The following is a 118,200-nucleotide window of genomic DNA, read 5'->3' as shown; positions in this document are numbered from 1 at the left end:
ATATGTAAATGTATATAAGTCAAAATGGAAAGATCAACAAAATACACCAGAACATGATACAAAAATTGAACTTCACTGTCAATTCACAACTTCCACATATGTTACTGTTCCATGAAACATCCCTGTCTGGATCCTAGTTCCTAGATTAGATTTACTTATTTTAATTTGATACAGTTTTATCAAGTTCCAAGGACGTATGAGCTGGATTATGAGATGACATCACCATTTTCTATGCTCACCAAATAATGAAGCTAATCCAGGGCTGTCCCTCTTTAGATACGGATCCATATATATCAAAGGAGACCAATATTGTGCCTAGATTTGTGAGTCTTACAGCAAGGTTTGGCCATCACACTCACCCTATGTTGAGGCATCAAAACAAAATCAGACAATACTATGAAATACAACATTTTATAATTGGAGACTAATACTCCATAATTCTACAATTTGTCCAAAGTAAAATGTAGTAGGATACTAGAATGTATAACAACCTTTAGTCACCAATTTAGTTAGACTACTTGACAAAAACTTTAGGAACTGTCCTGTTCAAGCATGATCAACTTCGTGGGATCTGGAGTTCCTCCAAATTCATCAGCATCAAGGAGAATCTTATTGGAAAAAGATGTTTCCAGGCACCTTCAACCAGTTTGGGCACATTGAATATCTATAAAATTTCATTTGAAGAATGAATTTTGAATTTTTTACAACAACAAAACATTTAAAAATCACTTTTAAGAGACAAAAAAAAAAAAAAACTGACCACAAATGTCAGAAACGTTTAATTATAGATCCAAGACACCACCTACATACAGTCTCCTGTAACTTGACTTCAGCTTTGCGTCCTTTGTTAGCTTTTCCTAAGGTTTTTCTGTCTTTAGTGGGTATTTCCTACCCTGCTGAAAAGTTAACTGCAGTGTATCACAGGGATCATCGTGAAAGCACACTTGCAAATACACACTTGCTAGTATGTTTTTGAAGGTCTCTATCTTGGTGTTTTAACTAGTTGACCAGGCCCAATCACAGTTAACTAAAGAAGGACATTTGTTCAACCATGTTCATAGCAGCTTTGTTCATAGTAGCAAGAATCTGGAAACAACTCGGATGTCCCTCATCTGAGTAATGGATACAGAAATTGTGGTACATTTATGCAATGGAATACTGCTCCACAATTAAAAACAAAGAACTCATGAAACTTGCAGGCAAATGGATGGAACTAAAAAAGATCATCCTGAGTGAGGTAACCCAGAAGCAGAAAGACACATATGGTATATACTCACTTATAAGAGGATATTAGCCATGTAATATAGGATAAGCATACTAAAATCTATAGCCCTAAAGAAGCTAAACAACAAGAAGGACCCTAGGTAATATGTTCAACCCTCATTCAGAAGGACAAACAGTATAGACATAGGAAGCTGGAGAAGACAGGGAACAGGACAGGAGCCTACCACAGAGGGCCTCCGAAAGGCTCTACCTAGCAGGGTATCGAGGCAGATGCTGAGACTCATAGCCAAACTGCGGGCAGAGTGCAGGGAATCTTATGGAAGAAGGAGGAGATAGAAAGAAAGTCATTAGTGATTTCTCCCCTAACATGATGCCTTGGTATGTTGGTAGATGAAGATGAGGGGAACACCACCATCTACTGGTCAGTTGTGGGCATTTCAAGGCTGTCCTGAGATAATTTTCCAACTTTTTTAAAATTTTTTATATTAACTACAGTTTATTCACTTTATATCCCAGCTGTAGCCCCATTCTTTCTTCATCTCCTCCCTTGCCCCTGTCCAAGTCCACTGATAGGGAATGTCCTCCTCCCCTTCCTTCTGACCCTAGCCTGTCATGTCTTTTCAGGATTGGCTGCATTGTCTTTCTCTGCGACCTGGTAAGGCTACTCTCCCCCTTGGGGGGTGGTGATCAAAGAGCTAGACACTGTGTTCATTTCAGAGACAGTCCCTGTTCCCATTACTAGGGAACCCACTTGGATGCTGAGCTACCAGGGGCTATAGCTAAAAAAATCACCTACAAAGCAGACACCCACCAGAGTTACATTTAAAGAAGCCAATAGTCCTTAGGGTCAGTGCAAGGACCCCAAAGTTTAAAGACAGGTGTTTGAAGACAGGTGAGAACTGCAAGCCTGTACCCTACTGAGAGAACCTGAATAAACCCAGACCTAATGAAGAACCAGGGGAAAAAGTGAACCTCATGGCCTTCTCCCCCCATACTCACCTTGTCTGTGAACTCTTTCTGCATAAGAAGTTACTGTCCAATCTGAACTAAAATCTCTGGTACAGTGTGTGCATGCCCGAACTCTCACGAAGTTACATAATAACATTTTAATCTCTTCCATTCCACTAAGTGGAATATGAAACCAAGACCATTTCTTGCTTCTTCATCCTCACTCCGGTATCTTTAGGGGATGGGCTTCAAACAAAACACCAGAGTGTGACATGTAGAGTGGGGTACGCCTGTAGTCCTAGTGCCTACAAGCAAATGCGGAAGATGACGAGCTCTAGGCTAGTCTAGGCTGCTTAAGCACTGACTTATAAAAGAACTAAAAAGAAGAAAGAAAAGAAAGACCTCTGTGAGTCATTAAAGGAAAAAAGACAAGAACAAATAAATGACACTCTGTGCACTTTTCACTGGCCTCGACACACAATAGCTTAGCTGCTGACAGTGTACTACTAATGAAGAGATGGGCAACTCATTGGAAGCCCAGGTGTAGTGGTTGGTTATGAGCTGAAGGATGTTCACAAACATTTGCCTGTTTGGACTCACCCACCCGTGGGAACTTTATTTAAACACAGGATGTGGGCTTAGAGCTTCTTCCCGTCTATTTCTTGAGGTGGAAGATTGGCACAAAATGTGTCTTTGATCTGCTCCTGAAGCTTGATCAGGGAGGGGCTGAGAGATCTTCAAAGTTGAGAGTTGAAGGAGAAAGTGAGAGAGGAAGATAGAAGCACCAGCCAGTCATGAGACAAGACCTTTCATGGGGATTAATGGTATGACAGAATGGACACTGAGAGGATCCGAGATGATTATTCTTCATTCACTGTGGAGCTGTTTAAACTTTTTAGTGAGACAGAGTCTATCAAGGTCTAGATGAACTGAGTGTAACAAGTGTACCTCCATATTGATTTCAGAGTGGCTGTACACTCCCGAGAGTAGTGGAGGAGTATTCCCCTTGTTCCACATCCTCATCAACATGAGCTGTAACTTGTGGTTTTGCTCTTAGCCATTCTGACAAGCATAAGATGGAATCTCAGAGTCGTTTTAATCTACATTTTCCTGGATGTTGACTATTTCTTTAAGTAATTCTCAGCCATCTGAGATTCCTCTACTGATAATTCTTTTTATCTCTTACCCAATTTTTAATTGGATTATTTAGTGTTTTGATGTCTTTTCTTGAGTTCTTGATAATTTTGGTAATGGGCCCTCTGTCAGATGTGGCGTTGGTGAAGATATTTTTCTGTTCTGTAGGTTGCCATTTTGTCCTATTGACAGTATTCCTTGCCTTACAGAAGCTTTTCAGTTTCATGAGGTCTCCTTTATGAATTAACAATTGTCAGTCTTAGTTTCTGTGCTATCTGTGTTCTGTTTGGGAAGTTGTCTTCTGTGCCAATGCATGCAAGGCTAGTCCCAAATTCCTCAACCAGGTTCAATGTATTTGGTTTTATGCTGAGGTCTTTGATCCACTTGGACTTGAGTTTTACGTGGGCTGAGAGATATGGATATATTTCCATTCTTCTACATGTCAACATCCAGTTAGACCATCACCGTTTGTTAAAGATTGTTTCTTTTTTCAATTGTATAATTTTGGATTATTTGTCCAAAATCAGGTGTCCACAAGTTTGTGGATTTATATCTAGCTATTAGATTTGATTCCATTGATCCACCTGTGTGTTTATCCCAATACCACATGTTTTTCATTACTATAGATCTGTAGTAGAGCTTGTTCACAGTAGTTTTATTTGTAATAGCTAGAAACTGTAAACAACTTTGATGTCTCTCAACCAAAAAAAAAAAAAAAAGATGGACAAAGAAAATGTGGCACACTTATATAATGGAGTAATACTCAACAGTTAAAAAAAAAACGATGACATGATGAAATTTTCAGGCAGACAAATGGAATTAGAAAAAAATCACCCTGACCCAAAAAGGAGAAACATGGGATCTACTCACTTACAAATAGGTATTAGCTGGAAAGAATACTCATGCTACTCTACAGACCCAGAGAAGCTAAATAACAAGGAGGGCCCAAGGACTGATACACAAATCTTCCCTGGGAAGGAGAAATACAATAGGTATTGCAGGAGTGGGAGAGTAGGAGCTGGAGGGATCAAGTGGGGGGGGGGAGATGGAAGAAGAGAGTGCCTGGAGAGACAACTGAAATTGGGAGCATTTCCGGGACAAGCTAGAACCCTGGTGCAATGGGAACACCCAGGAATCTGAGTATGACGCTAGCTAAGACTTCTAGCAGTGGGGGATACAGAGCCTGAACGGATCATCTCCTGTAACCAAACAAGACTTCCAATGGAGAGAATGGGACACCAGCCCAGCCCAACCAGAAGACTTTTGTCCTGCCTGCAAAATCTGCTGGAGTAAAGGTGACACCGAAACTGAGGGAGTGGCCAAACAATGGCTGGTCCAGCTTGAGAGCTTGAGACCCATGCCACTAGAGGGAGCCCACTGCAGACACTGCATGGAGAGCCAGGACCCAGACACCTAGGATAGAACCGAACAGGACTGGTAGGAAAAAAAGAAGAGAGAGGGGGTGGGGGGAGAAAGGAAAGAGAAAAGAAGCCAGTGAAATTATACTGCCATTCTCATAGATTGTTGCCTAGTCCACTTGACATCAGAGAGGATTCATTCGGCATCTGATAGAAACAGAAAAAAAGACCCATAGCCAAACATTTTACAGAGCTCCAGTAATCCTGCAGAAGATAGGGTTAAAGACACCACAAGAAAACTTACAGAATCAACTCACCTGGGTTCACAGGGACTCACAGAGTCTGAACCAACAACCATGGACCCTTCATGGGACTGACCTAGGCCCTCTGCATATATATTGGTCTTCTTTTTTGTTTGTTTGTTTTTTGTTTTTTTTATTTTTTATTTTTTTTTTATCAGTTACATTTTATTAACTCTGTATCCCAGCTGTGTCCCGATCCCTCATTCCCTCCCAGTCCCTCCCTCCCTCCCTCATCTCCACCGTGCCTCTTTCCAAGTCCACTGATAGGGGGGACCTCCTCCCCATTCATCTGATCCTGTTTTATCAGGTATCTTCAGGACTGGCTGCAAAGCCCTCCTCTGTGGCCTAACAGTACTGCTCCTCCCTTCGGGGGTGGGGAGACCAAAGAGCCAGTCATTGAGTTCCTGTTAGAAATAGTCCTTGTTCCCCTCACTTTGGGAAACCAATTGGTTACTGAGCTACCACAGGCTACATCTGAGTGGAGGTTCAAAGCAAAGACTCATGACCTAACCTTTGGCAGAGTTTAGGGAATCATAAGAAAGAAGGGGAGTTAGTCTGATGGGGAAAGGATAGGAACTCCACAAGGATCAAATATATCTGGGCACAGGGTCTTTTCTGAGACTGACATTCAACCAAGGACTCTTCTTATGGGACTCTTAACAGTAGGAGCCAGAGCTGTCTCCAACTTTTTTTGTTGTCTTTTGGGACCCTTTTCCTCATACTGGGTTGTCTCATCCATCCAGCCTTAATAGAAGGGGGAGTGCCTCGTCGTACTGAAACTTGATATGCCATGTTTGGTTGATATGCATGGGAGGCCAGCCCTTTTCTAAAGAGAAATGGAGGAAAAATAGATGGAGTGGGAGAGTCGGGAGGGGAGTCTGGAAAAGAGGAATGGAAGGAGGGAAACTCCAGTCAGGGTGTAAAATAATGATAATAATAATAAAGACTACCTCCCCCATAGAACTACTTGGAAGGATGAAGTGTAACAATGCATAAAAAGTACCTAGCATATTACTTAGTTCAAACCAAGCACTGAATAAGTATATATTATTATTATATAATATATAATATATATATTATTAATATATATATATATATTATTATATTATTATTCTTGGCAAGGAATAGAAGGAAAACAACTCACAACTCAACCTCACTGCTTTTTGTGTTATGAGAGGTTATCAGATGAAATAAATGAGGGGGGGGGAAGATATGTTAATAAAGAAAAGTAGTATTCTTTTTGGTGGGGGAAGGTGGTAGACTTGGATAGGACCTCAGGGCAGGCTTAAACTGCTGTATAGCTGAGATTAACCATGACCTCTTCATCCCCTGTCCCAACTTCCACAGTGCCAGGATTATGTGCATGACCTCCTGCCTGGCTCTTTTCCTGTCTTTTCTAGGAATGGGTGGATATTTTCTAGGAACTAGAACACATTCTTCTTTCATTTTTTATGGTTCTTTCCAGACATTGTTATGTAGTGTCTATTGCCATGACAGTGGGGGATAGATGGCATTTAGCAGACATGTGGTATGATAATGAAATTACAAGTAGCCACTCTGGAAGCCTATTAGGCTCCGTAGTTTAAGCCAGCCAAGCTGAAGAGGGATTTTTGGTCAACATGTATAGCCAAACATGGTAGCTCACACCTCAGAACCTAAGAGATAGAAACAAGAGAATCAAAAGTTCAAAATAAACCTCTGCCAGATAACTAGTTTGGGGCCCCTCTAAGCTACATAAGAAGACCTTTTCTCAAAAACAAACAAACAAACAAACCAAATATAGGCATCATGTCCCAAAGACAAATAAGATCATGGCACAAGATACATGTGCAAATAGGTTACCTGGGTAATAAAAGACTTGTGCAGGGCAACAGAACAACTGATAGCCATTGGAGTCATCTTACCACAGAGTAAATGCTGAGACCTTTATAGCTCCCACCTTATTCAGTCATTAGAAATGGGCTGCCATGGTGAAGATATGACTTTGGGCAAAGCTATCTTCTGCTCCTGTGGCAGCTCTCAAAACTCTAGCAACAGAAGATGATGCTGACTCCAACCTTCTCCACAGCAAGTCCCTAGAAGATGTTACTAAAAAGAGATACCTACACTGGTGAACTTCAGCCTCTTTTCAGGGCCAGACATGCAGAGGCATCAACCATATCCTTAAGTGATGCTGACCACAATATGTGTTCATAGCATGCTTTTATAGACCAGGTTCACTCATTGACTGCTGGTGAAGATATTTGAGGCAATCAGAAGCAGATATCTAAGAGAATCAGAAAGCTTACAAAACAATGCAACAAATGGGTTTCAGCTCTTCTGAGCGGTCTAAAAACTTGGTTGTAAAAAACTCTTCTCAGTTAACATGAGTGGGGTCTGGGGATATGCTAGAGGGAGCTTTGCTGTGTCAGAACACCAATCATGCTAGAGAGCAGAGACTGAAGAGAAGGTAACTGAGGGGATAGGTGCTCACAGCAGCAAAGCTGGGGAAGGATTCAGCTGGTGTGCATTGAGTAGAAAGAACAGCCTTCAGTGTAAAACACCTTCAGTCTACTCCTTGCTTTGAAAACAGCCTTTGGTTCCCTGCCTGAGTTCCACTCCCTCTACTGCAAGAACTGAAGTTCCTCTCTTTACCTATGTTGAAGAATCTAGACACTGCTTAATTGATTAGATTTTATTGTGGAGAACTGAAATGATGCAAAGCCAAACTTATCTTGAGCTATCTTCAGTCCTTTTAATAGCCTTTTATCACCCACCTCTATATCTTACCTAAAAACTTCTGTGACCATCAAGAAAAACCTTTGAAATAATCTCTCAATAGGCACTAGTATCCACCAACCCAAAAGCTAAGAATGGCATCAGACAGGATCTAAAGCAAGGCATAGATTTCCCCCATCTTGCTGTAACACACTTACCAAAGGTCTCTGCCACTATATTTGGTAAGTGCATTGGTTTCTGATGTCTGACTTTTATTTGTTCTGTGACTAACAAAAAGTTCAGGTAACCAACAACTGACAAATTTCTGAAAAAAAAAACAAAACAAACAAACAAACAAAAAAACTTGAGTCCATGTGTCTGGCCCATGGTTGCTTCACTCATATTTGCTCAAAGTAAACACTTTTATTCCCTTTGAAGCCAGTGTACTCTGACCCAGGTAACTAGCATAGAGGCTGAATGCCACACATATCTGATAAGAGTTTGTGGTTGCCTACAGTGTGATTAAAGAACCTTTATACTATAAACCTAGGGAAATAGATAGACACACATCACCATTATTTTCTAGCATTGGGTCCCATGTAATAAAGAACCGTGGCCCCTGATGAGAGGATAATGAATGAGACAAGTCCTACTGCTACCCCAGCTCACTCTTAAGGTCAGTGTTCACAGTGCAAAAAAAGTTGGGGCATCTGTGTAGAGCATAGACATCCCAGTGAACAAAAGAGACAAGAATTCAACTTTGAAAAGGCTGAATTCAAGTTTGAAGAGGCTGGGAGGAAGAAACAACACCAAAAGAGAAATTCAGAGGTCGGTCTTTATAGGAGCTGCCTTGGATATGCTTTTTCTTTGAGACCTTTATTGAAACAGGGTGTCATGTAGCCCAGGCTATCCTGTAACTCAATCAGTAGAGTTATGCTATCTCTTCATCCCAAGTGCTGTAATTACAAGTATAAGACACCACAAAATAAATCAAAAGGAGAATACTGCATGATTATAAGATGTGTAATAGTGCATAGTAGTAGTGAGGCAGTGAATGGTGAATAAACTCTGAGATGTTAAAATGAACAGAATTTGTTTATATCTTAGATTTAAAACTAAGATCACTGCCTACGTACGTACACATACCTTTCATCCACTTCTTGAGGCCAAAACCTAGATGTTAGCTAGCACAGAGTTTTTTATACAGCATAAAATCTAACTGCAATACTATAAACAAACACGGTTTATCTGTCTCACATATCCAGTTAGACCAAGGCTGGTCAAGGTTACCATTAGTCTACTAGGTTCTTGATTTCTTTCTTCTAAACTGGACTGTTAACTCACTTTTCTCATCACTCCAAACAAATACCTCATAAAAAGCAACTCAGGGATGAAGGGTTTACTTTTGCTCATGTTTCATAGTGATGAATGGTCTCTGGGGTGCCATTAGTAGTGGCAGGAGTTTGTAGATTGACATGTACATTATCAACAGATCAGGAAACAGAGATGCAGAGAGGAACAAGATGTGGCCTATAACTCTCTAAACCCTGTCCCTGTGGCCCTATATCAGATAGGCCTCATGTCCCAAAAGTTTCACAATGTCTTAGAACAGAATCATTATTGGGGACCAAGTAAGCTCCTGAGACTCAAAACCATCTTATGAACTACCCCATGCTATTTCTTGCCCCTTTTTCTTGTGCCTCCTTGTCTCAAGCTTGATGCTGTACTTCCAGATGCAATTTTAGTTCCCAAGACAACAGAAATAGCAGAGGAACAAAGGGAGGTGAGCCAGTGAAATGTCTTCCTTTTTATCTAGAACACAAAATGGTCGCTGGAAGCTACAACCAGGAAAGTCCCCATTATATCACACTGAAAAACTTAGACAGATGTTAATATGTTTGTTTAAAATTACAGCATTCTAGAGCAGTGGAGTGGCACACACGATTACTCCTAGCACTTAGCAGGCAGAGGCAGGTGGAGCTCTGTGAGTTCAGGGCCAGGCTGTTCTACATAGTGAGTTCTAAAGCAGCAAGAACTATGTAATGAGATCCTGTCTCAAAAGAAATAAGCAAGCAAGACAACCAACAAGTAAATAAATAAACAAGTTGAACATCCCTGCAAAGAAATGCTTGCGCCATTCCCTTTGTCTATCACACTATTGAAACAATGGACCCTAAGGAACCGGAATTGGTCCACCGATTTTTGTTTGTTTCAAGAAGGGAAAAACTAAAGCCCTGGTGCCAGCCAAAAAAGGAATTTTTGTTCCAGGAAAATATTTAACATGGTTTTGCAATCTGCGAATTTTGGAGCTGAGAAACAATAAGGGTTTAATAATAGGTGAGACCAAACTTGCACCAGGTTTGCTTAGCTATGCTTTGGGCCTTTTATTTAAACCTCAGCTTCACTTCAGTACCCTGAAGATGGACTCAGAAGGAAGGAGATAGTTCCCAGACTTCTTTGTTCCTTCTCCAATGTGTACACATTGAATGAATCTCTTTTTCTTTCACTATTACTTACTGTTCTCATTAATTGGCTCGCTTAGGACAGACGGCTGAACCTAAGTTGCGAGGGCTGCCAGGAAATAGGATCAGACCCTAAAATCTCCATAACAATGTAGGTCTGAAAGACTTCATAAAAAAAGCTGATGGAAAGACATTGGGAGGGGGAGGGGGAGGTGCACCATTTCCAGTTACACAACCATAGTCTATGAAAAGAGCAGTCCTGAAGGGAAGTTTCTGGCTTTTGTTTTTTTTTAAGACTCAGTTGAGTCAGGTGATGTGTTTTAGGAAGCTGCCTTGTGAAAGGGCATGTGATGTTTTGTTGGAGGCTGGCTTGTGAGAGGGCACGTGATGTTTTGCTGTGAGCTGTCTTGTGCGAGTGGCTTGACTTTGACCAGCTGAGAACATCCATGGGTGAACTCTGAGGAAAGGAGATATATAGAAGCCCACAGACAGTGAGACATTGCTTTCTTGGATCAACATTGCTGTGCTGATATTTGTGCTTCAACACTTGACTTCGCAGAGAGAAATGTTCCAGAAAATTTCTTGGGACAATCCAGCTGAGTCTTGTGGCTTTCACTGATTTGTCCCAATCTTCTGAATCGTGCTGCTTTGTGTTGCTGTTTGGTGTTGGACTTTGGACTGGACTGCTGGTATCTGGACAACGAAGAGTGGACTTATCCCAAGGAACTACTTCTAAAAAGGTCTACAATCCCCTTTACCTAATAAGCTTCTTTCTCTCCTACCTCTGGTCACTGAGTAGAAGGGAGATATAAATGTTTAAGAACCCTAAATAAAGTAGGTTAGGTGAAAAATTAAGCCTACACAGTCTGCTGCCCCTACTGCTCACTGACCCGTGTAGAAGATGGTTTGTTTGGATATTCAGAGAAATAAGTAAATTACAAAGTAAGTAATGCATATAACCAGGGAGAAAAATGGTATGTATTTCAAAGCTGAAAGCAAAAACCTTCCTCTCTCTCTCTGTGTGTGTGTGTGTGTGTGTGTGTGTGTGTGTGTCTGTCTGTCTGTCTGTCTGTCTGTTTGGAAAAACATTTGAATGGCCACTTAAATCTGAAAATATTAGGTATCAGGATATGATCTTGAGAAGAGAAAAAAAGAAAACAAACAGTCAGAATTTTAAGTTTTACTTGGAAACAGTGATTCAGGAGGAAAGATAAAGGGATTCTGGGAACTGAGAAAATGACAGAAATTAAAATAAGAGTGTTATGACACCCTCACAGTCAATGGGGCATTACATTCTTCCTATTTCATGGGGAAGGAGTTTCCTGAAAATCTTTCAAATGGCAGAGCAGGACTTAGCATCATGAATTCTTTTTTAAAATTTATTTATTTTTTTATTAATTACACTTTATTCACTTTGTATCCCAGCTGTAATCCCCTCCCTCATTCCCTCCAATCCCATCCTCCCTCCCTCATCTCCTCCCATTCCCCTCCCCAAATCCACTGGTAGGGGAGGTCCTCCTCCCCTTCCCTCTGACCCTAGCCATATCAAGTCTCATTAAGAGTGGCTGCACTGTCTTCCTCTGTGGACTGGTCAGGCTGTCCTGCCCCCCTTAGGGGGAGGTGATAAGAGAGCCAGCCACTGAGTTCATGTCAGAGACAGTCTCTGCTCCCTTTACGAGGAAACTCATCTGGAGACTGAGCTATCACAGGCGACATCTGTGCAGGGGTTCTAGGTTATCTCCATACATGGTCCTTGCTTGGAGTATAAGTCTCAGAAAAGACCCCTGGGCCCAGATTTTTGGTTCTGTTGGTCTCCTGTGGAGCTCCTGTCTCCTCCAGGTCATGCTATCTCCCCCTTTTTTCATAAGATTGTCTGCACTCTGCCCAAATTTTGACAATGATTCTAAGCATTTGATACCTTGCTGGGTACAGTCTTTCAGAGGCCCTCTAAATGTAATGCTTGGTGTTCTTTCGTCTTTCTGCCACAGCTTGTCCTCTCCTCCACCCTAGTCAGCTTGCAGCTTGAAGACAACATGAAAGGCAGTTGATCATTCACACTTCCTCCCACCTCCCCATCTCTGTCTTCAGAAAGGCTCAAGTGAGGACTCACCTCTGTTACAAAGTGTTCCATCCGATGCAGTGATGCAGTGACAGGAAGTCTCACAGAGACCCTGGGGAGCAGGCAGCAGCCTCTGGTTTAGTGCTGTGGTAAGCATTCCGTCTCCTTCTCTAAATCAACCTGCTAAACAGCTTTGGCTCCGGTTGGTGCTCAGCCTCTTGTAACAGGTCTCTAGGTTCTTGACAAAAGGAGACTGGTAACTAGCTCCTATACAGAACATTACAATTTGTATTTGGCCTCCTCTGAGCACAAACCAACACCACACACCCACTCCTTTTGCCTTTTTGTGCAGGTTCACATACACCCTGGGAACTTGGTGTTCATATTTTCTCACATTGCTGCAGCTTGATTGCTCTTCAGACCTCATATTCCTCATGTGGTCTGTCAGCCGCTGACTGCTACTAGATACTGCTTCCGTTCACGTGCAAGGACACTTGTGGGCTCTATTGTGCAAACTAATATTTGTATTCTGCATATTTGGCAGTAATATCAGCTGCATTTCTCTCATTTAAACCATGCTCTTATCGAAATTTTTTCACGGTCATTGCAATATCTGGGGGATGCCTGCTGAATATGAAAACTCCTTGGACGCCTGAGTTCGGGTTCATGGGGTTCAGTCCCCATCTCCCAACAGCATGACACTCAGAAAATACAAACTGTGGCATTAAGATGTCTCAGGGGGAGGTATAAAGAAGAACAGAGAAGGTGGGGAAGGCTGACTCTTAGCAAAGTCTGGGGCTAAGGAGATGGCTCAGTAGGAGCAGGTAAAGGTACTTGTCATTAAACCTAACAATCTGAGTTCAAAACCCAAGACCCAGTTGGTGAGAGGAAACAAACAACTCCTGCAAATCGTCCTCTGACCTCCACCTACACACCTGGGGTTCACGTACCCATTCCACCCATAAATAATAATAGCAATTTAAAAATGGTTAAAATTGGTCAGGGAGGCTACAAGAGGAGATGAGGGGTAGCAAAGGATGGAGGAGATGAAGTGGGTAGAGAGTCTACTAAAACACACTTTGAGAATACTAAAGTCACATCAAATAATTTGTATGTTAATTTAAAATATAAAATTAAATTATTTATAAAATTAAAACTTAAAAGAACAGTTCTCTTGTGCTCTCTTTCTCTCTCTTGCTCTCTTGTACTCTCTCTGCCTCACTGAGGGTCTCTCTCTCTCTCTTTCTCCACCTCCAGCCAATAGAAACTTTCATATAAAACAATTTTAAAGGCTAAGATAAGTTCATTTTTTTAAGTCTGATAAGAACAATCCTTAAGGCTGAAGCTGTTTGTCCTCTATATATACCTTATCAGTATATGTAATTTCAAGAATGAAGAATACTTAGTTCAGTGGCCGTATTCACCAGAGTTCTTTTTTGTGTATGTTGTATATGTATTGTGTGTGTGTATGGTGTGTGCGTGTGTGTGTGTGTGTGTGTGTGTGTGTGCCTGTGTGTTTGTGCATGTAGGTCAGAGGGCATCTTTTATTAGGACTTGGTACTTACATAGATCATGTTGAGGGACTTTGAGTACTCTGTATTGTAGACTACCTGGCCCTTGTTTCTGTCTTCTCATCTAGTGCTTCACCTAACATTTTTTGTTTACATGGACTCCAAGTATGGATCAGATTGTCATGTTTGTGTGGCTAGCATTTTTAACCTCCTGGGCCATGTTTCTGGCCCCAGAGTTGAATATGGGGACAGATATTGGTAGCGCTGCCAGTGAACAAAACAACTCCATATCACTAGCTGTGTATCCTGAGGAGAGCACAGGCTGATCTCAAATTCACTAGGTGGAGGAAAGTGGCATCTGAACTTCTGACTCTCTGCTCTCTACTTTCTACTCTCTCTTCTCCCAAGTGTTTGGATTACAGGCATGTGCTACTATACCCAGTTATTTCTTGTTTGTTTTTAATGATATGCATTTAGGTGTATCTGTGTGCCAGTATGTACACATGAATGCAAGTGCCGATGGAGGCCAGAAGAGGTTATCAGATCCTCTGAAGCTGGAGTGATAAGCGGTTGAAAGGCACCCAGTGCAGATGCTTGGAATTAACTCTCGGGTAATCTTCAAGAGCAACAAATATTTTTAACCACTGAGCAATATCTCCGCCTCCTGTTTCTTGTTTTTCACAATTAGGTCTCACTTTATAGCCCACACTATACTGAAACTCACTATCCAGCCCAGACTAACTTTAAACTTTTTATTCTCTTGTCTCATCCTCCAAAATACTGGGATTATAAGTGTGAGCCACAACACTCATCATAGCCAGCTGGCTTGACTTATGCTGTAGAGATAAAAATCCTTCAGGACAAGTTGGTATGAAGCAAACTTGCAGTTTATTATACAAAGGGAAGTATACACTCAGAGAAATAGACTTGAGTGCAGCTGCTAAGAGGGACACAGGCTGTTAGGATTTGGATGGTTTGTTGTATGAACAAAGTTTAACAGATTATTTATGAGTTTGGAAAGGGCAAAGTGTGAAACTCCAGACATGGCTTGAGATTTTCCCAGAACAGGGTTTATTCCCCTTTCTGTCTTTACATAGTGTTTTCTGGACATGCCATAGTGTCAGATACATGATGATAGTGGGTAATGATATGGAGATACCATCATAATTAACCAGGAGCTAACTAATAATCCTCTTGGTTAGACATATTGGTCCAGGATAAGTTTACTGTTGTAGTGGTTACATTGGGGCCTTTTGAAACATAGCTCGGCCCTTACACCAGACTCAAGTCAACATGCAGTTTGCCTCTTGTTTTTCTCATGCTTATTCAACCACCTTATTTACTTAGGGCATGCAGTTAATAGACATAGGTGCATGAGTGCACACATGTGCACACACACACACACACACACACAATGCATGCTTATGTCCATCTTCTTAAATTAAATAACTTAAATTTAAAATCTCAAATTGAAATGAAATAATCCTCTAAGTAGCCACCAAAAGGGAAAGAAGAGAACAGTTTCTGAGGCACGAATAGATGGAACAGGTGCAAACCAGTCCCGCCCTAGGCCTTCACCCCAATCACCTGCCCCTAGTGACCTTCCCTTCTTCTTCCTGTGGTTACATTTCAGGGTCTTGCATCATTTCCTTGGCTTCCTCTACACACTGCTCACTTAGCAACAGCTGTTTTATATGATGCAGTTGTACTTTCAAATACTTCTAGGGCTTGACAGGGGCAAGAAGGTGAAAGAAAGAAAATCACAGGGACATAGGCTTAATCCTTTCTTGAGTTTTGCCATAAAAATCAACCCAGAGATGTTGGAGTCAGGTTTGAATCAAGTAACATACGCAGACTAATTTCTGTGTGCTAGGACTGCATTGAAGATTCACGATTTAATGATGTCTAATTTTCAACATGAAAAAGGGGGAGAAAAAAGATAGTTATCAATCAGTGCCATTTCTTGCATTCAAGACAGGGTAGTATAAAGAGAGATCTACTTGATTTGGGTCCTGGTAGCTTCTAACTGGATGTCTATAGAGGAGATTTCAGCACAGCAAGGAAGCCAGAATTTACAAAATTCTACAGAGATTTTCCACTCTTAAAACTATCTATCTGACTTCCTTAGGTAGTGACAGCATCAGCCTGGGACATAGTTTGACTTTGATATTGTCCCTTCTAATTAGAACATCTACAATTTCAGATTCTTCCTATCAACAAAGGGCAAGAGAATGTAAATTAACAAGAAACATAAGGTACAGAGGAACAAACAGGATGTGGAAACCAAGTATGCAATGAACAGTTTTCATTGCAGTTCTCATCAACATAAAATAGTTTTAATTTATATTTGTCAATAAAAATGCACGTGTAAGAGGCTAAAGAGATAAGCAAGTAGTTAACAGTACGTGATACTCTTGCATATGACCTAAGTCCAGTTCCAGTACCTATGTCAGATGACTCACAACCATCTGGAATTACAGCTATGCAGTGATGCATTTTTATGAAAATATCACTTACATTCAAAAAGTCAAAACTCTTGTGAGGCTCACAACAAAAGTTAATAATATACCTTGAGGTGACTTAAGACTTAAGATGGATATCCTACTGTGTATTCAGCCTATTTGTTGAAGTCATTAAAGTTTCATCTCTTGTAAAACTCTGTTAAAGATTTCTGAGTGTTACTATTTTTGTGGGTTCTATTGTTGTGACAAATTAACATGACTAAAGCAACATGGAGAATAAAACGTTTATTTGGCTTATACTTTGATAATGTTATTAATCATCAAAGGAAGTCAGTATAGGATTCAAACAGGGCAGGAACCTGGGGGCAGGAGCTGATGCAGAGATCATGGAAAGGTGCTTCTTGCTGTCTTGCTCCACATGGCTTGCTCACCTGCTTTCTTACAGAAGCCAGGACCACCAGCGCAGGTATGCCACCATCCACAATAGGCTAGGCCTTCCCCCATCACTTATTTGCTCAACCATGTTTGTAGCAGCTTTATTTGTAATAGCCAGAAGCTGGAAACAGCCCAGATGCCCCTGAAGAATGGATGCAGAAACTGTGGCACACCTATACAATGGAGTATTACTCAGCAATGAAAAATAAGGAAATCATGAAATTTGCAGGTAAATGGTGGGACCTGGAAAGGATCATCCTGAGTGAGTTGTCCCAGAAGCAAAAAGACACACATGGTATATACTCACTCATATAAACATACAACATAGAATAAACCCACTAAAATCTGTACATCTAAATAAACTAAGCAAAAGAGAGGACCCTAACTAAAATGTTCAGTCCCCATCCTGAAAGGCAAAGAGGATGGACATCAGAAGAAAAAGAAAACAGGAAACAACCTAGGAACCTGCTACAGAGGGCCTCTGAAAGCCAGAAGAAGAAAACAGGAAACAATCTCGGAACCTGCCACAGAGGGCCTCTAAAAGCCTCTGCCGTGCAGACTGTCAAAGCAGATGCTGAGCCTGATGTCCAACTGTCGGGCAGAGTGAATGGAATTTTATGTAAGAAGTGGGAAATAGTAAGAGCTGGAGAGGACAGGAACTCCACAAGGAGAGCAACAGAACAAGAAAATTTGAACACAGGGAACTTCCCAGAGATTCATACTCCAACCAAGGACTATTCATGGAGATAACCTAGAACCCTGACAATGCAGCCACTTCTGATGAGAACTGATAGACTAAGATCAGAAAGAAAGAGAGGAGGACCTCCCCTATCAGTGGACTTGGGAAGGGGCATGCATGCAGAAAGGGGGGGAGGGTGGGACTAGGAGGGGAGGAGGGAGGGGCTTATGGGGGGATACAAAATGATTAAAGTGTAATTAATAAAAGTTAAATAAAAAATTAAAAAGAAAAGAAAATTCTCCTGCTGGATTTTACTAAAATGTTTTCTTAATTGAAGTTTCCTCCTTTCAGATGATTCTAGCTTTTATCAGTTAACATAAAACTGGCTAAGACAGTATCCTTTATTTCTTCCCCAGTGTGATACATTCTGTACTCTTTAATAAATTTAGACCAATAGCTTTTTTGTTAGGGACAGATACTCCGGGGCAAACACACAGATACAAACACAGACACAGGCAAAACAGTATTCAGGCAGCCCAGATTCATAAACATCCACCAGATAAATTACAGATGATAGACACAAAAGGATAGAGAAGTAGAGAATTCAAATCTGAACTCGCTTGGTAAAATTACTCTAAGAGAAAGTTCTTTTAATTGTTTTTCCTTAATACATTTTTTAATATATTCCTTGATACACTTTGGGTACTCTAAAGTTATTGCTAATATATTTAAACTTAAAGACTACTGGGACCTGATGAAATCTTTTTACCTCTATAGACACTTGCACTAATGGACACACAACAACACACAATTAAAAATGAAATAAATCATCTTTATACTAACATGTTGCTATATGCTTATACTTCAGCACATGGAGCCTTAGGTATGAGGATTCTGAGTTTCAAGACAGCCTAGGTTTTACAATAGAGTGCTATCAAGGAGGAGGAAGAAGAAAATGAGGAGAATGAAGAGAAAAAACTCTCTAAGAGTGTTATGAAATATTATTGTCTTAAATATTTAAAAGATTATTAACCTTAAAAAAACCTAAAAAGTGTACTACATTGTTAAGAAAGGTTTAGAGGTAACAAGTCTTATTACTATATAAGAATTCATTTAACTAGTTTATATTAGCTTACTGAAAGTTTGGGTATAGCTCAGTTGGTAGAAAGCACACCTCCCATGCACAACGTCCTGGCTTTGTTCCTCAGTTCCAAATAAACTAAATATGATGCTGCACATCTATAATCCGAGAACTTAGAGGTTGGAGGAAGGAAGGCAGAAGGTCAGGCTGCCCTTGGCTACATAGCAAGGTTGAGGGCAGCCTGAACTATGAAAATCCTGTCTCAAAAAAATAGTTTATTTGTTGACATGAATTATTTTAGAATTCTCAATCCTCATTTTTGGATTGCATTTCTGACAAAATCATGACTCTTGGCATTTCAGTTCCTGTAATCATGAGCCTAAAGTTTCTCTTTTTCAAACTGAGAGAAATTTGTAGCTCTGAAAAATTGAACAACTTAAGAAGATAATAGGAAGTGAATGGTTGTGTGTGTGTGTGTGTGTGTGTGTGTGTGTGCTGGGTATAGTAGTCTGGACTGGCATCTGTAGTCTCTTAAAGGCTGCAGCACATAGGCGCAGGTCATTCTGGCTTTTAGGATCTCCATTGATAAATTAGGTGAAAAATTCAAATAGGTATGTCTTTATATATTATGTGGTCTTTTTCTTTGGCTAATTTTAATAATCTTTCTTGGTTCTGTATGTTTAGTGTTTTTATTATTATGTGTTGAGGAGACTTTTTCTGGTCCAATCTGTTTGCTGTGATGTAAGCTTCTTAAGCACTTATAGGCCTCTCCTTTAGGTTAGATAATTTTTCTTCTATGGTTTGGTTGAAAATATTTTCTGCACCTTTGAATTGGGTTTCTTCTCCTTCCTCTATACCTATTATTACTAAGGTTGTTCTTTTCATAGCATCCCAGATTTTATGGATGTGTTGTTTCAGGAACTTTTTAGATTTAACATTTTCGTTGACACATAAACACATTTCTTCTATCACATCTTCAAGCCTCAGAATCTCCCTTCCATCTCTTGAATACAGCTAGTGAAGCTTGCCTCTGTAGTTCCTTTTCCTTTACCTGGATTTTTCATTTCCAGAATTCCCTCAGTTTGGTTTTATTTCCAGTTTCAGGTAGCAAACAGTTTTATTTATTTCCTTACACTTTTTGGTTGCATTTCTCTGGATTTCTTTAATGGGTTTATTCATGTCCTCTTTAAGGATCTCTATCATATTCATAAAGGCTGTGTTAAGGTCTTTTTTTCTCGTCCTTTAGCTACATTGGAAAATTCAGGGACTGCTGTGATAGGATAGCTGGGCTCTAGTGGAGACATACTACCTTGGCTATTATTGATTGTGTTTTTATGGTGACATCTTGGCATCTGGCTTTGAGATGATTAAAGGTCTAGGAGCTGGGTTCTGGATTTGTCTTTGTTGGGTAAGTATTTTGTTCCTTGAATTTTGTTTCCTTTCTGGATTTTTTTGAGAGGATAATGGTGGTATGTTGCCTGTTTTCCTGACCTTCTTAGCTGGTGTGTTCATAGGGAATGCCTGCTGCTGTTGGAGGTTGGAACACTTGGACTAGTTGTGGGAAGGAAGGTTGGAAGAGAAGGTCTTTGTGATCCTGTTGGGATCAAATCAATGAAGAAAGGGAAGCCACAGCAAGTTTCCAGCTACACTGAAGAGATGAGGATGACACTGAAGATTGGATCTCAGGAACAGTAGGTAGAGTATGGGTCTGTCTTCAGCTTATTTGTTCCCTGGGTAGGGTAGCCCTTGGGATAGCAAACGTTGCCGGCTGGAGTTGGTTTCTGAGATACAGCAATAACAGGGATGGGGGAGGTTAGAAGGGGATAGTCTGTGTGATCCACAGAAGATGTGGGCAGGAATGAGGGAAGGCTACAATTTGTATTCTGTTGCAGCAGTGTGGATGAGAATGTGGACTGGGTCTGGGTGACAGATAAATGGGAAGCTTTTGTATAGCCTACCTGCTTTTCTGCCAGGCATGGAAGCATGTTTTTAATAACAACACTCAGAAGGCTGAGGCAGAGAACTGCTGTGATTTCCAGGACAACTTGTTCTATATGGCAAGACTCTGTCTAAAAGAAAGAAAGAAAAAAAAAAGAAGAAAAAGAAAGAAAGGGAGGAAGAGAGAGAGAGAGAGAGAAATGACCAAGACAGTGAGACTTGCCTGTTTCCACAAAGGATATCAGTATGAGGATAACATGACAGTGTGGAAGACTGTTCCATTCATCAACCCCATGTGAACCCATCAGAGTGCTCCAAGAGACTGGAGATAAGACTTCTATCTGATAACTATTTTGTCTTTCTTTTCAAAGAAGGCCTTACTATGAAGCCCAAAACTAGCCTTGAATTCAACAATTTTCTTCCCTAAATCTCCTGAGTGCTAGGATTACAGATGTGAGCTATGATGGCCAGACTAGTTGTAACTTTAAAGTTCACCTTAAATGCTACAAAAATGTTGGCAAGTTTTTCAGCTGAGCCTGTTTCTTTCTCTGCATTAGGGCAATAACTTGTGAAGTTGGTTTCAGCTTTTCACTGTCATAGTGTAAAGGGTTGTCTTTGTCTCCAGTGTTGAGGCAGATATGTGGAGTATTGTTCCAATTATTTGTCCTGGATCAGAAGCCAAGAACTCTGCTGGCTTGAAGAGTATTCAGCTTGAACTTCTGTTTATCTCATGATGAAGGGAATATCACAAGCCTACTTGATGGTATTACTGACCTCACAGGTCCATTATTGGGGGGAAGGCACATTACTTTTATGATTCTGGTTGCTTCTTTCCCACAGGACCAGAGGAGATCCCGTGTAGAGAGTAGGAGTAGGATTCTACCTTCAACTGAAGAAATACTGCTGTGACTCATTCTGGAATACGTGATACTAATACAGATTGGACTCAAGGGCATTTCCACTGGAGTAGGTCAGCTGTTCCATGTGCAACTAGGTCAAGAGATAAGCAGAGAAGCCTCCAGGAGGGGGATATCCAGGCACCTCCAACAGCTGCAATACTTCCTCTTTATGGCCAACTTTCTGCCAGCTTCTCTCTGGCACACACACACACACAAGACTTAAGACCTCAGCAAATTCTGCATAAAACTAATTGCTATTCTCAACTGCCATGGTGTAGAATTGAAGGCAAGATCAATGATCAAGTTAAGCAAAGTGGCACAGAGGAGACAAGAAACAGTTTGTATCACGAAAAATGTGCTTAATGGCATAAAAAAAATAGTTTGGGTCCCTATTGACTCTAATGACAACTGCCAGGACCAGAGCTTGGTGCTTCTTGGACTTTCTGAGAGACACCCAGAGACAGGAGTCTATCATACCTTCTGTATTTAAAATCACTGAGACTACAATGAGTTGAGGGTTAAAAGACAAATAAAGAGAAGGACGCAGATTGCAGATAAATGTGTTCTTTCTAATCTTCTCAAAGGCACTGAAAGGTGGTTTTATTATCTCAGGAGAATGAAGCTTTGGGGGCATGCCTAATCCAAGAATGAAGGAATGGGGGTGAAGGTGATGTTTTGTGAATTTCAGATGTCTAAGTTCATTCTGTCATGTTCCACTGCATCCTTTAGTAATGTGTGTGTGTGCGTGTGTGTGTGTGTGTGTGTGTGTGTGTGTGTGTGTTTGCTTGAAAGACCTTCCCACCCACCCCCCAGAAAAGAAAGGCTTTTCTTCCACTTAACAGCCAGGCCTAAAGTGAGTGGGTAAAGAATGGAGTGAGAACTACAGAGGGAGGAGGAAACCTTTGTTGTGAGAAATTACGATCTCTCATGCTTTCACTTCCTTATCTATGAACTTATCACATCTGTACTCATTTTTTTTAATATCTCTTCAGTTACAGTTCCTTTAAACTAAGGCAAAACTCTAGACTTTGGGGATAAGATGACCGTTTAGAAGTTTCCCCTATGTGATGAGTCAAGATAACAAAGCATAGACCATATCATGAAGAAAGAGAGGAGCATAGGAATCATGGCAGAGATGGCAGAGCCTCTGCAACACATGGAGAAGCAGAAAGCCAACACAGAGAAAGTACAAAACACCCTTGCCTACAGCCCTGGCTTCTTGGGAACAGGAAGTAAGAACTGAGTAACTTTTGCATTATGAGATTGTCATTAGCCTCTCAAAAGCAGAAACAAATGCCATGGTTTGTGACTGGGTTTTTATCACAGGTGCATGTATTTGAACAGCTGGTACCCAACTTTTATGGGATGAGCCTGGTTAATAGAAGTTGGTCTTTCATATGATTCCCTGCACTCTGCCGAAGGTTTGGGTATGAGTCTTAATATCTGCTTTGATACACTGCTAGGTAGAGTCTTTCAGAGGCCCTCTGTGGTAGGCTCCTGTCCTGTTACTTGTTTTCTCCTACCTCCAATGTCCATCCCATTTGTCTTTCTAAGTGAGGATTGATCATCTTACCTTGGGTCCTCTTTCTTGTTTGTCTTCTTTAGGCATATAGATTTCAGTATATTTATCCTATCTTATAGGTCTATATAAGTGAGTATATACCATGTGTGTCTTTCTGCTTTTGGGATACCTCACTCTGGATGATCCTTTCTAGGTCCCACCTAGAAATTTGCCTGCAAATTTCATGATTTCCTCGTTTTTAATTGCTGAGTAGTATTCCATTGTGTAAAAGTACCACAATTTCTGCATCCATTCCTCAACTCAGGGACATATGGGTTATTTCCAGCTTCTGGCTATTACAAATAAAGCTGCTACAAACATGGTTGAGCAAATATCCTTGTTGTGTACTCGAGCATCTTTTGGATATATGCCTTGGAGTGGTATGGCTGGATCTTGAGGAATCACTATTCCTAATTGTCTGAGAAAGCGCCAGATTGATTTCCAAAGTGGTTGTACAAGTTTGAATTCCCACCAGCAATGGAGGAGGGTTCCCCTTTCTCCACAACCTCTCCAGCATGTCTTTTCCCTTGAGTTTTTGATCTCAGCTACTTTGATGGGTGTAAGGTGAAATCTCAGAGAGTTAGTAAGACCTGGAGAGGAGAGGAGCTCCACAAGGACCAAATATATCAGGGCACAGGGGTCTTTCATGAGACTGTTTCTCCAACCAAGCACCATGTACAGATATAACCTAGAACCCCTGCCCAGATATAACCCATGGTAGCTCAGTAGCACAGTGGGTTCTCTATTAAGGAGAACAGGAACTATTTCTGACATGAACTCAATGGCGAGCTCTTCGACACCCCCCCCCTCCCGAGGGAGGAGCAGCCTTGCTAGGCTACAGAAGAGGACATTGCAGCCAGTCCTGAAGAGACCTGATAAGCTAGGGTCAAATGGAAGGGGAGGAGGTCCTCCCCTATCAGTGGACTTGGAAAGGGGCAGGGAGGAGATGAGAGAGGGAGGGTGTGATTGGGAAGGAATGAGGGAGGGGGCTACAGCTGGGATACAAAGTAAATAACCTGTGATTAATAAAAAAAATAAAATAAAATAAAAAATGCATATGAAAGACATTAAAAAAATAGAAGTTGGTCACCGAGGGTGGGCTTTTAAAGATGTGTAGCTCAGATATGGTGATGGTTTAGCTTCTGTTGGTGCCCCTTTATTTTGTTTTGAGACAGCATCTCTTTTAACTCAGGGTGGCTTTGTATAACTCCCTGTGTAGCTATGACTTTGAAATTCTGATTCTCCTCCCTCTGCCTCACAAGTGTTGAGATTATTACCATTGTTGATCACCACACCTATCTCAGATAGTTCTCACATGCAGAAATATAAATGGTCAAAAAATATATGTTTTAATGCTCAAACATTGTTAGTCATAAAGGAAATTATAATCAAAACTATACTGAGATCATGCCTCAACTTCAGTCAGAGATGCATCATCAAGGAGCCAACAGTGAAAATTTTTTGAAAAATGTAAGATAAAAGTAACTTTATGAACTAAAGAAGTTAAAAAACAACAAATCAAGTAATCCAAATTAAAAATGGGGTATGGAGCTAAACAGAGAATTCTCTGTAGAGGAATATAGAATGGCAGAGAAACACTTAAATGCTCAGTGTCCTTAGCCATCATGGAGATGCAAACCAAAACAATCCTGAGATTTCACCTTACACCTATCAGAATAGCTAAGATCAAAACCTCAAGTGACAACACATACTGGAGAGGTTGTGGAGAAAAGGGAACTCTCCTCCATTGCTGATGGGAATGTAAACTTGTATAACCATTTGGAAATCAGTTTGGTGCTTTCTGAGACAATTAGGAATAGTGTTACCTCAATATTCAGCTATACCACTCCTAGGCATATATCCAAAATATGCTCAAGTATACAACAAGAACATTTGCTCATCCATGTTCATAGCAGCTCTATTCGTAATAGCCAGAAACTAGAAACAACCCAGATGTCCCTGAGTTGAGGAATGGATACAAAAATTGTGGTACTTTTACACAATGGTATACTACTCAGCAATTAAAAACAAGAAAATCATGAATTTTGTAGGCAAATGGTGGGAACTAGAAAAGATCATCCTGAGTGAGGTATCCCAGAAGCAGAAAAACACACATAGTATATACTCACTTATAAGTGGATACTAGACCTATAAGATAGTATAAACGTACTAAAATCCTTACACCTAAAGAAGCTAAACAAGAAGGAGGACCTGGGGTAAGATGATCAATCCTCACTTAGAAAGACAAAGGGGATGGACATTGGAAGAAGGAAAAAACAAGAAACAGGACAGGAGCCTACCACAGAGGGCCTCTGAAAGACTCTACCTAGCAGTGTATCAAAGCATTTATTAAGACTCATAACCACTCTGTGGTAGGTTCCTAGGTTGTTTCCTGTTTTCTTCTTCTTCTGATGTCCATCCTCTTTGCCTTTCCGGATGGGGATTGGAAATTTTAGTTAGGGTCCTCTCTCTTGCTTAGTTTCTTTAGATGCACAGGTTTTAGTGGGTTTGTCCTATGTTGTATGTCTATATGAGTGAGTATATACTATGTGTGTCTTTTTGCTTCTGGGACAACTCACTCAGGATGATCCTTTCCAGATCCCACCATTTACCTGCAAATTTCATGATTTCCTTATTTTTCATTGCTGAGTAATATTCCATTGTGTAGATGTACCACAATTTCTGCATCCATTCTTCAGTTGAGGGGCATCTGGATTACAGGAAACAACCTAGGAACCTATCACAGAGTGCCTCTGAAAGCCTCTGTCCTTCAGACTATCAAAGCAGATGCTGAGCCTGATGGGCAACTGTTGGGCAGGTGACGGAATTTTAGGTAAGAACTGGGAAATAGGAAGAGCCGGAGAGGACAGGGTCTCCACAAGGAGAGCAACAGAACAAGAAAATTTGAACACAGGGAACTTCCCAGAGACTCATACTCCAACCAAGGACTATTCATGGAGATAACCCAGAACCCCTGCACAGATGTAGCCCAGGGCAGTTCAGAGTCCAATTGGGTTACATAGTAATGTGAAGAGGGACTGCCTCTGACATAATCTGATTGACCTGCTCTTTGATCACCGCCCTCTGGTGGGGAGCAGCCTTACCAGGCCATAGTAGAGGACAATGCAGCCACTTTTGATGTGAACTGACAGACTAAGATCAGAAAGGAGAGGAGAACCTCCCCTATTAGTGGACTTGGGGAGTGGCATGCAAGCAGAGGGGGGGACGGAGGGTGGGACTGGGAGGGGAGGAGGGAGGGGCTTATGGGGGATGCAGAATTAATAAAGTGTAATTGATGAAAAAAATAAATAAATAAAATTTCAAAAAAAAAAAAGAAATGGGAAAAAAAAAGAAAAAAAAAAGACTCATAACCAAACCTTCGGCAGAGTGCAGGGAAACATATGAAGATAGAGGTAGTTAGTAAGACCTGGAGAGGACAGGAGCTCCACAAGGAGAGCAACAGAACCAAAATATGTGTAATTAATGTAAAAAATAAAATTAATTAAAATATCATCCTTTTTTAAAAAGTTAGTTTATAGCCTTCTGATAGAAATGTAAACTAGTACAGCCACTATGGAAATCACCATGGAGGGTCCTCAGAAAACTAAACTAGAATTACCATATAATCTTCTTAAACCTCTCTGGACTATATACCTAAAGGACCACAAGCCAGCATATAAAAGGGATGTCAACCGTGACAGCTTCACAAAGCCACCTTTGCCAGCTTCAGGTGTTCTCTCAGACTTTTATGAACCTCAACTCAGGCAAAAGTGGGATTCATTGCCTTGACACTGAAAAGAATTTTTAGACTGGTCAGTATAGTGAAGCAGAGTAAGAAATTCAATCAATGATAGCTTTAATATAGGCTTAAGCATTAGGTTTATGAGAACATAAAGTGCTCAGAAGAAATGATGCATGCCCAGGTTGGGGTATGTGCTTCCCAAGACAATAGGCAAAATAAAATGCACCTGAGTGTATGAGCTCCTCAAGGGAGAATGAGCAATTGTCACACGTGCGTGCATACGGGCGCGCGTGCACACACACACGCACACACAACTTTGGTGACTCACAGAAGGGTACTGAGAAGACCCTGTCTGCCTTTCTTTCCTGGAAAATCTGCAGGGTTATGGCTGGAAGGAAGATGGTCTTGGCACTTGATAATTGTGCTGGAATTCTTGCTTCACTACTGGCAAAAGCTTCCACCAAGTTCCCAGTTGACAGGTTTCTTCTTTCCCACTTTTCATGTGAAGCCTTGGGGATATCTATACACCTATGCCCATTGCATTGCTTCACTATATAAAATACCCAGGTTATGGAATCAGCCTAAGTACCCACTCATAGTACACACACACACACACACACACACACAAGCATGGGTTCTTGTTCAAAGAACCCACCATGTTAAAAACAAATATCCCTTCAATTCCAGAACACCAATCTTTTTTCTGCTGTTAGTCATACTTCTCAGAAATGTAGGTTTTACTTTCTCACATTCCCATAATTTTTCATTCTATTCTTGTCCAGTTTCGACATCCGTTTCACTACTGTCGTTAACAGCCCTGACATTACTCTAAGCAAAAGTCTCCTACACCTATGAAATGTTCTCAAGTCTTCGGTGCAAAAACTAACCACCCAAGCAGAAAGACACACACGGTACATACTCACTCATATAGACATATAATATAGGATAAACCAACTAAAATCCGTACATCTAAAAAAAAAATCAAGAGGGAGGACCCTGACTAAAATGCTCAATCCTCATCCCGAAAGGCAAAGAAGATGGACATCAGAAAAAGAAGAAAGCAGGAAACAACCTAGGAAACTGCCACAGAGGGTCTCTGAAAGGCTCTGCCCTGCAGACTATCAAGGCAGATGCTGAGACTTATGGTCAACTGTTGGGCAGAGTGCAGAGAATCTTATGAAAGAAGTGGGAAATATTAAGATCTGGAGAGGACAGGAACTCCACAAGGAGAGCAACAGAACCAGAAAATTTGAACACAGGGGTCTTTCCTGAGACTCATAGTCCAACCAAGTACCATACATGGAGATAACCTAGAACCCCTGCACAGATATAGCCCATGGCAGTTCAGTGTCCAGGTGGGTTACATAGTAATGGGAAGAGGGACTGCCTCTGACATAATCTGATTGGCTTGCTCTTTGATCACCTCCCCCTGAGTGGGGAGCAGCATTACCAGGCCACAGAAGATGACAATGCAGCCACTCCTGATGTGATCTGATAGACTAAGATCAGAAGGAAGGAGAGGAGGACCTCCCCTATGGACTTGGGAGGGGCATTTGTGAAGAAGGGGGAGGGAAGGTAGGGATTAGGAGGGGAGGAGAGAGGGGTTTATGGGGGGATACAAAGTGAATAAAGTGTAATTAATAAAAGTTTAAAAAAAGAAAAAAACCTAACCACCCAGTGAATTCCTTTTTGATCAGGTCAGACATAGACATGACCAACTTCCACACCCCACCAGAGGTCCCATGGTATTCTCCACCCATTATTTCCTCATTCCTCCCTAAAAGATGTACCTTTCATGACAGTCCACACTACAGTTTCGTTTTGTCTATTTCAAGGTTTGTGTAAATTGACGAATATCTCTTTTGTGTCTGGTATCTGTTACTCTCACACTGGATGGGTATGAAATTGCATGCAAAGGGGGCTTCTTTATGTTTATTGTTGTATAAATACACAATTTATATATACATCCCAATTCACCTATTTTTCTGTTAATGAACACGTGAGGTTGTTTCCACATTAGGGCTGCTTCAAATACAGTTTCCATTAATCTTCTTGTCCTTGTCTTCTTGGTACAGATATACTCTTAATAATCTGTTTTTTAAAAAAGAAAGCACTGTTTGGGAACACTGTAAAATAGTTTGGGGCAATTAAGACACAGTAGCATCAACAAGTTTGGACAAGGTTTTCGTGAGCAGCTCCTCTTATGAGAGATGTATAAGCTGAAGGTCTCATAAGAGAGGGCACCTGGGGTCAGCCATATCCTTAACATGTTACTTCATGCAAGAATCCAGAGAATGGCAAACAAAAACAAACTATATCCTTAAAATGCACCCAGAGTAAAGGCAACCCATAGAACCTCTGTTCAGAGTAGTCAGCTTAATGCATGGGCTGGCTGTCCAGTCCCTTCTGAACTTCAGAGTTGAGGACTGTGGAGTCACCTGGGGACGAGGCATGAAGAGACCGAAGAGGAGGATGGATCACAGACGTATTTTTGTGGGGTTTTTCTTCCTTTTCCCCTTTATTCCTGAAGCTGAGGTGAACATAGAAAGTTCTGCCCAGCCCTTTCCTGCAGATACCTGTCATGCCCTGGAAGGAAGAGGATGCACCACAGAAGCCCCAGAAGTCGCTTATCGCAGTGTCACGGTTAATAACAGCAATTTAAAATCTGGGCATATTTAGAAGTCTCTGGAGGTGAGGAGAGAAGAAAGGGTGGATAGCTGCATTAGTCTTGGGCTAGAAGAGGACCATAGGAGTCCTTCACATTTAAATCGCATTGCAGTTTACAGGAAGTTTGTTAATCCTTCTCTCTGACACTCACAGATAATTACAGGTAGCCGGGCAGGTATTATCTTCATTTTCTTAATCTGTGAACCAACAAAGTCAAATGAAAGGCAGGTTCAGTACCTTAGTCCACCTCCCCAGAGCCTTTTCAGGAGTTCCTAGGAGGAGAAGACAAAAGAAAGAGACCTGGAAGCAGCCAGTGCTCCTGAATAGTCGCAAAGACAGACGTGGAGGAGTTAGTTGGGAAGGTGTGAGGTCTGAAAATTCTATGCCTTATCTGGATAGTTTGAAAACACCAGGGAGGTGCATCTCCCAGTCCTTGTCCTGGAGGTTGTGGTCTCTTTAGGCACCTACCAGTGTACTTCCAAAAGTGAAGTTTCACAGAGAGTGGCAGTGAGATGGTACCGCCCCTCCCGGATGGACTTGCAGTTGAGCGCCCTCTGTCACCTCAAGCCTCAAGGCACACGGGGTAGGGTGGGGAGCCTGGAAGAGTGGCCAGCCCAGGTGCGCCAGGGGTTCGGCAGGCTCCCGGAAGGTGTGCTGTCCTGCCCAACCCCCGCCCCCGCGCCGCCCGCGTGAAAGTGAAAGTTCCAGGGCCCCAAGAAGGTCAAGGATTGGGGGGGCGGGGCCGGCGCGGACGTGGGAGCCGGCGCCGGGCACTGGAGGGGCCATGGATGGGCTCGGCCGCCGCCTCCGAGCCAGCCTGAGACTGAAGCGCGGCCACGGGGGTTAGTGCGGGCCACAGCGCGCGGGGGTCTGGGTGCGGAGTGGAGGGTTCGGGGACCTGGGACTGTAGTAGGCTCAGTGGGACACTGGAGTCAGGAATGAGGAGCAGTTTGAGCGGGATCTGAGAGGGCTGGACAGGACGCAGGTGAGCTCAAGAGAACAGGTAGAGGTCAGCTAGTAGGTAGACCTGCTTGGTCGAGGGGGACCCTGGTGGCCAGAAACCTACAATGGTTGTGGGGCCCCAGGGCCACGTGTCCTTCTATCCAGGAAGCTTATGGTATAGTCATTTAATGGCTAAAGAGCGTGGGTTGTCAAGCACTCCGGGAGGCACTTCCCTTCCTTTCTTAGCTACCTAGCACTGGACTGGCATTTGTTCAGTTCCTGCGAGCCAGCTTGTCCCTGCCTTGCAGATTACCGCGCCACAAAACCTAGCCAGGGCAGGGCGGCCAGGTAGACCAGTTCAGCTGTTTCCTTAAACCTGACCTTGAGTTCTGACCTGTGAGATAGGAATCTTTTTGCTGTCAGGGTGGATGGTAGCAGTTAGAAGTCTCATCAGTTTCCTTTCTTCATATCTGGAGCACTGGGATTTGGAAGGGCAATTAGGAGTCATCAATGTGTCCATTCATTCAACAAACATTTGTTGCTGTTTATGGCTGGCCTGGCCATATGGGGGCTGAGCTGCCACCTCCGAGTTTGCTCAGATAGAGCTTGTGCTTCTGAAAAGAAGAGGACTGGAAGGAAGGTTTGTAAGGGTCTTTCCCAGAGAGCCCAGCCCTTCCAGCATTTGCAAGTGAAGACATCAGTGGCCCCCTCTCCTAAGAGGCCCCACAGTTGGAAAGGTCAGTACTTCCGCCTTGTGGTAAAGGAACAGGAAGGCAGGCAGTCTGTATGTGCCTGCTCACATGCTTAGCACCTGTCAGGTCTATGGGTGTAACTTTTTCTTCTTTCTTGCTATCCTCCTGTTTCCTGGGGGATTTCCCCTTCAGACAGTTGTGTGCGTGTGTGTATGTGTGTGTGTGTGTGTGTGTGTGTGTGTGTGTAAAACACAGGTAGAGAAGACTGTTACGATGGTTCTGGCCGATAGCAGTTCAGCAAAGAACAAACAACAGCTTTTCAGATCAAGGCTTCCCAAAGTCCCTTCTCTTTCCTTTAGGTGGTTGTGGAAGAGGCTTCCTTGTGGAGGAACAAGTGTTACCAGACTCCTCACTTCCCTAGAAGGGTGGCTCCTTCATCAATTAAAAGTTAGGATAATGATCAATTCCAGGGCATCGGGGATTAAATGAGATACCTTCTATTGTACAGGAGTTTGATGAATTATTAGTTCTTCTCATGCTTTTCTGTGATAACCTCTTTTGAAAAGGGCAGAAGGAGAAAGCACTCTTTTGTTGTATTTCTTGGGCCTCAGCCCAAAAAGTCTAGTTACTTTTCTTTGGTCTAGGATTTTTGTCTTTGCTGTTCCCTTGTTTCTCCTGATAAAGCAGCAGGAAATGGTGTGAAAATGCTGCTCCAAGGACTTAGGAAAAGACCTACTTCCTGAGCTTCTGGAAAGATCAGGAAGATGACCCTTCAAGCCATTTGCTCACTGCCCATCTCATACACCCCTCCAGCATGTCTCCACCCCTCCATGCCATGGGATGTTTTCTGTGTGATACAGCGGAAGGCCTGAACCTGGATCAGGAAGTTTTATAATGTTCACCTTCTACAGATCCCGTTCATCATCTCTGAGTGACTTAATGCCTCGGTTTCCCTTTCTGTCAGACAGGTGCTTGTTCCTTAAGACAACCAGTAAAGATTCTACAACACGTCTATAGAGGGTACAAGTAAGACACAAGGACAGCCTGGGTTTGTCGTGGTTCACCCTTCTCACTATTCCAGCTCTTGTCCTATTTTCTATGCTTGAGCTACCCCTACAACTCAACTTCGGGAGTCAGAGTCGTGGCTGTCACTGGCAATGGAGTTCCAGAACTCTTAGGAGCAGAGTGACAGACAGCCTTCCTATCATAGCAACACACTCCCTCCCAGAGGGCTGCTAATTCTTTGCAGGAGTGGCAGACACAGGCACCAGATCCTTTTGCTTCCTCCCTCCCCATTAAGCAACTTCCTGGCAAAAGCTCTGTCCTCTTATCCTGTAACATTTCCTTATTGGGGACATTCTGTGAGAAACCTAAGTTATCAATGACCACTTTCCTCCTCTTCCTCAACCTCTAGACACAGCACTGGGTCTGCAGCTTAGGTTATTGGCCTGGACCAACTGGAAGAAAGGCTGAGCAGGAGTGGGGGAGGGGTGGAGATGTTCTGTCCCCACCACCGCTGCTTTTACAATCAGTCCCCTACGCTAGGCTGGGGACAATTTTCTGAGCCAGTGCTTCAGTTTAGAAAGAGGGAATTTGCTGGAGTCTTAGAATAGTCCCCATGAGAGAGCTCTCTGCTTTAGGCAGGTTATGTTACCAGGGCAAGGACATCATCTCTGTAGTTATTCTGTAAATATCAGGACCTCTCATAGGAGGGCTTTGTTCTTTTCACCGTCAGGTGGGGACTTATGGGGTCTATATTGATTCCTGGGCCTCCCTCTCTTGCTAATTGTCATTAGTACATTTAGAGAATTGTTGGGCAAGTGTACTTATCTGAATTCGAGCAAGGCAGTGGCATCTTGGCGGCCGGAAGTATTCAATCCTCTGTTCTTAGTTGACATCCTGGAGTCCTGGATATTTTAGAATTTGCCAATTGTCCTGGTGGGACTTGGGGGCTTTTGGTGATCAGCTTGAGAAGTTCTTGGTGGGCCAATCAAAGATGTCGGATGTAAAATACCAAATGCGGAGCCCCACGAGGTGCTGGAGTCCATGGTCTGATTTTTCCAGGCATCCCCCACTGCCTGAGGTTGTAAATAAACTCACCACAAGGTCTGCAGCACTGGAATTCAAAGCCCTTAGCCCAGAAGCAGCTGTGCCTGGAGATGTTTGCTCATGACCTTTTCTCTTACCACACCCTGGGGCTCTTGGGAGGAGCCAAGAGCAGAGCTTGTAGTGCCAGGATGCTGCCTGTCAGTGCCCATGTTAAGCTGACTTGTGGGTCCTTTCACATCCTTCTTGCTTAACTACGGAGTACACAGGATGGAAACTGCTCTCTGCCTTTGGGAGACAACGCATGATTAAGCTCAATAAATCTGTGATTGGAGACCAGAGCAGGAGGCACTCTCTCAGGCTTTCTGTAGCCTGCCTGAAAGGAGAAAAGAACATTTATACCCCCAAAGCTCAGAACGATGGAAGGACAGCGGGTAGGCCTGTCCCTCAGGCTGCTCCGAAATCGCTTGCCACGACTTCGAGCAGGTCAGAACTGGATTGCCTACTTCCTTTTTGGGGTGATCCTCTTATGGGCTGATTCCTCCTGGAGTGCTCCTCCCTCTTTTTTCTTTACATGCCCAAATCCACATGGCCCACATGTGATCAGGCCAGCAGGATTACCTTATCAATTTGCAGAGCTAGTCATGTCTGTTGTGGAGGTCTTGGTATGGTCACAATAAAATGCCCTATGGGCCTACTCTAATTATTTAATACAAGTTCACTCAGGGCTCACAAAATGCTACCCAAAACTGCTGCAGTAAGCAGACTGTACAGTGTCAGACATGGGCCTCTAAGAACCTCCACAGTGTGGCTCCTCAGTTTCTTCATCAGTGTTTTCTTCCTGTGTCACTCCACAGTCTCAAGTTTCCCAGGCAGGTGTGGAAACTGCCCACTTGGCTCTAGTCCTGCCCGGTGACTGGTGGTGCCTGGTCGGGCTTGGCAATGTGGCCTTGAGGCATGGAAGTTGCCCAGATTTTCAAACACACTACAGAATGGAGGAATGGAAACCTCAGGGGGGCCTTGCAATCTCCATTTTAGGACAATCCCAGAACAGTCCTGGGGAAACCACCACAGAGCCGGAAAGGATCCAGGAGCATTCTCTGTCTAGCTTTGCTGGAGGCCAGCACTTCTTTGAATACCTTCTTGTCGTTTCTTTAAAGAAAAAGCGTTCAGGGGATGACTATGAACCCACGATCACCTACCAGTTTCCCAAGGTAAGGATGGAGGGAAAGGTGGGGTCTGAGGATGGTCGGGGGGAGGACAAAAATGTTTAAACAGGAGCGGAGTTCTACTCCCTATCACCCTGCTGGGGCTTGAGCTCCGAGTTCATTGCTCTCATTTCCTTTGTAGCCCAGCCCTAGTTTTCTGTTATCACCCAGAGAATCTAGGTCTGACTGCTTTGTGACTGAACCTCTGGAGCAGAAAAACCAGCCTCATGCTCTTGCCCCTTTGAGAACCTCCTTATTCTTCCAAATTCCACCTCAGTCACCTTTTCTTACAGAAAAACTGGAAAGCATCTCCTTTCTGGTTGTATCTCAGAGAATCAAGCAGGGCCCATACTCAAACACAGCCTAGTATCAGACTCCCAAAGTATTAGAGCTAGAGCGCCCCTTGCCTGATCATGCCCTGTGCCCTTCTCAACCCCTCTTGTTAGCAGATGTAGTAATTGAACAGGTTGCTTCTTTTCTCTGATGTGGTATCTCTCTGATGTTGCCCTTTCAGGAGGTTGGTCCAACTGGCCTTTCTAACCTCCCTTTTGAATATGTAAATCCTCAGGATACTGAGATCCAATCCAGGGTTATGTTGATGTGGCCCAGAACAAATTGTTGTCTCTTTGAGGTCCTTCCAGCTAGACCTAGAATGCAGATGGTGTGGTACCAACCAAAGGCATCTTTGTACTCCATGCCAGTGGGAAAGAAGGTGGACAGCCTTCTCACACTCTGCTTCTCTGTCTAAATCTCCTATCTTTTCCTTACAGAGGGAGAACCTGCTCCGGGGTCAGCAGGAGGAGGAGGAAAGGCTGCTCAAAGCTATTCCTCTGTTCTGCTTCCCTGATGGGAATGAGTGGGCACCACTCACAGAGTATCCCAGGTAACCACTCAGCCTGGGGACAAGGGTATCAGATTTGGATGGAAAGGCAAATGTGTGGCTATTGTCATTCCCTCACCTCAGTGTGAATCCTGATTTTTATCTTATTTATTGATTGATTGATTGATTGATTTATTGCCAGGGAAATATTTTGCCTGGGGTCCTTTAGACAAAAGATCTAAGCTGTGATTTGGTCTCTAATCAAAGACCCTTAAGAGTCTCTCATCTGTCCTAGAAAAAATAGCCAATAGTTTTTACTCCGCCACAGGTAGAAGCAAGACTAGAGAGAAATACCTCAGCTTCTAAGACAATATCAAACAGGTTCTTACATCATAAACACTGGAAGTAGACCATGACTTCAGTTTTTAAATAAGAAATAACTTTCTGAGAGCCTTACTTACTTCATCTTTAAAGCAGTGTTACCAATAGGACCTCCTTCAAAATGTTAATTTTGAGTCTCCAATGAGGTGGGCATTTGGGCTTGGTACCACTGGGTGTTTGGCAAATGAATACAGTGATTATCCCAGTGATTAAACAGCAGCTCCCCTTTGTCCTCCTCTCCACTCCTCTAATCCTGACTTCAATTTTGTTTTAGAATCTAGTGAGCAAATGTACACCATTGGTCTGCTCTCTCTTAGGGAGACCTTCTCATTCGTCCTGACCAACGTGGATGGGAGTAGGAAGATTGGATACTGCAGGCGCCTCCTGGTTGGTGCTACTCAGAACTGCCCCTTTCTCTCCTCAGACTATTTCAGCTCCACAGTTGGGTTTGCCAAAGCCTTAGCTACAAAAAGCTCAGGCTCGGTGGCAGGGGTGCTTGTAGGGAGAGTACAGCTTAGCACATGCTGCTATATTAGTGTCCTTTAAGGAATCCCACAAGAACAAGGACCTACTGCCCCTCCCCTCCACTGCCATCAGGCTCTGGCCGGTGCCATCCTAGCTCAACAGTTCTACACAAAGTGAGAGCTTCCAACTGAACCAACCCTCTTGTAGTCTTCTCTACCCAGGCCTGCTTGCTTTGTTCTCTGGAGCCTTCCAGATACTCTGAGGTTTGAACAACGAGGTTTAATTCTTGGCTTTCAGGACAAGGACTCTCTTGACACTTTTACATCCCTGTCCTCTCTAGACATTTCCTTGTGGCTAAGACAAACTTGATTTTGTTGTCACTGAACATAACCTCACGTTGGCCATGAATCAGAGTGTTTACCTTTGGGTTTCTGGCCCCTGGAGGCTGCCACTACCACCTTCTTCTTCCTCCTCTTCTCCTCTTATTAGCATACACCCATTGTATATCCCAGTTGTAGCCTCCTCCCACATCTCTCTCTGGTCCCACCCTCCATTCCTCTTCGCCCATATCCTTTCCCCCTAGTCCACTGAAGGGGGGAGTCCTCCTCCCCTGCCACCTGATTCTAGCTTATCAAGTCTCACCAGAACTGCCTGGAACCTCTTCCTCTGTGGCCTGGCAAGGCCGCGTCACCAGGAGGAAGTGATCAAAGAACAGGCAACTGAGTTTTTATTATGATGTTTTCTTATTTGTAATCCATGTACTTAAATTATGTTTACTACTCCCATCACACCAGTGCCTTTTCTTTTCTCAAATAGTCACCTTTCTAATTTCATGCTTTGTTTTTTTTTTTTTCAATGCAGTTTATTCAGGAACCTTGAACAATCATCTCACTATACTTTCAGAGATCATTTCTATAGTTCGCTAATTTCATGTTTTTAATCCTTCTTCTTTATTTTTATTTAAGTGTTTGAGTGTTTGACTGCATGAATGTAAATGCACTGTGTGCACACCTGTTGCCCATGGAGGACAGAATAAGGAGCTCCATCTTCTGGAACTAGAGTTACAAATGTTTGTGAGCTACCAAGTAGGTTCTGGGATCGAAACCTGCATCTTCCACAAAGGCAGCAAATGTTCTTAACCATTGAGCCTTCTCTCTGGAGCCTCCTGGGTCTTTCTTTCTCTTTTTTTTTTTAAACTTATTTTATTTTTAACTGTGTGTGTGTAGATGAGATATGTGTATATGTGTGTGGGTACCTTATGAGGCCAAAGAAGAGGCATCCCCTAAAGTGGAGTAAAAGATGGTTGTGAGCCATCCAATGTAGGTACTGGGAATTGAATGTGGATTCTCTAGAAGAAGAGACTCTTAACCACTGGGGTACATCTCCAGCCCCTCATGACTTTATATATGTGTGACTTTTCTAAAATCCAAATCTTGCAAATGAGATAGAAAAAACATTCTGTTGCCGGGTTCCTTTTGCTTTAGATAATAATTGCCACCTCCATCCATTTTCCTCAAAATGTCATAATCTCATTCTTCTTAGTAGTTGAATAATACTCCACTTTGTTTATATAACACGTCATCTTTATCTTTTCGTTTGTTGAGAGACTCATGGACTGGTTGTATAATGGGGCTGTTGTAAGCTAGTCATGGTCTCTTGACTTTGGTGACTATCTTGGCCTTTCTCCTGCCTGTTCCATGAATAGAACCTCTGTACAGGCCTTTCTTCCTCCAACCCACTGACCCCCAACTGCAGCACTCCACCCTTTACCCCATCAGTCTCAGGTGGGAGAAACCCTGTGAAGGCTTCAGCCCTGAAGGCAACTCTTGTTCCTCCCCAGCCTGCTGGTCCTGGCCCTCGCCTCCCCAAAGTGTACTGCATCATCAGCTGCATCGGCTGCTTCGGCCTGTTCTCCAAGGTAGGCTTAGGACAGGATTCTTTGGAGCCTGTTAGGCAGGCCTGTTCAGCTCTCTGGCTGTGCCTGGCAGCTTGCCTTGCAACTTGAGCCTTTGGTAGAGCGCCTTGCCAATAGACAGCCAGCATTAAGGATATTGGGTGAAACTGAGACAGAAGGGACCTGGGCTCAACCTTATTTCAAAGAAATCTAGAAGGCTGTTTCTCCTGCAGAGAGACCTATTGTCCATTCTCCTTTCTATCTTCCTGGTTGATGTTAGGCTCAGATGAGGTATAACATGAGAAAACCCTTCATAAAAGGGAGGGCACTACACAGTCTAAAGACAAATAATGTATAATAAAGATCTCCAGATTTACCCAACTTTAAGGAAGCTAGAGGAGAAATTGGAAGCTTGTGTTGCTGGTGCTAGGATCAAGGCAGTGTCATTGCCTCATAATGAATATGACTTGTCTAGAAAGTTAGGCTTCTCCAGCCAGTGCCAACATGGAAAATTACTTGCTAGGCTTAGTATTTTTATGTCAGTGTTAGGGGAAGGAAGGAATATAAGAGAAATTCAGAAGAACTCTTGGAAAAGTAGGTTTTGTCCAGGATATAGAAAGCCAGTTGGTGGAGGGGCCTAGAAAATACCAGAGAATAATCAGGACAGTGTTGAGTCCCTCTAAACCTGACTTCCTATGGTCCTTCCCCTGCAGATACTGGATGAGGTAGAGAAGAGGCATCAGATCTCCATGGCTGTCATATACCCATTCATGCAAGGTCTCCGAGAGGCAGCCTTCCCTGCACCTGGAAAGACTGTCACCCTTAAGAGTTTCATCCCTGACTCAGGCACAGAGGTGGGTTAACAAGTGCGTGACCGCTCTTCTTTCATTCACCAGGTTAAGGTATTGGGAAGTTGAGCCAGGCATTAGAATTATTGGCAGAGCTAAAAACTCACCCAAATGTACTGCACTTTCTATCCCAGTGTCCACCAGCACCTACTTACTGTCCAGTCTACTGAATTTTGTCTGTGATCATGTACGGTGCTAAGTTTGTTCTTAATCTCTAAACTTTCAGTTGCTCCTACACCTGACCTCTATTCTATGCCTGTGTCCAGTATCTCTATCCTACAGACTCCATCTGTTTTAGTTCTTATCATTCATCCCCACCCCTATGTCCACACCCGAGTCATGAGATACTATTTGTTCTCAGTCACTAAAGAGCTAAAGGCAGCAAATGAAACTCGAGTCAGGATCTCTGGGTCTTTGGAAATTCCATGTGCACCCCTGAACCTGGTTGCTCTCACAGAAGAATCAGGGAGTCTCTAGGAATTTTTAGCCATTAAGAAAAAAAAATAAGTACTGAAGGAAAAATGAGTACCGAAGTACTCTGTGTTAAGCTATGCATTTTCTGGGTAAAGTGTGGTGAGTAAAACGAGCGTAGCTCCTGACCTCATGGAGCTAAAAGTCTCATGGAGAAGGCACATCAGTAAATATGTACGTGATTAGCACACCTGTGAATATACAGTTAAAGATTGGACAGTCGAAAAGAAAGAAAAAAGCAGTATGCAGCATGAGGAAAAGATGAAGTCTTAAGATGTCCAAGGTGGGCCTTTGAAGCTGAAGGATGAGAATGAAGAGAGGAAAACAGGGCATGGGAGCCAACCAATGCCAGGCTTTAGGCAGGAGAAGAGCTCTGCTCCAGAACATGTTCATAGTGAAGCATGTGGAGATGAGCATGTGCCCCAGACTGGACCTCATGGTCCATACTGAAGATTCCACCCAGCTGTCCTCAGAGCAGAAGGGAGCCATCGGTTGGTGAGATCTGTCCTGTGGCAAGAATGGGGTAGGCCTGGCCTGGGTCTGTGATTTCTGTTGTTGCTGAACCTTTTCTCTCTGGTTTCCCCATAGTTCATCTCATTGACACGGCCCCTAGACTCCCACCTTGAACATGTGGACTTCAGTGCCCTTCTACAGTGTCTCCATTTTGAGCAGATTATTCAGATCTTTGCCTCTGCGGTGCTGGAAAGAAAAATCATCTTCCTGGCAGAGGGTCTCAGGTAAGCTCAGCCACTGACTTGGCAGGCTAAGTTGCATGCCCAGGTTCAAGGGAGCATCCTGGGGCTCCCTAAAGGCACTCAGATTCTAGAACCCATGTGTGCACCTTCCAGCTTCCAGTTCCAGGATCTGAATGTTAGGCCTAGAAAAACAGCTAGTCCAACCTGTCTGGCCATCTCCAAACTTGACTGCTGCCTGACTGGGATCTAAGAAGGCTGTGGAGTTTTCCTGGTATACCACAGGCGGGGCCAGCTGGGGTGAATGTACTTATGATTCTGCCCTTGCAAGTCCAGGCTGAGGGAGGGAAGTGGGTGGAGAAGAGGACAGGAAATTGTATAAAGGCATGGAGGACACGCTCATCTATCCATTTATGAACTCACTCAACAAATATTTATTGCATGTCCACTGCTTGCCAGATGCCAAGCATTGAGGAGATAGCAAGAAGACTCTGTTTGCCTTAAGGAGAATGATGGGTTATGTATTGGTTTTAAGCAGAGGTACTGAAACCTGTGGAATGACTTCCAAAGCTTTTTCTTCCACCTTTAGCTATGGTTCCTCTTGGGTCAGCATCTTCACTTCTTGAAGTCAGGATCTTGTTTTCTGTAGGATGAAAATGATTTGGACTTGCTTCATAGGGTTGTGATGAGGATGAAAGGTGATGCACAGTGGTAGACACCCAGGACCCGACCTGGTGCAGATTGGTGAGGACTATCTGATAGTCTTCATCAGTTCACAGTTGAATATATATGCATGCATAGCAGAAGCAGGAAACTCTCATGTATTGGCTGCTGCTTTTGAGAGGATTCAAATCTGAAAAGGATGTGGGGAGACATGTGGCAGGCAGAGAAGAGAAGTTGAAAAAGTCAGTAAAGGATTGACTATGAAGCCCTGGCTGGCCTGGAACGCACAGAGATCTGCCTGCCTCTAGCTACTGACTGCTGGGATTAAAGGTTTGTGCCACCACAGCAAGAAGCAATAATTCGGAGCTGAGTCCTGGTACTATCATTAGGGAAGAAGAAGAAGGGGAAGTTGAGGAAACTACAGAGAATCAAGGGAATAGTCATGTTTTCCAGAGGAAAGAAATCTTGGCAGGGATCAGGGGTCTGTGTGTTGAAAAATAGTAGTGTCTGTAATAAGCATAAAGGCAAATAGCATAAGCTAAACCTTGTGAAAAGGGGCATCATTTTTGTTTGGGAGATAGTTTTCCTACTCTAAGCCCTACGTGAAGTTATTTTCTGTGGTAGCTGGAGCTCAGGCTCCAACTAGGTTCTTTATCTTCTGATCAGTGTTTGTGACATGAAGGCTGCATATTTACCTCTCAGGAACAAACTTTCTCCAGAAAATATTACAACTTCCTACTTTTTCCCCACATGGAGATTTCTAATCCTGGAGGCTGGAGTTGGGAGGGGACTTCCAAGCTGCCCAGTTTGTTAGCTAGAAAGACTCAGTCTTTCTAACTCAGGAAGTGCTAGCTTGATACCAACGTTTCCGAATCTGTGTGTTTATTGGCCTTGGATGTGGCTAATTTGGCTGGAGAAATGAGAAGCTATGAGAGCCAGCGGGGAATAGGGAAGCCAGGGATGGGGGCTGTGTATGGTTCCAGTAAGGGAGGCGGCTGAATTGTGATTGGGATAGTAATGACATAAGGAATACTTGTAGCACAGTTTTGAGGAGTCACCTTCGTGGGACTTTCCGGAATCTCAGAGGAGTGGTTCCTGGAACTGAGGAATTTCCCAAGCTAACTCAGGGACCAACCTGGTGGCTTCAGGGAACCATAGAAGGATGTGAGTGTGAATGAAGGCTCTGCATCTTTACCAGAGCCTGGTATTAACTCTCTTGTTTTTTTCACTATGCTGAGTTCTTCAAAGAAGGGCCACATTATTCTTCTAGTTATCTTAGCCCTTTGCAGAGTAGATGCTCAGTCATATTCCTGCTTAATTGAAGGCATGTCTTCCTCCCTCCCCTCTTCTGAGCCACTTTTATTTTTAGCCAGTAATGACTTGAGAGAACTAGCTGGGAATAAAGATTAAAGGGGCCCCACCCTGGTTAGTGGAGCCTTGCCTGTCCTGATTTCTACCCTTCTCAGCAACAAGTAGCTACAAGCTCTGTGATCAGCATGGCTTCCAGACTTGAATTTTTTTTTTTTCCCAGTACAGGAACATTGTCAGTAGCTAGTGTAGGTGTGAGGCTCTGAGCCAGTGTATAGGAACAGAAGCCTTACTGACCCATTCTCTGTTCTGTGTTTTAGTACCCTGTCTCAGTGTATCCACGCTGCCGCTGCCCTGCTTTACCCATTTAGTTGGGCACACACATATATCCCTGTGGTCCCTGAGAGCCTTCTGGCCACTGTTTGCTGTCCTACCCCGTTCATGGTTGGGGTACAGATGCGCTTTCAGCAGGAAGTAATGGACAGTCCCATGGAGGAGGTAAGCTGCAACAAAGAGAGTCCATGGTATGGAGCTAGGCAGGCTGGGATTTTTATTCTAGCTGTGCTGCCAGCAGCTGTGTGATTTGGAGCGCACTGCATAATCTCTTTAAACCTGAATTTCTTTATCAGGGAAATGGGGATAAATGTCTTCAGTTGCTAGAGACTGGAGAAAATGACACGGCTAAGCTACTAGGCTTGCATCTGACACAAATCCATGTTCAGTGAAAGCTGGCCCACTTCTCTTGAATGATTGCTCTTTGGTCTTAGGAAGCAAGATGTTGCTTGTCCTGAGCTCATGAGACTAGCCTATTAGCCCATCATCCCTACTGAGCAGTCACGTGGGTGATCTTTCAGTTGAATGAATGATCAACAGCTGGCTTATGCAACACACACCCGACTGGAATTCAAACCCCTTGGAAACAAGCCCTTTTGTAAACAGTAAAGTCTTGAAAATGAAGGTATTTGCAATGTGTACCATCTTTCTGAGTAGCTCAGGGTTTAGCTGAGTAAATAATGATATAGATTCAAATCTCTTCGCATTTGTTGCTTCTTGTTTTTTGGCAATAACTCTGGCATAGAAGAGGGTTTAGTTGTGTCAATGGACACTAATCACATACATCTTTTCCCCCAAAGTTGGACAAACAACTTGAAACATGTACTCTGATCTAAGGGCAGTACATCACTATAGATGAAAACAGGACTGATTGAAAAGGTCAGACCTGGCTAACTATTGACTCACTGTGCAGAGACAGGGTTACCTATTGAGGCATCTTGATGCAAGCACTAAAGAGGTGAGAGGTAATCCTAGTGGGAGGATTTCCTCTTTTACATAAGGGGTTGGTGAATTCCAGCAAACCTACTGCTTAGATGAGGCCATGGTGGAACTCAGCCAAAGGCCAAAGCCCTTCTTTAGAAGGTGCTACTGATGGGGAAAGAAGTAGGCCGTTTCCTTTTGTTTCTTCAGCTTTTGTGCTGAGCACACATGCCTCTTGAACAACCCTTAGCCTTATGACTAACTAGAGCAGGCTATCAGCCCCACTTTAGCAATAAATTGGGAAATGTCTCAAGCCTAGAAGTTATGTAACTTCTCTCCTCCAAAGCTGGGGCACCTCCCCTGATAGGCAGGGAGACAAACGAGGGCCAGTAAGGCTCTGGCTCTTGTTAGTCAAGAGCTCTTGCTTATTTTATTCCTTTGCAGCTGCTCTGAGAAATGGGCAAGACTGATAAAGGAGGAAGTCCATATGGTGTGTGTGTGTGTGTGTGTGTGTGTGTGTGTTGGGTGGAGTGTACCGTTCTCTGATTATTTTCCACATAAGCTCTCTGAAAGGAATTACTCCATAGATAATATGACCAAAATACTGAAAAGACTTCTGGGAGCAACCTCAAAAAATATTCATGCATACACAGCTCTCCACCTCCAAATGAACAGCTTTCCTTGCATGAAAGCATTCAAACATATGTATACATGTAGTTTCAGGCCTGGACAAGTTCAGCTTTTCTCCTCTGATGATGGATAATTACAGTGCAAGCTATGTTGTGGCAAAATTTTCAGTTTCTCTTTCCTTATATTTGGAAGTTGTGAACATGTAGGGTTCCTTCATTCTACTGTCAAGACTCAGGTTAGAAACTGAAACTAAGGACCCAAAATAGACCTAAACTGCAAGCACAGAATTTGGAGACCTATGATTCACTGGTGATCTGTCTAATGGTGGTAGTTTGAGATTGTCATTGTTGCTGTTTTTGAACGTTAGCTTTAACATTAGTACAGATTGGTTGCAGTGTCTTTGCCTATAATTGCAGAACTCAGGAGGGGAAGGTAAGAAGATCAGGGATCAAGCATACCCTAGGCTACATAAGATACTGTCTCAAAGCAAAACCAAAGAATAATGTTAGAGTTCATAAGTTTTCAGATGTCAAAACTGAATCTTATTCAAAGATTTTAATTTAAATATCAGAAGTGTTCCAATTACCTAGCAATACACTGAGGAATCAGCAACTTGGCTGTTTTGTCTTGTGGTCTAAAGTGCAGGATCCTCAGTCTGATGGTTCAGGAACTTGGTCCTGGGCTTATTTCATTTGCAGCGTATACACGCATAGTCTCCTTGCTTCTTTTCCTTTCCTCTTCTGTTGACCCTGGGCTCATGTTCTTCCTTGCTGAGTTTTCTATACTGGAAGGTTTAAGGCTATAAGAGTTTTTAATTAATTGAATCCTGGTCAACAGCATGCTAAACATGTGCTCTCACTCTGACCTCCACTCCCAGCCAATTTGAGGGAGCTTTCAGTTCATACAGTTGCTGCAAGTATGAAAAGATCAAAACATGACTGCTTCTGTCGTTGAGCTGACCAGAGGACAATATGAGGACATGTTAAACGAGAGCTGGAGAGAGGGGAATATAATCCCAAGGACCACAATTGAGGTTTGGAAACTGGTCTATTTCTCAGCACCATGACCTCTGGGAACTCTATGCCAGGGTCCACACTAAAGAGATTGCTGACACGACTCTTCCATGATATGGTTAAGGTTTTTATTGTAGATATGAGAGAACTGCTGGCGGTATCTGGAAGATACCGGAGACAGAAAGAAGTAGACTGAATGTAGCCAGCAGATTGGACATGGCAGGGCTAGGGAAGCAGGAGAGAATAGTGGAGATATCAAGAGAGAGAAAATAGAGCATAGCAAGAGAAAGAATACTAAGAATGAGCGGAGGCGGGGAGAATAATGAGAATAGCAAGAACATGGCTGGGTTATAAGGATGTGGGGGAGGGGGAAGCTATGAGCTTAGGATAAAGGTAAGAAGGGCTAGTATGTTGGTGTGGAATTCGAAATGTGTAACAGGTGACTGTGATACTGAGGGAGCTTGGAGGTCAACATAAGCTTTGGTAGGTGCCACTGGTAGCCCTATGCCACTTCTGCCAGAGGTAATGGAAATGAATCCTGTTGGTAGATGAAAATAGGTCCCACCATTTCCTAAGGAATGCTGGCGTTCCTTATCACCAGAAATCCTCCAGCAGTCTAGGTTGAGCTCGTGTCTGGATATTTGGACTGTCTTTGGGAGTTTGAGGAATTGGAGTTTCCTTTGGACTTTGTAGGATCATCTCTAGGTTTGTCTCATCTGCAAAATGAAGTAGTACCTGCTTTACAGAACCATTGCTACAATTAAATAAAATGTGTAAAGTGAGTACTGTATGTGTGTCATGGGCATGCTCTGCAATAGGGAGCAGTTTCTATAATTCCCATAATCAGTGTTGTTTTAATTTAATTATTGATGATGATGATAACAGAGTCTCTCTGTGTAGCCCATTCTAGGCTTAGAACTTAAGGCAATTTTACTGTTTGTCTTAGGATCCCAGAGTGCACCACCATGCCTGGCATGCTCACTGTTCTTGAGTGAATGACTATGACATTTCTACATCTATTTCCCTTCTACCTTGGCTCTTTTCTCAGCCCCCTTTACACTTAAACAAACACACACACAGGGTTGAGAATAACAGACAGGAAATGAAAATTATAAATGCTGATGTTGCTGCTCCCTGGGCTTCAGGTATAGTCATGAGCAGAAAAGGAAGTTGTAGAGATCCATGAAGAGATAAAGCCATTCTGTGTTTACTTCAGGTCCTGTTGGTGAATCTTTGTGAAGGAACCTTCCTATTGTCGGTAAGTATTTGTATTCATGGCATCTGGAGGGTTAACACCAACACAACCTTTTAAGCCTTACGATGTACCGCTGATCTCAACAGACGCTTTAAGAACCTGTGCTATATTTTCCCCTCATGAGGAGGCCTCAAAGACCCATATGTCTCTATGAGGCAGTCAGTGACAGTGTCTTCGAGTAAATAATATACACTGATGGGGACCCCTTGTTCATGTTTGGATTCAAACTGGAGGCAAAGAAAAGACTTCTGTTCCTCTCTGTGGAGCAGTGGTTTGGGGTGGAGTAGGGCATGAACTCATACTTGCCTCCTATTCTCTTGGCCCCTGACCAGACTGCTCATCCTTGACCCAGCTCTTCTGTCTCTTAGGTTGGTGATGAAAAAGACATTCTACCACCCAAACTTCAGGATGACATCTTGGTCTCTCTTGGTCAGGGGATAAATGAGTTAAAGAGTAAGTGCTAGGCTCCTCTTTTATTTTAAGCATTTCCAGGGAGCTTGAGGGAATTATTCCCAACTTGTTCAGCAGCTGTGTCAGGGGACTGGATCCTGAGTATGAGACTGTTATTCCCTAGGAAGGTGTACAGACTCCACACACAGGTTCTTAAACTACTATTTTTCTTTTTTTTTGTGAGACATGTGCCTCAAACTTATAGCAATCCTCCTGTCTCAGACTTCTGAAATTTGGGATTGTAGGTGAGCCATCCCAGGCTCTGGCTCCCATTTCAGTTATTTACTGTGATGCCTCCCCTGGGAACATCTGGACAATGGGAACTAAAATTAGAGATGAATTTGGGTAACATCCTTCTATTGCTCTGAGATGGGATTTTCTGTCTCCTGCAGCTTCAGAACAAATCAATGAGCATGTTTCAGGCCCTTTTGTGCAGTTCTTTGTCAAGACTGTGGGCCACTATGCCTCCTACATCAAACGGGAGGCCAGTGGGCAAGGCCACTTCCAAGAACGATCCTTCTGTAAGGCTGTGACCTCCAAGACCAAGCGCAGATTTGTGAAGAAGTTTGTGAAGACACAACTTTTCTCCTTGTTCATCCAGGAAGCAGAGAAGAGCAGGAATCCTCCTGCAGGTAAACAAAGCCCCACCAACTCATCTGCAAGTATCTCCCCTAAGAGGCCTGGGAGAGTGTTTCTCTTCAGTGGCAGACCAAACAGCTGTAACTTCTGTCACTGGGGCTGAATGGAAGTAACTATAGGAAATGTTTCAGGGGCTGGGATTCCGTGAAGACATGTCTGTTTAATCACCCAGTAGCCCGGGCTCTCCTTAGTTTTATTCTGGACCTAATTACTATTTGTAGATTCCCTTTTGGGTCAAACTGAATGCAGTGAGGGCCCTTACACACAATCATGGCAGCTTGTGTGTAAGGGGAAATGTAGAGCCTTTCTGTTGTTTTTTTTTTATTTTTTATTTTTTTGAGATAAGGTCTCATTATATAGCCTAACATTCCCGATAGCTAGGATTAGACATGTAACTCCATAGATTAGACTTTAGGCTTGCTGGGAGTACTTATGCCTGACCTCACAGGCATCAGTCTGCCTAACAAATTAGATGCCTCTAACACCTGTATGAACCCACAGGCTATTTCCAAAAGAAAATACTTGAATACGAGGAGCAGAAGAAACAAAAGAAATCAAGAGATAAGACTGTGAAGTAAAAGCTGTGGTGAGCAGGAGCATCTACAGCTACAGGCCTGTTTGGACTTTGGCCTTTCTGGTGTGGCAGGATCAGTGAGGCTGCTGGCCCTGGAATTGGTGGCCTCCTTCCAACTGATAACCCCGACTCGCTTCAGACTTGTGTCTGAGTTTGGGATCCTTGGTGCCAGGACTAATGAGAACTTTGAAAGCTCTTAAACAAACTCCTTGACTGTGCTCAAAGCTGCATCTTTGGCAGAGTGGATACAGTGGGCGGTACAGTCCAAGTGTTGTGGGTGCTTGATGAGAAGCTGCCAGTACTGCTGTCCCCTGGGGGCCACTGTTATACAATCCTCAATACTGAGCACTGTTGTGGCCCAACGACTGATGTAGAAAAGTGGTCTGACATGTGAGGATGAGAATAAAGATGAAAACCTTGTTGTTTGTCAATCCAGGAGGCAATATACGGGAGAACAAACTTAAATTAGACATGGAGGAGGACCTGGTCAAGATAGGCTGCTTGGAATGACAAAAATCAGGGTTAAGCAGCTACACTTCTAGTAGGAAGAGTAAGAAATCTTGATTAGTGGCCACAGCAAAGCAGTTGGTACCAGGCAGGTGTCTTTCCCAGAATCCTGAGCAGAGATGGCTAGTAGGAAGGAGGCAGGTGCAGCCTGGGACAGTTTAATGGGAGAAATCCTGCTCAACAGAAGCCCTTAAAGATTACTCCATGACTTTCATAAACAGGCCAGACTGCCCATTATCCAGTCAGGGTTAGTCATTTACCTTCAGTTTTAGGCATCTCACCAACTGTTTATTAAGACTTCTGTTCTAGTCTTTAGCTAAAGGTGGAACAACCCCTGCATGGCCAATTTTTCTTCATTACAGTCAAAAGTATTTAGTTACCTAGGCCCTCTTTTTTTCTATTGCTCCATTCACAGTTTCTGTTTAAACCCTGCAGGAAGGCAAATATTTTTAGAAGCATCTTGTCTTCTAGAATTCTATCGCTGAAATGTTTTCCCTAACTTTTTTTGTTGTGGCCTTCAGAAGTTTCTAAATTCCAAAGAATGAAAATGATGTGGGAGTTGGAATAAGAGGCAGAGCTACAAAATGCAAGTTTAAGGGATACACTTTGATTTGGAAAACGCAAACTCCTACTTATAGTTGGCAGATTTCTGCATGCCTTGTCTCACTAGTTGTGCAGCTTCTAGAATCATTACATCCTTTTAGATATTGATAGAAGTGGTTGATAACACTACTCCGACCTTGAAAAGACCAAAAAACCAGGATCATGTAAAGGCTGCTAAAATACTGAGGCTCCAATAGATTTCTACCACATTTTCTACACAGCATGTTGTGGTGGCACAGTTTATACTCCCAGTACTCAGGAGGCTAAGGCAACAGAACTTAAACTTCAAGGCCAGCCTGAGCTACTGTGCGACTCTGTTCAGGAACCAACCCTCTTCTCCCCCAATCAAAACAAAACAAAACAACAACAAAAACAAGGCCTAGAAATAATGTTTTCTAAAAGTATCGATATTGCTGAATGATCCTGATACTCCACTAGGTAAGTGATTAAAACAACCAGGGCCAACTGAGGATTTCTACAAAGCAACCATTGGCCTCATGATGTTGATGGTATCTATGCCAAAGGAAGCACACAGAAGAATGCTTTTCTGATCCCCCCCTATACTGAAAAAAAAATCTAGAACACATGTATTAATTTCAACTAAACTTTAGAACCTCAGTTCATAGCTGTAATATGATACAGAAAACACTAGCTAGAATTCATAAGACAGCTAAATTCCATTCTGGAATACAGCAATACTGTGTGACAACTGTTATTTCATTTAGCCTCTCCAAGCCTCAATTTCTGCTAGGTATAAACACCTGTTACATGTTTGCTGAAACAATCAGATCAAACAATAGATGTAACTGTACTAATGGAGGACTGTCCTTTTATTTCCTGCTTTGTCTTAGATTATCTTTACAACCTAGCCCTGTGCTCTGATTTTCTGAGTCTTGTATAGCTCAGACTAACCTAAAACTCCATAGTCAAGGATACCCTTGAACTTATGATCCTCCTCCTGCTTCTATCTCTGAGTGCTGGGATTCATTATCCTTTATACTAAAGTCTGTAAACAATGCAAACAAAGATTCACGGAGGAAACTTGGCTCCTATCTCAAAGTATAGTCTAAATATCAAAATACAAAGTGCAAAGTGACACCCCAATCCCACCCGTCTGGATACTTACTGAAATGTTGGGGTAGTGACTGCAATATGAGGACCTACAGAAGGGAAAACTGAACAAAACACCTTCCCTTTGAAGAGAGTTTAACAGTTTCTACAGTATAGAGTGGTCACAGGCACATCATTACAACACAGCTGACCCATATTTCCTTAATTGTTAAAGAAAAGAAAAAAATTTGTTTAAATTAAAAAAAAAAAAAGACATTTTAAAAACAGTTCATATTTCCCCTGAATAAAACTGAGAAAAGAGACTGGCTCTGAGATCATATATTTATTTAAAAAAATAAAATGGATTGACAAAGTTACCACATTATCTGCATGCTAGCAAGATTTCCCAAGCCCGTGAGAAACACCATTTCTTGATCAATAATAAAATCACTTCCTCAACAACGTACAGACCGGAAACCTTTCCATCCAAATTTAAGGTCTTTATCACTGCTCTCACCTCACAAGCTAGTAGGATGTATGTGTCACAAGCTGAGCTCCTTACAAAAGAATGTCTGAGAAGACAAGGTGTTACTAAAAGATGATGTTAAAATCATAAAGAACCATCTTTTGGCCTGTAAAACTTTTACATTAGAATCACCACCACCGGGGGATGCGCTCTCTGACACTGTTGTTCTGAATTCAGGATAATCACAAACACATGGCATTTTTCCTGCATGCTTTCTGGAGCCAAACCCTGTTTGACATGTTCAGTTTACAGGATGGGACCTGAAAATCCCATTCTCAACAGGACAGTTAGGGGGTGTTACCAGTGACAAAGAATGAAAGTTATATGACATTGATTATTATAAATTATATTTGATCTTATCCACCCCCGTTCTCCTTTATATGTTCGGATTCCTTCCAGCAGGAAACATGAGCTTAGTAGAACCCAGATACATCATTAGTGATGATTTGAGTGAGCTGTAGAGGCTTTAATTCTGAAGACATGTATATGCAGGTGAGATGCAATCTGATTGCAAACACTGACACAGTAGCGAATCAAATCAAAGAAAGAGAAGACCTGAAAAAAGAAGAGATGTTTGGTTAGAGTCTCAGCATGTGCACAGGCCACCCTAAGCCTCCCGAAAGGACAGAAGGTGGCTTCTGACTTTCTTCTCTCCAATTCACCTCCGATTTCGTTGATTAACTCAGTTGTCTCCAGGTGTCTCCTTTACAACTAAGGATTAACAAATCTTTCCTTAGAGAGACTGCAAATATGTCAAGCTTTTTATTATTTAGTTTATTTTTTTTTGAGACAGATGTTCCTAGGCTAGCTACATATTGACTTTGGCTAGCCTCAAAGTCAGTATGTAGCTGAGGAAGATCTTCAACTTCTAATGCCTGAGTTTTCAGGCATAGCCACCATACCTGGCTTTTTAAATATGGTGCTGGGGATCAAAAGCTTCATGCATGTTAGGCAAGCACTTGACCACTCGCCAATAAATGCACCACCGTATTTCAAGCTTTCTGAGTTGCACTCTCTGTTACAATTGCTCAACTCTGCCCGTAAAGAGTGAAAGTAGGCACAGGCAGTTTATAAATGGATGACTATGACTGGGTATAGTCAGAACTTCTGTTATACATACAATCAGAAATAGGGAATTTTTGGCTCTTAATGTAGGTAGGACTAGTTATAATACAAATGAAGGCTAACAATGACATCATAAAGAACTCTTAAGACATTCAAATGTGGGTTTTTCCCATTCCTGGTAATTATTACCATTCTATGATCTCTTAGGACTGAACCACTCAGAGAAGAAAAAAAGGAGCTTACAAATCACAAAATAAGATAGTATAATACCTACCAGGGCAATCCAAAGTACAATGTATTCATCAATGAAGCTGTTAAAATACTGGTCCAGAAACAAAAGTGCTGGACCTATGAATGCTGTGTCATGCAAATGCATTTCACTTTTCGTCATGTGTGCAACCTGAGAGTAGAACAAAATCAGTAAAATAGGCACTTTCATTTTAGAGTTGTCAGCAACATAGTAAATCAGTACTATGGTCCAATACAAAGTTTAAAGAATGACTCAGCAACAATTGTTGACTTTGTAAAACTAAAAAAGGGAATAATCGTGCCATCTATGTTGGTAGAAAAACACTTTTGTACAAGGGAGTTCAATGTGTGTCCAGAGTGAGACCAAAGAATGTACATATACTGACTGACCAAATTAAAGAGTGAACAGGATAATGAAGAGATACAGAGCTTCAAAGAACTTCAAGGAAGCTCAAAATGGAGTGTCAGGAGAGTAAAAATAACTCTTAGATTGATATGAAGTGATTTTTATTGCAGAATCTTGGACTACTTAGGAGCCACAGAATAAAATCCAGGTCTACAAAACCAAAATAAGACATACATTTTAAAAAGTGCTTACCACAAGCTTATTAGTGATTTTAGCTGACACAAAACCAAATGTCAGAATATAAAGACACGGATGCTTTTCAAAAAGCTGAACTGCTGACTTCTTGTAGATCATAACAGCTAACGTGATCACTGATCCAATGTGGAGAAAAGGAGAAAGGACACTTGTTCCCTGTATAAAGCAGAGTTAAGAGCATTTATTACTATCAGATAATACATGGATCTAACACTTTAACCCAACTTCCTAGACCCTCTCACAGTGTCTGCTACTTAACAACTGCAATGAAAAAGAGGCTCTATGAACTGGTAAGGCACAAACAGGACTGCACTTGGCAGGTGTCCTGTATTTTTACACAGCATGTCATACTTTCTAAAAGCAGTGTGTTGTGCCCATATACACAAAACATGTACATTCATCAGCATACAAAAGTATGCATAAATACATACTGTAAAGGCTTAATAGAAATTTTAAGTTGACAAATGATTCTATATTTTTTAAATGAAAAACAAAGTAGTAGCAGTAACAAGTCTTTGCTGACAAATCTCTGGACAGCTTAAGGTATACTCACTGCTATGGTTGATCCATTTTTGCCAACACCACCTGTGAAGATTACACGGAAGTAATTTGTACAGGAAAATATGGTCCCTGCCACAGTACAAAGTGCAGGAAAAAGTTTCATTTGAATATTCAGCACTGGAATCTTTAATGGGTAGAGAGAAAGGACAATTAAAACCTATACACATTCAAATAAGAAAATAGTACAATCGAGTATTTATTCACACTTTCAAATATTCTCCTTTCCTTATAGTTAATATGACTATAATGGAAATTTCTCTCTTTTCTCATTATAGGTAATATAACAAATCTCAAAAGATGAGACTACTTTTGACATGAAAATATGTTATTAATTTGCATCATAAGCTTAATAAAGCTATGAATGCATCAAGGTCTAGCAAGTAAGCTGTCCTATGGCATTTTTTGTTTTTGTTTTTTTCTTTTAAGTAAGAGGGGTGCCTTATATTTCTTTGCATATTTTCTGAAATCCACCTCTAGGTATATAGTACCTTTCTAGTTGTTAGACAGTAAAGAACAAAAGTATCAAATTATTTGTAAATTAATTTTGAAATCAACATAGTATAGAACGGCAAAAGAGAAAAGTTCTATGCAGAAGAATACTAACTCTGAACTGCTGGGATACAACCAGCTAGTGAAAATGGAGGGCAACTGAAGTGGCATTTATCATTAAAAGAAAAAAGTCAAGAACACCTAAAATGGTGCAGTTTTACAAGTGTATTCCCAACTGTATATATAAAGCTTAAAGCTTACTTTTCAGTAAAAAAATATATTGCTATATGACAATACAATAAAAATGTGATTTACCTAAAGTAAGGTGAGGGGTTGAGCTGCGTAAATTTACAAGATGCATTTAATCTTGCAAGCATAATATCCATTATTTAAAATAGAGGGCACACTAAATGTTTGAGTCACCAAAGAGCTCTCATTCTTTATATTCATTCTTTTGCTTTTTTGGTTTCAAACTTTGTCCAAAACTAAGATGAATTAAAATATTATTGAAGTAATTATAGGAAAAAGATTATAAAAGACCACAAGGTTTTGATAGGTAATGAGGTCTTAAAACGAAAGCATTTAAAACAGGGCTATTTACACTATTCAGAACAGTTATTTCCCTATGTTTTAAAATCAAATAGGATGTAAGATATATCTCTTTGTAATATAAAACTAATAAAATTGGCAAAAACAAATCTAAAACGTCTGGATGCTCCATTCCTTCAAAACTCTCAAGAACTCACTTTGTTTATATAACCTACCATGTCTTGCAAAACTGCAGTTCCAATAAGAAAGTGGAACCAACTATTTGAATCTCAAGTCACACTCAGCAGGGTTTAATCTTCAAATAAAGTCCAGAAACTTGCACAACACCCCAAACTGTCTTCCTCCTTGCCTAATGTCCTAACTTACAGCCCAAGTTCAAGCTTCTCAAGAGATGAGATAATAAATAAATAATGAGGCTTTGAACTACTGTAGATCTTCTGTTCTTGTTCAGAAAACTAAGGACATTCCTAGTTAAATATGATACAGCTGTCTGGAACTCAGTATTCTGCTCCTTTCCTACTTCCAGTGTTTTGCCATTGCTTCCATTTCCTTCTTCACAGAGACAATGGATGTTTCTGGCAAAGGGAGAAATATGACACTTGCCTAATAGAGTATCCCTTCATTACTGGGGGCATCCATATTAAAACCAGGGTATCAGTACTGTGAACGAGACAAGGTATGTATCAATCACTCATGCTACAGCTAACCTGATCAAACATCTTTAACCTGTATTTACAACTTGGGGGAAACTGCTTTGGGATAATGAAATTTTTGCCCTTTGGAAGAAAGAATGAATACAAGTACTAGAAAACCCAGGCAAATTAATACAAGGATTGGATCAAGTAAGTTAGCAACTTAGGACTCTGGGGCAACATATCCTAAACATTTTAGGGCTCTTATCAATTCTGCCATGTTAGGTATATCCATCGAAATGCAAGTTCAAGTGTAGAGTTTAATTTGAATTGACTTTTAAAATAATGAATATTTATTGATGGAGGCAGAGGTCATGTGGAAAGCAGAGGACAACTTGTGATTTTCATTTTATCATTTGGATTCTAGTGTTTGATCTAGGTTATCAGGCTTCAGTGAAGTGTCCCTACTGTGTGAGCTATCCTGGTGACCATGGGTGATCAGTATGTATTTCTGAATGAAGATTCAGATCTTGTCACTTTCCCTGTGCATACTGAATGCCTGTTTTGTAAGAATAGATAAACTATCTTCTTTCCACCTTATAATGGAAAAGGTAGTATGCACAGGAAATGTGAGGCAAAGTACAAGGAAGACTTAGAGGTGATCCCTTGTAAACTGGCACCAACGAGCCACTTAAATGAAACAAAACAAAAAAACCCTTCAAGCGTTTTTACCAGTTTTACCCCACACTCAAGATCAAGAAAAGTGTGCACATTTTGTCTTTTATAATCCTTTTTTTTGCTGTCATCTCACTCATCATCATTACTCAAACTGCTTTAACTCTACAGAAATAGCCAAGGAGCTGTCTGAAAACACCTTTACCTCAAGCTTGCCTATAGTTAAGTAGTGTTCCAAACTTGGGAAGATTAAAAGTTCCATCAAGTTCTGATATCTTTTCCATAGTCAGGTGAAAAATCATCTGGCCTTGTGACCGGCAGTGCACCACTCAAATAATATCAATATGTTATAACTGACCTTAAAAAGGTTACAGTGAAAAAAATTTTTATTCTCAACACTTCACCCAAACACAATGTATACGTTTTGGTTAGACTTTGAAGATACATGGTAATTTAATTGGTTTTGTGGAAATAAAACTATAATTTTAAGAATAGATAATTTCTTGCAAAAAGCATACAAAATCTTGTTTCTAAATCACAGGAATTTTCAAAAATTTTATTTACTTTAATAATGTATACATGTGTATTTGTATATGTGAATTTAGTGCCTGTGAAGGACAGAAGAAGGAGTCAGATCCCTTAAAGCTGGGATTATTTGAGGTTACCAGCCACCTGCTGTGGGTGCTGGGAACTGAATTTGGGTCCTATACAAGAGCAGCACATGCTCTTAACTGCTGAGCCATTTCTCCAGCATCATGTGAATTATTTTAAGTGAATTCTATGAAAATACTAACAATGTTAACATAATGACAGCATCCAATAAGGCTTTAAGGAAAATCACTATGTAGAAACTATTCAAGTGTAAAGGCACTTTCTTTTAATAGTCTTTCGATTCAGTGATGGGGTTGCAGCTCAGTGGTATAGTGCTTACCTAATAAAACTAGAGTACTTAATCCTCAGCACCAGAAAAATGCCTTTTAGTTCAAGAAAGACAAATAGGTTATACTACATGAAATATTCCATCCTTCAAACAGTCTCAAGCAATTTAGCTGTAGTAGCATTTAACTAGTTGCTTTAGATGAATTCTAAAAGAATTAAGAAATATTTAATCTAGGTCTGCACTTGAAAGAATCTCACTCAGAAGAGGAAACAGAATAGACAGTGGAAGTGGATGAAGAGGGAACAAAGTAGGAGAGGGAGCATAAAGAGAAATGAGGGTGGAGACCGAGCTGGGGATGGGGGAAGGACAGAGGACCTACAGAGAGAATAGAAAGTGTGGGTAGGAGCATCTCTGTGACAAGCTGGAGACCCAAGACAGGGCAGGTTTCTAGAGGGATATGGGAGTGACTCTAGCTGAGAATCCTAGTAGTAGGGGTCATGGAAACTTTAAGAGGACACCCTCTAACTAGATTGGACTTCTGGTGGATGGAGGGAACACTAATCTACCCACAAAAACTTTGACCCCAAATTTATCCTGCCTACAAGACGTACAGGGATAAATATAGAGCACAGATCGAGGGAATGTTCAACCGATGCCTGGCTCAAATCCATCCCATGGGAGAAAGCCAACTTCTGACACTATTCATGATATTCTGCTATGCCTGCAGATAGGAGCCTACCATAGTTGTCCTCTGTGGGTTGACCCAGCAGCAGATAGAAACAGATGCTGAGACACACAGCCCAACATTGGGCAAGGCACAAGAAGTCTTATGGAAAAGTTAGGGGAAGGATAGAAGGACTTAGAGGTGACAAGAACTCCACAAAAACACCAACAGAGCAAATTAACTAGGGCCAAGAAGGGCTTGCATAGACTGAAGCACTAACCAAGGGCCATGCATAGACTGGACCTAGGCCCCTACACAGATGTAGCTGGTGTTTCAGCTTCATGTGGGTTCCCTTGTAAGGGGAGTAGGGGATGTCTCTGAAATAGACTCTGCTACTTGTTTTTTTTGATCTCCCCCCTCCTCTCCTCCCCCTGCCTCACCAGGCCACAGGGGAAGAGGACACACTCAATCCAGATGCAACTTGATGAGCTGGGGTAGATGGTTAGGGGGTGCTTCCCTCTTCTGAGGAATAGGGGAGGGGGATAGGGGAAGAGGGAGGGAAGAAAGATGGGAAAGAAAGGGAGGAAAAGAAGGAAAGGGGCTACAAGTAGGCCATAAAGTGAATAAATAAATTAATTAAAAAATAATCAAAAGTAGGAATGCCTTTAATCCCAGCACTGGAGAGGCAGAGGCAGAAGAATCTCTGTGAGTTCAAGGGCAGCCTGGTCTACAAAGTAAGTTCAGGATGGCCAGGGCTACACAGAGAGACCCTATCTTGAGAAACTAACTAACCAACCAACCAGAATCAAATATAAATAATCAGTAGTGAATTGTATAATTAAGTTATTTGCGTATTCATATCCCTAGCCCTTTCTAAGATAGCTTTAAAGGAAATATGTTTTAGGAAGAAGCAATAAACAGAAACTTATTTCTTGAAATCTACTAACTTTTGTGAATGAAAGTATTCCTTTCCCAACAAAACAAAAGCCCAGGAAACAGCAATAACGTCCACTATAACTAATAGTAAAAACTCATCTTTTGGGGGAGAAAATGTGGCAAAGAATAGGCAATCCAAAAGTAAGTAGCTGTCACTCACTCACCTTTGCAAAACAATGATCTTTTGGAGTCAAACTTATGAAGACATTTGTAATGTTTTTCTCTTCTTTTACCATATATGTGATTGCTAAATTTAAGGTAAAAGTCTTATAATTTAACAAGGATTTGGAAAATAAAGTCTATTTTATGGCCTGAGATTTTTTTCTTAATAAATGTAATAAATTCCCTATGTGAATTTATAAATAACATCTTTTCTCTATTTGGCACAAATGATGGGCTCACTATTTGCAGTTACATTTCTGAACCAAATAATAATAAATAATAAACCTTTGAGCCAAATAAAAAGAAAATGAGTTCGGACACTGCTAATCCTAAAATGGAAATGAAGCAAAATTAAAAACTTGATTCTCAAATTCAGATTTTAGTGTATTTCTGATTTCAGATTAGAAACAAGTAAATGCTGATACATATTCTAAAATCTAAAATGACCTGCAATTTGAAACACTTCTGATCCCAAGCTTTTAGGACATGGGATAGTAACCTGCATGTCAGTATGAGATCAAACAACACAAGTGATTTCATTAGGTCTCCAATTATTAGAAAAGGTTCTTCCTTTTAGTTTAATGATGCAAACATAGCAATACAGAGATACCAAGTTAGGTGCTAGGGATCTCTTTTTCTGACACATTCTAATCATAGCAATCATATTAATCCTGAATGTTGAATGCCTGATCTATTAATCGAATTTCAAAATATACTATGTCAGTTTCACAACCAGGCTTGGTGGTGAACTGATCTCATCCCAGAACTTCTAAGGGAGAGGCAAGGGCATCATGAGCCTGGGGTATATAAATAGTAAGATCTTGTCTTAAATAAACATTCAAGAAGATGATAATAAGAAAAGAATAGGAAAAAAAAAACACCCTCCAGTGTAATTAAAAACAAAATTATATTATCTTAATTACAAGAAATGACAGATAGAATTAGCATCTGCTTTTCTTGTTGTTTTGAGGCTCGGCTAAGCAGCCCAGGCTACCACAGTTGACTGTGCAGTTGAAAACTTTCAACTTTTAATTCTACTGCATCTACCTCCTAAGTGCTTAGATTATTTGAACTTTTAAAGAAGATAGTTACATAGCTTATTTGTACAAATTCTACTGAGAAAGGTAAAAAGTATATATGAGTAAAAAGTATATATGAATCAATTTACTGCCAGGTACGCCCTAAAAAATAAAATATAGTTATAACACAAATACAGATACTTGAAATACATGTGTATATAATATAATGCTATATTTAAATATCAGTTCTATAAACCAGGGGTTAAAATTCTCTCTCTCTCTCTGTGGTTTTTTTGAGACAGAGTTTCTTTGTGTGGCTTTGGCTGTCCTGGACTTGCTTTGAAGAGCAGGCTATCCCTGAACTCACAGAGATTCCTGAGTGCTGGGATTAAGGCATGTACCACCATGCCCAGCTCAGAATTCTCATTTTATGGATATTAAAATACTTTAAAAAACTTAGCCATTTTATATATGTTTAAGATATTAAAAACAGTATTCTGGAAAGAAAATTTTCCTGGTTGACTAAAAATTGTTTTTATTCCTTTATCTCTTCTTTCTTTGTAAGGCCATCCCCAGAACCAAAGACAACTAATGTTTGGCAATAAATACTCAGGGAAGTACCTAATTTACCATTAGGCAGTGAATTAAGTAAGGGGAAAGTCTTAGTAAATTTATATTTTGAAATTATTCTGACTTTTAAGAATTATATTCATTTCGGGTTATAAAATGATTTTTAGCACAATAACATCAAATAACTACTAATGAGGTGATGGTAACCAGCAGCTAACTGATGACTGGCGAGTATAACTACCCTGCCCAATCTTGAACAATACTTGAACTGTGAAGTGGAGGTGTTCCCCTTAATTACAGCACTCCAAAGATTAAGAAACTCTGGAGACTAAGAAAGAAGGATAATTTCTGTAAGGCCAGTCTAACCTACCTCCCCAAACATAAAACAGAACAAAGTAAAACAAAGCTAAAACCAGAACAGGAAACAATATATAAGGAGCCTCAGCTTTCACTGTGGGCTTCTTACCTGACCAGCACTGCCTTATGTACAGGCACATATTAACTAATCCATGCAATGGGTCCTATCATCATCTCCTTTTCGCAGAGGAGGAAACTGAACTAGACAGTTACGTAATACACAGAAGTCAGAATGACGGGCAATGGAGCCTTGATCAAACAGACAATCTGGTTCCAGAGTGTGTGTCTCTGGCCCATATGTATTCTCTCAGAGGCTCATAGAAGGTTTAAAAAAAAAGAAAAAATAGGTTTATAAAGTAATATATTTCAGAGCAGGAAGAAAAAGTCCAGTGTTTAAAATAATCCTGTAGCACTTAATTTACAATCTTATACCTATATTTGTTATTTAGCATTAAGCACATGACAGAAGTGCTACTAAAGTCATATGGTGCAGAAAAAAGAAAAAAAAAGTAATTTGTGTCACTACTTAACTTACTTGTCACATTACCTGTTGTTTCCTTGAATGTATGAATGTAAAATAGGATGACAATAAGGACTCAGATTCTCAATGACCTTCAAAACACACTTAATGTACACAGAATTCCAAAGAATACAATTTTCATGCTCTAAAAAGAAACTTCCTACTGTTTGCTATAACTTTCATTCTCAGAAAAAAAGTGAAATATTTAAACATTATCCTTTAACTGGATTATCCTATATTAGAAACACAAGCAGAAGATAACATGCATTACATAGGATACATGATGTGAACAAAATTACCATAGATTGCCAAAAAGGTGGTCCTCCAATCACTGCCAGCAAATGCATGATTATTATGAAGATTTGCACTTCAGTCACATCAATTCTGATTAGGTACAAAAAGCCAAAAAGCAGAATTATTCAAAACACAATTTCAAGTTAATTACTTGCAAGCAAAGCAGCATTCCTCTATCATGCACAATAGAAGATAAATTTCAAATATGGAACAAAGGGGGAAAAGGAGGTATCAAAATTTTGTTATGAACAAAATCATATAAAATCCAGAGCCTTTTAAATTCAATTTGATAAATTTAGGAGCAATAAAAACCCCCCTCTCCAAAGAAAATTTTTATAACCTAACCTTTCCCACCAAAAACAAAAAAAGGATATGTATGAGTTAAAATTTGAGTATCAAGCAGAGAATTACATTGTACAGCTACATAGTATGAAATCCTGAAGTATGCTCTCTGCAGTAGCAACTGAAATGGTGAACTTTAACTGGAAGAAAAGAAATGGATTGTCCCCTAGATATATTCATTTAATGTCCACTGTGCTACAGGTGTGAAAAAAAAAAATCAACCAATTCTTAATCAGATTCTTTTCTCACTAGGTCAATCACCCTCACATTCTGGAAAGATAATTGAAAGCAGAGAATAGTAGCTTTGAGATTATCGAAAATGACCTCATGGTCAAGAGACAAACAGTGAAAAGGCAGTAGGTGGGGGGGGGGCAACAGAAATTAGAAGCATGAAAGTCTGAAGGGAAAAAGAAAACATGGGCAAAAAGATTGAGGAGCAATGCCTGCATGGGTGTTCCTTTCCTTCCACAGACGAGCACCTCACGGAAGCTTGAGCCTGACATTCTTAGACCACAGAATCCAAACATTTCAAGGGAAATAATTTATTCTACAGGTACACTGTTTTCTACAAGGTTATTCGTTATAGAAGCAGTTATAGAAAAAAAATTTAATCCCTTAATGAATGAGGGCATACATAAGTTCCACATAACAGAACAGTTTGTAGCTTTTCTGAGGTGGCAGGGCAGCGCCCTGCATATTAAAATGGGAAATCATCAAATACTAAGTGAAAAAGAAGTTCCAGAATGTGTATATCCTGCATTTTGTGGGGAAAAATGACAAATTTTCCTTTTATTTTTGGCAGTAATTGCACAATACATTACCTATTTGGAAAGGACAAGGGAATTTCCCATGCTATAAATTTTTATGGTGTTAGTTTTATAACAAGGTGGATACTTCATTAACTGTAGAAAAAAAATGTAAGAAAAACCAAGTATCAACAGCAAGGAGATCAGTTTGTACAGAGTGGAGCTCCCATTTTTACAATTGATACTTAAAGCAGACAATCCATGTGAATTTAGGATATGTAAACTCTCATACCCAGAAGTAACTGGCTTGAAACCAGTCCTTTCAAAATAAAACCTATTGATCTTTATTTGCTGGATACATTTTTTTAAATAAATGCATATTTAGCTGCAAATAGTAATGTAATTATTTTGATATACACATTTATTGAAAAAATTGGACTGAAGTAAGCTAAAAAGACTCTGTAGCGCTGACCTGGTGAGTGGTGATGCCAATAAGGGGAATTACACTCAGTAGCAGACTCAGGAGACTAAGCAGGTAGGTGTGTCAAAGATGATCGATTCTGTCTTGGGTGGAGGGTGGACATCTTACAACATTTTGCTGAACATATGAAGTAGCCTTTTGGAAGCGGAAGGGCCAGAAGTATAGAATTACAAAGTTAAAATGGAGAAACCTTGCATAATTAATTTTTGTACTATGGATGAGTTGAAGAGCAAAAAGCAAATATGAAAGATCTTTTATAGCCTCAAATTTTGGAAGATTTTCTAAACTATTCAGACGCTATCACTGTATGTGGAAGAGAGCATGAAGGAAAACTTACCAGCTGATAGGTAGTTAGGTGTATTTTTTCCTATATGCTTACTAGATTTAGAACAAATGTCTGAACTCCCTTCATGAGAACTGCCTATCATTGCTCGTGGAAGAATTAAACACAATCCAGTGCAAAGCCATTCAGAAATGCTTAACAATAAATAGTCAGCTAATGATGGAGTTCAGGAGATAGATACATGGCAATCTATTATGTCACCTTCCCAGTAAATCTCTCTCACTGTGGGATGAGTTTACATTGACACTGAATAGAAGGGGCCTCAATTTAGGACTCTGCAGGAAAGGTCACTGTCTAGAAGGGATATTTATTTAAGCAGCAATCTGAGATTTCTGTAATCAGTTTTCTTTCTCTCTTTTTAAAGATTTGTCTTATTTGTGGGTATTTCACTGAGTGATTAGGTACTACGTGCACACCTGTGGACAGGTGTGTGTCCAGAGGCCAGAAGAGGGCTTCAGTTTCTATTAGATATGGAACCATAGGCCTTTTTCTGATGCCTGGCTTGTCACATGGACGCTGAGATACAAACTCCAGTCTCCAAACTCCAGTGGCAAATGCTCTTAACTACTTAGCCACCTCTCTAGCTCACATAAAAATTTTTCATTATTACTTTCAAAATGGAGACAAAAAAGGCAATAACTCGTCTTCAAAAACAAGGGCAATAACTATTACTTATAAAAAAATATCCTTGAGGATAAGAGATCTGTAGCCTAAGAACACCCCAAGCAAAGATCTATTAAAAAAAAAAAAAAAGGAAAAACAAGTTTTGCTTCTGTAGCATTAGTTTACTATAGCCTAAAGTGTAGAGAGAAAATAAAGTTTTCTCTACCCTTGAAGGTTTCTTGAGATCTTTATGAATACTTTATTACAATGAATACCTTTTGCCATTTCTACTTACGTTTAACATATTGTGAAAGGAAAATAATTTTTCCAGGAACAATCTAAATTGTAAATTCTTGTCAGAGCCTATCTAAAGTACTTACAAGCCAGAGACAAACACGGCTCAGATGGCTATCATAAAGAAGGACGAAGCGAAACACACCCTATACATTGTGGGGTCTTAACTTTCCTCGTCTCTGGATGGGGTAACTGTGAGGGTGGCAGCCCAAAGTCAAAATCAGGTTCTAAGTACACACTAGATCCTGTGGATCAATCATTTCTTTAACAGTCGTCATTATCTCATTTTATATGTATGTGTGTTTACCTGCATTTTGTGCATCACATGTATGTCTAGTGTCTGTAGAGGCTAGAAGGGGGTGTCAGATCCCCTGCAAACTGGAGTTGCAGACAGTAGTGAGCCAGTTTACCAAGCTATGTAAGTTTGCTAACTATGAGGAAATTTCCTGAACTCTCTTACCTCAGTGCTGGGGATACCAGGGCCTAACAAAGGAGGAAAGGCACCGCACCACTAAGTTACCCCCGAGCCATTCTTTTCTAAGTTTCATTTTTATTCTCATCGTCCAGAGAAAAGAGTAAGTGCACAAATGCATTTGGTTTAAGTTCCAATTCAATTCGTAATGAGGGATACAAAGCCATCCACAAGAGCTGATAACCACACTCATCCTCTTTTCCCAGAACTTAACATGGGTTTTCCCTCAAAGACGAGAAAGTAATCTACTCTATCTTTCTTTTACATGTGTGGTAAGTATGTTAAAAATAATACTTGCAGCTAATTTGTAAGTGTAACTATTTCTATTACATTGTAAATAGTAAATAAAACTGTTTTGTAACTTGGGCTTACAATAAGTACAATAAGCATTAACATAGACTATATATATAATATATAGTAGGGATAAATTCACAACAAAAAAAAACAAGACAAAACAAAAACATACCTTAGCTTGTACAATCTGATTTGTGTGCTTATGCTAAAAAACAAACAAGTTTTTCTCTTAAAAATCATCTATCTGAAAAACTCAGGGATCCTATTCAATGATTAGGGCATTAGACTTATTTGTAAATGCATGTGAATGTCAAATGTTAGGGGGTTGAAATGAGGATAAGCCAAGATATTTCACTTTCCACCCTCACTAAGGACAAATGGTGCAAGACAAGCTTTAATACTAGATAATGTTAACCGCAGAGCTCAATGGTAACTCCAAGTAGTTTTAATTCAAACACTATATACAGAAAAACCAGACAAATCTGTTTAGTTTTTAAATAAGCTGAATTATTAAAAACAGGATTACCTAACACGTGAGTATTTTCTCAGATTTTCTGAGAAAACTAAAAGAGAAAGCCCATTGAAAATTCTAAGCAGAGACAAATATAGCCAAGTCCCCTAAAGCAGAGGAACGCGGAATAGGCCCAGACATAAGTGGTAGCCTCTGAAACAGAAGAACTAAGGGACTTTTCAACTCATTTAGCATCATCAGTATGCAGTTAAAGAATTACTGCCTTATTTCTTTTCTCTATCACTCAGTTATTGAAGAAATACGTATAGTAATAGAACTTAAGGCTTTAAAATATAAAAAAAGATTCACTACATGCCATGTATAGATAGTCATTAGTGCATTATATGTTTTTAATATTTTTCATCTTTATAAATATGCTAGGAGGTGGGAACAACATTTATATCTGAGGAAACTGAGAAGTGTTACGTGACTTTTTCATAGTTATAGGGAAAATAAGTAGGACCTTGACAGGCAAGGGAAGTGTTGTTCTTATGAAATTCTGAAACTCCATCAATCAGTTGAGATAAATGTTTGTCTTAAGTTTATATTTTTTATTATCATTTCAGGGTGATGCTTCCATATTAAAATACAAACTTACCAAAAACTGCTAGAATATATAGAGGATAGTTTAAAGGCCAATAAATTCATGTAGAAACAAATTAATAACAACAATTTTTTCTAAAGCTTTTTCCTCCAGCCAAAAAAATATATTAACATTTATCTGATGATTTAATTTCAGTTATTAAAATCACTAATCACCAAACAAATGATCAAATAAGACAAAGCAATAACTACAAGGACCAAAATAAAATCTCTAAAATCAGTACCTAATAAAAGTGAAAAACAGTATATTTGGAAAAAGCAGAGCATATTTAAAATTTTTTAAAAATCATATTTAAACGTATTAGTTTCCAAAAACATTTTAGCAGAGAACAAAGGGCTCTATAAATTTAGTTTGTTTTTTGTTTTTTTGTGCTGGGAATCAAAGTTATGGCTTTGTGTATGCTATGCAAACATCAAAGCACTTCGTTACATCCTGAATCAAAATGTCTGTTATTCCTATTTTCATAAAGAAACCGCATGAAAGTAAGTAACACTGCCTATATTCTGACTGTTAATTCATTGACAACACAGGTAAAGATGTGGGGTTAACCCTAGGCAGCAGTAACAAACAATGAAGAACAATTATCTGGACAATTACAATAAGCCTCAGGTCTTTACAGAGAGAAGGATAAGGGGGACAGAGTGAGGTCTACAAACAATTATGCAAACACTGTAAATTCAACTGAAAATGGCTTTTGTTTTTCTCCTGGAACCTACTAATGTATTTCTCAGTACTCTCCATATCCCAAGGTTATTTTGTCTCTAACATTATCCTTATTGTCACTGAGTAACTGGGTTTAGAAGGCTGCGATGTGCCTTTCACAAAGTGCTCTACTAACAAAGTGGATAAGAGTAATGCTGCCTTGCACAGTCAGAATAATTTGTCAAGTTTTCATATGGAAAAATGTTCCCCAACATTTCTTGAATGACAAAATATGATGAAGGTAAGCTCTCCTCCTGCTTGTAAGTAAACTTTCAACTTTCCTGTTATAGTTTAAAGGATTCTGAATTACCTGACTAGAGAAACATTTCCTGTAAGTCCCAAGGTCAAAATTATAATTCTAACATGAGAGGGAAAAACTCCTGTGTTAACAGTAAATATATATTTACTGGGGTGGGGAGGCAAAAGGGGAAGACATTCAAAGGATGGCTGTAGTAACGAGAGTTGAGGGTAGTTTCAAAATCACAAGAGAGAAAAACAGAAGAAAGAGAAAATGAGATTTGATGAGACTATCTTCTAGCTTAAGTTTGTGAAGTTATATTTGTTCATTTATACTAAGATTATTGTTAATCCAAGCACAACTAGAATAGTTAAAGGACTATAGTTAATAGCTAAGAAGTTAAGCAGAATGTTTCCTAAGTGAATGTGGAGTTCACTCAGTTATGTCAAAAACAAAACTCTGCTTGCTTTATTTTGTTTCCAAACAGCAATGTATGCATATATAAACAATTGATGAATTCATATGTTTCTTCCATATATATATATATATATATATATATATGAAAGAAAAACATAAACATGACAAAAATAAAAATGGTGGAAAGGTGTTTGTTTTAAAAAAACAATGTCTGCAGGTAAATGGGAAACAAAATTGTCACCCGCATCAAACCAGAGATAATACTTTTTGGAAAGTTTTGTGATATACACAGGGTGGATTTTTATTGCCCTATTATAATTTAAATCACTTATTTTCTATTAACATTTATCTGTAAAAATACCAGCAGAAACACTTGAATTTTCATTTCTTCAATTATTCTGTGCATGACAAAGGTGCTGTCTTTATTGAATTCACGCCATTGTTCATTAGACTGCATGAATATTCTAACAGTTACCGTGAAGTTCCAGAACCAAGGCCCCACGGTTCCTGAGAGAAGCTGGCATAATATAATTATGATCTGGGACTCTGTAACATCGAATCTATGCATAAGGAAACAAACATTTCAAAATAACTTTACTCAGATATTTTTCTAATGAGCCTATTAAAACAGGTAGCAAAAACTAGACTTCAAAGGAAGTATTCCCTTTATAAAGACACTCAGACTAAATGACACAATTTATGTAATATATTATACTTTCGCATACACAAATATTTCTTATTTAAATCACATTAGTAGTTTAAAAAAATTGAGCTGTAAAATACTAAAACGATTTTAAAGCAGGTGTTTAGAAATATTAGTACCGTAAATATAGTCAGTTACTGAGGAGTGGCAAATGTTACTTGCCACATAGTTTCCTTACATCACAGATCCATCCAGTAATGAAAACCATGCCGACCCTTTTGTAAATAGCTACATTCCTGGCCCCTAACTACCCTGCACATTTCATTTTTATTTCTAAGTCAATAGAGATACCTAAAAAATTCCTTCAATTTGGTTCTAGTACACTAATTAATAATATATAAAAGGATTGAGATAACAGTCTATGATAAACAACTCCAGAATCATTTATTTCCCCTGATTTTGAGGATCAAAACAAGGACCTTGCTCATGTTAGAAAGCAGTTTACCATGGAGCTATAACATCTTCAGTCCTTTTGCGGAAAATTTATTTATTTTACACCTAGAATCTATAAAACTTAGGGCAACTTCGAAATTTCTATGTAACCCAGGCTGGCCTTGATCCATCTACCTCTGCTTACTCAGTATAATTCTACACCTACGGCACCATGAGAAACAAAAAAGAAAAGGAAAACAACAACAACGAAAGCAAAAACAGAGTCCCTAGCCCAGCTGGTCTCAAAATCTCTGTTTACCCAAGGAAGACCTTAAACTTCTGCTCTTCCAACTCCCACATTTAAAGTGCTAAGATATAACCATGTTCTGTCAGGCCTGTTTATAAGGCTGGAGATGGAACCCAGGATGGGGGAGCCTGAAAGGCAAGAGCTATACCAAATGAATTACATCTCACCCCACTGGAATCCAGTCCTTAAAACCTGTCCTTTCCTTCCTTTTAAGATCAGAAAATAATCTTTCTTAGTAGCTGCAATGAACATTTTGAAAAGTCACAATATTATACTAATTTTCCTACCTCAATCTCAAAAAATTATGTAGGTATATGTAAAAATAAAAAATGACAAAGAATAATACAATGAAGATAGTTTTCTTTTTTTTTTTTAGTCTAAAAAGAGAAAAAAAAATCAAAAAGGCAAGCTGAATATGGGAAGTGCTTGGTAGGTATAAGCAAGAGAACCAAGAGTTCAGCTTTGGCTATGGGGTTTGAGGCTACTGTCTCAAAAAACAAATCAAATTTGCCATCTTGTGGCAAATTCATTTAAAATAAACAAATTTAAAATAAAATAAAATCTAGAGTAGATTCTCTACTCTAGAATCTTCCTTTTCTTCCCAATTCCACACATCGTAATTTTTAAGTAACACCAGTTTAGTCACATAAGTTTTGAAATATAAATAATCAAGGAGTTGTATGGAATACCCTTTACAAAAACTAAAATTAATCTAAGAACCAAGAATGCTGATGATAGAAACATGTTCCTAATTTTAATCTCATTTTTACACTAATACAAATATTTGTCTTTAAATAGCATCTATAACACTAGGCTCTTAATGAGTGAGCTTTGCATAGTGGTATATGCTTATAATTCCACCACTTGTAGGTTGAGGCAGAACAATGACTTCAAGAACAGCCTACGCGAATGGTGAGACCCTGTCACAAGCATATCATCACCAACACAGAGCTACACAGGAATGAAAAGGTCTCACACACTAGTAACGTGTAACATAGTCTTAAGCATACACAGAGAGACTGAAAGAGGTATTCTGTATACAGCTTTCTAACTCTTCAACAGAAAATATATTAGACATTAAGATATAGATATAGGATTGGAGAGATGGCCTCCTGGTTAGGAGCACTGGCTACTCTTGCAGAAGACCTAGCTTTGTTTTCCAATACCCACAAGGCGGCTCACAACCCTCTGTAACTCCAGTTCAGGAGATCTAACACCATTTTCTGGCCTCTGCAGACTACACTGCATGAAAGTGGTAAACAAACACACATACACACCTACACATATAAATATAAAAATAAAGAAGTCTCTGGATATCAAACCTTGCATCTTGCAGAGCTGGTAAGTGTATTATCATTTAGGCACATTTCCAGTGTCAATATCAGTCTTTTATTATAGGTCTTCAATACATTCTTTCTTAGAAATATTACTCAAATAAACAAATGAACTAGACTTGTTAGAGTACAAGTAGAATGAATACAGTTTTAACTTTTTTTTCATTTAATTACGTGGGAAAGTGTAAATTTGTTTAATAGAAACAAATCTTTCATGGTTATCATTTGTAGTTAAAATAAATGTAAAGTCTTAGTACAGATTGAAAATGCAATAAAAGTACTATGGAAACCAAAATCCCACCTAATTATAAATACACTGGAAATAATGCCATAAAATCAATACACTAATGAGATTCTCTAACATAAAAGTCACATTAGGCCTGATGGTGCAGCTCCATAGAGGAGTACTTAATTAGCACGCAAAGATTCTGAGTTCAATCCCAGCAAACAAACAAGCAAGCAAGCACACACAAACCAAAACCTCTGCAATACTCAAATCAAAATACGTTGGCCTGTGCTCGTTATTTCATTAGCTTGAAACAATTTAGTGTCATCTGAGAAGAGGGAACCTCAGTTAAGAAAAGGCCAATCCAGACAAGTCTGTACAGCATTTCTCAATTAACGATTGTGACTGATGCACCCAGCAAGCTGTCCAGTAGGACAGTACTACCCCTGGTGAGACAGTCCTGAATTATATAAGAAAACAGGCTGAACAAGCCATGGAGAGCAGGTCAGGAAGTATAGTCTTCATTGCCTCTGCTTCAGTTCCTGCCTCCAGGTTCATGTCAGGCCTTCATGACGGACTGAGCTATAAGATGAAATAAGCCCTTGTCTCCTCAATTGCTTTTTATGGCCTTATAATAACAACCAAAAACCAAAACCAAAACGAAGAAATGGCCTTATTTCAACTTAGAACCTCACCTCTTCATTTCAATTTTTTGTTTGTTTCTTTATATCTCCCTCCCAAATAATTTAGCTAATGTTCTGCCAGGTATGGTAGTGCAATCAGCACTTTGGAGGCTGAGGCAGAAAGATGGCCATGAATGAAGCCTTCCCACTCACAGTGAGTTCTAGGACAGCCTGGGCTAGAGTGAGACCCAATCTCCAAACAACAAGCCCCAAAGAGTTCTGCCTTTACAGTATGGAAAATTTCCTTTTTTAGGGCCAATGTTTTATATAAATATAGTTTCTATTAAAAGACAGATTATAATAGCTTAAATGATTTATAAGCATATTTCATTAAAAATGATTTAGCTGGGCATGGTAGCACACAGTTTAATCCCAGCACTCAGGAAGAGGGACAACTCGATCTCTGTAATTTTGAGTCCAATCTGGATTACATAATGAGTTCCAGGCTAGCCAGGGCCACATTTTAAGAGCTTATCTCAATAGCGAAATAAAATTAATTCTATACATATATCCGTAGGGTATCAATCTAAAAACACTTAGAAATAGAGGATTGAAGACTTTAGGAGCAGAAAAAAAGAACTTTCATGTAATTTAAACCATAGTCATTTAAAGATGATTACAAACAAGATTCAAACTACAATACTTCTTTAAAAACAACACTGTGATAAAAGGGAAAGGAATACAATATATTTCACAGCACACAATACTCCTTTTGTCTCAAGATACAGAAAGAATTCTATTCACTTTCAACACTTGTGTAACATCTGGCACCACCTAACTCCATGCCATTTGCAGGGACTGTGTATTTCTGTACTTCTAGGTCAACTCCTAACATGTTTCTTCTTTCACTAGCCCAGCTCTCCTAGTGAGTTCTCAGGGTTTATCTCTTTCCCAATCTCTCCTATCAAGGCCAGTAAAAATGTAAAGGGCTAAGCTAAGCCTGAAAGAGTGCAAGTAAATAGCACCAGCTCAGAACTGTAAGACATGGCTCTGCCTAGTTATTAGTCACAACCATTTTCTGTGGAAAGCGGTTTTTAAGGTATGATCACAGCAAAGTACTGAAAGATGTAGCTCATAAAATTCAAAGCCTATTTGTTTCCTCAAAATGCTAGCTTTTAAATAGAATGTATTTAGTCATATGAACTAAATTAAAAAAATATTTATTATATTCGGAAACCAGAAGAAGGTGTCAGATCCCAAAAGATGAAATATGATGTCGCTATGAGCTGCCAGGCAGAGGTGCTGGGAATTGAAATTTGGTCCTCTGAAAGATCATTATACACTTTAACCACTGAGCCATCTCTAGTCTTTATAAACAATTTTTTTGGTTGTTGTTATTTTTTCAAAATACCACGAACTTAAACTAGGAACTAAAAACATTAATATGAAAGAAACTAAAAAGAACAAAAATGACTTTATTTATTAATTTTTTGAGATAGATTATCCCAATGTAACCCAGGTTGGCTCTGACCTTCTAATATTCCTCCCTCAGCTACCCAAGTTCTAATATTCACTACCATGTCTATCTCCTCAAACTTCTTATTTGGCAAACATTCTATTTTATAAGGTTACTGAGAACATAAACATCTGAATTTATTACATGTAAAAAAGAAATGTTCATGATTCCTTTTATTCATGTATAACTGACACTAATATAATTCAAAGAAAAGTGTTCAAAATAATTTTTCTCATGTAAAGGCTTTCATTTTCTCTAAGATAAAGTGAAAAAGAAGCTATATCTAAAAATTTCTTTGCTTAAACTACAGCTGATAATTGTTTTGTTAAGCAAAAAGAAATTTTTAATCTTCCATGTATACAAATTGATGGGATTTAATCTATCCTTTACTTACTACGTATGGTCATGAGAAAAGTGTGTGTAGTATTATTTGGATAGGCTTTATTTATGTATTCCCTAGCCTCTCATATAATGTTCTTTTGATGAGTAGTTCCTTATGTGTAAAGTAGTAATGGCATTTTGCCATGACTACTATAGCTCATTTTTATTTTAAAAAGGCAATTCAGCATTACTTCAACATAGTTGTGGAATTTTCCTTATGACATTTGATTTAAATTTAGGTATTATATTTACGTTGGCCTCAATACTACCCAGTATTTTACTAAATTAACTGGCGTATTACAGGTCGAACCTGGGCCTTCGGGTACGCTATGCAAACTTTCTACTACTCAGTTGTAAGCCTATCCTAAAATACTTGCAGTCTTCTGTCTCAACCTATCTTGTTCCACAAATCATTCTTATTTCCTCTGTCTCTCGGTAATTTAAACTATTTTACAGTGATTTCTACTAGATACTTAACTGTGTTGTTTGTTCTCTCCTCTATATATTTTATGAGTAACTTGATGAAGAACGTTAACTAGAAGTTAACTTATATATCTCACTACAATCTAGCCCCGATTCCACAACTACACAGAAACTACTAAGAATCCTTTATATTGTCAAATACAGTATATATTTTCCTGTACTCATTTTGAGTCCTGGCAGCTCTAAGTATCATTCTTTCTTGAAATTCATCAATTTCCTGGCTTTTCATTCCAACAAAAATTCTCCCATTTTGGTTGTTCAAATATTTTCACAGCCTTCTTTCTAAGCCCCCTCCCTGAGTTTTCTGCCATTCTTATCCTATTTATATGTACAACATCCCTTACAGATATATTCTGGATAGAATTTGTCACTTAAATAGGTTCCTTTTCCTGACATGGCTTTCTCCACTTTCCATACAACCTCCCAAGAAAGGGAAGTTGTGGGGAAGTCACTGCAGTATCTGCCCTTTTATTCATTCCCTGTACCTAGAAAGACTATATCCTACAGTATCTACCTCTGGAGTCTTTCCCCAATCTACCCCTTTCCCTAAAGAAACACTGCACTGTGTTAGTATTGGCTTTACAACACCTCATGTTAATTATGCTGACTCTATGGTTCTCTTGCTTTTGTCACAGTAAACCCTAGTTTACTCTCTGTCACATTGCCAGATCTTTCTATTTTTGCCATTTGAGCCTTAGGTTTTACAAAAGTTTCCTGCAGATCAAGATAAAAGCCACATTTCTTGGCAAGACAGAAAAGGCAAACGACTTTCTGAGTCTTTGCCAGTCTTATCTCTGCTACTCCCTTACAGGCATCTTATGATCCAAGCTCATGGGGCTGCACAGAGTTTTCCAAATACATATGTTATCACAGGAAATTCTAAGACTGCAAGAAATAAAGCTGTTCCTAAGACTATTGTCTATTCACCACGTAAAAAACAAACAAACAAACAAAAACCACTTAATTCTTAATTTATGCTTAATTCTCTCTTTAGTTCCCATACTGATGTTGAAAGAGAAAGGGAAAACTAGAAGGGACTAGTTTGTAAATTAGGTTAAAGTTAAATCTAATGGAGATTCAGTACCCAAATATCCCTCCCCCTTAGTCTACAGGTCCAAACAACACCAAAAACCCCGATAATAAGCAATGAAACATGAATGATGTGAAATCTAAATATAAAAAGTCATGGCATTTCTGAAAACCCTAGTATCACTAAAAGTTACAACTGAATTATAAAAAAATCAAATGATCTTAGAATTTTTAACATTTTGTGGTTTTACCTAAAGCAGAAAAAGACTAAAATATTTTTTAAGACAAAGACTATGAAAAAGTTCTGAAAACAAAGCAACTATACACATTCAATTACTGCTTTCTTTAAATTAGAACTGTAACATTTTCTGAGCATGGATCATTTCATAAACACTTGATGAATGCATAGATAAAATTCTCATATACTCATGCCATCTTCAAGTAGACCTTAAACATATTCTCTAAATCTCCTTGTTTTGAAATTACTTGAGAGATGTCGTCTAAAAAATTAGCACCAAAAATATTAGTAACTATTTTATCAAGTTCCATTTAAAAGTTGTGCAAGAGTTTAATCTTACTGTGTTTGCACCTTTACTTGTTTAGTCATCTTAATGGTCCCTAAGTTCTCTTTTTAAGAACTTAGCAAATATCACATAAACTGAGTATGTGATGAGCAACTGAATTTCTAAGTAGTGTAGCCTTTCTGAGGTCTATGAAAGCAATTCTTACTTTACCTAAATAAGTGAGTACATAAGTAAACAAGTGAATAAATTAATAAAACCATTAGGGATTCAGATTGAAATGTGCTGTAGTCATCAGACATTTTTATTTTGACATTTCTTGAATAAAGACTTTTCTCAAAAATTTTATATTTATCCCAAACAAAACAAAACAAAAAAAGAATAAATAAGATCTATAATAATTAATTTAAAAACCAGATGGTGTGGGCTGGAGAGATGGCTCAGTGGTTAAAAGCACTGATTCTCTTCCAGAGGACCTGTGATTAATTCCCAACACCGACAAGGTGTCTTACAACTAACTCTAACTACAGTTCCAAAGGACTTGATGTCTCCTTCTGGGATGTCCCCTGTGCAGATACTGCATGCATGTGGTACACAGACATATATGCAGGCAAAATATCCTTACAGAGCAAATAAAAGCAAATCTAACAAAACAAACAAAAAACAAAACAAACAAAAACAAAAATGGTTTGTTTTGGCATAAACCTACATGGTTAATGCCATCCGTAACACATTCCAAGACTATTTACTCATTAATCATTAAGGAAAAGTACTGATCAACAGGTAGGAACTTTCCATTCAGTCAAAAATGTTTGTATGTACTTCATTTTTAAATCCTCAGACATTTTATTGGCAGAAAAAATAAATTTAAAAAATCCTAAACAGTGTGCTGTCAAACGAATTATTAAAAAGATTACTGTTTTGTAGATTTGTAATAAAATACTAAAACCTATTTAAACTACAGTATTTAAAGAAAAGAGCTGTTTCTTGTTCTCAAAACTCCTTTTCTTAAAACAAACAAACAAACAAAAACAAAACAAAACAAAACCTCTATTTTTAATCACGTGATGATTTGCCACAAGAGGGTGCCAGATCAAATGGAGTTATAGGTGGTTAAGGGTCACCTGACATGGATGCTAGGAACTGAACTCAGGTCTTCTACAAGAGCAGCACATGCTCTTAACCACTGAACCATCACTCCAGCTCAGAAACTCTTAAAAATAAATTTTATATGTCAAAATAAAATATTCAATTAAGGTGAAAAAAAAAACAGTATAAAAAAGGGAATTTGGAAAGTCCAGTAAGTGGAGACCTACTGCATTTTATTCTCCTTTTGAAAGGCTCACTGGATGATTTTTGGCACTTTCTTCCCACAGTAATACAAAGAGACACATGAGAAGGAGAAAATAGTTTTAAGTAGTTTACTTAAAAAAAATTAAGTCAGTTTAGTGATTTGATCAATTCTTGATACTTAGTATCTATAAGCAACATTCTCCATAATTGAAAGTAACAACAAAATCACCGTATTACTTACATTCCAAATCGCAATGTTCCAGAAACATATGTTTGCCAGTGTGCACAATAAAACATGAATGTCCCAGCAAAACAACAAAAAAACATCCAGTCAGGATTTGTCCCAAGTTGCACTGCAATACAAGTTCCAAGAACCACAAAAACTGCAGAAGAAAAATGATAATTGAAACTGAATGGCATCAATAACATCAACTGAGCTGAAAATCATCTTCGATGAGATAATCTACTTTCACTTATATCGCATTTACATATCTTTTTCACCATAATTCCAGTGTCTTTTTTTTTTTTATATTTTATTAATGCTCAGCTGAAGCAAAGTTCTTAAAGCAACTACAACACTCTAGCATGTTACTGAGAATTCCCCTACTTAGGGGCAATAGTACTAAACGAGCAGAAAAATGTTTACTAAGCAAATGCCTATCCCAGCACTCAGGAAGCTGAGGTAGGAGAGTTCAAAGCCAGCCTTAACTACACTGGAAAACAGATGCAGAGAAAAACAGCCAAAGATAGGCAGAGCTCTGGAGTCTTGTGGAAGAACGGGAAGGATTGAGGGAACCTGAGAGGTCAAAGACACCACAAGAACACCTACAGAGTAAACTAAGCTGGGCCCAAGGGGGCTCACAGAGACTGAACCAGGAACCAAGGAGCAAGCAGACACCCTACACATAGGTAGCAGATGTGCTGCTTGGTCAACATGTGGGTCTCCTAAAAATGAGAGTAGGGGCTGTCTCTCACTCTGTTGCCTGCCTTTGGATCCCTTTTCCCTAGCTGGGCTGCCTTGTCTGGACTCAGTGAGAGAGAATTCCCTGCTGCAACTTGATCTGCCAGGGTGGGTTGGTACCCATGGGGAGAGGTCTTCCTCCTCTGAGGAGAAGGGCAGGAGGGTAATGGGGGACAGGCATCTGAAGGTGGAACTAGGAGGAGGGTGGGGGCTGTGATCAGGCTGTAAAGTGATTAAATAAATAAAAATTTAAAATGTAAACTATGCCACTATTGAAAACTACAAACTGATTATAGGTTGAAATGGTGACGTTTTACATATTGTAGATGAAGTAAATAATACACCATTAAAATTAATTTTAAAATAAAATACACACTTCAGAGATGGTCACCAACTAGCTCCAGGTATATGATTTCCTCTTTTGGCCTCTGAAGGCAGCTACACTGGGGTTCTCACATGCACACACAACCCCAATTTCAAAAACAAAAAAGTAAACAACCCTCCCCCAAAGCATAAGCCATTTAAGCAGAGAGAGTCAGAAACAAAACAAAAACAAAAAAATCCCAGAAAGCTTCAACAACCATCAAAGGGACCTACTTGCTTCAGACTAGAAACTGTCTTTTCTTATTTAGTAGCTATGAGTTACATATAGGAATAACTTTCAGAGTCAAACTACAATGTAAAATGATTGTCATTTCAAATAACAAAAATAAGACACTTGGCTTACTTAGCTACTTTTCTTCCTTCAACAAGCAGGCTACCATCAGGGCACAATGAAGTAATGATTTTGATATGCAAATCCTGGCCCACAACATAAAACTATCAAGACTTAAAAAAAATTTAAATGTCATGCTAAATGATAGAACAACTGAAGAAATAAAAATTATAATAGTAGGGAAACACTCGTGTTAGGAATACTAATTAGAAATTCATCTCATTTTTTGTTTGTGATTTTGAGATAGGATTTTGTTATGTAGTCAGGACTGGTCTAAAGCTTGTTACATAGCTCATGCTGACCTTACACTTAATGCTCTTCCTGCTATAGCTTTTCTGCTGACCTTAATTTCATTTCTGTTTTTTTTTTCCTAAAAATGCACTCAAGTATTATTTGAAAAACTTGCAACATATTACAAATACAGACATATCTAACCCATGCTTCAACTATGCTTATCAAAAGCACTGCCAGAACTTTTTCTTCAATCCTTTTAAAATACTGTACACCAGGGTGCTTTGATATAAGTATACATTGTGAAATGTTTACTAGAATTAGGAAAATGTACCAACTCATTACCTTTGTAGTGGAAAGATCTAAAATTTACTCTTAGTAAGTTATTAACATTCAACACAGTATTACTAGCTGTAATGTTCATGCTGTGTGTTTTATCCCCAGACTTGATCACATAAGTCTTTATCAGGCCCTTATTATATATTTATAACTCAAGTGTATAAAATACTCCTAAGCTCTCAGCACTTAGGATTCATTTTAATACAAGGTCATGAGAGACTACCTGCCACCCACTATTGTACTTCTGTCTAAAGCTATGAGATTTGTGATAATGACAACGACAGACACTCCATAACATTTTACAAAGAAAAGCTCGCAGGCTGCACATGGCAGTAGTAGTAGAGGATTGCCTAGGCTAGCATATGCAAGGCGAGGGGTTTGAACACAACCACTGAAAAACAAACAAACAAAACCCCAGGCAAAATCAATACTTAGGGCTAAAAACAAAATCAAAAAACAAGTTTAGGTTCTAAATTTCCCAATAATGCCAACAATGAACAAGCATTAACCAGAACAAGTAAAAAAAAAAAAAAAAACAACACTGAAATTTAATATAGAAATCATATGTTTGGGAACTAAATCTATTTATCCCAACACTGCTTATCATAGTATTTCTAACAGTTAATAATTCTCAGCACTAACAAGCAACAATACCTGTTGATAGTGAGTCACAGCCATGATCAAAAAGTTCTCCCAAAGGAGAACTACTATTGGTTCTTCTTGCCTGTTTCCCATCTATAGCATCCAAAGACTGGTAAATGAAAAGGCCACATGCACAAGCAATGTATGCCCAGAGAGGTGCCTGTGAAATAAAAACAGAAAAGCAAGAACACTCAAATTTTTTCATTATTAGATTTGGCTAATATGTTTCTTTAATGGAAGATATTTAATCCTTGTTTCAATCACATTTACTTGTGTGTGTGTGTGTGTGTGTGTGTGACATGCGGAGGTAAGAGGTTCTCTTCTACCATTTGAGATGAGGAATTAAACTCCGGTCTTCAAGCTAAGAGGCAACTGCTTTTTCCCAGTAAGTCTATTTTAGCAGCCCAATTTTCTTTTCATTCTCTAGAAAAGTACTCCTAGTTGAAAGCTGTAGAGATGACTGAAACACTAAATAATAAAGAACTTTACTGAAGCCTGAAGTAACTGATAGTGTTGGCAAAATTAACTCCCTCTTTCTAAGGGTGCTAGAGAAGGTCTCCGATAACACTAGATGCCATGTGATAAATCCCTAGAGAAGGATTTATCAGCCAAATTTCTAAAGTATAAAAATCTGCATCTGTACTAAATATGCAGACATTTTTTCTTATTTTCTTAAATAATAACACATATAGCTACTTAAGAGCAGGTACAGTGTACTGGGTATTATGAGTATTCTAGAGAATCTTTACAGAACATGAAACGGTACATGTGGGCTATATGAACACTAAACAATTTTGGAGAAAGTACTTGAGCATCTCCAGACTTTGATTTCAGTGTGGGAGTTATAGATGCAAACCTTCACAAAGGAGGACTGTATTTTGGAAGAATTTTTAAGAACTCTCATGAGGAACTACAATGCCTTCTCTAAATGTCTTCCAGTTTTTACTCAACATACTAGCCTTGCATGGTAACCTACCTATAATTCTAGCATTTGGGAAGTAAAGTCTGGGGGATCAGACATTCAAGGTTAATTACGGCTATAAAGATAGTTTATACGGCCAGCCTGGGTTTCTTGAGACCCTGTCTTAATTTTTGTTGTTTTGAAACAGGGAATCACGTAGCCTAGTCCATCTGCAAATTCTCTACATAGCCAAGTATGGTCCTGAATTCCTTCTGCCTCTGCCTTCCAAGTTCTAGGATAATAGGGCTATAGTATCATGCTTGACCAAAATTTATGAGGGAGGGTCTGACATAGTATAGCCTGCTGGACTCAAATCCATAGGTAGCTGAGGATAGCCTGAAATTCCTGATCCCCCTACCTCTATCCCTCCTGAGACCTAGGATTAGAGGCGTATGTCACTATGCTTGGAAATGCTGCCTAATCAACTAATCAAAACCACAAAGAACTAGTAGTTTCCCTTAATTTTATTTGGGAAATACTAGGTCCAACAGTATTAAGCCCATTTCTAACTTCTTCATGGCAGGACTTCTAGCTTCCAATGTGGTGAATGCATACTGAGAATGTTTTGAATGGCCAGTCATGCAAATACTTCCCTCATTTTCTTTATCAAGCAATTTGCTCTTAACATGTTTTTTTTTTTTAAAATAAAGGTTCATAGAAAAATATAAGGACAATGACATGCTGCTTTTCAGAAGCTTTGAATATTATTTTTCAAATATTTATAGTTACATTATTAAATAAAACTTTGTCTTTTCTTAGAAAATGAACTATTGATTTAAATGTTTTGCGTTTTCCTGTATAGATCATGAAAAAAAATTATCACAGTATTTTCTTGGATAGTAGTTATCAAGTTACTCTGTATTAACAATCAACAGTTTTAAGATATTCAGTATATTCAATACTAGAAAGGGATTTTTCTCTGCTAGAGGTCTATTTATACCTTAGCTTTTAAACAATAACGACCTTCTTTTAAACATTTTTTTTGGTGCTCTTCTCTTGTGACACTGAGGCTATTAAAAGGGCCAAGTACACAGCTCTCTGAAACCAGGCAATACCTGGTTATGCAAGCATGATGTGCACTAAAGCACACTGAAATAGCCAAGGAACACTTTGTAACCAAGGGTCTCTCTTTTGGACTCAGATCTATTATTCCTTTGTCCTGAAGGACTCAGCATCCTCTAAGACCTACTGTCCCAACATGTGGCCATTAGCCATGTGTAAATATTTTCATTAAGTATAATCAGATAAAAAATTCAGTTCTTTAATTATACTTTCAGACGCTCAATTGTCAAGTGGCTTACTACCATCCTAGGCACACAAAGTATACTCCAACACCCCAGAAATGCTATTGAATAGCTCTGCTTTGAAGAACTAAAACACAAGACCTTCTTGGGACCTACTTAGGATTTTAATGAGCTAGCATGTTACTTTGAAAACAGAGATGACTCCAACTACTAGTGTGTACAAAATGTCAAGTAAAAGCAAAATTACAATTATGTACACAAAAAAGAGAGACAAAAGTTTTACTGATTTTATCTTTTTCTTTATCTCTGTAAATCTGTAAAAATATCTAATCATTACTTTTTCCTCACTTCCATTATTTTACAACTCTCATGGGGTTTTTGTTTGTTTTGTTTTGTTTTGTTTTTTTTTAATAAGAAAGCCTCCTACTCCAAGTGTGGTCTCAGCTTAGTTAAAAGCCTGGCGAAGGAAGGAATACAAATACCAGCAAGATATTAATTGAGATTGGTAGGTAAGGACGGCAAGTGCAAAATCTTGCAGAAATGCAAGGATAGTAAGGAAAGGTAGGTGTAATGATTACTCTCTATTGTCAAACTGACTGGATTTAAAATCACCCTGGAAACATCCCTGGGTGTATCTGTGAGGCTGTTCCAAAAAGGTTAACTGAGGAGGGAAGACCAGATCCACCCTGAATATGGGTGGTACCATCCATACACAGGGGCCACAGACTGAGACCAGAAAATGGAGGAAGGTAACTCAGTAACAGCGTTCATTTTTCTCTGCTTCCTGACTGCAGATGCAATGTGACCAGCTGCCTGATGTCCCTGCCACCAACTGCCTTCCCTGAGACTTTCCACATTTCCCTCAACATGTGAGCCAAGATAAATCCTTCAGTTGCTTTGTCATAGCATTAAGAAAAGTAACTAATATATTAGAAAGGAAGATTTTTACTTTTCCTTTTAAATCTTTTTTCTTTGAATTTCTTTATACAATACTTCTCTCTTTTGAATACCAACAAATTAAGTATGCAGAGATACTGTGAATGTGGTATTTTAATTTTCTTTTCATTTTTCTATGCCAAAAGTTGAACAAGTTATTTTAGTAAATTAAATCAAAAGCACAAAACTTAGCAACAAACACAAATGAGTAAACAAAAAACCCTTCATGATTAAATAACAAAAAACAAAAAACAAAAATGACTATAATTAAATTCAACAAAAACAAAAAGAAAAAAGTTTCCCACTCCACAGCCCTGGTTGGGCTGGAAATAGACACCCGCCTGCCTTAACTTCTCAAATGCTGGGTTTGCAAGTACCACCATATCTATCAGATGTCTGGTTTACTACTCCTCCTCTTTCTGCTCCTTTAGCAGTGCTGACAACTCAATAAAATTCAATAGTAACAGAACGGCTCAGTTTTAATTTTTACGTGATTAAAACAGGTAATACTAACTTCCTTTATCTGTCCTATATGGCAAGGGTAACTCAAACATATTTACATGACGCTACAAGACTAAAATCAACATTAGTTTATGGTACCAAAACCCAAGCTAAAGCTGGGCATGGGTGGTGTGCCTCTGTAATACTAACCCCAGCACTTGAAAGGCATGGGCATGGGGACTGAGAGTGCTCAAGTCCAACCTGGTCTACACAGTGAGTTCAGCCTGAAACAAAGTGAGGTTCTGTCTCAAAAAACAAAAAAATGTGAAGTTGTTTTTAAAAAGAGTTCTAATTTTTAATGGTATATACGTGTGTGTATCAATGTGTGGGTATATGTGAATGCACGTGCCCAGGGAAGCTGGATGACAATGTTGCATCCCTGGAGCTGGAGTTACAGGTGGTTCTAAGCCACCAGATTTGAATATTAAAAGCCTAACTCTAAGAGCAAGGACTTAGCCACTGAGCTACTGCGCTAGACCAGAAAACGTAAAAAATAAAATAAAATAAAAAAGCAATAAAACAAAAGCGCAGTAGGTATGTGAGCACATGCTTGTAATCATAGTTATAGAAGATGATTCTGACTCACTAAACAAACAACACTCAAAACACAAACCACAAAACAAATGACATCTAAGCTACTAAGCTGATAAAATTTAAATATTTTAGTAACAAACAGATCAAAGGGATATTTTGGTTCCCATTTATAAAAGAGATTACCATTTCCTTCTGGAGAATTTGGTGAACTTACTTTCTTTACCTGTCTACCAGGAGTTTCCCTTTTCTAACAAAAACAAACCCAGCTAAAGCCATTCAAATAATGAACTTCATTTTCTATTAGAAAGAGCTGGTATTTACATACAGAGGGCTTGGAAGGGAAGAAATAATGTAATTATATTATAATCTAAAAAAATATTAAAAACAAAAAGCTTAAAAAATCTTTAGCATAAAAATGTAACACACGTACACATCTCTTCTGGTAAAAGACACAGAAGAATCAGACGTAATGAACTGAAACTTTCCTCGGTGCTAAATATATAGAACTTTTGATTTTAAAACATGAATAAACAAAATACAAATAACTCAATGGGGACTTAGATGTTTGTTCTACATATACTTATCAAAGCAGAAATCAGGAATGGGAGGGGGATGTAAGGAATAAAGTTTCATACTTAATGTCTGACGAAATGAAACAAGAGTCAGTTTCTATCTACTGAGCACCATATGCTGTATATCCTGAATAAAGAGGCTGGAGACTTTATGTATCTTACTGACAATCACAGAGATGATAGAGCTATCACAGAAGATAGCCATGACTTAGTTTAATGTATCTTGAGCTGAGTCTAACAAGTCTTTCTACCATGCATACCATGCAGCTTTGAAGGTCATTACCCCTTACCCCTGCATGCAGAGCACTGAAAGAGTGCGGAAGTCATTTTTCACTTTGAGTCTTCCTATTCTTTATTCAAATAAATACAAATCACTTAAGAAAACTGTATGCAAAGTATCACAGAGAACCACGGTTACCTAGCACATTCTACAGTGTTCCATAAATGATTAATGTCTGAGACACTCTTAAACTCCCTGATCCTCTTTCTAGATTGGCTTAGGATTATTAGAATCCTTGCACTGGAATCAACTCCCTCCCTGCTGTCCCTTTCAAAGATGCATAAATCTAGACAGAAATCCTTTGGAATTTGGAGTTCAGGCTTCAGACAATCCCATGTGAAATAGCTCAAAGGACATGTGATGTCATTCTACACCTGGATTGGTCTTTGTTCCGTAAGTATCCTGACTGAAACACAGCAAGCTATCTGAGAAAATAAGTCAGATATGGTGGTGTATGTTTGTAATCTCAGCATAAGATAGAAGTTAGGGAGTCTGAAGCCACTCTGAGCTTTAGAGCAAAATTCTGTCTCCAAATAAGGAGAAGTTAGTAATACATTCACAAACTCTCCATGAACCATGTTTGCATAATAAAAGAGGAATTAAAAGAAAAGAAAAACATATGTGGAACAAATGGCCAGTAACCATGTTACTATCTTAAACTTGCCTGTCTTAAACTTGCTGCAAAGCACACAATTCTGGCATCACACCTGGCTGATAAGAACACTTTTGAAAGGCCTTGTTTATAGTTATACCATCTCAAATATCCCTTTCTTCATGTTTCTGTTTACAGTAGTATATAAAGTAGAAATGACTTAGGCAATTAGTGTGATAGGATATTTATAAACAGTTAACCAAATAGACATGACAATAATTTGCCTTTGTATAAAATGACCTAGGAATCCCATACAATGTTTCTGGATTAAAGCAAAGGCTACTGTTATTAAGGCAACACTCTTACCTGTTCTGTGGCTGTAGGGCAGTAGAAGACTAACAAAATAGTTGTACAGATATTTATCGATAGTCCAATGATGGTGATGAGATTTGGGGCAATCCATGAGGGAACTCTTCCAACTAGCCATTCCCAGTATCCTTGCATTAAGGGCTCAAGAAGAGACCGTCCAGCACTCTGATACCTGTGTTCTTCTAGCCGTTTTAACTGGTGTCTTGACAGTGGTGGTGTTGGTAACTGAAACAATTTATTTAATACACACCCTGTAGTACTCATATGCCCGAAGCCCACAGGGGACTCCGGGTGAGAATCTCCACATCGTTTCCTTGTTGATCGATGCCCACTCATGGATCTTGGTTTTCTTCTACTTGGAGACAATGATTTATCTTATTTGGTAGCCGTCTGTGGCTATTTACCTAGAGGTGGGGAAGGGGATATATTACCAGTAAATTAAAAAAAAAAAAAAATCAGCCTAACAGAGCAACAACCAGGAAGCTGATGTAGGGATCTAATTTTAGTTCTAGCTCTTACTAAGAAGTATATAAATGTCCTTTAAGTGAAATGATGAGACCTTAATAGTCATACACCTCCATACTTATACCTTATCTGATTGTACAGCTCAGTCCATCTTATACTGCTTCTGGTTAAAAATGGGATCAAATGTTGGAAACAGGCTAATCATTTTATACACAAATGCGCATATTATATACACACTTGTATAGAAAATGAGGTACTAACTTAGCAAATTAGTATTAATATTAAATGGCTAACTTAGCTGAAATAGGGTATGTGTGGTGTGAAGGATTAGACCAGGGGGGTCTTATACATGCTAAGCACGTACTCTACCACTGAGTTACAACACCATCCTCTTAAACTACATGTTTAATTATTACTGATAATATTTACTAAAGAACTTATACCCCCAAACTAAGAACACTTTGTAAGTTAATTAATTTCATCCTTATAACAATGCTAGAAGGGTGGAGTGTGTATGCTAATTATCCACATTTTTATAGGAAAACAAAAACCCTAGACAGAGAGACTAATGAACATGTTCAAATTATATGGCTGTTAAGTGTTGGTCAAACATAGCTAAATCAAAAGATAAAGCTTACTACTGGAAAGGGATATGGATAGTATTACAGGTGATACTGTTAACAAACAAAAAGTTATGAGAACAGCACTGTATACACATGTATCTGCAGGATGATCTGAGGAAGCGTAGGACGATAACAAAGTGGACCAAGTGACAGTCACAAGGACCTTTGAGTGCCAATTCCGAGAAGTGTGCTTGAATTAAAAAAAAACATAATTATTATAATTAAGCATATGAGAATTATAGTACTTTTCAACATTAGTAGGAGAGTTATATATTGATTAGTCACATGGACAAAAGAGAACAATTAAAAATTAATTAAAAGTTAGCATATAGTGGCAATGGTTTAAGTGATGAGGGCTTACAGTAAGCAGATAAAATGTTAGTGCAAACATAGTCAAGTCTACTAGTAATTTCTATTTTGAAGGAAGAATCAGCAGAAAGTTCTTAGGCATTTAGTATAAGGGGTGAAAGGGAAGAAAAAGAGTCAGCTCTTAGAGTCATGCCACTAAATGGGTAGCTGAGAAGTTTCTAGCTTGTCATCTTTTGGAGTGAGAGGTGAACAGGGAACTGGGGCAATGACAGCAAGGGGAGAAAAACCTGCAATCTTCCTTTCAAACCCAGAGTCTCCTACTTAATAAGCAACCCTTTCACTGCTGAGCATATATGCTCAGCCTAAAGTGAGCTTTGTTTTTGTTTTTTGTTTGTTTTTCATTATGCTGGTGCAATAGTGGCACGGATTTTGTAAGAGTAATCACTCTCTGATTGGGTTTGAGGTCAGACATGAGATGGAACCCATGTCTGACACTGTGAGGGTTGCCAAGAACCTGAGATTAGATAAGCCATGGGCCAGGAAAAATAAAATATTATTTTTCTGCTAAAGCAGTACTTTCCAATCTGTGAGCAGTGATCTTTTTAAGGTAAAATGACCCTTTCAGAGGGGTCACCTAAGATCATTTGAAAACAGAGAGATTTACACTATGATTCATAACAGTAGAAAAATTACAGTTATGAAGTAGTAATGAAAATAATTTTATGGTTGGGGTCACCACTAACATGAGGAACTATATTAAAGAGTTGCAGCATCAGAAAGGTTGAAAACCATTGTGCTAAATATAGCATTAAGATGACTCCTAACGACATTATGCTATAGTTATAGATGAGCCCCCTGCTCAGCCATCATAGAAGAAACTTCTTTCACTAGATGGGAACTAACACAGAAACCCACAACTGGACAACGTGCACAGAGTGAAAGATTTGAAACACTCAGTTCTAAATGGGATGTCTTCATCAAACCCCTCCTCTTGGCTCACAACAACAACAACAACAAAATCCCATGTCTTCAAGATAACAAAAGAATTGAATTGATGCACATAAGAATTCACAGTGACTGTGGCAGAATATACAGGGCCTGCATAGACTCAAGCCAGATGGAGTCCCAGCTGAAAGGACATGGACACAGTCACAAAAGTCATCCCTAACCGAGAAACCATCTGCAACTGATACCTGCTTGAAAAAAAAAATAATAATAGTTTTCTCTGATGAATCTCACTACATATATTAACTACACTTCAGGGTAGGCCCAAGAGCAAGGGGCAGACATAAAATGAATGGTGTTTTTGTAGACTTTTTGTCTCATTTTGCTTTGTTTGGTCATGTTTTGTCCTACTGGTCTTTTGCTTGTATATTTTCTTTCCAATTTCACAGTTTTATTTATTTTTGTTTGCACATGTTTTTCTTGAGTATTTTTGTTTTCAAAGAAAGAAAGGCCCTGGAGTTGTGTGAGTGGAGAGGATCTGGGAGGAGTTGGAGAAAGAAAAAAAAAGTGAGATCAAAACATATTGTATGAAAAGATTTTTTCTTTTTTCAGTGAAAAAGAGAGCATCTTGCTGTTTATCTAGGCTGGCTAGCCTTGAATATCTGCACACAAACTTTCTTGCCTCGGCCTCCAAAGTAGCTGAGACCACAGGTGTATACCTTTATACCTAGTTGATACACACAGCTTTTAGTTTAAGATGTTTCAGTGAAATCAAAACACTGTAGTTAGTTGAGAGATGTAATTTCACTTAAAGCCAAAGTCTACAAACTAGAAAGCAGGAAGTTCTTGAAGAGTTAAATATGAAGAGAAAAGGAAACCCATCTTTACTGAATAGGAGGAACATTAACACAAAAAAAGATTAACAACAAAACAAAGTAAGTCTTGATAGAACAAACAGGACCTACCAAGAGGTATACTGCGATATTCTGGCTTAAAACTACCCAGGAAGCAATATGAATATCCCAGAAACAGTGCACTATGGAAATTTATAATGTGATCTAGGGTATCAGGTATTTTAACAGTGGAACTAGTCAGTTGTTCTACCCATCCCCCCCCTTTCTTTTCGACAGGATCCAGTTTATCGTGCCTTGGCAGGGTGACCTGAGAGCAATAGGTTTTTCCTGAGAATGGGGAAATATAATATAATGCCTTATAATAGAGGAAGAGAAAAAGGTGGGAAAAGTGAAGGTGAGTAGTAACATAGACTGGAAGAACAACCTTACACTGAATACAATGTTCATATCACATACAGTGCAAGGTCTCTCCTCTATAGCTCCCCCCACACACATCCAATTCCAAAACTTTAATGCCACTTATATGTCTAAAACCTCTGCATGTATCTCCATGTTTAGTTAAAAAAAAATGAGCAAATTTCCAAACTCCAACAAATAAACTCATACACAATTTAAGCAACTAGAGTACTGTGCTACAGCAATGCCTAAATAATATATCAACAAATATATAAACAACATATAGCTATGGTATCACTTTAGACTGAAAGGTAGACCACCAATCACCAAAATACCTACCTTTATAGTAACTGAATTTCTTTATTCTCCCCTATTTTGAGACAGAATTTCACTCTGCACGCCCAGGCTGACTTAGAATGTGCTAGGTAGTCCAAGCTGACCAGGGAACTTTCAATCCTCCAGTCTTAGGCTCCTCAGTGTTAGTATTATCAGCATCTAGCAGCCAGTTTCTTTATAGCTAAACTGGATGATCCATTTTTTTTAATATTTAGTAATCTATAACCAGCTGTTATAGAATGTCTCTTGAAAAAGATATAAAAGTTTAGTTGGCTTCATCTTTATTTTGTTGGCTCCGTGTGTTTCATTCTCATTCTGTTTTTGTTTTTTAAAGGGGAATACACAGAGGGCTCTAGCTTATTTTAACATTGAATAGCTACAAGCAATTGATCCTAATGGTTTTAAGTTTAAGCATCTGGCAGGACTAGCTGAGAAACTGATACTTTCCTTTTGAGTTCTTCCCCTCATGACCTAATTTCTTTTAACCTTTTACTGTTCATTAAAACAAAAACAAAACACCAAAACAAAACAAGAACACCATTCTTGACAAATTGTGTCTGATCTAACCATTATATAAGTCATACATTATTTAAAGGCAATGCGTTTTTGAACACTTCAATTTGACAACACTGTAAATGTGAATTCAGGTACAAGTACCCCTGACACACTACTTTACTTTCAACTCATGCCAACAGCCAGAGAGATTGCTGACACTGCTCGAGGTCCTCTCCACCTTTCCTCCAGCAATCCCATGGGAGAGGGGCTACTAACAATGGGGAAACAACAAACCCTGGCTATCTGAATTTTGAAAAGCTAATAATACACGCTAAAGGAGGAGACAGCTGCAAAAAGAAGCTTAGGAGAGACAGAACAAAGAGCATGAGAATGGAAATTTGGGAAGACATTGCAAATATTAACAAAAATTATCTCAACTGCTTGAATTGTGTGTGTGTGTGTGTGTGTGTGTGTGTGTGTAGTCAGGCCTATGTCCAAAAGGTATGCAGAAAGTATCTTTTCTTACTACATAAGAAACTAAAATCATAACAAGAAAAAAAAAAAAAACACAGCAAATTAGAAGTTATTGCTGACTAGCTTAGAAACATACCACTCAAGGTAATGTTTATGAGAGAAAAGTTCTAAGTTCCAAATGTACCTATTATGTGAGTGTAGTGAACAAAACAGACATGCTCCCATACTTACCTAGTAATAAAACCTGGCAAGCAACAGAAACACCACATGATATGACAGACATCACAGAAAATAAAGTGTTGAGACAGAAAAGAATTGGAAGCATACATTTTAAATAATGGTGGAAGTCACCAAAGAAAGTAGTTTTATACCCAGCTCAGTGAAAAAGAGGGGACTAGGTACATTAAGAACAGGACAAAGAACAGTCCAAGAAATGGAGAATGGGGCAGTAAAGTATACCTTGTTCTGGTATCTAAGAGATCACAACGGCAGAACAAAAGTTAATCAAATAGGAAAATAAAGTCTGAAGCATCACTGAATGCAGAGGTTCACAGGCTATGGTTAGGCATTGAGATTTTACTTTGATTCAATGGAAAACTACCAATGAGCCTGTAATAAAACCTACAATTTTAGAGTACAGGCTGTTAACTGAGAACAGGTTTTCATAATTATACAAGTAATTTTAAACTGAAAAAAAAAAAAAAAGGCTGCCTGCAGAAATTCAGTTTATAATATTGTCCACTCTAGCAAATTTTCCACTTGTATTCAGTTAACACCCTCTCTCCTGCTACAACTTGGCTCTAGTGCTCAGCTTTCATGTAGACCTTATCTTGCTTTGAAAGTTTTCTGTTTGTAGAGCTTTATTTTGTTTTTACCTTCCACAATGTTCTTTAAGTTCCACGAACATGGGACCATTCCTTTCTTGTTATCATTCTTTCCCTCACAATCTCATACCATAGTTGACATTTAAAAAATCAATACTTACTATGATTCTTCTAGTATTTAATAAGCACTTGGTTATTCTAAACTTAGATATGCCATTCTACACTCCCAGGAAGTGCAAAAGGCTGTGTGAATGGTGTAAGTGGGTCTTGTCCTCAATTTAGTTACATTGTGTGTCAGCCAATAAACTTGTTGGAAGCATAAAAGGGAGGTTACCTAACAAAGCACTTTCTTGTGTAGTCATGAATATGTGTGTGTGTGTGTCTATATAAAACAAAGAAATAATACTTAATACATTTTACTAAAATCAATCTGTGAGTTTCAAGTCTCCCACTTAGAGCAAAGGTTGACAGTATCAGACCTGCCTTATTCCTGTCATCGATGAGGGGAGCATGTGATAAATGTCATGTTTAATAAAACAACAGAAAAAGAAAACTTATCTGCTGAGCAGACCATAAGGAAAACTTACACAACATCCAACTTGTGTGAAATTTTATAACTTCCCTTCTGCCCCACCCCCACCCATGTTTAAGGGTGTCAGGTTTTTATCTGCACTGATTCAGCACTATGTTTACAAGTTTTTCAGGGGGATTCATAGTACACAACTTTCTGACCTCTGCCACTCAAGTAAAGTACTAATTACTGAAAATATTAGGGAGGAAAACCATAGAAGAGGAAAAAAAAATCAGAAGAAAAGAAAGAAAATTAATATGATCAAGGATTAAGCTCGGCAATATTTAACAAATGATATATAAAGAAATTTGGAGAGAGCTTTTTTTCTATACACTTGGAAGCAAAACAGTGCGCAGCTCAGATCTGGTGTTTTACTGAAGTGAAATCTGTGTTCCTTAAAAGCGGAAATAGCTTTCATTTGGGGTAGAGGGGAGCAAAAGCCTGGCGTCTCGTTCATTTTTCTGTTCTCTCAGCATGACCCTCAAAATGAACATCTCCAGAATTTCTAGCCGGTTTAAAGAGAAAAATATGGCCGGGTGGTAGTGGCCCACACCTTTGATCCCAGCATTCGGGAGGCAGAGGCGGGTCACTCTCTCGAGATTGAGGACATCCTGGTCTACACAGTGAGTTTCAAAACATCCAGCTATACATGAAGAAACCTTGTCTCGAAAAACAAAAACAAAAACCAACCAACCAACCAAACAAAACTCCAACAACAATAAGAGAAAATATATACCCTAGGAAAAAAAAATGCTATGCAATAAAATGTAATTGGTGGTAATGTGAGATTACCTAATTCATTTCTTGCAAGGAACGGCTGTAATGACCAACTATACAGGGACTTCAGTTTTCTCAGCATAGAATAAATACGTGGTAAAATGTTTTTATAGTTTCAAATCTCTGGCATTCTTTCGAATGACGACAGTTTGAAATTGGAAAGGTTCCAAATGTCTTATACAGTTTCCTTGAGCTCGAGCCAGTCACTTCAAAACACACCTATCTGAACACATCCCTTTTAGTTCTAAAGAAGAAAGGAAATATCCTGACCACTTACAGATAACGGCCTTATAGGCTGTTGAATAATGACTATGGATTTACCTACTACTGTAATAGAGGTTGTCTGGAGAGTAGAGAGTTCTGGCAAAACTATATCTTTAATAGCAGTGATAACACGGTAAAATTCCATGCACCGAACTGCAAAAATCAAACTTGGTAAAATGTAAAGCTTGGGGTTCATCCAAACATTCCTGGGAACCCAGGCAAACCCCAGCAATCTCCTTCTAAGAACGCGACTGCAATGAGCTCTAGCTGGCAGTCTCTGAGCTTGTCAATACGGGCTGAAATTTCTAGAAAAGTTGCTCAACAACAAGCGTGGCCCACGCCAGGAAACATCACCACCGCCCTCCAAAGGGAAGGCAAAGACCGCACAGGATGCTGCACGGTTCGTGGACTTGGCAACACCGGGCCAGGAGGGTGTGGACTCGCCAGGCAAGGTCGGTTCCGCGCGGCCGGCGCCCCAGCCTGGGCTCTCCGTGGGCCGCCGCGCCGTGCTCCCTCCCGCGACCCGCGGCTCTCACACCGCGCAGGCGCCCCTCCACCTCCAAACCCAGAGCTTTCGGGATCGCCAGCGTCGCCCCTCGCCCTCCCCACAACCCTGCGCGCGAGGCCACCCGGCGCCAGCAAGGACGGCTTTTCCCCTAGCTAGTCCGTCCGCGGCCACCCAGTTACGTCCTCCCGCCCTCGCTCCACTCCTCCCCGGAGAAATGCGCCCTAGGACGGCCGCGACATCCCCGCCACGTCCCCAGGCCGGGGGCCCGCAGTCTTACCCCGAACCCAACCAGCGCAAGCCTAGAAATAGCAACTCCGACTCCAGCCGACTGAGTGACTGATAGGCGGCAGCACGTTCACGACACTTTCACGATTGCCGTAAAGAGGGGACTCAGAAAAGGCTGCTGCGCGTCTCCGATCTGTTCGGGAGCGCGCCCGGGTCTCCGCCCTGGCTCCTGCCGAGGACTTGATCTGCGCCTTGAGGCTGGAGTTGCCTGGTCCTGGACGGGAAAGAAGGTGGGTGGGAGGGTGGGGAGGGGAGAATGGCTGTCCTAGGGCCGAGAGCGGGCGTCCAGCGGGATGTTGTGTCGGAGGGCGTGTTCGCAAGCCGTGGTTGGGGGCGCAAGGCGAGTCCCGTTCGCCCCTGCGGGCGCGCGGGAGCTACGGGAACCCTGGCAGCCTCACCTGGTTCGTCGAGCTCCGTGATGCTCAGGACCGGAGTCGAGGTCTAGCTCCGGGAACCTACCGGTCACGGTGGTTCTTCGCGTCCTACGTTCTCTCTCTTTGGTACCTCTACCACCAGCATGTCCCAAGCGATGCTTCGTGCCAAGTTTGGTGTCGTCTATATTTTTCTGATGTCATGCACACAGTTGAAGCTACAAGACGTAGGGTGTGTGTGTTTTCTCAGGGTTGCTATTGTTGAAGCCGCTCACGAAACCTTTGCCCGAGTATCTTTTCTCATCCCTGTGCCCTTATTTGTACTTGGTGGGGGCTGGGGAAGTTCAAAACTGAGACCAGTGGTGACCTTGTGTTTACAGGCTTCAGTCTACAACCCTTGATTGTGTTTCAGGGAGTGGTCGCAAGCGGAAAGGAAGTTACTAGTCCTGTGAATCCTAACTGCCACATTGCTTTGAAAAGCAGTGAGACGGGAATGAATTCTCCAGCTTTCCCAAGTTTATTTTATAAAGAAGTACCCAAATGCAACAAATTTATTTTGCATTATCAAATTTTCACTTCTTGGCGGTGTAACTAGATGCCCTAAGATTAGTCATTAGAAAATATTACATTTGTCAAGAGGCCATATTAGAATTTAAGAAAATAATCACGTTTATGCTTTGTTTGGGCCCTGATGTTCTGTGTACCTCTGAAAAAAAGCCTGGGGCTACCGGTTTGTTCACTTGGAACATCCAGAGTTTACATTTTTATTTTTCTTTATTTGTCACCACTTAGAAGAAACAACATAAAGAAGTTCATTTTACTATACCAGTAGCTTTTAAATGTGAAAAAAATGTGACTGCATTTCTGATTCATGGAACTTCCAAGAAAGCAGAGAAAAACGGTTGAGAGATGCCAAAGGATTGGTTAAACATTCTTACTGTTGTGTGAAGTTCTTATATGTTTTCAAGTAATTTTAAAACTTTTTTTTGGTGGGGGGGGGTACTGGAAATTGAACTTAAGGCCTCTTTTTTGCTATGCAAACACTCTACCCATGTCTTTCAAAGGGTTCTTTAATATTTTGACCTTTAAAATAGTTAACCATTACAATGTTAATCTTGGTTTGAAATTGCTCTCATACTTTAGCATTTGGAGGTAAAGGTGCATGGGCAGTTAGTAGTCTTCCTGTCTACTTTAGCTTCTTAGTTGTCCCTGCCTTGCCTCTCAGCTGTCAGTTTAAACAGTTAGAAACTTTAAAACCTAAACCGATACAACTACATCTTACCCTGCCGTTATGGCATTTTATACTTACATTTCAAATTAGCATACTGTATCTCAGAAATTAAGTATTTTGCCTGAAACCCAATAAGTGATAATTGTGGGATTAAACAAACAACAACAAAAAACACAATGTTTAGGGGTTTGGGGAAATGTGTCTTCTGTACCAAACAATAAGAAAATTGACTTCCTACAATTAAACAGTTTTTATTTACAGCTGATAGGTCACTGTTGTGAAAAAGAAAAGAAAGAAACCTCAAGTTTCAGCTCTTATTTAAAAGAGACATTTTGCTCATAATGCTGCATTACAATGCTCAGGCCACAGATAACTGTTGGTTAATAGGCTAAGACTAATGTGCTGCTGAAAGTCATGTGGTTGAAATAATAACATAATCGTTATATCTGGATTTTAGAATTTGAAAAAGGAACAGGTTTAAGTTCGGAAGATTAAAAATTTTTGAACTCATACAACAGGTAATGTGTCTTTCATATTGTAAAAAGGATCAAATATTTAGTGACCACTTACAATAGAACCTAACATCGTTTATCTCACTTAGTATTTGAATAAGCCTCACTGAAGCAGCTAGTAGCTGTTTTTAGACTGGTTAACAAATAAACCTGGGGCTTTGAGATGGCTCAGCATGTAAGGTACTTGCTGGCAACACTAATGACATGAATTCTACCCCTGGGCTGTACATAGTAGAAAAAGAAACTGATTCCTGAAATTGGTTCTCTGGCTACATGGCACTTACACTTCTCTCCCCTACCCCACATGCATAAAACTCATAAATAAAGGTAATTTACGAGTATTTGACAATATTAAAAGTTTTCCCTTCTTTTCCCTTTCCCTATTCCCTTTTCCCTTCCCTTCCCTTCCCCTCCCGGGCCTCCATTTTCATGTATTTAAAAGTACCCATAGAAGAAGGAATTATGCCAGATTTAAATCTTTAACCACAGAGTACTGAACACACACTCAAGCAACTGACTGAGCATTTAATTGTTGGCTGACTGGATAAAGGTAGAGCATGCCTCCTGAGCTCACTACAGATCTTGAGAATAGAGGCTGCCTCCTGGTATGTCACCAGCTAGGGGTTGAATGTGAACTTGGCAATCTGTTCCCAGTTTGGGTTTCAATATTTATTCATTACATTATGTACTTAAGAGAAATTATAAAGAAAGATGCTGTATTCTCTCTTCCCCAGAAATGATGTTTATTCACTTGAAGTAATATTAGTCTGACTAATGGGGATGAGGGAGTCACACAATGAAATGTGATAGACTGGACATTTAAGGTCATGGCCTTGAAGGCATGTACTCTATTTAATTAAAATAAATTTTGTGTTTATACAACACCAGTATGTTGGGTTCTTTTCTTGTTGTCACTGTAACTTCTATAATAACTGTCTAGCACAGTCTGGTGGAACTTTTCCAGGATAAGGAAATGTCCTGTATTTCTGTTTTCTTGTTGCTGGCCTCTAGACTGGCCCAACATTTGAATCATGAAGAATACAACATGGGAACTGAAATTTGATTTTTTTTTATATATTAATGATATACCTTTCTAGTAACTAGTGTATGGTACAATCTGTGCTGATAATATTTTTATTTTTCAAAGGAAAAACTGTCTTAGCTAAGTTTTGAAGCTTGTCCAATATCATACAGTTTTACTTTTATAAAAGGGTTTGGGCAGGGCCATACTTATTAATATGGAAATGTAGATTGAATGGATGGAGGGGAAGAAAAGCAGTTCAACCAAGAGTGGAAAATCTAAATCAGACTGGTTACACTATACAGTGGGTAAAGGATGGAAGGAAGGAATAAATGATGTGCAGAAGTAGAATTGCCATTATTTAGTGGTAGCGTGCGAGCATTTTGGAGAGAGCCTGTTCTGCAAGAGTTCCCGTGACATCCAAGAATCTGAGAAAATGATAATGCTGCTTATTGAAATAGAAAATCCAAGACCAGTTGCTGGAGTTAAGATGATTTGGTGCCAGTTTTTTGTTTATTCAACAAGTCCTGAGTAATGATGGGTGAGTCCCAGCGTTTGCAGTTGCTGGAGCCTCTCCCCTTCACTAAATGATCATACCACAGAAGGTCAAGTTTTCTCAAGAAGTGCTTACTTCTTCATGCAAAGAGCTTAGCAAAGGTTGTACGTAGAAGATAGCATTTGGCTGTGTGTGTGTCGGTATGTCTGTAGGTGTAGGTGTACATGCATATTTGTGGCTGTTGAAAGCAGGACAGCCTCAGGTGCCATATACCTTTTTAAAAGATAGAATGACTCTCTGGCCTGGAACTTGCCCTGTAGGCTAGGCTGACTAGTGAGCCTTAGGAATATTCCTGTCTCTTCTTCTGCTGTGATAGGGTTACAAGCACTCTGCCATACCTGGCTTTTATTTTAGATTTTGGATTAAGCTGAACTGTCTTTCCAGTCCTTTGCTGCATTTTGAATATTAAGGGACTAGAAGTAAAAACCAGTAAAATGGGGAGGAGGCTATTCTACTAGTAGGGGGTCAAACAAAATGTTTTGAACATATCTTTTACCCAGACACCTAAATATTGAATGAGTCATATTAGCTTTTTAAAGGCTAAAACACAGTTCCTGTGAAAGAAAGGGGAATTCTTCAGCCAGGCGTAGTGTCTCATTCCTGTAATCCCAGAACTTGGAGGTAAGACAGGAGGATTTTAAATTTGAGGTACCTTAGACAATAGTGTATTCCAGGCCAGCCAGAACAAAGGGTAAAACCATATCTCAAACCTTCTATAACCTCCCAAAACAAATGGAACCCTGGGAGCTGAAAAGTCAAAAAAGGAACTGAAGCAAGAGGGATAAACTAGCTATTGTCTTCGAAGCATTTGGCTTATAACAGGAAGGACTAGGAATAGAATTTTGCTTCCTACCAGAACTGGAAGGGAAGATTCATACCTTGATCTCCTGGTTACATGCTCTACATGATATTTTTCCAGTTTATGTGAATGGTATCGCTATTTCAGTGAGTAATATTTTCATAAGATAAAAAAAAACAAACATTTCCTCTTAAATATGTAACTCTTATCTTCTGAACTGCCCTTTCTCAAATTTATCCAGGATTTTTGGAGTCTACACATACTCTGGGAATGCAGGGCCAGAAGAAGCTCTCCCTCTTGGTAAAGCGAGATCACTGAAAGTTGTCTCTTTTCTCCACACATCCAGGTAGAGGAATAGAGATATCTGATACTGGAAACGGTATAATACCTCCCGTCGCTGACTCAAGCTTCAAGCCCACAGTCTACATGGTCTGAAAAACTGGAAGCCAAGGAATTAATCCAAAGCTGGCCCAGGTTAGTAATGAGTCAGAGTACTTGGCAAAAAACAAATACAAACTCTTCTTGAAATAATTCATCATTAATTTAAGTCTGTGTGTGCATGTGTGTGTTCATGCATGCATGCCCATGCATGTTGCTGTTTGAATGTATCATGGTGCACATGTGGAGTTCAGAGAACAGCGTGGGGGAGTCACTCTTTCCTACTGCCATATGGATTCTGGGGATCAAACAACATTAAGTCTCTTAGAACTGGTCTTTTAAAACTTTTCCCACTCATAACCTTTTCTGAACAGAGAATTTTTTATGTGATGTTGGGTATATAGATATATGAACAAAACATTGATAATAGAATCATAAAGAAATTTATTTGAAACAATTCTTTGGCATACATACAGTACTACCATTTATGAAAGCTCATAGCAAATTTGAGTGCACTGGTTTAGTGTTGAATGAACTGGTTTAGTAGTGTATTAAAGATTAAATGAATACTTGACACTCTAGGGCAGTGGTTCTCAGGGTCAAAGGGGCCTTTCACAGAGGTTACCTAGTACCATTGGATAATACAGATATTTACATCATGATTCATAATAGTAACAAAATTACAGTTACGAAGTAGCAACAGATAATTTCATGGTTGGGCCCACCACAACATGAGATAAATGCAAATAAAACTTAGTATTTACACTAAAAACTGATTCCTAACACAGAATAGCTTTGAATATGAGCTGAGGTGCTTCAGGCAGTGTTCACTGGTAAGTGCAAAGTGTACCTGTCTGATCAGCACCAAGGTTGTACAGAAGTTGTGCAATACGAGCACAGACGAGCAACCTCAGGTATTTCTGAATTTGTTATACTATTGAATTTGGATTTGTTTTTTATTGTATATCCAGAATTCATTTCCTTTTACCTTATTTTTGTTATTTTTCATAACCCCACATTCAGCTACATGACCCCCAATTTAAGAAGCTAGATTTTAGAATACATTCAGATTAATGATCATTCAAGTACAGGCTCATAGTTGGAAGCCATAAAACACATGCCAGGGGTCTGGGAGGGTAGTTGAGTTGGTAGAATGCATAGCATTTAGGAAAGCGTGAGTTGGATTCCTAGTACTACACAAACTGCGGTGATGGCACATGCCTGTATCCTGGCGCTTGAGTGATGGAGACGAGAGCATCATGAATTCATAAGCCTTCTTGACTATATAAGGAGGTCTTGACTAGTCTAAGATTACAAAAAAAAAAAAAATCATGTAGGTTTTTCTCGTTTTGGATTTTTATACTTAATAATTTGTCATTTTTAGAAATTCTATGATCAATTTTGAGTTAATGATTTATAAAAGTATAATTCATGGTTTATTTTTTCATACATAGGACCAGTTTGGCCCAGTATATTATGTGTACATGAAAGCCTTTGCTTTATTATATTGCCTTTATGCCTATGCGAAATAAAGATTAGTTGCCTTTGTCTAATAGAAAGGAATAAGGAAGGAAGGAAGGAAGGAAGGAAGGAAGGAAGGAAGGAAGGAAGGAAAAAGAAACTGCTTGAAAAAAATGTGTTTTAGAATATATGTAGTCACATTACAGGTTTCTAAGAGTTCAAACTCTAAGAAAAATCACATGTAAGATTTGACAAAACCAACAGGTAATAGAACTTGGTTCCTGCAGAATTGAGAGAAGAATTATTGTAAACAGGAATTGAGGGAGCATTTAAGAGATGACTAAAAACATTTTCCCCCAGGTATGGTGGCACAAGCCCTTAATTTCAGCACTTAGGAAAGTAGAGACAGGCAGATCTCTCTGAGTTGAAGGCCAGCTTGACCTACAGAACAAGTCCTGGACAGCCAGAGCTTGTTACAAAGAGAAACCCTGTCTCAAAAAAAAATAAAAAATAAATAAATAAATAAATAAATAAAAAATAGAGAGAGAAGGAAATAAAGAAATGTACCCATCAGCATTATTCTCTCAGTAGCCCACTCAAGAGAAAGCACCTATAGGACATTGACAAGGAATTACCAAGGAGAATAAATATATAAAGAAAGGACTGTTAAGGAAAGCTTTGGGAAAACCCTAGAAGATTGCAACAATTTAGACAAAAAATTACTTAAATCAAGCATGTACTGGTAACTTTTGAAACAAAGGAAAATATGCTTACTTAACAAAATAGATATTCTTGTATTGTAACTTGTCATATGATTGAGGCAGATAAATTAAAAGTTGCTGCAATTTAATTATTGAGAAAGTCAGCCTGAGACAAGGAAGTAAAAGTCTGTGAAGCATTATTCAAGTTCAAGGAACTTGATTTGGTATTTACAAAGTTGGTGGGAAATACTAGGAACAATTACTTTTAAAGTATTTATATTTTTGAAAATTAAATTTAAAAAAATTAAGTAAATGAAACTGTAATTCATATTCTTGACTTGTTATGACTTATTATTATATAACATCTTTAGTCTGGAGTTTAGGAGAAAGTGGCATGTGGTATGAATTTAGGTGATTTTTTTTTTCAATCCTTTGTGTAGGAACCAGAATATAATAGTAACTAAATCAACTGTTTCTCGTTCTCCTAAAACTGAAGGTTTAGTGAGGAAGGAAAACCAAACAAAATGTCACTGTTTAGTGTGATTGTGTCCTTGTTGGTGAAGTAGAGCTAGAGCTACACTTGGTGTATGTGTAGAGGTTGGAACTGAAGTGATGACTGGGTTGTTCAGAGCACTGGCTACGTTTTCACAGGACTTAGGTTCAATTCCCAGCACCCACATGGCAGCTTACAACCATCTGGCTGTAACTCCAGCTCTAACGCATCTGACACCCTCTTCTGGCCTCTCAAACACAAGTGGTACACAGACATCTACACAGGCAAAACACCCATATGCATAAAATAAAATAAAAACGTGTAGACAAGGTGTGAGGGTGATGATAGCCATAGGGCAGGCATCATGCTGCTCTGTGGTATGCCTGCAGGTGCTGAGCCCACATTTCTGTTGTATTCTTCGGACATTTTGAGTTCTTTGAGCACCTTGAGGCCCAGATGGCTCGTTTGTGTGCCGTCCATGGCCATATTACTCACAGGCAGGTCCAGCAAGTAGTTCTTCTCTCTGGGTGGGGAAGTTAAGAGGTTTCCTGAAGTAGCAGAGCAGCTTATGTATCAGTCATGAGAACTCTGTTGTCATGCAAATATTCCTCTACTTCCCCTTTGCCATCTATAGTTTTTTGTAAGCTATCAACTTCCTAGTGTTCTTCAGGATGCTAAAGATGACACAGTAGAAGTCCTTGTTTTTGGCCAGTGGCTAGCAGCATGCCTTACTTGCCCTTCTGTTCCTGACTGCATTGCTCCCAGTCATTGGTCTTGATGATGGAAGCCTGAACTGTGATCAGGGTTAACCCTGTGGTGGTCATATTACCATAGTCCTTTTTGAATTTTTAAGCCCTGCATCCTTTGCTGTCTTCTCCCTGCCATCCATAGTCACACGTCAAATTCCGTGGATCCTGTCTTCTTAAGAACCTGATACAGCTTAGTTGCTGTGCTGTTGGCCTGTCTAGTGTGCCTGAAGGCTGGGGTTTGAGCCTCAGAATCACATCGACCAGCTATCGTGTGGCACACACATTTGGAACCCCAACAGTTAATGTGGCCATCTTGGAATGCCCGAGAACTTGTTTCCGAGAGAGGGAGAGAGACAGACAGACACACACACACACACACACACACACACACACCACACATATACAGGCAGGCAGGCTGAGACTGAGGTAGGAGAGCCACTGACCTCAGTATTTCAAGGTTTTGGAGTCAACTTGGCTGACAGAGGAAAAACAAACACACACACACAAAAGAAAACCAATCTGCCACCAAAACATGGGTGAGAAGGGTACAATTTAGAGAGTCTGACCACTGAAACTATGGCCCTGCTGCAGAATATACCACAACCTAACAATCCCCCTTTTGCCCTCTGTCACTCAAAGACCTCCCTCTTCCCCACTTGTATATCTCCTGTCCTGGCACTGATGCTATGGATCACAGGTATCCTCCATCACTTCTTTTGTTCATCTGATTTGTCTCTTGAATTTTGAAAGAAACTGCGTTACAGAGCTCTCATTGTGCTTCAGTGTTTCCTGCTAAGGATGGCTAGTCAACTGCCTAGTCAACTCATCAGTGTACAAGACACTTGCCAGTCCTGAGAGTACAAAGGTTTTAGTAGGTTCCTCCACCCACCCACCCCCTCCAGGAAACAAAACACCACATTTATTGATTTGACCAATTGTGGATTGAGAATATTAGGGAAAAACCCAGATATATTGGAAATATAAGGGTATTTTTATTATCTGGATAATATATTATAAACAACTTTCTCATTTATTTACGTTATTATAGACATTACTTAAAATGTGTGCATAGATGATAGGAAATACTATGCATTTTTTATGAAAGAATTGCATGTTTTTGTGTTTTGTTATCAGTGAGGTACGATGATACAAAAAGGCATCTTTATGCTTAATAGCATCATAAGTTCCAGTTAGAAAATTATTTTAATAATCTGCCCAAAGATGATAACATTTTTGGTAGAATAGTAGCAGTGAAGATGGAAATAGAAGGTAGACTCGAAAGAAATAACAGGAAAACAGTCAGGGTTGGTACTTAGTCATATGTGAAGTGATGAGATATAAAGCAAGTTTCTGGCCAATAGGTGATTCTCAGTTCTAATGAAGTGAAGAGGTGGTGCTGGGATGATGTGGGGAGGATGCTTGCAGGATGAGAGTACAAGTGTGTGGATGCTTGCGGAGTGAGCAGAGAGAGCACAAGTTTTGGGGAGTGGATGGATAACATGGGCTGGCAAAACTTATCCATTACTATTTCTCATCTTTTCTGTTTCAGAAGACCTGTCTGAAATGTGGTGGTTTCAGCAGGGCCTCAGTTTCCTTCCGTCAGCCCTTGTAATTTGGACATTTGCTACCTTCACGTTCTCGTACATCACTGCAGTAACACTCCACCATGTTGATCCTGCATTGCCTTTTATCAGGTCAGTGAAATGTATCTGTCCCACGGAAGTAACCCCCACCTTCAGTACTGGGGATTGAACACAATCCAGGTAAATGCTCTGCCGCCATGCTACTTTCCCAGACCATGGAGAGTCTTTATGACTAATTTGTAGTTTACATTGAACCTGGCATTAGAATTGCTTTCCTCTTAAAATTAAAAAAAAAAAAAAAAATGCTGCAAACAATAGTAATGTTAGGAAAACAGAGTAGTATTGGTAAATGTATTGATTCATCGTGTGACAAGGTAATGTTTAAGTTTTCTTCATGTTAGGTAATTGAATCCTTACACCATCTGTGTGAGGTAGAGAAATCCATCCTCAATTAAGACCAGAAGAAGATCTGTAGTCATCTTTCTGTTACTGTAATATATGTCTAAAATAACCAACTTATAAGGAGAAAAGGATTATTTGGTGTACCACTGTAGAGGTTTCAGACCATGATTAGTTGGTCCTATTGCTTTGAGCCTGGAATAAATAAAACATCATGGTAGTAGAATTACATAGGGAACAAAAGCACTTACCTCATGACCTGAAAGCAAAAGCAAGTTAGGAGGGGGCCAGAGCTTTGTGATTCCCAGTAAATGCACACACCCAGTAATCTAAAGGCCTCGTCTAGGCCTAACATCTACCCATAGTGCTTCATTGTAGACTAAACCTCCAATACATTCAGTAACTGTATCACAGAAGGAGTAAGGTCCTGGATAGGCTTGTGATTTGCTCAATGGTGTACAGCTCAGTTAGTTATGAACCAAGATTTGTGCCTGCTGTTTTACCCTAGGAACTATGATCCTACTTTTCATAACCTGCTGGCTAGATATTCTTTTAAATTTCGAACCTACTAACAACTTAATTATGGATAATCAGAAGCGTGTACTGTATTTGAAACCACTTTAAAATTTTATTCTTAAGAATATTTAGCCTATAATGTATGAGTACCAAATGCATACTTGCTGCCCATGGAGGCCAGATAAGAACATCTAAGCTCCTGGAACTGGAATTACAGAGGGTTGTTCAGTAGCCATGTGGATACTGAAAACTGAACCCAGGTCCTATGTAAGAGCAGCAAGTACTGTTAACAGCTGAGAGCCATCCTTCCAACTTCTTTTAAAATATAGAAGCAGTAGAAATTATTACAAATTTGTAATAAGATGAAACTACTTAAAACAGGAAGTCATTAGAGCTGACTCAGCCATTAAGAATGCTTGCTGTTACAAAGAACCCACATTTGATTCCCAGTACCATCATAGACTGGTTCCCACCTACCTGTAACTCCAATTCCAGGGTATTTGATGCCTTCTCCTGATCCACATAGGCACACACACATAAACATAAATTAAAATTGAGCAAAATTTTTAAAACCAAATTGAAAGCAGGGGACCTCTCTCTGCATGGTCCTTGGTTGGAGCATCAGAATTTTTAGCCCCTGGGCTCAGAATTTTTAGCTTTGTTGGACTCCTGTCCCTCTATGCCCTTCCACCCTCTTCCATAGGACTCCCTGCACCCTGCCCAAAGTTTGGCTGTGAGTCTCAGCATCTGCATTGATCCCTTGTTGGGTGGAGCCTTTCAGAAGACCCTCTATAGTAGCTTTCCATCCTGTTTCCTCTTTTCCACCACTACTGCTCTCTATTCTATTTACCATTCTGAATGAGATTTAAGCATCCTTCATAGGGTCCTACTTCACTTTTAGCTTCTTTAGATCTGTAAATTTTATTATGGCTATCCTATATTATACAGCTATACCCACTTATTAAGTGAGTGTATACCATGTTTGTCTTTCTGTTTTTGGTTTGTTTTTTTTTTTCTAGTCCTATCCATTTGCCTGAAAATTTCATGATTTCCTTGTTTTTAATAGTTGAGTAATAGTAGTCCATTGTGCAAATGTCCCACAGTTTATGCATCCATTCCTCCATTGAGGAACATATAGGTTGTTTCCAGATTCTGGCTGTTACATATAATGCTCCTATGAATATAGTTGAGCAAATGTCTTTATTGAATGGTGGAGCATCTTTTGGGTATATACCCAGGAGTGGTATAGCTGGATCTTGAAATAGTGTTATTCCCAATTTTATAGGAAAATGAAGTTAAAAAGATAGATAACCTTTCCAACACAGAAAAAGGCAGACCGTGGTAAACTAGATGGTTTAGTTGGGCAGTTTATTCACAATAACTAGGGAATGGAAGCAATCTAACTGTCCTTCAGTTGAGGAATGGATAATAAACTGATAGTACAGTTATACTACGGAATATTATTAAGCTGTAAAGAGAAATGAAATTATAAAGTGTTCTGCTAAATGGATCAGTCTAGAAAAGATTATGTTGAGTTTGGTAACACACACCCAGAAATAAATGCTGCATGCTCTCTCTCATCTGCACTCCGTACCTCCAAGCAGTAAGGATGTTTGGAAAAAAAGCCATGTGGAATCATACTACTTTATGTTTACCTGAATTTATGTATAATATATACAAATGTTTGTATATAACAATATGTAGTTTGAATGAAAATTTGCCATTTGGGGTAATACAATTCTCCCTGCAACATCCATAGGCTGCCTAGCATAAGCCCAAGTACTAGGCATGAGAAGCTTCTTTTGTCTTGTTGGTCAGGGGAGCCCATGCAATTCCCCAAAGGGTATAAACTACAGCTGTTGCTCTTGGTTGCCTCACAGAGTTTAAGGTAGGTTCCTATTGGTGAGGACACATGTACGTTAGACACAGGACCTAGAGAATTCAAACTGAATATGACCTAGAAGTCTCCTCCCTGAGGACTAGCTTTCATAGTATTACAATGAGCTATGCAAGCTGCCAAAGAGAAGAGCAATCAATGGTCCCACCCAGTTGTGATGCCTACAAAGTACAACAATGAGCAATACGGCAAAGATATCTTGAAAGGTGCAATAGTGGCCCTTATATCACGGCAATAACCAACAGTTGTATATTCTGTAATGCTTTACTTCAAGACTAACAACTTTGTCTTTTTTAATCTTTGTAGTAGTTTGAGGAAAAGTAAAGCCAGTAATGCTCAGTGGATCTCTCCACTATCCACTATATATAGTTTATATGTATTACTTCACATTTTATTTCATCCTTGTATTGATCCGTCAAAGCTGGGAATGAAGGAGTAGTTCTTGTTATTAAATGAAAGAGTTAAGGAGACTTAAGGACAAAAGAGAATGTGCCCAAAGATTTATAGTTTCTATAGATTTGTTTTCTATCTGGGTCTGTTAGTAGTCCACAGTGCCCTGGAGAATAGGAATGTAAACAGAGCCTTTGCATTGCAGTGTGGTGAGTACTTTTGAGGGACCTGGCAGAGTGTTGTCAGTCACTGTCTACTAGAAGAGTGATCCAAGGTTAAAAGTAAGAAGATGCTCAAAATGGGTCCTGAATGTGAATTCTGTGAGTGTGGAAGTTTTGTCAGATTTGTTTTACTTTTTCCTCCTTTTCCAGAAATGGTAACTGTGGTGCTTTGAATAAAAATGGTCCCCATGGGCCCACAGGGAGTGGCACTATTAAGAGGTGTGGCCTTGTTGGAGTGAGTATAGCTTTCTTGGAGGAAGTGTGTCACTGGGTGTGGGCTTTTAGGTTTTGGAAGCTCAAGCTAGGCCCTGTGTCACTCTCTTCTCCTATTGCCTGCCAATCCAGATGTAGAACTTTTGGCTCCTTCCATTGATGAAAATGAACCAAAACCTCTGAACTTTAAGGCAGCCCCAGCGTTTTTCTTTCTAAGAGTTGCCTTGGTCATGCTATCGCTTCACAGTAACAGAAACCCTAAAACAATAACTAATGAATGGTGTTGTTTGATAAGTATTTTTAATGATCAATTGATGAATAGATGTTAATTGAAGTACAAGCAGTCAACAACAGGTACAAAGAGAAGAGCAATGAAAGGGCCAGTGCTGCTTACAGAATATTCTGGTGAGGCGGATACAGTGCTTAACTTTGGGTAAATGCACAACATACTTTTAATATATCAAGGATAATCTTTTTTTTAGTTGGTTTTTGTTTTTTTTCTGCTGTGTTGAAATAGAAAGATCTGAAATGACAGAAAAGGGGTAGGCAAATATTTCTAAACTCAAATTATGTTCTCTTTATAAATGTATGAGTTGAGTTCAAGGGCTTTTCAAGGATGAAGAGTCTTAAGATAGCTTCTATTATAGGAGGATATATAGTGTAAGAACCCTACATACTTTCTCTTTGTCTTTCAGTGACACTGGGACAATACCTCCAGAAAGATGCCTTTTTGGAGTAATGCTAAATATTGCTGCAGTTTTAGGTAAGTAATAGAAGCGAGAGTGGTTTTAGCACACAAAATGAATAGTTAAATTGCTATCTTTCTTTAAACATTGTATCACTGCTAATTTTCTAGTTACTTGAGAATGTGTTTTTACTAAAATACAGATTATAATTTATGTTCCTGAAAAAAAGGAAAACTCTGTTATATTGCTACCTTTGAAGAGGGAATGGGGAGAGGGAAGTTCAGGTAGAAATACCAAATTATAGAAATAAATTTTGAAGAAATATTTGTATGGTTATAAGTGACTTTTTATCTAAACAGAGATTGCAGTCACACCCAAACATTCCTTGGGGCCTTAGGTAAATTTGTTAAACAACCAGTACAACATCATGAGTTGAAGGTAAAACTGACTACAACCACAATTCTTTCATGAAAAGCAGTTTAAAAGTTTAAGAGTAGAAATGGCATTATGTTTTCATTTTTGGCTAATATTCGAATGCTGCGGAACTCACTGTATGGTATTATACTCAAGCTCTTTTTTGTGAAAATTTTTTTTGATTTTTATTAATTTAATAAAATGTTATCATTAAATATGGTCATTTAATATAATTTTATCTTATCAATTCAATATTATTATTTCCTTGCCTGAAAAGAGAAATTAGGATGCTAAGATGGCTCCATAAGGAACAATACTTGCTTACTAAGCCTGACAACCTTGAGTTCTATATCCAGAAACCACATGGGGGAAGAAGAATAACAGCTTTCAAAGGCTGAGTAGTGACTTACACACACACACAAAGAGAGAGAGACAGACACACACACAAATAAATAAATAGATGTAAAAGAATATTGAAAAACTAAAAATTAGGAAAATAAATGTGTTTTCTATCTACATTCTTCAGAAACATGTCTACAAAGCATGTATCTGTCATGTTTATTATACTTCTGAGTTGTCTGGCAATAACTCTGCAGTAGACAGTTTGATTTGGCCCTCTCTTGAAACATGAGTATGTAAAGCTGGCTGTTTTCTTGTGTAATTGACTGCTGTGTCTGCTTGAGCCTACCTGTGGCCACCTAAAATAAAACAATACAAGAATGAGGAGGTAACTTTTTTGTTTGTTTTGTCTGTGTACTCCCCATCCAGATTCTACTGTTGACTTTGATGTTGATCCTATAAATATTGTGGGTTTAATGTAAAAAAAATATTATGAGAGTCTTTTTCAAATGACATCAAACTTATTTTCTAAGTTTTATACCAAGTAGTGTAGACAGGAGGCCCAGGGAAAGCAAATGGCTTAAATGGCTAACTCAGACACACAGAGATTCAAGTAGTTCCATGGCACGACTATAAAAATTCTTTTAACTCTACAGGTTTGTGTTGTTTTGTTTTGATTTTTATTCTCTTTTCAAGTTAATGTTACAAGGACAGACTGTGTCTGGATAGCACTGACCTTTGTGAACTCTTCACGGCACTTTATTCTCATGGTTACTCATTACTTTGTTGTTTTTCACATTCTCTCTTCCCAGGCATTGCTACCATGTATGTTCGTTACAAGCAAGTTCATGCACTGAATCCTGATGATACCCTTATCATCAAACTAAACAAGGCCGGCCTTGTGCTTGGGATACTGAGTTGTTTAGGACTTTCTCTTGTGGCAAATTTCCAGGTTTGCTTTTTAACCCAGTGTGGATATTTTCCTGAGTGTGTGGGTGTAGTAAAATAGAAAGCTGAACTTTTCAGTCACATGCTGCTCCTGTCTTTTCCCTAACAGAACTCAGCTGTGTCATTTGACACTTCTAGAAACAGCTGCTGTCACTATTAGGAAAATTCATATTCGGTTATCCAAACAGACATACATTATTAGAACTGTTTCTCAGGGTGCTCAGGACACTTACTACAGACTTCACTTTGCCTCGTTCTAGGTAACCTCAGGGTCAGACAAAACTGATAAACATAATAAGTGACACATTGCAGATCTACACTTTATTTATTTTGTTTCAAATAATGTTTAGGGAATAGATATAGATTCTTTGCTATAGTTTTCCCTTGAGCAATTTAACAGTATCTCATCACCCATATGGTGAAAATTAATCCCAAGTATGTACCCAACCCAGCAAATAGCTTTTGGAGTCCCTGACAGCTTGTGTTGGCTGCCTTCCTTTCTTATTCTCATTTGCAGTATTTGTGTTTTGTTTTCAGCATTCATTCACTTTTACACACCAGTTCCCTTGGCTCTGTCTCTGTCTGTCTGTCTCTCTCTCTCACTCACACACACATACACACACATATGATTATACCTCCTTCTTCACCTTTGGACATCTTGAATGTTCTGACTTTTACTCATGGCTTCCTTGCTGGCCCCTTTATCCACAGATGCTACCACCTCCAATATCCACTTGTTTTCCCTTCTTCCTAATGAGAGTTCACCACTTAAAGTTGTGAATGCTATCATTTCCCGTTTATCATTTATAATGTGCATGTTTGGAGGAGAGTTAGCACTGTTTTGAATATAGTGATGACTTACTGTTTTTTTTTTCTTAAATCCTGAATTCTTTTGCTTACTATTCTTTTCTCCTTCCTTCCCTACCAATTCTTTTGAAGGAATTTTTCATTTGTATTTACTCTGACTTTCCTTTATTCTCCATTAAAAAAAAAAATGGTCCTCTGTTGTCTTGCTTAAAGCTCCACAAAATTTACAGTAAAAGAAAAATAATTTAGCCAGGTGGTGGTGGTGAATGTCTTTAATCCAGCGCTTCGGAAACAGAAGCAGGTGGATCTCTGTGAGTTCGAGGACAGCCAGGGTACGCAGCGAAAACCCTGTCTCCAAAACAAAAGAAAAAATAATTTGATAAACTCAGATATTTAAACTGATCAAAGTCCTCTGTAAGTTGGTTCTCTAGCTTCATTTTGTAACTGTTCTTAATGTTGCTACTGTTATATAATGCTAGCCCATTTAGTTGTTGTTCCTTAAAGCAAGTTTATTTAACTTTCACATAACTACTTGAGTATGCTACAAGCCTTGAGCCTAAATAGATCTAGACCTCAGTAAAGACCACACTATCCTAGGAAATCTTTTGCTGGGTCCTACTACAGTGTATTCTGAGTTTTTTCTTTTTATATCTTTAGAGACTTAGAAAGCTGATACCTCATACTTCTTATTGGGGTTTCATTTTTTTTAAATCAATGCTTATTTACATTTGTATTTATTTATTTTTGGTACACTTCTCACTAATTTTGAGTGAACAACTGAGTGCATATAAGCTCTCATTAATTATTTAGGAACTTTTTGAGAGACACTGAGGTACTAAAATGATTGGGAATAAAGTCTCTTATTAGTAGTAGTATATGGTTTCTTGTATTCAAGGGAAAGCCCAATAATTATAAGAATGTGGTATTTGAAAATATAATTTAATAAATATTGAAGACCTTTGTGCAATGTATATGTAACATTCAACAAAATGAATAATGGGAGGTATTATTCATTTTGGGTCCTCATAAAGGTTCCTCAGTGTCCACTTAGAAGACTGTTTCCCTTCTGGAGATTTATCCTTCAGGAGATTTGGAATGGATTACTAAGTAGGAAGATATGGTTTACCTTTCTAGGGTTCTCTTTTGAAACTATCATGAAATGGATAGTTCCAAAAAGAAACTTAACCCCTCAAAGCTGGAGTGTCAGTGGGGTTGGCTCTCATCCATGCTCTCGATAGTGCTGGCTGATCCAGAGCATTTGTGTCTCATCCTACGGTCTTCAGGAACCTTAAGTTCTTTTCCTCTGTTTCCTAGTTTCTAAAATTATGAAACTAGATATAAAAATCTTCAGGTTTTTTAAAAAATACCTAGCTTCTGGACTTGCTTTGTAGAGCAGGCTGGCCTAGAACTTAAAGAGATCTGCCTGTCTCTGCATTCCTGAGTGCTGGGATTACAGGTGTGGGCCACTGTGCCAAGCTTAGTAACTTTTTTAATTGAAAATACTTTTCTTATAATACAATACATTCTGATCACAGTTTCCCCCTCTCATCTTATCTTCTGCCAGATCCTCCCCATTTTTCCGCCCATTCAATTATTTAATTCCGTACCTTCTTTCTCTCTTTAGAAAACCAAAACACACACACACACACACACACACAAGTAAGAAAAACAAATGCATATGCACACACGCCCACACACAAACACATATTAAACCCAATTAAGCACAAGACCCATTTATACACAAAATTGAGAACCATAATATATAAGCAAGAGAACAGTAAGGATAAAAATGCCCAAAATAGAGCATCACAAGACAAAAACATCTTCAGAAATACCATTGAGTTTGCTCATGTGCTGAGCATGGGATGTCCTTAAGTATGCTTTGTATACCCAGCTGACTCCATTGGAGACAATAAAGTTTTTTTCTTTGTGAGCATTTGTTAATTTGAAATAGCTTTATGGTTAGAGATGGGAGTTCATGTCCACTTCGCTCAATGTTAGAACCTCATCTATACATGCTGTCGGTCTCTGAGTTCATGTGTCTCAGTTCTACTGTGTCTCTAAGGCACTATTTCCTTGCTGTCTTAATCCCCTCTGGCTCTTACACTCTTTCTGTCTTGTCTTCTACATAGCTCCCTGAACCCTAAGGGAAGGGGTTTGATGAAGGCATCCCATTTAGGACTTAGTATTACAAGGTTTCTGACTCTCTGCACATTTTCCAGTTGTGGGTCTCTGTATTAGTTCCCATCTCCTACAGGAAGAAGCTTCTTTGATTATACACTGACCAATGAATATAGCAGAATATCATTAAAAGTCATTTATTGCTATGTCCCTTTAGTAGAACACTAGTATTTGCTTTTCCCCTAAGTCTATGACCTATCTAATCTCAGGTTTTTTGCTATCCCTGGCAGTGTCAGACAGGGTTCCAACTCATAATCAACTAGTGGATGGTTATTCCTACAACCTTTGTGCCACTATTGAACCAGCATATCTTGCAGGCAGATCACTATTGAGGAATGAAGAGTTTGAAGCTGGGTTGGTCTTTACCTTTCTGGTTAGGTAACATTCAGAGTACACCCTTCAATACCATGAATGCTAGTCAGTAGGGGAAAAGGCCCTAGTTAGGTAACAGCATGGCTTCTCCATGTACAGTGAGACTTGTAGGTATTGTTTTCAGCAATGGGGCCTTACCATCAGTTTGCAGAGAGCAACCAATAACTTTGACAATACCCTGAGTTATTTGGAGGTTCTCATAGGCTCCTTTTGGCCAACAACTCATTTAGATGTGACCTATTCCTGACACTGGAAGTTTTATTTGATGGCAAGAGATTATCTTCTTGGAGCTTTGTCTCCCATTTGGTGATTTAGTTTTTTTGTTTGTTTGTTTGTTTTTTTCAGATAGAATATCCAAGCCTTTGAGCAACTAGCCCTCTGTCTCTCTTCCTCCTTTCTTTCTTTCGCTCTCTCTTTCTGAGAAGAGAAACTAGTGCCTTTGAAGAGTCAGATCCACAATTTCTGTACTCTGAGAATCACCTGTAGGAATTAACTGAGAGACAGCGAATCAACTGGGTTTGTAGATTGTACAGCTGATGTGAAATGAGAAAACTGAACCTCCCCTTCTTTTGTTCTCTTAGTCATTATGCTCTCTCTGTGCCAAGCATTAGATGTCCCTTTTCTACCAAAGGCAATATAAACACCATCAAGTAAAGCAAAACAAAACAGTGATTCGACCTATCTTTGATTTAGAACACTGGTTGTAGAAATTTGAGACTGTTGGGTTGTCACTTTTAAACAGATGAAATGTATAATGATAGAAATTAAATGTAATAAGGGGGGGAATATTGTAACATAATAATCTCTGTGGAATGAACAATACAAACTAATAATGATCCCTGTGGCATAATCAGTAACAAACTAGTGCCAAAAGGGTGTTAAATTATATTTAAATTTAAATTCTCTTCTCCTGATATCCCTAGTTCTCTGTTCTTTAACCAACTTGCTCTGTGTTTTATTAGTATTGCCATTATGTACCTTTATTATCTACGTCCTCATTTCTGAGGTTTATTTATTTTTCTTTACCTTTGCTAGACTATAAACTCTGAATGCTGGGTGTCTATCTCATTCATTTACATATTAATGGCTTTAAAAGGTACCTGGCATCTAATAAAACCAAATAAAAATGTTAAATAAGTAAAACAAAATGCACGGATATGTGTCACCATTTTCATTGTTGGCAAATGAAGTCATCTGGTTTCACTATAATCTTCCAGTTTTGTGGAAGTGATTTTTCTGCAGAGCTTCTCCAAGCAGCAAATACCCTATTGAATTATCTGGCTTGTGCTTTGAAATGATGTATTGTCAATGTGTTCTTAATTTCTCTCACTGACTGACTTTTTTCTGCTTCGCAGAAATCAACACTACTTGTTGCACATATATGTGGTGCTGTCCTTGCCTTTGGTATGGGATCATTATACATGTTTGTTCAGACCATCCTTTCTTACCAAATGCAGCCCAAAATTCACAGTAAACAGGTCTTCTGGGTCCGACTGCTGTTGGTTATCTGGTGTGGAGTAAGTGCACTTAGCAGTATCCTTTGATTTACTATTCAGAGAGAATAAAATAATGAAACAAGTGAAGGCAATGTAAGTACCATGTTTAAATTTTTAACTTTTTAGATTACTTTATGTATATAGGTATTTACCTGCATGTATCTAAGTGCACCATGTGTATACCTAGTGGCCACTGGTACCAGAAGAGGGTATCAGATACCATGGAATTGAACTTATGTATGGCTGTGAGTTGCCATGTATGTGCTGGGATCCATATCTTGGTCCTCTGCAGGAGCAACATGTGCTCTTAACTGCTGAGGCATTGCTGCAGCTCCCCCATCCCTTTAAAGAACGTTATACATTAGACTAAAGAACTACATCTAGACTAAAGAACATTCTGCATTTGTGCATGAAATTCAGACTGACATTAAGTACTTGAGCCAGGAACAAAAATAACATTTGGCATAGTCATACTTCAAAGAAGACATGGAAGAAGTATTATGCTCACTACAAAAATTTATTCACTGGAAATTTATGGTAGAGCTGCTAGTTCTGAGCAAAGAGGAAAGGGCATACTGTAAACCATTTCCTATTTACTGTGGATAGATCTTTAGTTTTAATACTGACATGCGACATTAATTCTTTAAAGAAATAGAATTGGACCATATTAACAAAAGCTAGTCTTTAAAGTGATTATACACACACACACACACACACACATATGTATATATAATATTTTTTTATGATGTACAACTGTAAAAATTCAGTTCTCCGAGTCTTCCTTGACTTACTTTTTTACAGTGCTCACTTGTTCATCAATTTTGTACAGTAGCGATTTGGGTGTTGATGTAGTACAGAAACTACACTGGAACCCCGAGGACAAAGTAAGAGCTTAAAGTCTATAAAATGTACACACATGTGTGCACACACATGCATGAGTATGTGTGTGTCTAAGTGCATAATTTTTTTTAAAGATTTTTCATTTTAAATTTGTCTTCCCTTGTGTGTGTCTGTATGTCATGTATATATGAATGCCTGCCAAAAAAGTGCATTGAATCCCAACAAGGGAACTGGGAACTAAACTTGGTTCCTGGAAAAAGCAGCAAGCACTCTTAACCATTGAGCCTTTTCTCCCATCGCTATATAATTAATATTGTAAGTTAGTATAAAAGCTCTAAAAATAATCTTTGTGAAAGTCTGTAATAAGTATTCTTGAACTTTTCCTAGGGTCATTTTGTAAAATTTATTCAGATACATATACACACATGCATAGTGTGTGTGTGTGTGTGTGTGTGTGTGTGTGTGTGTGTGTGTACATGGGTGGGCCTATGTTTTAATTTCACTCAGTGGTGTGATTGGCATTAAATTGTGATCTTCTCTCAGCCCCCTAAGAGTAAGGATTATAGGTTTTGATGTATTACTCTGGCTGGAGGAAAGCTATAGCTCCTTGGTTGTAGAGTGTAGGTTTTATTTTGTCTTTGTTATTTCGTGAAAAGTTCACTTGTTCTATGTGAAATGAGTACCTCTAGTATGGCTCAGAAGGGACTCATAGTGTAATTTCCAAGACACTTACACAAATCAGAGGTTGATTTTTCAGAAGGGTGGTTGGCCTGTGAGAACCTGATGTTGCGTAGTTTGAGAAGCACTGTGTATTTTTCCTAAAACTTCACAGAAACGCCACTCTGTCCTCTTCGGCCACAGGGTTATGTGCTTCACATGGTCACTACAGCAGCAGAGTGGTCCATGTCATTTTCCTTCTTTGGATTTTTCCTGACTTATATTCGCGATTTTCAGGTAAGAAGTTAGTTTCCGTTTTATTCAACACAGCTTCCTTCGTGTGGAATAGCAGAATACTTCATTGGCAGATACTTCACTGTCCGTTTTTAAAATTAACACTTTAAAATCTGGCACCAGAAACAGTGATGCAAGAAGAGTAACTTCTGGTAAAATTGTTTCTGGATTTGAGGAAGTAGTGTGCTGTAAGTAAGGTTCAGCCTCGATAATGGAATTGCAGAACATATGTGAAGAAACTGTTAGATAGACTTCCATAGTTGTACCGATTCACATAGGCCCAGCCCTAACACATAGCTTAAAACAAACAAATGAACAGAAAACTACAAAAAAAAAAACCAAAAAAAAAAAAAAAACAACAACAAAACACACAACAGGAAACTTCATTAATTTAGTCATTTAAGTACTTTACAGCCTTTGACCCCTTTCTTCTCTCCTCCCAGTCCCACCCTCACAGCCCTTCCCCCATCCCTCCTTCTCTTCAGAGAGTGGGAGCCTCCCCCCTCCCATGGATGCCAACCCACCCTGGCACATCTAGTTCTGAAGGACTAAGCACATCCTTTCCCACTGCCCAGACAAGATAGCCCAGATGGGGGAAAGGGATCCAAACGCAGGCAACACAGTCAGAGACAGTCTCTATACCCATTGTAGGGGACCCACAGGATGACCAAGCTGCACATCTGCTACATATGTGTAGGAGGCCTGGGCCTGGCCCATGCATGCTCTTTGGATGTGGATCAGTCTCTGTCAGCTTTCTGTAGGTCTTCCTATGATGTCCTTGACCCCTCTGATTCCCTTAGTTCTTCCTCTCACTCTTCCATAAGACTCCCCAAACTCCAACAATTATTTGGCTGTGGGTCTCTGCATCTGTTTCCATCAGCTGCTGGATGAACCCTCTCAGAAGACAGTTATGCTAGGCTCCTGTCTGCAATCAAAGCAGAGTATCATTTATAGTGTCGGGTTGGTTCTCTCCCATGGGGTAGGTTTCAGGTTGGGCTAGTCATTAGTTGGCTCTTCTCTCAATCTCTGTTCCGTCTTTATCCCTACACTTCTTGTAGGCAGGACAAATTTGGGGTTGAAGGTTTTATGAGTAGGTTGGTGTCCCTCCACTGGAAGTCCCAACTGGCTACAAGAGGTGAAAACTTCAGGCCCCATATCCTTTTCTGCTAGGAGTCTCAGATAGAGTCATCCCCACAGACTGCAGGGATTCCCCCCGCCCCTGTCCTAGAAATGCCCCCTACTAATTTCTGTTCTCTCTCCCAGTCCTCTCCTCACAACTGATCCCCAACCCTATTTCTGTCCCCACTCCCCTCCCATCTTGTTCCCTCCCTCTGTCTACTTCAGATATCTGTTTATTTCCCTTTCTGAGTGAGATTCAGGCATCCTCATCCTCCCTTGGGCTCTCCTTGGCTTCTTTTGGTCTGTGCATTATGGCATGGTTATTGTGTACTTTATGGCTAATATCCACTTATAAGTGAGTACATACCCTGCATGTCTTTCTGGGTCTGGGTTACTTCACTCAGGATGATTTTTTCTAGTTCCATCCATTCACGTGCACATTGAATGATGTGTTTGTATTTAGTAGCTGTGAATAGTATTCCACTGTGTAAATGTAACACATTTTCTTTATCCATCTTTTTGTTGAGGGGCATCTAAAACCCAGGAAAATTCCTGAGGGAAGAACGTCATTTTTCTATTTTACTTGGCATTCAGGATGATGCCTGTAGCAGTGACTTCTGTTCCCATTAGATCAGTTTGTATTTCTGACTACATGAGCAACTCCTGTAGAACATAGTGAAGAGATAGTCTCTCATGTGGACTCATCATCTCTGTATAATTTTCTTTTTTGTTCCAGAAAATTACTTTACGAGTGGAAGCCAATTTACATGGATTAACCCTCTATGACACTGCTCCTTGCCCTGTTACCAATGAAAGAACACCATTGCTTTCCAGAGATTTTCAATGAAGGGATAAAATACTTCTGTGACAATTATGATTCTCAGGGACTGAGGAAAGATGTACAAGAGTTGCTTATTTTACTGTGAAAAATTAAATCAGTTAATCAAGGCTGACAGTGAAATTAATGATCAAGTCTGACAGTGACATTAATGAAGGATGATAATGAGGAGAAATGTAATAAGCCATCTGATAAGGTTTTTTTAAAGGATGAAATTAAGAAGACTGTATAAAAACATTTATGCCTAGACTTTTTTTTGTAATTCCCAGAAAATAAAACCAAAGGATAATACTATTGTTGTGTTTACTACTTCATCGAAGAAAAACAGCCTGAAATACATCAAGTAGTCTGTATAACTGGCCTTAAACATTTTGTAAGTCATTTTTAAAGCATCTTTTGTTAAGAGCACTTTTATGAGGGACATTTTCCATGACCTACAATAATCACTGTTGTTCAGTTGATCATTTAGAATCAGGGCTTAAAGTTGAAGTTTTGCTCTATTAATGCATTTCTTATAGTGCTTAAAAATATGTTATTGTTATGTTGTATTGGAATCTCCTCTGTAAATACAAGCCTTTCTGAATTCATCTGAGTCCTTTAATGGCTTAAACTTTGCACACACACACACACACACACACACACACAAATCAATGGGTATTTGATTCTAGCCACACAAATACTAGCAGATCTATCATATGTGCTTATAATAATTTCATAAAGTCTAGTCTCTGAGATTAGATTTTTAGTTACCAGTGACAGAGAGGTATTTGTTGCAAATATACTACCATTTTATTTTTTATAAAATAAAGGTTAATGGCTGATGACATTGCTCAGTGTGATAAAATCACTTGCTGCCAAGCCTGACTACCTGAGTTCAATACGTAGGACCCACATGGTAGAATGAAAGAAAAGACTCCTACGAGTTATCTTCTGACCTCCATATGCATTCACCTATACACAATAGATAAATAAATGTTATAATAGATAATAAATAAAATAAAGATTAATATTCCTAAGTAAGACTGCAAAATCAGTAAACAAAAGCAGATGCAATTAATAAAAAGGAAGAGTTACTCTACACTACTGTTGGTATAATCTTCTTGTGGAATGTATACAATTTACCCTTGTTCATTCAAATGCTGATTTCTCTACCCAACTATCTGGTATCAATCTGGACATTGCATATGATGCTTATTCTAAGCATCACCTGTCTCAAGTTTGTGTAAACATGCTACCATTTGTTCTCTGTATTACCAATAAAACAACCAGCCAGTGCTGAGCAATGGAGAGAATTGGATGGGATTTCCTGGTCCAGAGGGGAGGAGATAAAAGCAAGTGAGAGGAAGGTCTAGGAAGAGAGATCTGAGAGGAGAGGACCTGGAAAGACCAGGAGAGATGAACAGGATCTAAAATATGACTATAAAGCAAGTATAATGTGAGGAAGCTATGCGGCTTGGAGGTTTAGGATGGAGTCATTATTGCCCAGCATTGTGCTCTAGGTTAATTAAATAAATCCTAGTCTTTGTGGTGATTTAGGAATAACTGCTGTTTAAAAGATAAATCAATA

At 39.4% G+C, this 118,200-nt stretch overlaps 3 protein-coding genes and 2 long non-coding RNA genes across 17 annotated transcripts; 3 read left to right on the top strand and 2 right to left on the bottom strand.

The window, feature by feature from the left end:
* The first annotated feature begins 10,566 nt into the window (after positions 1-10,566).
* On the top strand, positions 10,567-21,811 carry LOC110540685 (uncharacterized). 3 transcript variants are annotated; one of them, XR_009594767.1, is made up of 4 exons: positions 10,567-10,865; positions 12,114-12,333; positions 19,867-20,043; positions 21,131-21,811. It is a non-coding gene; the product is annotated as an uncharacterized LOC110540685 (long non-coding RNA). The 3 variants fall into 3 exon arrangements; XR_002475963.2 differs by having other exon boundaries at positions 19,867-20,047; XR_009594766.1 differs by lacking the exons at positions 19,867-20,043; positions 21,131-21,811 and adding an exon at positions 14,173-15,762.
* Positions 21,812-28,406: 6,595 nt separating this feature from the next.
* Positions 28,407-29,762, bottom strand: LOC132656937 (uncharacterized). 2 transcript variants are annotated; one of them, XR_009594764.1, is made up of 3 exons: positions 29,628-29,762; positions 29,311-29,356; positions 28,407-29,177 (listed from the first exon to the last, which is right to left on the bottom strand). It is a non-coding gene; the product is annotated as an uncharacterized LOC132656937 (long non-coding RNA). The 2 variants fall into 2 exon arrangements; XR_009594765.1 differs by having other exon boundaries at positions 29,311-29,752.
* A 118-nt stretch (positions 29,763-29,880) lies between these two features.
* Dennd2d (DENN domain containing 2D) lies at positions 29,881-47,835 on the top strand. Of its 4 annotated transcripts, XM_060392920.1 has the most exons (13): positions 29,903-30,001; positions 30,578-30,838; positions 33,878-34,053; positions 34,818-34,930; positions 35,566-35,635; positions 37,554-37,631; positions 38,321-38,461; positions 39,515-39,663; positions 41,910-42,087; positions 45,703-45,744; positions 46,110-46,194; positions 46,584-46,823; positions 47,332-47,835. In XM_060392920.1, the coding sequence occupies exons 1-13, from the start codon at positions 29,944-29,946 to the stop codon at positions 47,406-47,408; spliced, it is 1,668 nt and encodes a 555-aa protein (XP_060248903.1). In that variant the 5' UTR covers positions 29,903-29,943; the 3' UTR covers positions 47,409-47,835. The 4 variants fall into 4 exon arrangements, with proteins under 4 accessions (XP_021496588.1, XP_060248903.1, XP_021496585.2 ...); XM_021640913.2 differs by lacking the exon at positions 30,578-30,838 and having other exon boundaries at positions 29,881-30,001; XM_021640910.2 differs by lacking the exon at positions 37,554-37,631.
* A 2,057-nt stretch (positions 47,836-49,892) lies between these two features.
* Positions 49,893-92,804, bottom strand: Cept1 (choline/ethanolamine phosphotransferase 1). 3 transcript variants are annotated; one of them, XM_021640901.2, is made up of 9 exons: positions 92,550-92,804; positions 84,023-84,429; positions 78,049-78,196; positions 75,390-75,531; positions 60,319-60,403; positions 52,559-52,690; positions 52,003-52,161; positions 51,430-51,555; positions 49,893-50,645 (listed from the first exon to the last, which is right to left on the bottom strand). In XM_021640901.2, the coding sequence occupies exons 2-9, from the start codon at positions 84,359-84,361 to the stop codon at positions 50,526-50,528; spliced, it is 1,251 nt and encodes a 416-aa protein (XP_021496576.1). In that variant the 5' UTR covers positions 84,362-84,429; positions 92,550-92,804; the 3' UTR covers positions 49,893-50,525. The 3 variants fall into 3 exon arrangements, with proteins under 3 accessions (XP_021496576.1, XP_021496577.1, XP_021496575.1); XM_021640902.2 differs by lacking the exons at positions 60,319-60,403; positions 92,550-92,804 and adding exons at positions 66,836-66,920; positions 92,144-92,275; XM_021640900.2 differs by lacking the exon at positions 92,550-92,804 and adding an exon at positions 92,144-92,275.
* Positions 92,246-117,220, top strand: Dram2 (DNA damage regulated autophagy modulator 2). 5 transcript variants are annotated; one of them, XM_021640904.2, is made up of 9 exons: positions 92,246-92,381; positions 96,988-97,115; positions 101,976-102,117; positions 106,338-106,405; positions 107,894-108,033; positions 112,745-112,922; positions 113,687-113,769; positions 114,587-114,679; positions 116,532-117,220. In XM_021640904.2, the coding sequence occupies exons 3-9, from the start codon at positions 101,987-101,989 to the stop codon at positions 116,640-116,642; spliced, it is 804 nt and encodes a 267-aa protein (XP_021496579.1). In that variant the 5' UTR covers positions 92,246-92,381; positions 96,988-97,115; positions 101,976-101,986; the 3' UTR covers positions 116,643-117,220. The 5 variants fall into 5 exon arrangements, with proteins under 5 accessions (XP_021496579.1, XP_021496578.1, XP_021496580.1 ...); XM_021640903.2 differs by having other exon boundaries at positions 101,973-102,117; XM_021640905.2 differs by having other exon boundaries at positions 101,973-102,117; positions 114,558-114,679; positions 116,532-116,549.
* The last annotated feature ends 980 nt before the right edge of the window (positions 117,221-118,200 follow it).

Source organism: Meriones unguiculatus, chromosome 10, assembly GCF_030254825.1.
Source record: "Meriones unguiculatus strain TT.TT164.6M chromosome 10, Bangor_MerUng_6.1, whole genome shotgun sequence".
Classification (NCBI taxonomy): domain Eukaryota; kingdom Metazoa; phylum Chordata; class Mammalia; order Rodentia; family Muridae; genus Meriones; species Meriones unguiculatus.
Note: the sequence above shows the minus strand (reverse complement) of the source record. Positions and strands in the feature narration are given on the sequence as shown.

Bases quoted from the DNA above. Each gene is read 5' to 3' on its own strand.
- Cept1 (XM_021640901.2), bottom strand. From the start codon at position 84,361: ATGAGTGGGCATCGATCAACAAGGAAACGATGTGGAGATTCTCACCCG. The intron at 52,691-60,318 runs GTAATTTTGTTC...TACCCATTAAAG, and splicing joins CACCTTTTTGGCAATCTATG to ATTCCAGTGCTGAATATTCA. The intron at 52,162-52,558 runs GTGAGTATACCT...TGCTTTATACAG, and splicing joins AAAATGGATCAACCATAGCA to GGAACAAGTGTCCTTTCTCC.
- Dennd2d (XM_060392920.1), top strand. From the start codon at position 29,944: ATGGATGGGCTCGGCCGCCGCCTCCGAGCCAGCCTGAGACTGAAGCGC. The intron at 35,636-37,553 runs GTTGGTGCTACT...GTTCCTCCCCAG, and splicing joins GATACTGCAGGCGCCTCCTG to CCTGCTGGTCCTGGCCCTCG. The intron at 45,745-46,109 runs GTAAGTATTTGT...TCTGTCTCTTAG, and splicing joins AAGGAACCTTCCTATTGTCG to GTTGGTGATGAAAAAGACAT.
- Dram2 (XM_021640904.2), top strand. From the start codon at position 101,987: ATGTGGTGGTTTCAGCAGGGCCTCAGTTTCCTTCCGTCAGCCCTTGTA. The intron at 102,118-106,337 runs GTCAGTGAAATG...TTTGTCTTTCAG, and splicing joins CCTGCATTGCCTTTTATCAG to TGACACTGGGACAATACCTC. The intron at 113,770-114,586 runs GTAAGAGCTTAA...CTTCGGCCACAG, and splicing joins ACTGGAACCCCGAGGACAAA to GGTTATGTGCTTCACATGGT.